At 62.4% G+C, this 122,856-nt stretch overlaps 16 protein-coding genes and 2 long non-coding RNA genes across 30 annotated transcripts; 5 read left to right on the top strand and 13 right to left on the bottom strand.

Annotated features, from left to right (window-relative positions):
- Nucleotides 1–10,016: 10,016 nt before the first annotated feature.
- On the bottom strand, nt 10,017–13,293 carry PRDX5 (peroxiredoxin 5). The gene is made up of 6 exons (XM_031942653.1): nt 13,110–13,293; nt 11,184–11,318; nt 10,789–10,920; nt 10,654–10,692; nt 10,308–10,369; nt 10,017–10,217 (listed from the first exon to the last, which is right to left on the bottom strand). The coding sequence occupies exons 1-6, from the start codon at nt 13,254–13,256 to the stop codon at nt 10,112–10,114; spliced, it is 621 nt and encodes a 206-aa protein (XP_031798513.1). The 5' UTR covers nt 13,257–13,293; the 3' UTR covers nt 10,017–10,111.
- A 1,495-nt stretch (nt 13,294–14,788) lies between these two features.
- TRMT112 (tRNA methyltransferase subunit 11-2) lies at nt 14,789–16,285 on the top strand. Its single transcript, XM_031942652.1, has 4 exons — nt 14,789–15,224; nt 15,310–15,411; nt 15,884–15,976; nt 16,067–16,285. The coding sequence occupies exons 1-4, from the start codon at nt 14,880–14,882 to the stop codon at nt 16,172–16,174; spliced, it is 648 nt and encodes a 215-aa protein (XP_031798512.1). The 5' UTR covers nt 14,789–14,879; the 3' UTR covers nt 16,175–16,285.
- Nucleotides 16,234–20,788, bottom strand: ESRRA (estrogen related receptor alpha). Of its 2 annotated transcripts, none has more exons than XM_031942639.1 (7): nt 20,636–20,788; nt 18,965–19,322; nt 18,458–18,574; nt 18,246–18,374; nt 17,991–18,158; nt 17,632–17,901; nt 16,234–17,329 (listed from the first exon to the last, which is right to left on the bottom strand). In XM_031942639.1, exons 2-7 carry the CDS (start codon nt 19,305–19,307, stop codon nt 17,076–17,078), a joined length of 1,281 nt encoding a protein of 426 aa, XP_031798499.1. In that variant the 5' UTR covers nt 19,308–19,322; nt 20,636–20,788; the 3' UTR covers nt 16,234–17,075. The 2 variants fall into 2 exon arrangements, with proteins under 2 accessions (XP_031798499.1, XP_031798498.1); XM_031942638.1 differs by having other exon boundaries at nt 20,439–20,788.
- A 676-nt stretch (nt 20,789–21,464) lies between these two features.
- On the bottom strand, nt 21,465–23,768 carry CATSPERZ (catsper channel auxiliary subunit zeta). Its single transcript, XM_031942651.1, has 6 exons — nt 23,681–23,768; nt 23,042–23,210; nt 22,440–22,725; nt 22,152–22,225; nt 21,986–22,052; nt 21,465–21,675 (listed from the first exon to the last, which is right to left on the bottom strand). The coding sequence occupies exons 1-6, from the start codon at nt 23,713–23,715 to the stop codon at nt 21,575–21,577; spliced, it is 732 nt and encodes a 243-aa protein (XP_031798511.1). The 5' UTR covers nt 23,716–23,768; the 3' UTR covers nt 21,465–21,574.
- A 248-nt stretch (nt 23,769–24,016) lies between these two features.
- KCNK4 (potassium two pore domain channel subfamily K member 4) lies at nt 24,017–28,242 on the bottom strand. Of its 2 annotated transcripts, XM_031942645.1 has the most exons (7): nt 28,108–28,242; nt 27,596–27,871; nt 26,311–26,428; nt 25,713–25,873; nt 25,244–25,430; nt 24,941–25,077; nt 24,017–24,426 (listed from the first exon to the last, which is right to left on the bottom strand). In XM_031942645.1, the coding sequence occupies exons 2-7, from the start codon at nt 27,782–27,784 to the stop codon at nt 24,037–24,039; spliced, it is 1,182 nt and encodes a 393-aa protein (XP_031798505.1). In that variant the 5' UTR covers nt 27,785–27,871; nt 28,108–28,242; the 3' UTR covers nt 24,017–24,036. The 2 variants fall into 2 exon arrangements, with proteins under 2 accessions (XP_031798505.1, XP_031798506.1); XM_031942646.1 differs by lacking the exon at nt 28,108–28,242 and having other exon boundaries at nt 27,596–28,099.
- A 2,144-nt stretch (nt 28,243–30,386) lies between these two features.
- On the bottom strand, nt 30,387–38,806 carry GPR137 (G protein-coupled receptor 137). Of its 5 annotated transcripts, none has more exons than XM_031942643.1 (8): nt 38,788–38,806; nt 32,614–32,985; nt 32,400–32,449; nt 31,806–32,031; nt 31,565–31,714; nt 31,324–31,452; nt 31,090–31,208; nt 30,387–30,821 (listed from the first exon to the last, which is right to left on the bottom strand). In XM_031942643.1, the coding sequence occupies exons 2-8, from the start codon at nt 32,968–32,970 to the stop codon at nt 30,659–30,661; spliced, it is 1,194 nt and encodes a 397-aa protein (XP_031798503.1). In that variant the 5' UTR covers nt 32,971–32,985; nt 38,788–38,806; the 3' UTR covers nt 30,387–30,658. The 5 variants fall into 5 exon arrangements, with proteins under 5 accessions (XP_031798503.1, XP_031798502.1, XP_031798501.1 ...); XM_031942642.1 differs by lacking the exon at nt 38,788–38,806 and adding an exon at nt 37,243–37,417; XM_031942641.1 differs by lacking the exon at nt 38,788–38,806 and adding an exon at nt 33,482–34,168.
- Nucleotides 38,081–46,056, top strand: BAD (BCL2 associated agonist of cell death). 4 transcript variants are annotated; one of them, XM_031942647.1, is made up of 6 exons: nt 38,081–38,148; nt 38,345–38,455; nt 39,522–39,646; nt 40,801–40,952; nt 45,067–45,290; nt 45,507–46,056. In XM_031942647.1, exons 1-6 carry the CDS (start codon nt 38,089–38,091, stop codon nt 45,630–45,632), a joined length of 798 nt encoding a protein of 265 aa, XP_031798507.1. In that variant the 5' UTR covers nt 38,081–38,088; the 3' UTR covers nt 45,633–46,056. The 4 variants fall into 4 exon arrangements, with proteins under 4 accessions (XP_031798507.1, XP_031798509.1, XP_031798510.1 ...); XM_031942649.1 differs by having other exon boundaries at nt 39,557–39,627; XM_031942650.1 differs by lacking the exon at nt 38,345–38,455.
- A 4,424-nt stretch (nt 46,057–50,480) lies between these two features.
- Nucleotides 50,481–66,419, bottom strand: PLCB3 (phospholipase C beta 3). Its single transcript, XM_031942637.1, has 32 exons — nt 65,850–66,419; nt 63,680–63,757; nt 63,061–63,129; nt 62,804–62,944; nt 62,570–62,649; nt 62,392–62,445; nt 62,063–62,138; nt 61,842–61,942; nt 61,032–61,198; nt 60,546–60,692; nt 58,260–58,500; nt 58,099–58,183; nt 57,838–58,024; nt 57,341–57,424; nt 57,191–57,261; nt 56,997–57,093; nt 56,827–56,911; nt 56,425–56,549; nt 56,130–56,284; nt 55,854–56,015; nt 55,593–55,692; nt 55,220–55,324; nt 54,858–54,949; nt 53,902–54,049; nt 53,565–53,600; nt 53,269–53,449; nt 52,305–52,446; nt 52,079–52,155; nt 51,910–51,999; nt 51,582–51,639; nt 51,358–51,444; nt 50,481–51,276 (listed from the first exon to the last, which is right to left on the bottom strand). The coding sequence occupies exons 1-32, from the start codon at nt 65,946–65,948 to the stop codon at nt 51,052–51,054; spliced, it is 3,645 nt and encodes a 1,214-aa protein (XP_031798497.1). The 5' UTR covers nt 65,949–66,419; the 3' UTR covers nt 50,481–51,051.
- A 5,788-nt stretch (nt 66,420–72,207) lies between these two features.
- Nucleotides 72,208–74,343, top strand: LOC111721503. Of its 2 annotated transcripts, XR_002770663.2 has the most exons (3): nt 72,208–73,027; nt 73,838–73,945; nt 74,102–74,343. It is a non-coding gene; the product is annotated as an uncharacterized LOC111721503 (long non-coding RNA). The 2 variants fall into 2 exon arrangements; XR_004230387.1 differs by lacking the exon at nt 72,208–73,027 and having other exon boundaries at nt 73,068–73,945.
- LOC116420135 lies at nt 74,031–75,818 on the bottom strand. The gene is made up of 2 exons (XR_004230386.1): nt 75,017–75,818; nt 74,031–74,550 (listed from the first exon to the last, which is right to left on the bottom strand). It is a non-coding gene; the product is annotated as an uncharacterized LOC116420135 (long non-coding RNA).
- A 76-nt stretch (nt 75,819–75,894) lies between these two features.
- Nucleotides 75,895–78,263, top strand: PPP1R14B (protein phosphatase 1 regulatory inhibitor subunit 14B). Its single transcript, XM_031943812.1, has 4 exons — nt 75,895–76,218; nt 77,452–77,535; nt 77,714–77,746; nt 77,897–78,263. Exons 1-4 carry the CDS (start codon nt 75,973–75,975, stop codon nt 77,963–77,965), a joined length of 432 nt encoding a protein of 143 aa, XP_031799672.1. The 5' UTR covers nt 75,895–75,972; the 3' UTR covers nt 77,966–78,263.
- Nucleotides 78,264–79,012: 749 nt separating this feature from the next.
- FKBP2 (FKBP prolyl isomerase 2) lies at nt 79,013–81,772 on the bottom strand. 2 transcript variants are annotated; one of them, XM_031943809.1, is made up of 6 exons: nt 81,667–81,772; nt 80,286–80,451; nt 80,006–80,118; nt 79,879–79,925; nt 79,287–79,322; nt 79,013–79,176 (listed from the first exon to the last, which is right to left on the bottom strand). In XM_031943809.1, exons 1-6 carry the CDS (start codon nt 81,768–81,770, stop codon nt 79,115–79,117), a joined length of 528 nt encoding a protein of 175 aa, XP_031799669.1. In that variant the 5' UTR covers nt 81,771–81,772; the 3' UTR covers nt 79,013–79,114. The 2 variants fall into 2 exon arrangements, 1 of the variants encoding a protein (XP_031799669.1); XR_004230385.1 differs by lacking the exons at nt 79,013–79,176; nt 79,287–79,322; nt 79,879–79,925; nt 80,006–80,118; nt 81,667–81,772 and adding an exon at nt 80,652–81,605 and having other exon boundaries at nt 80,362–80,451.
- Nucleotides 81,773–83,266: 1,494 nt separating this feature from the next.
- On the bottom strand, nt 83,267–87,210 carry VEGFB (vascular endothelial growth factor B). The gene is made up of 7 exons (XM_031943808.1): nt 86,901–87,210; nt 85,897–85,939; nt 85,485–85,681; nt 85,121–85,194; nt 84,857–84,889; nt 84,523–84,663; nt 83,267–83,694 (listed from the first exon to the last, which is right to left on the bottom strand). The coding sequence occupies exons 1-7, from the start codon at nt 87,144–87,146 to the stop codon at nt 83,673–83,675; spliced, it is 756 nt and encodes a 251-aa protein (XP_031799668.1). The 5' UTR covers nt 87,147–87,210; the 3' UTR covers nt 83,267–83,672.
- A 321-nt stretch (nt 87,211–87,531) lies between these two features.
- On the bottom strand, nt 87,532–92,779 carry DNAJC4 (DnaJ heat shock protein family (Hsp40) member C4). 2 transcript variants are annotated; one of them, XM_031943810.1, is made up of 7 exons: nt 92,442–92,779; nt 89,793–89,892; nt 89,446–89,539; nt 88,456–88,652; nt 88,174–88,344; nt 88,016–88,102; nt 87,532–87,653 (listed from the first exon to the last, which is right to left on the bottom strand). In XM_031943810.1, exons 2-7 carry the CDS (start codon nt 89,882–89,884, stop codon nt 87,581–87,583), a joined length of 714 nt encoding a protein of 237 aa, XP_031799670.1. In that variant the 5' UTR covers nt 89,885–89,892; nt 92,442–92,779; the 3' UTR covers nt 87,532–87,580. The 2 variants fall into 2 exon arrangements, with proteins under 2 accessions (XP_031799670.1, XP_031799671.1); XM_031943811.1 differs by lacking the exon at nt 92,442–92,779 and adding an exon at nt 91,749–92,356.
- Nucleotides 92,780–93,280: 501 nt separating this feature from the next.
- On the bottom strand, nt 93,281–97,488 carry NUDT22 (nudix hydrolase 22). The gene is made up of 5 exons (XM_031943807.1): nt 96,758–97,488; nt 94,168–94,266; nt 93,976–94,073; nt 93,604–93,697; nt 93,281–93,464 (listed from the first exon to the last, which is right to left on the bottom strand). Exons 1-5 carry the CDS (start codon nt 97,235–97,237, stop codon nt 93,360–93,362), a joined length of 876 nt encoding a protein of 291 aa, XP_031799667.1. The 5' UTR covers nt 97,238–97,488; the 3' UTR covers nt 93,281–93,359.
- A 135-nt stretch (nt 97,489–97,623) lies between these two features.
- Nucleotides 97,624–99,589, top strand: TRPT1 (tRNA phosphotransferase 1). The gene is made up of 5 exons (XM_031943647.1): nt 97,624–97,802; nt 98,194–98,257; nt 98,399–98,480; nt 98,856–99,025; nt 99,287–99,589. Exons 2-5 carry the CDS (start codon nt 98,213–98,215, stop codon nt 99,587–99,589), a joined length of 600 nt encoding a protein of 199 aa, XP_031799507.1. The 5' UTR covers nt 97,624–97,802; nt 98,194–98,212.
- A 238-nt stretch (nt 99,590–99,827) lies between these two features.
- Nucleotides 99,828–107,617, bottom strand: FERMT3 (fermitin family member 3). Its single transcript, XM_031943648.1, has 13 exons — nt 107,468–107,617; nt 107,032–107,171; nt 104,139–104,372; nt 103,815–103,934; nt 103,529–103,697; nt 102,991–103,093; nt 102,605–102,712; nt 102,164–102,295; nt 102,026–102,075; nt 101,685–101,809; nt 101,496–101,602; nt 101,183–101,422; nt 99,828–99,842 (listed from the first exon to the last, which is right to left on the bottom strand). Exons 2-13 carry the CDS (start codon nt 107,153–107,155, stop codon nt 99,828–99,830), a joined length of 1,527 nt encoding a protein of 508 aa, XP_031799508.1. The 5' UTR covers nt 107,156–107,171; nt 107,468–107,617.
- A 1,065-nt stretch (nt 107,618–108,682) lies between these two features.
- On the bottom strand, nt 108,683–117,560 carry STIP1 (stress induced phosphoprotein 1). Its single transcript, XM_012552842.3, has 14 exons — nt 117,451–117,560; nt 114,098–114,307; nt 113,868–114,009; nt 113,616–113,757; nt 113,104–113,272; nt 112,036–112,162; nt 111,851–111,953; nt 111,566–111,686; nt 111,038–111,134; nt 110,710–110,834; nt 110,306–110,342; nt 109,958–110,061; nt 109,654–109,826; nt 108,683–109,175 (listed from the first exon to the last, which is right to left on the bottom strand). The coding sequence occupies exons 1-14, from the start codon at nt 117,457–117,459 to the stop codon at nt 109,103–109,105; spliced, it is 1,632 nt and encodes a 543-aa protein (XP_012408296.1). The 5' UTR covers nt 117,460–117,560; the 3' UTR covers nt 108,683–109,102.
- Nucleotides 117,561–122,856: the final 5,296 nt, after the last annotated feature.

The following is a 122,856-nucleotide window of genomic DNA, read 5'->3' on the forward strand; positions in this document are numbered from 1 at the left end:
AGCCTGAAACAATCCAGGAGAGAAGGCGATAAAGGCCTGGAATAGAACGTCTATGGAAGTGGAGACGAGTGACTTGTGAGAGACGCTACCGAAATAAAAATGGTGAGATCTGTCAACTGCTGAGCTTTGGGGAGTGAGGGGGAGTGAGGAATCAAGAGTGACGCTCGGGTCAAGACAAAGTCGAATCATGGCGGTGCCTTAGACAGAATCGGGGAAATTGGGAAGAGTTTGAAGAGAAAGCTGACGAAAACTGTTTTGAACTTGTTGATTTGAAGATGTCTCTGGGACATCCAGTTTGAAATGCGCAGTGGGCAATGGCTGATGAGGGACTGGAGCTCAGGGGAGAGACTGGGGTTAGATATATAGATCTCGGAGTCAACAGCATAGACATGATAATGAGACCCAAGGGAGCTCATGACATCACCAAGAGAGGGGAGAGAAAGATAAACCTTAGACAACTTGGACAGAGTTGGGAGCTTGTATGGCCCAAGAGCCACAAAACAGACGAAGGAGTGGAAAGATAGAAGGAGAACCAGAGAAAATGGAGGAAGGAGTGATGATCAGTGGGGTCCAAGGCTCCCTCCGGGAGCCAGATGTGGCAATGAAGAGATCGTTGGTTACTTTGGGGAGGGCGGTTTCCGTCGAATCGGGAGGCTCAGGATGGCAATAGGAAGCCAGATTGCGAAGGCCTAAGGAATGAGAGGAGAGGAAGTAGTAGAAGCAGACGGCTTTTTTCAAGGAGGTTGACTGAAAAGGAGAGGAACAAGAGGGGATGATAACTTGAGAAGAGAAGATGGGCTGTCAAATATGGGAAACAGAGTGGCCGGAGTGTGGATAGGGGAGGGGGCACCACATGTAACGTAGTCTAAACTGTGTCAGCGTCCACCACTTGGCCTTGTGATCTTGAATCCAGCTCTTTCCCTCTGTGGGCTCCGATTTGCTATTTAAGGATGGGGTTTGCTGTCCCAGGAGAGGTGGGGGACCAAGATGGTGGAACACGGCCACACACAGGCAGATTCAGTTCATGTGTTGATTAGTTTTGCTGAAAAGGTTGCTTTGGTTTTTTTCCTCCCTCCATCTCTATTTTTCTTTTTCCTTTTTCTTTTGTTTGTTTGTTTTAATAAGAGGAGGTTAACTAGGAGAGGGAGAGCAAAATATTAGGAAATGAATGAAATGTAGAAACAAAAAATATCAGGGAAAGTTTTACCACCTGAGAGCTAAGATGAGATGACTAAGGTCTCTCCTGGTTTAAGGACTTGATTCCAAGGACAAGGTCCATGAGCTGGGAGGCTCAGCCAAAGGTCCCCAAAGGCCAGGACCTAGAATTCTAGACAGCCAGGTGGGAAGACTAAGGTCAGGAAATTGAAGGCCCAGGGAAGGCGAGGCTGACAGGGTCAGGAAACCCTGACTGAAGGGAATGGCCATGGAAATGAAAGGGACAAACTCGTTGGGTCAGAGGCAACCACATGGAATTGCCCAACAGGGTGCTGGAGACTGAAGCTTGGAACCTGGGGGAGAGGACGCAGAGGAGTGAGGGGGGCCGGAGACAGAGAACCGCTGAGACGGGCAGGATGGGGGAAGGGGAGCCCTCCCTGGGAGGGAGATGTAAGAAGAGACCCAGATAACAAGCCCAAGAGGGCCAAGGAAGGAAAGAGTTTCAAGATGGAGGGGTGATCAGTGGTGTCATATGCCGCAGCCAGGGCCAGGATGTCCGAGATAAGACAGGAAATGGAAATGGGGACATTTTCTTGACCTCTGTGCTTCCTCTGTGACCATCCCTTCCAGCTGCATCCCCTTCTTCCTTCACTTGTGGCGCAGGACACTCTCCCAATCGTCCTCGGGGCTCCTTCACCTCCCTCACTTCTCCCCAGAACCTTAAAGTTCCTTCACAGTTCTCTCTTGGGCCTCCTTTCAGTGTCTCTGGCTCTCTTTTAATTATATTTTTATTTTGTTAAATGTTTCTCAATAACATATAAAACAATTTCACATTTACTTTTTTAAATGTTGAGTTTCGATCTCTCTGCCTTTGTCTCTCCCTCTCCTTTTCCTCTATGTCTCTGTCTTTCTCTTCTCTTTCTCTCTCACACACATGTCTCTCATATCTCTGTCTGTCTCTGTCTCTCTCCCTTCTTTCTCTCTCACAAACACATCTCTTTGTCTCTCTCTATCTCTCTCTTTGTCTCTCTGTCTCTGTCCCTATCTCTCTTTCTCTCTCACAAACACACATCTGTCTCTCTTTATCTCTGTCTCTTTGTCTGTCTGTCTCTGCCTGTCTCTTCTCTCTCTCTCTCTCTCTCTCTCTCTCTCTCTCTCTCTCTCTCTCTCTCACACACACACACACACATACACACACATATCTCTCATATCTCTGTCTCTGTCTTTCTCTCTCCCACACATCTCTTTGTCGCTCTCTGTCTCTGTCTCTGTCCCTATCTCTCCCTTCTCTTTCTCTCTCACACACGCACATCTCTCATCTCTCTCCATCCGTGTGTGTGTGTGTGTAGTTTCATTCACTCCGATAGCTAAGTAACCACCTGTCCACAGAGACTGTTCCGAAGCTCCAGCCCTGACCTCTCTCGGAGCTCCAGACTAGCATATGAGACCAGACTTCCCCTGGACACCCCACAAGCGTCCCAAACCCGAATTGTCCAAAATCAAGCTTTCTGTCTTCCCTGCTGCGTCTGCTCTCCTTTTGCTCTCGCTCCATCACCTCACACACGGTCCCTCTCTCTCTCACCTCCTACATCTACTCCGCTGTCAGGGTCTGTGACTGCACGCGTCCCTCCTCTCTCTATTCCCACTGCCCACGCTCTGCCAGGAGCAGAAGGGGGATGAGATAGTGGAAGCTGGGTGTTATAATGAGCTCCCCGGGGGGAGCAGGGGGTGGAAGGGGATGTCTCCTGGGGGAGGGAGCAGCCAGCTCCAGGTTACCGAAGGCTGCCAGGATGGGAGGGCAGGAAAGCGAGTCAAGGCGCTGGGTGCAGAGCAAGAGGGCGGCCAGCCCTGCCCTGATCCCTCCAGCTTTCTCACGCCAGGACAAGGTGCAGAGTAGGTCATGGTGCTCAGCTCCTTAACCCCTTGGTGGAGTTCTGTCTCTCACCAAATAAGCCTGGACTCAAGGCCCTCCACTACCCAGCACTGCCCTACCCACCTTCCTGCCACACCAGCTCCCCTTCACGGCCCCAGCCACCCCCTGCACGCACCCCTCAGTGTCCCAACTTTCCCTTGGGCTCTTCTCTATGGCCACAGTGACTCCCTGCCTGGCGAGCTAGCTGAAATTCTACCCACCCTTCAAGGCCCAGCTCCAGTGGCACCTCCTCCAGGAAGCTTTCCTTGATCTCTCTCCCCATCAATGGGGATTCTCCCAACATAGGCCAAGGGAAGAAAGTAGAAACAAGGAAATAACTTTTATAATGATCCACTTGGAAATGCACAGAACTATGGGTGTGGAACATGGCCGGCTCAGGCGAGGGGGTGAGCATACCTTTTGATCCAGCAGTGTTGCTACTGGGGCTGTATCCCAAAGAGATCAGAAAAAAGGGGAAAGGGACCCATATGTGCAAAAATGTTTGTAGCAGGACATTTTGGATGGCAAGGAATTGGGAATTGCGTGGATGTCCACCAGCTGAGGAATGGCTGGATAAGTTATGGTATATGAACATTACAGAATATCATTGTTTTATAAGAAATAGTCAGCAGGAAGATTTCAGAGAGGCCTGGAGAGACTCACAGGAACTGATCCTGAGAGAAGTGAGCAGGACCAGGAGATCATTGTACCCAGCAACAACAAGATTATATGATGATCAATTCTTATGGACGTGGCTCTTTTCTAGAGTGAAGTGTTTCAGGCCAGTTTTAATGGGCTTGGGATGGAGAGAGCCATCTGCACCCAGAGAGAGGACAGTGGGAACTGACGTGATATTTTCACCTTTTTTATTTTCATTTGCTTGCATTTTGTTTTCTTTTTCATGTGTTTCCTTTTTGATCTAATTTTTCTTGTGCAGCATAATCATGGAAATATGTATAGAAGAATTGCATGTGTTTAACATATATTCAATTACTACACACCTGTCAGACTGGCTAAAATGACAGGAAAAGGTAATGATGAATGTTGGCAGGGATGTGGGAAAACTGGGACACTGATACATTGTTGGTGGAGTTGTAAAGTGATCCAGCCATTCTGGAGAGCGATTTGGAACAATGCTCAAAAAGTTATCAAACTGTGCATCCCCTTTGACCCAGCAGTGTTTCTACTGGGCTTATATCCCAAAGAGATCTTAAAGGAAGAAAAAGAACCACATGTGCAAAAATGTTTGTGATAGCCCTTGTTGTAGTAGGAAGGAACTGGAAACTGAGTGGATACCCAGCAGTTGGGGAAATGGCTGAATAAATTGTGGTAAATGAATGTTATGAAATATTATTGTTCTGTAAGAAATGACCAGCAGGATGAGTACAGAGAGGCTTGGAGAGAATTACATGAACTGATGCTAAGTGAAATGAGCAGAACCAGGAGATCATTATATATGGGAACAAGATTATACAATGGTCAATTCTAATGCAGGTGGCTCTCTTCAATGCTGAGGTGATTGAGGGCAGTTCCAATGATCTTGTGATGAAGAGAGCCATCTGCACCCAAAGAGAGGACTGAGGGATATGAGTGTTGATCACAACAGCATTTTCACTCTTTTTTGTTGTTGTTCACTTGTATTTTGTTTTCTTACTTATTTTCTTTCCTTTTTGATCTGATTTTTCTTGTGCAGCAAGAGAATTGTATAAATATGTTTATACATTTTTAAAAAACTACCATATATTGGATTACTTGCCGTGTAAGGGAGGGGATGGAGGGAAGAAAGGGAAAAAAATTTGAAACCCAAGGTTTTGCAAAAGTAAATGTTAAAAATTATCTATGCATATGTTTTGAAAATAAAAAGCTTTAATTAAAAAAAAAAGGGGGGAGAGATTATTGGTCATTCTGATGAGGGAATAGTTTCGGGTGAGTGATGAGTTGGAAGCCACACTGCAGAGGGCTTACCAGAACTAGGAGGATATCTGGAGGCAGTAAATGTAGATGGCTTTTTCAAGGAGTTTAACCACAAAATGAAAGAGATACATAGGATGGTATTTATCAAGGAAGCTCAGATCTATTTGGAGTTTTTTTTTTTAATGTGGGAGAGACATGAAGGTGTTTGAAGGCAACAGAGAAGCTGCCAGTAGACAGGGAGTGATTATAGATTGGAAAGAAAGTGGGTATGAAAGAGAGGGAAATCTGAGGAGAAAAATGAAATGGAATGGGATCCCTTGTGTGTGAAAGGACTTGTCTTGGCCAGAAAAGGACACTACCTCATGTGAAATGGGTGAAGGAAGAAATAGTGGTGGAAGGCCTCTGGAAGCTGTGAGTTGAGGAGGAAGGGGGAAGAGGAAGGTCTTGGTGCATGACCTCCATTTTTCAGTCAAATAGAAAGCAAGATTCTCAGGTGAGCTGGTGGGCATGGAAAAGATAATATGGTGGAAGGCTTGAGGAGAGATAAAAAGATTTGGAAGGGCATTGTGCTGAGTGAGAGAGTGAGCCAGTTCGTGAGTTGCAAAAGGATTGCCTTGATGCGGTGAGAGCCCAGTTGAAATTATATAACATAAATTTGTGGATCCGGCCATCACCATTTCATGATTTCTCTAGCCTCACTCAGCAGAACAAGAATAGGAGTAAAGGAGGCAGAAGATGAGAGTAATTTAAGGTTGGAGTTCAGAAAGACATAATCTGTGATAGGATAAGGGGACATGGATTCAGGAACAGAAGAGAGTATGAAATTAAACTGGTTCACCAAGGAATTGAGATAGAACAGGGAGAAGAATGTGGCCAGGACAGGGGTGATGATGATCTAGGGAGGAATCTGAATGAAAAGTTTTGAATATTTGTGGAATAGAGAAGAATTAAGGAATTCTGTGGTCTAGTTCTGGCCATCACTTTCCCACTATATGACCCATGAGTCTACCATAATCCCCCAGAAGAAGTCTCACAGCCCTTACCTGTAGATCCAAGGGGAGATTTCTCTTCCCACAGTCAATGCGTATCCCAATAAAATACAACAAGCATTCGTTAAGTACCTCCTGTATGTCGCACCCTATATGAGGTTAAGAAAAGACACAAAATGAAGATAAGGCATGGTTCTTGCTTTCATAATCAAGTAGGGGAACAATATACTAACACAAATAACCTTAATATATAGTACTTTATGATAAGGACATCAGAGATGAAGATAGTGATAGATAAGACTCAAGGTAGAAGGACCTTACAGACCAAAAAAATCAGGGAGGGCTTGCTGAAGGAGGAGAGATTTGAACCAGCTTTTACAGGAAGGAACAGAAGCCTCATCAAGTTCAAGGATCTCCTCTTTGCCAAATCCAGCACCTTTTCCTCTTAGATATACTCTCATCCCTAGGTTTTGGTGACCCTGCTCTCTCCTGGTTCTCTTCCTAGCTGACCCATCTCTCCCTCTCTTCTTGGCTGATCTGTCGCATGAGTCTGCTCACCATCCCTGTGACTTTCCAGGACGAAGCTGCCCTCCTAGGCCATCATTGCCCACATGTGCGGTGTTTCTCCTACCAGCACACAAGCTCCACTATTCCTTTCTATTTTTATTGCCAGTACCCATCACCAAGCCTGGTCCAGGCGAAGTACTTAATAAATGCATTTTCATTCATGAGGTTGGAAACCTGTATGTGCTCTTAGGGTGAGGAGGGAGGAGAATTGGACGGATTCTTTTAGGAGCCGACAAGTCGTTTCATTTTCTCTTATAATTTCTGTGGGACAAATGCAGGCTGCCTTATACCTAACAAGCACCATTCCCTTGGGCACAAATACAGAATCTAGGAGCCTTTTTTTACTCATATCTGTCAAGAGATCTATGATCTGACATTTCCCAAAGAAAACTCTAAGCTGAAGCAAAATAAGCCAAACTGATATGATGGTGATGGGGTACAGGGGTTACTCTCCCCATACAAGACCACCAAATAATGGGGTACAGGGGTACAGAATACTGAACCACAAATAACATATTGGGGTTTTAGGACTCTCCCATAGGGTCCACCAAATGTTGGGGAGATAGGATTTGGACCCTCAAAATAAACTGAGGTCTCAGGCTGGTATCATGAGGTACCTCAAAAGCATTTGGATGCTTAGATCATCTCCAAATCAAGAGGCAAAGATTTTATTTACTTTTTATTATATAACAGAGGGTTTAGTTTTTATATAGGATTTTTAGACAAGAAAGGAGAAAGACACAAGCTAAATTCTCTAACAGAACTCACAAGTGTGTGGGGGGAATATACCATTAAGGGAGAAAACGCCATAAAGTTAAGGCAAGTTCTTAAAGAACTTGCTGCCATAAGGTGGACTAAATTCCTAACAAAAAAAAAAAAAAGGTTAGCTAGGGGTTATGTCAGTTGGGCTAAGGAGTTAGCCATTGGGATCACGCCATTGCTGGGTTAATGCTAAAAAGAGTTAGGATCTTAACAGGAATGAGCTACAGCAGTGGTTGATATCATAACTTGATCTTCTGATTAGAAACATAGAATTCGTCAGTGCAAGGAACTGAACAAAGAATTCAACCAGGCCGAACCGAAATAAAGGCCTAATTAAGATCCTATCAGTGTGAGTCTGGTTCCAGTGATCTTGGGATGATCTCCACCCAGAGAGAGAGGAGAGTGGGAACTGAGTGTGGACCGTAACTTTGTTTGCATTTTGTTTTCTTTTTCATTTTCTTTCCTTTTTGATCTAATTGTTCTTGTGCAACAAGATAATTGCGCAAATGTGTTTATATATGTTGGATTTAACATGTAACATGTATAACATATATAAGATTGCTTGCCATTTAGAGGCGGGGGATGGGGGAAGGAGGGGAAATTGTCCATGCATGTTTTGAAAATAAAAAGTTTAAAAAAAAAGAAAAAGAAAAGAAAAGGAGACAGGTGGCCCAACAAAGGAGTTTGCATTTAATACTGTGGCATATCAGTCAAACCTAGCGAGACTTTGTGGAAGATAAAGACTGTGTCCTTTCATCCTCAGCATATGATACAATGCCAGGCACACAGAGGTGCTTAATAAATGCTTGCTGATTAAGCAAAAAAAAAAAAAATTCCTATTAGTGCTTCTCCCTGCTGGCTTCTGGGAGTAACTTGGACAGTAATCCAGGCTCTCTCCTGTCAGGGGCCACTTAGCTGCCAAGGCCCATCAACGGGAAGGCGAGGGTGACCCAGCTGGAATCCACCCGCACCCAGAGCTCAGGATGCTTGGTCCTGGGTCATATTCTGGGGCAGGTCCAGGCTTGTCTGATTTTTTAAAAAGCAAATCCCCATCACAAAGGGCCTAGACCACAGCACAGGGCACTGGGCCCCAGAGAAAACGAGGCTCAGGGTGGTTTGGGACTGCATTGAACCAAGGTCCTCTGACCTCAGCACTCTGCTCCCTTAATTTGTGGTCAGTCTTTCTGACCATCTGACCTTCCAACAGGCCCAAAGATAATTCAGACCAGAAAGACGGTGAATGGGGGGAGGGAGAGTGGAAGCGCAGGGAGGAGAGAGCAGACCCACGAGGATGTCTGATAAAGGCAAAGGCAGGTTTGCCTAGCAACACTTAAGGTCATTGAGAAGCAGAGCCAGGGATCAGAGTGGACCTAGCCTGGCTCGGCAGCAATCCTAACTGGGGCCCTTCTCCCGACATAGGCGAGGCTCATGGAGGCTCATGGAGCACCCAGTCCAGAGTCCTTGGTGCCCAATGGCAAGGAAGAGTCGAGACAGCCGGCAATGGCCCCTGGAAGGCCCCGTGCTCCCACCCAGGACTATTTTCAACTCTCAAAATCATGGGAGGGAAGGACAATCACCTAAATAACTATTTCTCAACCTTAATTGTATCATATTATAATGGACAAAACTTGTGGTTTTAGCAACACAAGACTCCAAGATAAATCCACCCCCAGGCACGCTGCTTCTCAATCCACTGCCTCCTAATTAAAAGCATTCTGTTGCTGGTTGTTCAGTGGCTGGATCTTGTCTAACTCCTCTTAACCACAGCACACTAAGTCCTCCATTGTCTCCCAAAGTCTGTCCCGGTTTATGTTTGTGGTTTCCATGACTCTGTCTCTCCCTCTCATCCTCTGCCGTCCCCTTCTCCTTTGGCCTTCAATCTTTCCCAAGGAAATTAAAAGAATAATCCCAGGTACTTGTATAGAGATTTAAGGTTTGCAAAGTGCTTTACAGATTGACAAAAATGACCCAAAAATAAGGAAAGTGACTGTTGGTGGAGAGGCTGTGGGGAATCGGGCACATTGAGGCCCTGTGGCTGCAGCCGGGAACTGGCTCAATCATTCTGGAGAATAACTTGGGACTGTCCTAACGGCTATAAACTTGTGAGCCAGCAAGAGCACGACCAGGCCTGTATCCCAAAGAGGGAAAGGAAAAGGACCTAAACGTACAAAAATCATCCTAGCAATTCTTTTTGTGGCGGCAAAGGACTGGAAATCGAGGGGACGCCCAACCTGGGAGACGTGTGTGTACCGACGCAAAGTGAGGTGAGCGGAACCAGAACGGCACAGAAACAGCAATGGGGCACCGCGACCAACCACGAATGATGGAATCATCTTGATTAATACAGTGATCCAAGACCATTCTGAAGGATCTGCAGTGGAAAATGGCCTCCACCTCTAGAGACAGAACCAAGGCAGGCTAAGTCCAGACTCAAGCAATGGCAAGGGATGGAGAACCATGGGAGGAAGCTCGCCTCTCCCCCCCCCCCCCCCCCCCCCCCGGCAGGCGCTCTGGTCACTCGAGACTGGTCTCCCCACAGCCCACCCTGGTCGCCCACGGCGAGAGGAGACTTGCCCCTTGGGCCCAGGCCGTCCCTTGTGCTGTCTATGACCTATGGATGGGACCGCGTAGGATACTGGCCCGCCATTGTCTCCTGTGGAGTGTAACCCCCCGGAGGGCAGGCCCTGAGGTGGCCCCCAACAGAAAGGAGACCGAGAGTCAGCGAACAGACATGTTTTATTGTGAGCCTCGAGAGGGGCCCCCAGAGGCGGGGGCCCGGATGCCAGCTGGCCTGTCTCCCTGGGCTCAGGCTTCAGAGCTGCGACAGGAGGTTGGGGGCGAGGCTGCAGGTGAGACCTGTGCCGTCTGGCTCCACGTTCAGGGCTTTCACGACGCCATCCTGCACCACCATGGAGAACCTGCAGATGGTCACAGGGATCAGCGGATGTCCAGGGGCACATGGGGAGAGGGTGAGGGGGACTGCCCGCAGAGGGCTCCAGAGCGCTCACCTCTTCAGACGATGGTTCCCAAACAGGGGCACGAGGGAGTCGTCCAGGAGCAGCTCTGCTGCCTAGGAAAGGGAGGGGGGGGAAGAGGCCAAGGTCACCAAGGAAGGTCACCACCCAGACCCCGCCCCCAGCACCTGGCAGCTTTGGGGAGCTTTGGTGCAGCCCTGTCATTTCACAGGCCCCAGGAGGAGAAGGAATCAGAGCTAGGAAGTGAACTGGGATGGGCCCCCCTCTGTCTGACTCCCTCCTGCCTCTCCCCGCCCCGAGCCAGGCCCCAGAGGCCCCCAGCTATGGTGGCTGCCCTCCCTTCCCAAGTTGGTCCCCAAGAGTGACAGCAAAGATTCACCTTCCCAAAGGCCCCGGTGGGGTCAGCCAGAAGCCGAACCTGGAGACAGAAGCACAATGGGGGGGTCAGTCTCCTCCGCCGCCCCTCCTCTCAATGAGTCCTCCCCAGCCCGCGTCCCCTCCCCCAGGGCCTCACCTTCCCTGCAGCCTTTTGTGACAGGCCCCACTCAGTGACCACAAAGACATCGTTGACAGTGAGGCAGGCCACCACCTCGGCCCCCTTGGCCTTCAGGGCCTCAGCCTGCTCCACAAATCCAGGCAGGTGGGTCTGGGGACCAGAGCACAGGGGTTAGCAGCCCTCCAACCTTTCTGACCCTGCCTTCTCCCTCTCCCCCAGGCTCCCCAGGTCCTCCCCACATCCTCCTTCATTTCCCCTTGGAGCTTCCAAGGACCCCAAAATGGTGTCACTCCACTCAAGAGAGTGGGAAGGGGCTGCTTCCCTAACCTGTACTTCTCCAGGGCCCAAAACAAGGGGTGATAAGGGCCCCCAAAGGGAGCTCATTTCACCCTAACACAGCATCATTTCTTTACCTTGGAACAGCCTGGTGTGAAAGCTCCAGGAACCCCAAAGAGCACCCCCTTCTTGCCTTTGAACAGCTCTGCCAAGTTCACTTTATTGCCTGGATCTCCCTCAAATACCTCCACGGATGGAAGGGCATCACCCACCTGGGGAAAGAGAAGGCTCAGGGCCCGGGACGCCAGGAGCGGACCCACAGCCTCCGAGACTGGGACAGGGAAGGGAAATTCCCCAGCAAAGTTTCCTGATCCCTTCTCTGTCCCCGGGGAGCTGGATCACCCACGGCCATCCCCACCCGAGCAGGCTCTCACTTTCCCGGAAGTTATGGTCCCTCCCTTGGGCATCAGGAGGACGGTTGGTAACATGGGAGTTTTTTTTCTGTGGCCAAGCCAGGGTTGCATAATCCAGATTAATAGCTTGCATGGAGCAAGACCAAAGCCTGCATTCTGGGAAAGGAGTGGGATGGGGAGGGGAAGGGATGGGAGGGGAGAGGCAGGAAGACTTGGAGTAGGGAAAGGAGAGGGTAAAGTCTGGTCAGAGGCTGGGATTTGCCCCGTGGAGTCCCCTTTAGGACACTGTGGTTTGGAAGAAGACACAGAGACCAAAATATGTGGCTTCAGGAAGAAGGGGAGGGGAAATGGGCTCCAAGATGAGACTATGTCTCCTACACACAGTCTAAAGCATTCTGTCCGTCTCTCTAGTAGGGCTCTCTCTCTGACTCTCTCTTCCTCTCTCTGTCTCTGCTCTATCCTCTCTGTCTCTCATTAGGTAGAAATGAGACAGGTAGAGTCTGTTTCTCTGTCCTTTCTGAGTCTCTCAGTCTCTCTCTTCCTCTCTGTCTCTGTCTTGTCTCTCTTTGCTCTCTCATTTATGTCTGTTTTTTTCTCTTTATCTCTCTGTCTCTCTCCTCTCTATCTCTCATCTCTCTTCCTCTCTCTGTCTCTCTCTCTTCTGTGCCTCTCACTGCTGTTTCTTTCTCATTTATCTGTTTCTGTCTCTGTCTCCTCTCTGTGTCTCTCATTTCTGTCTCTGTCTCTCCTCTCTTTCATTTCTCTGTCTCTGTCACACACACACACACAGAGACTCAGATCTCAGCCTCAGGGGAGGGAGGGAGGGACAGGCCAAGCAGCAGGAAATGTGGTCCAGAGGCACGGCCTGGGGAAGGAAAGCGCTGATTCTCTGCCTAGCTGAGGGGCTGTGGGTGTGGCACTGGGGCATCAAGCCCTCAGGGAGATGCCGGTTGATCTGGGGACCCTCAGGGAGGGCTCAGGCCCCTCCTTATGGGAGATGCCCAAGGGGACGAGGGGGCAGCTGCCAACCCAGGAAAAATCGCTCCTTCCTGGGAGGCTCGGCTCCTTAAGCAAACCTTTGCCTCGGGAAGACCTCTGTTAAAGCCCACCTCCTTAGCCCCCCCCCCCCCCCCCGTCCCCAGGCACATCCCTGCCCTATGCCCCAGTTTCCCCATCTGTACAGGAGCGGACAGAAAGCTGCTCGGGCCAAGGGTCAGGCCAAAGGGAGCAAGCCCTGCCCTCGGGGAGCGTGGGAGCCCGGGACCCTGCGGACCCACTGCGGAGGGCAGCTGCCCAGCCGGGAGCAATGAGGAATTGTCTCTGTTCACCATTGGTTATAAATGGGAGGAGGGTCGGGCCCCCAGGAGGGGGCCCCGCGGGGCTGAGGGCGGGGGCGGGGCAGGGATATCCCTGGGGGGAGGGGTGTGACAGAGCCCCTCTGTCGGGGGAGGGAATGTCAGTCTGTAAAGCAGGTCAGGCACCAAGGAGAGTCCGAGCTGCGGGATGGGGAGGCTCAGACGCGGGCCAGTCACTGGGCGCCAGTCCGCGAGGCGGGCCCCTGGCCGGGGGCGCTGGGGAAGGTCGGTCTGCATGGGGGAGGGGAAGGGAGGCGGCGGCCAAGGTCAAAGGCAGGGCTTGGCCGCGGCTCACCTTGATCGGGGCCATGGCTGCAGGTGCGCTGCGCAGGGTCCGGACCGACGCGCCGGGGAAGCTCCGCGCGGCTGCGGCAGCTCCCGACGCCCCTTTAAGCCCCGGCCCAGCGCGGCGCCCGAGGGCCAGCAGCCCGGCCAGCCCCATCCCCGCCCGGTTACGCGTACGGCCCGCCCCCGGATGAAGCCCCGCCCCCGATGAAGCCCCGCCCCTGCAGGGATTTCATTTGCACGAGGGGGCGGGGCCTAGCGACCGCCAGCCACTCAGCTCCCGTCACGAAGGGGGAGCGGCGGGGCGGGCATGTCCGCGGGGCAACCAGTAAATTCGCACGCAGCCGGCGGCGGGGGCAAAGCGCCGAAGGGGGCGGGGCTGAACCCCGCGGGGCTCGTCGGTCATTGGCCTGGCCGCCTTCCGTCTCCCGGGATTGCCCCAGCGGCCGCGTCGCAGCGATCCCGCGTGTGATTGACAGGTGGCGTGGGAGGAGGGCGTGCCGGGCAGAGCCCGGGGCGTTCGGCGTGAGAACGTAGTCTGAGCCCTCGCTGCCAGGGCACCCTTGGCGCAGCCGCTCCCCCCGCCGGACTGGCGAGGGCGCCCTCCCCTCCCGCTCGGGCAAGCTTCCTCGCTCCCCGCCCGTCTCCTGCAGAGCTCTGCCCCCTGCTCCGCTCGCTGCCCTTCCATCCGCGCCCGCCGCAGCCCCGTCTCTCCTCACGCCAGACCGGTGTCCTGCGTCCGGTCTGAAGATGGCACACGCACGTGCACACACAGTCTCTTCATAACCTCCAGCGGTTTCCCGTGATTCCCAGGGGCAAATGCAAATTCACCTACTTGGTGCCCCAAACCCTCCAGGCCCTAGGCCCGCCTCGTGTCCGGGGAGACAACCGCGTCCCTCACTTCTCCGGGCAGGCCCCTCCCCCGGGGCAAGCCCCCAGAGTCGCCCCTGCCCTCCAGAAAGAAGCCCAGCGTCCGCCGGGCGCACAGCGAGCAAGAGGCGCAGGAGGAGTCGGAGACAAGGAAGGGTGGGCTGGGATTGTAAGCGCGGCAGACACTGAAAATTCCCTGATTCGGCAGAAGGGGGGAGGGTCTTCCTCCAGGCCGCCACGATGAGAAAGGGAAGGTTTTTCCCACCAAGCAGGTTCCCATCTGCTCCTGGAGACGGAGGCGAGCCCCCGGCCTGACCCGGCCTTTAAGGAATCACTCTGGTGGCCGGATTCAGGCGTGTTGCCATCTGGGCAAAGAGATTGGGGGGGGGGGGGCACTTTCTTCTCCCTTCATTTTACAGATGAGGAAACCGAGGCAGGCAAGGTGAAGGGACTTGCTCCTAGTTACCAAACTAGAACCAGGAGCCCGAGGCTGCGTTAGAGCTCGCGCCTTCTTGCCTGCGCCACCTAGCGGCCCTTCTAATGATGGCAAGGATGCTACCACCTAAGCGCCAGCTTATTGTTATCCCACTTGGGCCTCACAACAATCCGGCAGCCCAATGTTAAAGGGGAGGAAACGAGGCTGGGAGAGGCTGAGTAATCGGCTGAAAAGGTTTAGAGAAACTGTCAGGGAGGAGTCGAACTCGAGCATTGTCCCGTTCGGTTCTCCCGCACACTCGCCACTCCGCCACCTAGGGGCAAGTACGTGCGCCGACGTGCTTGCGCAGAAATGTACCTGCAGGATCACGGACGCAGAGCGAGGTAGGAGAACGCATGCGCACAGTGGCCCGACCACGCGCTCGGTACCGCCCTCTTGCAGCATCAGGAAGCTGAGCCCCCGGCTCCCGCGCGGATGCAGCTGCGCATGCGCATCTGGTTTGAACTGTGTTATTTACATCTAGAGGCAGGAAAACGAGAAGTTTCCGGAACTAACAGCAGCAGCTCCCGCAACATCCTGTTTGAGGAGGAGGGTGCCCCGCCTCTCACGGAAGTGGATGGTGGGCTGGGAGAGGGAGAAAGGCTTCTCCAGTGGCCGGGGCCGCTGACTGGAAGAAGGAAGTGGCGCACGGAAGGTGCCGGCCCGGTTCCGGTTCCGGTGCGGGTGCGCGCGCAGGCGGGGATGAAGCTGCTGACCCACAACTTGCTGAGCTCCCACGTGCGTGGGGTGGGGCCCCGGGGCTTCCCCCTGCGCATCCAGGTACCCGAGGCGGAGTGGGACGGGGGGAAGGGGCCGTGCCCGCCCGGCGGCCCACGTGACAATCCCTGCGTGTCCCCCTCCCTAGGCCACCGAGGTCCGCGTGAGCCCCGTGGACTTCAACCCTGACTTCGTGACGCGCATGATCCCCAAGATGGAGTGGACGGCGCTGGTGGAAGCGGCCGAGAGCGTGAGCGCCCACCCCCACCCCAGTGTCCTCTGTCAAGCGGGGTTACGGGCCGCCCCGATACCCCACGTGGTTGCGAAGCTCACGCGAAAGGCCCTTGAATGAAGCGTCTCCGTCACAAGCACTGATTGAGGGGATCCCTCTGGGGAGCTCCGTGGGCACGACGCCGCATTCGGTGTCGGGAGGTCTTGGGTTCGAGTTCTGCCGACCCCGCCCAGACCCCCCCGAGGCGGGGGGGGGGGGGGGGGGGGGGGGGGGGGAAAGGAGCCGCGAGCTGAATAGAACGGGGGGAGGGGGCCCAGGATGTGTCTCGCTGGAGCCCCGCACGGGGCCTGACAAATTGCAGGCGCCTAGTAAATGAGGGCCCGGATCCCCATTCTCCTGGAGCCACTGGGGGGGAGGCGGAGAAGCCGCGGCTGGGGGGGGCCCGGGGGAGGGGCGGCGCCCCGCTAGCTGCCTCGGTTGCCTCTTGCAGCTGGGCCACCTGTCAGAGCTGCCCCGGGAGCTGGCCGAGGGCTACGAGAAGGACGAAGAGTTCCTGCGGAAGGTCCACCACGTCCTGCTGGAGGTGAAGCCTCCTCCCAGGGTCTGGGGGGGCGCGGCGGGGGCGGCTCGGTCCGGCCCCTGCTCACCCCCCCCCTCCTGCTGATCTGCGCAGGTGGAGGTGGTGGAAGGCACTCTGCAGTGTCCGGAGTCGGGCCGCCTGTTCCCCATCAGCCGAGGGATCCCCAACATGCTGCTGAGCGACGAAGAGGCGGCGTCCTAGGCCGCAGCCGCCGCCCCCCACCCCCCTCCCGTATCCCAGACCACACAGAGCCTGGGAGATGGGATGATTGCCGTTATATTTTTTTTTCCTCATTAAAGGTTCAAAACTGAACACGTGTTTTTTCTTTGCAGCAAATATACATTAAAATAGAGTCTCTGTACAGCTCTGTTCCCCCACTCAATGGCCCCTGCTCCTCCCTCAGTCCAAACCCTAAAAATAAATATAGTGTTATTGCTATGCAGGGGATAGAGTAGATGCTGTGGCCCCCCTCCCCTCCCCGGGGTCTGGGATCATCCCTGGGCCCCAGCTCCAGGGCGGGGTGGGGAGGGGGAAGAGGAGCCAGCTCTGATTTATTGCTTTAAAGGGGGAAAAGGATTGGAGTTTGGGGGCAGTAATAATGCCCAGTATAAATGGCAAGGAGGGAAGGGTTTCAGGGGTCCTTGCTCTCCAGCCCCCGGCTCTGCTAGAGGGGGGAGCCAAGCCCCAGGGGATGGGCCAAGCAGCAGCAAAAAGCACTAACCAAAGGGGAAGCTGGGGCCCCTCAACCCTTCCCTCCCTGAGATCTCTTAACCCTTCCCCAGCAGCCCCCCTTTATGGCTTCCACAAGGCCCCCCCAACCCTGGGGGTAGATTATGGCTTGCAAGGGGCAGTGCTTCCCCCTAGCGGTTGGAGCTGCACTGCCTAGCCTCGATCCTCTAGGTGCCTATGGAACGGAGCAGGGTGGGCATGGGCCTAGTTCCCATGGGCTGTTGGCACCGCCCTGGCACTGCCAGCAGGCTGTGGGCACTGCCCATGCCCTCCCCTGGGCTTCTTCTGGGGCTCAACCCCCCCCCCCCCCCCCCCCCAAGCCGGTCCTGCCAGCACCCCCCCACACACGCATGTCCACAAGAGCCCTCCCCCATCAATCCATCATGGCCTCCAGCATCTCCAGGAAAAGCTTGTGCATGGGGACCTTCCCCTCCAGCTTCACCCCATAGAAATGGGCCAAGACTTTGCCCGCCGTCTGGCGAAGGAGGGGCAGGGTGAGCAGCAGCCGCCCGGCCCGGCGCCGCTCGGCGCCCCCGCCGGCCCGCCCGGCTTCGTACTCCAGCAGGGCTTCGTGCAAGGCTTCTCGCAGCTGCTCCACGGCCTCGGCGTCCTCGATGTGCACCGAGTCTGCGGAGGGAAGGGCCTGGCTCAGGGTCGGGGAGGGGGAGCCAGCCCGGGACTGGCCCGGGGCTCAGGGAGGGACTCACAGCTGCCAGGCCAGGGCCGGCCGAGGGAACGCCTCCGGGCCTCCTGGCTCGGACCTCGGCAAGCGAGCCAAGCAGGAGAAATCAGCGGGGGGCGCTCCTAGCCCCTCTCCTGGGGGAGCCCCAGCCTGCTCACCTCCGGGGCCCAGTGAGGACCGTGGGAGCCCTCGGCCGCTCGCCACCAGCCACCCCCCTCCCTCGCCCCTGTCCCCGCACACGTCTCACCTGAGTTGGCCAGGGCCAAGGCCTTGAGCAGCACGTATTCCTCCCGTTCCAGCCGAAGGGCCTGGAGCCGCCGAACCAGCTGCAGGAGCGCAGCCCCCAGCTCCCCCAGCCCCGCCGCCCGGGCCCCCTCCTCATCTAGGACCAGGTCCTCGGCAAAAGCCAGCTCGTCCCGGAGGGGCAGCGAGCGTTGGGCCACTCCCAACACCAGCACCTCCATCCACACGCTCTGCAACACCGACATCTGGTCTGACAGGGACAGGGCGGAGAAGCCTGCAGCCGGGGCGAGGAGAGAGTCAGGAGACCGCGGCCCGGGGGCCCACGGGGGGTCCAGGGGAGGCTCGGGGGAGGAGGCCCCTCACCTGGGATGCTCTTGGCCCAGCTGATGGTGACCACAATCTCTCGGTCAAAAAGGTCACACAGTGTGGCTACAGCTGGCAGGTGTCCGTCGGGGCCCGCCGGGTCAGGCATTGCGTACAGTTTCTCCGGCTCCGCGACCAGCAGGTGGGACACCAGGGCGTTGACAGGGGCTGCGGGGACAGAGAGCTGTCAGGGAGCCGAGCCCTCCGCGCTGGCACCAGGCTCGCCTCCCCGTCCCGGGGCAAGTAGCTCCTCACCTGTCTTGCGAGTCCCCCCTGCAGGTGCCAGAGGAGCAGAGGGGAAGGGTCCCGGAAAGGGCAGGGGCTCCACCTCCGGCCGCCGCTTGTACTTCTGCCGTCCTCCCCGGACCCGGTCCAGACGGACCCCTGCACGAGAGAGGCGAGGCGGAGGACGTTCAGCACGAGTCGGCCTCCTCCCAGAGGCCAGCGGGGTCCCCCCCCTCACTCACCCTCCTTGAGCATGCCCACCCGCAGGCACTTGGTGAAGCGGCAGGCTTGGCAGGCCTTCCGCCGCCGCTTGGTGATCTCACACTCGTTGGACGCCGGGCAGCTGTACTCGATGCTCCCTGGCAGAACAAGAGATGGGGCTCAGACGAGGCAAGAGCCCCCCGCGAGCCCAGCTTCCCCAGGGCTCGGAGCCCCTCGGAGGGAGGGACGGCCACAGTTGAGATGACAGGAGTCCAAAGGACCCGAGTTCCAGTTCTGCTGGGCTTTCAGGAGCCTAGGACCCTTGCGGATCCCTGTCCCTCCCGGCAGGGGCTCTCCAGAAGCTTCATCTGTGGGTGACCCATTTTGTCAGAGAACGATATAATTAGAACCAGGACTGTCAGATCTGAAGAAAGCGAGGTCCCGAAGGTCAAGGTCAAGGTCACAGGGAGTAGCGGGGCAGGGACTTTTGCACCCCCACTCTCCCCCCCGCCACAGGAAGCTGGGTGGGGAGGCCGGCCCCGGCTCACCTTGGATGGTCCGCTTGAAGAAGGCCTTGCACGCCTCGCAGGAGGCCACGCCGTAGTGGTAGCCAGAAGCCACGTCCCCGCACACCAGGCAGAGGCGCTTGGGCAGCGAGCTCAGCACCAGCTTGCCCCCACTGCCCCCGCCTCCCCGCTCGCCCAGCCCCGTGCTCTCCCCTTCCTCATCCTCCTCCCGGCCCGGGGGGAGCCGGCGCCGAGCGGGGGCAGGGCCAGGAGGCCGGGCAGGGGGGGGCTCAGGCTCAGCCTCCGAGGAGCCCCGGGGACTGTCTGGGCTGGCAGGCTCTGCCTTGATATAGAGCGGTTCCGTGCCCCGATCGCGGCCAGACATGGTGCTGCCAATCACCTGGCGAGGAAGGAAGAAGGCAGAAGTGAATAAGGGTCCCGGGAGGCGGCCCAGGGATGAGAAAGGGCAGGGGGCCTTCCTGGGGCCGTGCGGGCGGCCCAGGCCCCGGGACCAGGGAAAGAGCAGCTCCCTGGGCTGGAAGGAGGCTGGGGAAGCGCAAGAGTTACAGGCGTAACTGAGACACCTCCAAACCCTTGGCTTTCCACCTGCCAGGTCTCTTCCCTGCGGCCCAGGGTTCAAGCCTCCGGGATGTCCCGGGGAGGCCGGGAGGCATCCATACTGGTTGCCCAACAGCTGGGCACGGAGCCAGCACCTGGGGAGGGGGGGAGGAGGGAACGAGGCAGGGAGCAGAGTCCAGAGGAATTTTATTCCCAGAAAGAGACGGGAAACAGGCTGGGGGGAGGGGGCAGCAAGGGAAAAGTCTCAAGAAGCTCACTAACCGCCCCCTCCCCCGCCTGAGCCCCCCAAAGTAAGGAAGGGGCACCATGGCCCCAACGTGAGTCATACTCAGCACCAGGTTAAACTTATAAGCCAGCGACCTTCAGCACCCCACGGGCTCCCCGGCCCCGACAGTGCACCCCGGCCCCGGGCCCCGAGGGTCCTCCTGGATGTGGCCCACACCTGGCCTCCCGCCACACGCCCTGCCCTGCCCTTCCTCCGTCGGGTGGGGGGGGGGGGCCTGCTCCCCGCCCCCACCCAGGGGCCATGAACTTCCCTCCCTTCTCGCCAGGGCCTGCGCACTCACCTGCCCGCCCGCTCACCTGGCGTGTGCGCCGGCGGGGGGAGAGGGAGGGCAACGAGGGGGGAGGGGCGGGGCCTCGCTCTAGCTCCCATAACTCCCCCGCCCCGGCCCGGCGCGGCCACCTCCCGGCGGCTGGGGGGATGGGTCACAAACTTGCGGCGCCCCCCCCCCACCGCCGGCCGTGACCCCTGACCTAGAAAACCCGCGGCGCCCCGGGGAGAGGAGGAGCCCCCGCCCACGCGGCCCGCGGCCCCCACGTGTCTCCCGGGGCGGCGCGGCCGCGGCCCGGGCGCCCAGCGACGGCGGGAGCCTGGGCGGCCGCACATGGCCGCAGTCCCGAAGCCCGGCCCTGCCCGCCCGGCCCGGCTCCGGACCTGGGGCTCCGCGGCAGCAGCGGCGGCGGCAGCAGCAGCAGCGGCGGCGGCAGCAGCAGCGGCGGCCGGCCCGGCATGGGGGCCCCGCGGCGCCGGGGCTGCGCGATGCTGGACGGAAGCCGCCCGGCCCGGGCCCCGCCTCCTCCACCGCCGCCTCCGCCGCGTCCCGGCCCAGCCCGGCCCGGCCCGTAGCTCACTCGGCGCCGCCGGCGGCTTGTAGGACACAAAAGGACATCGCGGCCGCTTCCTACTCGGCTTCCTCCAGCTGACAGCGGGGGCGGGGCCAGCCCGGCGCGTATGCAAAGCAGGGGGCGGGGCGGGGCCAGCCCGGCGCGTATGCAAAGCAGAACTCGCAGCACGAGGTGGGGAGCCGAGAGGGCGGGGCTTCTGCAAAGCGGAGCTGGGCAGGGTCGAGGGAGGGAAGGGGCGGAGCGACCCCGAAGCGTATGCAAAAGAACCCAGGAGGCGGAACCTAGAGGCACCAGGGCAAAGCCCCGGGGCGGACGTGGAAGTGTCCTCCTGGAAACGTTACGGGAGGGAGCGCGCGCTCGCCGGACCGTCAGAAACCCCTTCGCCCCCTGCCAACTCCAAGCCACGCGTGGCTGACATGAAAGCGGAGATGATTAAGTCTAGAGTTGGGAGCCACATTAAGTAGGCGGGATACGGGGGGGGGTGGAGCCTTGGCATGATGTCATTTGGGCGGCTCCAAAGACGAGCGAGAGCGGGCCGCTGCACGGCCTCCCGCGTATGCAAATAAGACTGCGGACGAGCCTCTTGGGGGCGGGACCGGAGCCTTATATGGCACGAAGGCGGGCAGAGGCGAAAGTCACTCAAGGTCGCGGGGCTGCGTACTGAAGGGGGCGGAGCCCGCAGGAGGGCGCACAGGCGCCCAAGGTCACTGCGGTGACCGTTGAAGGTCGCGGGGCGGGGCTCGTCATCACGTGGCACCGCGGCCGACCACCCCCACCCCCGCTTTTCCGTGCCCGCACGCGTCCTACGCAGGCGCAGACACCCAGGCGGGCAGAGCAGAGGGCGGAGCGCCTTTATTTATCTGGGGGGGCGGAGTCCTGCGGGGCGGGGCCAGCGCCCGGCGGGGCGGGATTCCCGGGGAGGGGGGTGGGAGGAACACCAGGTGCTCAGGTGAATTGGCGATACTTCTGGTTCCTGCGCAGCTTCTCCACGTGCCGCTGCAGCTGCTGGGTCAGCTTGTGGTCCTTCCCGATCCCCTTGCGGTAACCTGGGCGGAGATCAGAAGGTGGGATCTAGGGCGCGCAGGGGCGGCTCCTGCCCGGCCTCCGCCCGCCCCCCAACGTCGTGTTTGCCCAGGTAGCCAGTTATCTGAACCTCAGGGTCCCCAAAGCGCGTTCAGAATCGATCCGGATCCGGAGCAAGGAACTCTCCGTCCTCCCCCGGGAGAATGATAGTAATTCTCCTCCCCCAATAGGTGACGTCCCCGCCCTCCCCGAACCCCACTCCCAGAGACCTCCCTCTCTGCTTAATGAGTCATGGGCCTGCTCTCAGGTAGCGGTATCCCCCGGGGCGCTCACTTTGGAGGCTCTTGGTGAGGATCTGCAGCGCCTCGTCCTCCATGAGGTGAGCCAGAGGCAGAGGCAGCTGGGGATGGGAAAGAGAAGCGGCTGCTAGGACGCGGGGAGGGAGAGACTCGCCCACCAGCCCCGCCCCCCGCCTCCCCACCTCGCAGCCCGCACGCACTCGGTTCTGCAGCTCAGCCCAGTAGGCGCGTTGCATAGCTTCGCGCGATTCCAACAAATTCTCCAGTTCCAACTCTGGGAAGAGAGGAGGGTTATTAGGGCGTCACTTGGAGCCTTTCCGAGCCACTGAGGGGATCCGGTCTCCTCCTAGCGCATCGGTGCCGGCCCCGCCCCTCCAGGGACTCGGCAGAGCTGCTGAAGGGGAGGGGTCCCTCCCCGGGGCCTCCCGCCTGCGGCCCCGAAGGAGCGCTCAGCCAGGGCGCATCCCCCGCCCCCAGCCCCGACTGACCGCTCTTATCTCCGAGGTTCCGAGAGGTCGAGCCCGAGGGCGGCTCGTGGGGGCTGAGCCTGACGAGCGGGGGACTGCCCGGCCCGCGGGCAAACTCTAACGGGCCCTCGTCTCTGATGGTGTCTGGCGCCCCCCAGTTGTGGGGTGCAACCCTGCTGGAGCCGGATTCGACGCTGCTGTCGCGTTCCCTACTCGACGTGCCCTTACGCTGGACCAACGAGAATCTGTGCTTCCGCGTTTCCTTTCCGGAATCGGGGCTTTCCTCCAACGTGGAATCTTCGGACTCCTGCCCAGGGAAGGAGAGAGAGAGGCCCGAGGCTAGGCAGGGGAACGAGCCGAAGCCCCCAGCCCCAGCTTCGGGCCGGGGAGGGCATCCCATCCCCCCCCCTCCTTCTAAAGGGTCCTGAGTATAGTTAGCCTTCTTCCCAGGCGAGGAGGCCCGAGGGCCGGGAAGGAGAGGGCACAGGGCTTGCTTTGGAGAGTGCCGAGGAGGCCGAGGCTGGGGCCGCAGCGGGGGGGATGGGCGCGGGCTCGGGGATGGGGGACTGAGGATTAGGGTCCGGGGCGCTCCTGGCAGCCTGTGGTCCCAAACGAGGCCTTACTTCGGTCGAGTTCTGGAGAGAGCCTTCCTGGGCTTCGATCTTCCGAACAAAGGTTTGCTGCTCTGATCCGGTCTTCGCCGCGGGGGAGCGCTCTTCTCCCTCCATCCTCTCGCCCCAACGACCAGAGCCCGTTATACAACTGATCTCTGAAGGTCGTGCTCTCGGGAAGCTCGGGGGGGGGGGGGGGGGGGGGGGGGGGGGGGGGGGGGGGGGGGGGGGGGGGGGGAGAGACGTTGGGATTAAGTCACGAGTTGGGAATTCGGATCCTACCACTTAAAGGGCACTCCGTCCCCTCGGCCAACCGGAGCTGCAAAGGCTCCTGGGATCCCAAACTCCAGGGGACGCCGCCTAGTCCCTCCCTCTCACTGCTGTTTTTGGGGGCTGTGGGCAAAGATGCCGGAGTACTTTGCCGTTTTCTCCTTCGGCTCATTTTACGATGAGTTTACAACACTCGGCCAGGGTCACACAGCCAGCGAGTGCCCGAGGCTTGATTCGAACTCGGGAAGCTGCCTTCCCGATCCAAGCTCGGGGCTCTGACCGCCGCCCCGCCTCCATCATAAGATGACAAACTGGGGGGCGAGGGGTGGGAGACACCCCTCTCCTCAACACTCACCCCAAAACACTATTGCCCGAGCTCACCTAGCTCGAGGAAGAGGAGAAACCTGAATCCACATCTACTGGACGGTCCGGCCGCCCCGCGAGCCCGGGGCTCCCCCGACGCCCTCCGGGACGCATCCAAGCCCTCCGCGGTACAGCGCGCGCACCGCCCCTCCCTCGGCCCCCTAAAGGAGACACAGAAGCGGGCAGACGGAACTTTATTGAGTAGGAAGCTCGGGCCGGAGGGTCGGGGAGGGAAGACAGGCAGGGAGCTTTTAGGGCAAGAGCGGGAGCGCGGCTTCCCAGGATGCCCCACGCCCCGGAGAATGGGAGCTCTTTGGCTGAACGAAAACCCGGAGGGAGGCGAGAGGAGCGGGAGCCCCGAGGGTCGCCGCCCGCTAGGCCAGCTCCCTCTTGTCCGGGCCGTGGCGGGAGTGGCGAGGCCGCGCGGGTTTCCTGGGCTGCTTGAGGCCGGCTCGGCGGCTGCGGGGGAGCACGCTTCCCCGCTCGCTCTGCGTGTCCGAAGACTCGTCGATGAAGGCGAAGTTCTCTCCCGGGTAGTCGAGGGGCGCTGAAACTGAGCTCGTGGGCGCCGAGGAAGGGGGCTTCGCCTTCTCCAGGCTGGGCGGCCCCGCCCCCGGCTTGGCGGGGGGCGTCGGGGGCGGCCCGGATTTCGGCTTCTCGGGCAGTGGCGGCTCCGGCTCCCGCGCGTCGGGCCCGGCGCGCTGCGTCATCCGCGCCGTCACCGTGCCCGTCCAGCTGGCTGCATGAGCCGTAAGGTCGCCCATCTGCGGAGGCAGAGGCAGAGGGAGGACGGGAGAGGGAGGGGCGGCTCCCGTCGCCTCGGGGGGCTGGCACTAAGCTGCCAGCGCCCTATCCGGGCCGCCTCGCCATTTAGGGATTGAAGAAACGCGATTGGACGCCTCACCTAAAGCGGCCTGGAGTGTCAGGGCGAGATTAGAACCCAGACCTCCTGGCTGTGCGTCATTGCGTACATTTGGCTAAACACCCCGGCTCTGCCCCCAGGCTCTCAGACGGGGTTGCTGTGAGGGAGAAACGTCTGAAAGCGAGCTCCAGCGGCTGGAGGGGGGGGGGGGGGGGGGAGCGTGTGAGCCGCTGCGGTCTCCTCCCACCACATTGGCAAGGTCCTCCACAGCCCGGCTGACACCTAGGAATCCCGGGGGCCCCCCCCCCCGGCGACTGCTCTGCGCACTACGGAGCTTGGGGCGGGGGAGGGAGGGGGCGAGGCCGGAAGTGGAAAGCGCCTCCCCGCCCGCCCCGTCGGGGAGAGGAGCCCCCTACCTCAGCCCGAGTGCGCGCCGACACGACCCGGAGCCAGTTCCCGATCATGGTGAGGATGGAGGCGAAGTAGGCGAGGCCCATCAGAATCCAGAACCAGACCATGGGCTGGTAGGCCGGGAACTGCTCGGGGTCCGTGCCTGGGGGCAGCCGGTGGAGTTGCGGTCGGGGGCGGCCCTCCCCTGCCCCTCGCCCCCAGGGCGCCAAGCTGCTCGAGCTGCCGCGCCCCTGCCCTCCACCGCCGGGCCGCGGCTCCGGGGGCGAACGGCCGGCTCCCCCCCTCCCTGGCTCGGGGCGCTCACCCACCGGCCACGAAGTCCCCGAAGCCCACGGTGGTGAGCGTGACGATGATGAAGTAGAGCGCTTCCAGCGTGCTCCAGCCCTCGATGTAGCGGAACACGAACATGGGCGCCAAGACGAAAAGGAGGCAGCCGACCAGGAGGAAGAGCATGGCCGAGAGTGAGCGGACCAGGGCCGGCTGGACCTTCCACTTCTGGGGGGGGAGGGGGAAGCCGCGGTCAGGCCGGAGCCGGGGCATCTAGGAAGACAGCCCCTAGTGCAGCCTCCCTTTTTCCCGAGGGGGAAACAGGCCCAGGAAGGAAGGAAGGGGCTGACCATCCCTGGGGATCAGAGCATCTTAGAGATGAGGAACTTTTCACTCAAAAGGGGCTGTGGATTCGGCCGATCCGCATTAGGGGCCTCCGGGGGTCCTGGGGGGGGGGTGCGGAAGGGACCGTGTGGGGACTGGACGGGCCCCAAAAGCAGGGACGCTCACCAAGAAGATGGCTTCCACGTGGCCGATGCCCCGGCGCAGGGAAGAGCCCAGCTTGTCACCGACCCCGGCCAACAGCATCCCGAACAGCGGGATCCCCACCAGCGCATAAAAGATGCAGAAAATGCGAGCCTCGTCTGTCAGCAAGACCATGTTCCCATAGCCTGGAGGACATGGAGGATCAGGGCAGGCTCTCGGGTCTGCGTCACCTCCTCAGAGATCGGGGAGGAGGAGACAACCCTGACACTGACCTTTGTCCTTTAACCCCCCCTCAAAGCCTGACTGGCCCCAAGGAGAGGGAGGAATAGGGCGGGAAAGTGGGCAGCAGCCCCCCCCCCCACTCCCGGCAGTGATGCCCACCAGAAGCTGGAGGTGCTCCCGGGACTTCCTCTAATTTCATCCCCATTTTATCTGGTCGCTGAGGTGATGAGCCAGTGCTTGGAAAAAGTTGGGGGCCCTTGGTGCTTGGGAGGAAGCAAGAGCCCCTGAAGAACCTAAGCTCAGGTGCCTTCTGTGAGTGCCCCTCCCTCCTCCCTTCCTGCCTTTCCTCTCATGGCCTGACCCTAGCTCTGCTCATGACTGGTGACCCTGCCCTGCACACCGATGGTGGTGATGATGGTGCCGGCGAAGAAGAAGGCACTGCCCAAGTTCCAGGCTGTGCGAGAGACGTTGGTGAGGTCTCCGGGGTCGGCACCCATGGACAGGTCATTGGCCACCTGCTGCAGAACGGAAAGGAGGGGATCACGGGATCCACAAAGTGCCCCGCCCCCTGTGCCATTCACTGGAGCCCGGCTTACCTGCTCTCCGGGCTTCTCCAAGCCAGGCCCTACCTCTCCTAAGCTTGGGAGCTGGATGAGAGCTTAGAGCTCTCCTGGCCCAGCAGCTTCTCTTTACTGAGGTCTAGACAAGGGAAGGGCTTGGATGGGGGTCTTGGGAGGTGTCGGGTCTTGGAACGCCCGGTGGCTTCTGCCCAGCTGGTCTCCCATAAGGCCACCTTAAAAGCTGCCTCTCCTTCCCTGGCAGCTCCTCCCAGGGCCCCAAGCTTAGCTTCTTCCCCCAAACTTTGCCCCTCTCTGAGCCGTGGCTGGATGGATGGGAGCCCCCGGCCCCTTCCTGTCCGTCTGCTCGGCAGCCACCTCCTGGGAGACCTCCTCGCCCAGAGCTCCCGGCTCAGCTCCTCCGGTTTGTTTTCCAATATATACATGTCCATTACAACAGGAAAATGGGTCACTTCTGTGTCTTTGTGGTCTGTGTAGAGAGCCCGGCTCGGGCCTCTTGGAGAACGGCAGTCCAGAGGAGTTCTGCTCCCAGATCCCCCCCCCCCCAAGCACCCACATCCCTGCACCCGGCTGCTGCCCCCTCCAGGGCTTCCCGGGCCCCCTCTGGTACGTCTTGCCTAGTACTGTCCAAGCCCAGGAGAAGAGGCCAGGCGGGGTGGGTGTTTTTTAAGTCATTTTTTGCCGATGCTGAAGTCAGAATCCTCCTGGGTGGCGGCCCCACCCCCAGCCCTGTCCTTCAAGCAGAGACCTGCTGAGCCTCAGTGGGGTTCCAGCCCAAGGCCCCCCTGGATTGCTGAGTTGGGGGGAGGGAAAGGAGAGGGCGGCTCCTGGGAAGCCAGCGGGACCCACCCGACGTTCTCTCCCCCTCCCCCAGCCTTGGCCCCTGGCCTTCTCCTCCTCGGGATCCCCCGCATCGAGTGGGTGCAGGAGAGGGAAAGTAGCACCTCACGCCAGCTTCCAGCTCTGAGCCGCCTGCCCCCGGCCAAGTTCCTCAGTAGGCTCTGCCGCTCGGGCGCCCCTGGGGTCCCGCCTTGCCCCTCTCCAGAGCTCCCGGCAGGGGGAGGAGCCAGGGGCCGGCTCCCCCTCCATGCCCCCAGCCCACCTCACCTCTATAAAAGCCTGGAGCACGGACAGGTTAACGCAGGGGTGCTCCCGGAGGAAGTTTTCCCGGGTCTTTCCCAGACTGCTTTGAGCCTGCTGTTCCTTCGGCATCTCAAAGGCCCTGAACACCAGGGCCCCGGACACCAGGTAGAGCAGCACCAGGGCCAGGAGGGCCAGGAGGGTGGTGGGTCTCATGGCCCGGCCTGAAGACGGGCGGCCGCGCCCCCGGGAGCTGCGGGTTTGCCCCAAATCTCCCGGTCACGGCGGTGACGAGCATGGACGCTGGGGGGAGGGAGGGGGCGTCAGCTCCATGCACCTGATGCCGGGGCCGTCCCCCGCTTGTCTGCCCTGGCTCCCGGCCCCCGTCTCCCCGCTCCGTCCCCACGCTGCCCCTCCGGAGACCTGGCAGCGCGCGCACCCGCGTCCTGGGTCCCTTCACCCCCGCCCGGGACTAGTCATCGCCTTGGCTCCCTGCTAACCTGGGCCCTCCTGTACCCTCCATCGCCCCCTTCCCTTACCTCCTCTGCCCCTTTCACCAGCCCGTTCTCGGGGCTCTTATTGGGGGCAGGGGGAGACCGAGCAGACTCGGGGGAACCAGACTCCCAGGCGGAGCGTGATGGGGCTGACAACGAGGAGAGAGGCGGGGCGGGGGGGGGGGGGGGATGGCCGGGGAGTCGGGAGCCGGGAGCGGGAGGACCGCGAGACCGAAGGCAGGAAGCGGAGCGGAAAGGGAGGAATGCGGCAGCCGGGGGATGGAGAGCTGCAGAAAAGGCGGCTCGGAGGGAGGAGTCCGCGCCCAGAACTCCGGTCGAGCCCCCGGCCCCCCGGGCTCCCTCCGGCCCCGGCCGCCGCCACACCTGGCCCGGCCCCGCCCTGCTCGGGGCGGGCTGCAGCATCCTCCCGCAGACAGCGGGCGCCCCACTTAGCCCGGGGCGGGGGAGGGGAAAGGGGAGCTTGGGCGCAAGCCGAACGGCGGGGGCCGCGCTCCTCTCCCCAGGGGCGCCGCACCCAAGGCCCCCCCCCCCCGCACCCCCTGCCTCGGCCCGGGGTTTCAGGGAACAGCCGCAGGGCGGGTCCGGGAGGGCGGGGGCGGAGGGAGAGGGGCTCCTGCACAGCCAGAGCCTCGGACCCCGCGGGGGAGGAGGGCGGCCAGGAGGCTCTGCCGGTCCCCGCTGGAGGAAGGCGCCTGGAGGGGGCGGGACGGCTCGCGGCGGCCCCGGGGCCCCACAGACCAGCTGCTCGGGAACCGCAGTGACCGCGGGAACAGCCCCAAGCTCCGGGCCAGTGCGCAGGCGGCCGCGCACGTCCCCCACCCGCCACCTTCGCCAGCTGCCCGCTCGCAGGCTCCCGCGGCCCACGCCGTGCCCACGCACCGCACACACATCTGGTCCCCGCCGTGCCTCCCGCCCCGCCCCACGGCCACACTCACGTTCGCTCGGCCACGCGTGGGCGTCTGGGACCTCAGGACCGTCCCCTAGAGCGGAGGACAGCGTGCGGGCCGGCCCCCTCCCCGGGCTGCCGGCCCCTTTCCCTGCCCCCGCCCACCGCCTGGCTGCCGATGCGTCCCGAGTCCCAACTGTGTGCAGCAGTTGTGGGGGCGTGGGGAGCCGGGGACACCCCGAGAACGCGGACACGCGTGCGAGCGAGTGTGACCGGCCCGGCCCCCTGCCCTGCCCTCCCTCCACCTGCCTTCTTCCCTCCCTCCATCCCCCCCTTTCTCCAGGTCTGCACCCCCTGCCCCCGCCAGGATTCAGCCCTCTGCTCACCTCAGGCTGTTCTATGGCTGTGCCCGGCTCAAGAGTGCCCCAAGCAGGACGGCCCCAAGTCCTGGCGAGAGGGATCAGGGGGTGCCCCGGTGAAATAAACCAGCGGGCGCCAGCCTGGGCCACCCCATCTCTGGGGTCCTTGGGGGCAGACCTAGCCCTGGGGCTGCCATTCTCAGCAGGGGCTGCGCCTAAGTACAGGGTGGGGCAGGGGGGACCAAGGAGGGGAGGACGCTGCACACCGGGAGCAGGCTCTGCCGTCACTGAAGGCTGCCCCCCCCCCCCACCGTCAGCTCCAGTATCTCCCAGGGGGCAAGCCCACCTGTGCCAGGGCCCGTGACAGGTGCCGTGACCTGGCTGTCTGTGGGGCAGATGACATCAGAAGCCGTCTCAAGGCTCCAAGCCCACTGCCATCACTCTGCTTCCCCTGCCAGCATCCCCACGGGGTGCCCTGCTGCCCACCCCAGACCTCAGGCCCTTTGGCCCTGCCCCCGACTCCTTCGGGAAATCCCAGGAGCTCATCCATCAGTTCCCAGAATGGGCAGAGGCCGGTGGTTCTTTGGCCGATCGTTCTTTGGCCCATCAGCCCTCGGTTCATCCATCCTCAGACCCCCACCCCCACCCCAGGAGGCCTCCAAGGTCTAGACAAGCCCTGACTTCAGGGTGTCCTCACCAGAGACAATCCAGTCATCCCCCCAACCACCACAGGGCCCTGTCTCCTTCCTCAGAAGGGAGGAGATTCCAAAGGGAGGCCGCTTTGGTGAAGGCTCCCCCCTCCCCGCCTCCCTGTGGACTCCCGGGCCCTCCGGATTCCATTGATGCCCCCCCACGCCAGGCCCTCGTTCCAAGGTCAGGAGGAGAGGTCGGGGGTCCCAGGAGCGGTGGGGCTGGCTTGCTGCCAGCTTCCAAGCCTTGCCTTGCCGGCTCTAGCCTCTGTGAGTTTAATCCCCTCCCCCCCTTTTTCCGGGGCTAGACCAGCATCGGGACCTGGAAGTCACGTCTGCGAGTCGGGAGGCCACAAGCACAGACCGCGGTTCCAAGGGGCACGGGCACTGTTTATTGAGCAGCAGGCACAAGAGAGGTAACGGGCTCCGTGTGGCGGACAGTGCGCCCCCAGCAGGAGGCAGAAGCTCACTCCGAGAGGAGCAGCTAAGGAGCTGGACCCAGCACTAGAAGCTGCAGACTTGGCAGGGGCAGAGGGCAGAGGGCAGAGGGCAGGGTTGCGCCGCGGGCTGCGGAGGGCAGGAAGGCAAGAAGGGGCCGTCAGGAGGAGGGGCGCCCCGCCCTCGCCCGGGCTGCGGGGAGCTCATGTTTGCGGGGTGGAGTAGAGGCTGTGGTGATGGTGGCCGGCGGGCCCGGCCACCTGGGAGAACAGGAGGGGCGTGCTTCGGCTCTGGCTGCCCACACACCAGCCGGGCTCCCGCCCAATAGCACCGTACCAGCTGCCAGCCCCCAGGCTCCCCGACAGGCTGCAGAGAGAGACAGGGGGACTGAGCACACAGGCCCCGACGAGCAGTGGGCTAGAAAGCAAAGCAAGATGGGACTCGGCGCCCCTCCGGCTGCTGCCCTAGAACGGGGAAGCTGAGATCCTGCTCCTTCATCCCAGGGTAAGGGGCAGTGGGCAGGATAGCAAAGGCTGCCAAAGCAGGAGCGTCTCCGAGGGGGCTGTGAGGCAGGCCCCGAGGTCCCATGGACAGAGCCCCAGAAGCCCCTGCAGTCTCCACGGCACCCCCATACCTGGTGCTCTCTCCCCGGCCGTGCTCCCAGGGTCCTCCTTCATCCTCACAATGTCCAGCCCGGTCAAAGAAGTAGGAGCGAGAAGTGAAGACCTGGCCGTTGATGATGCGGCTGGTGCTCTTCGGGAGGAGGCCAGAGGGCGTTAGCGGCTCCACGCAGTGCTCCCCTTCTGACCCCCCCATCAGACCCCCCGGCCCTCCCAGACCCTGGCGGGGGGCCAAGGGTGGAGCTTACCAGGTCCTGCGGGGGCCGGTGGACCCGAAAGAAGCCAACAAGCAGGGTGGTGGGCAGCAGCTCCCACACAAAGAGGATGAGACCAAAGACCAGGTAGCCCTTGTCCCCGAGATCATTCACCAGGTCAGCCTGCCAGGGGGAGAGAGCAATGGGGGCCATGGCAGACCGAGGAGGAGAGGGGGCCCGGGGACGCCCGCCAAGGGCGAGACTCAGAGACAAGGACCCCCGGCAGCTCACCCACCTGGTCAGAGACGTTGTACCAGTCGTAGTCGAAGGAGTCCAGCCGGCTGTGGGGGGCCAGCGCCAGGGCTGCCAGGTTGTAGCAGGCCCGGCTGGCATAGAGCAGAACCATGGCCCCACCCATGGCCGCGGCCTGACACACGCTGGTCCCCTGCACACACAGACGGGCGTGCTTACGCGGGTCCCAGGCAGCCCCATCCACCCCACGAGCAATCCCACAAGCCCCTGGGCCAAGCCCCTACCTTGGCCTCCAGGTAGATGCTGGTGGAGGGGGCCCGCCGCGCCACCAGGCAGAGGCAGGCAGCCAGGGACAGGGCACAGATCACAAAGAGCGAGTCGCTCACCAGCACGCGCACCAGCAGCAGGGCCCAGGGCTGCGTCCGGCGCCGACGGGACAGCATGGCACACAGCACGTTCACCAGCAGGAAGAGCAGGGAGGCCCCGACGAAGGCCCCCCGCACGGCCAGCCTGCGGCCCACAGGCTCCGGTCAGTCCCTCTCCCCACCGCCCCCCAACCGGGAGGGGCCCCTGCCCTGAACCATTCGTCCTGTTACATCCGACATGTAGGCGCCCCATCCCCCAGCCGAGCCTCAGCCCCAAAGCCGTGGGGCCTGCAGGAGCCGGCAAGGGCCTCAGGTGCCCTCCATGCAGGAGGGGGCACCGGGCGGGCACCGCCACTCTGAGCCGTTGGCTGACCCGAAGGAGCTTCTTGCCCACTTCCTAGTCTCACGCCAGCCCTGTGTCTGTCCTGGGGCGGAAACCAAGGGAATGGCTGTCATGCTGACCCACCCATTCTCGGGGCTCACGGGGGATGGGCCTCCTGCAGGAATACTCACAGGCCCCGGCTCATCTCGGGGTGCTGCTTCGTCTTTGCCTTGAACACCACCTAGGCCAGAGGGAGAGGAAGCGTAAATGGCAGCCCTGGCTGTAGGACCCCGGGGCCACGGCGGTCCCAGGATGGGCCAGAGCAGGGGCCCGTGGCCCTCAGGGGGGGGGGGGCTGCCTGACAATGAGCCCACTCCACGGTCCCTCGGCCCCCTCTCCTGTTACCTGGGCAAAGTAGAGGTTCATGAGGGTGAGGGTGAAAAACTGGAGGCACACGGGACAGCAGTAGAGCAGCCAGAAGGGCAGGGGGCCCAGGCGGTTGGCTCGGGCCGTGTCTCGGAAGTAGAAGGAGAAGAGGGTGGTACGCAGGGCGGCCCAGAGCAGGCACAGCGCCAGGAAGACCGTCTGGTAGCTGAGCCGCTTGTGCCCGTAGAGCAGCACCAGCCAGAGCTGGGCATAGACCGAGAGGAAGAGCAGGCCGTACAGCATGGTGTAGGCGGCGGTCAGCCCCAGCGTCACGGCGGGGGGCAGCGCGGGCACCAGCCCCGCAGCGGGCACCAGCCCCGACAGGTTGCCCTCCATGCCGGGTGGGGAGGCCTGGGAGGGCGAGATCAATGAGACAGAAGAGACCAAGCTTCAGAAAGCAGGCGCAGGACCCGCTCATCGAAGGGGGGCAGGGTTCAGGCTGGCTCCCTCCCCCCCACACCAACCTCTCCTCCCTTACAAAAGGGAAGCAGCAGGGGGCGCCCTGAGGGGCGGGGCCTCCCACCCCGAGGCACGCGAGGAGCGGTCTCCCTCCCTCCTGTCTGCCCAGCCAGACTCAGGCCTCCTCACCTCCCTTCCCAAGTATCAGGGTCTCTGTCTCTCCTGGGTCTGGGGTCTCGCCCCGTGGGTTGGGCCCCCCCCCCCAGTTATAGGGCTGGGGAGCGAGTCTGTCTATTGCAGGGGAAGGGGGCAGGGCATCTGCACTGACTCTCAGGGGGTTCCTCCAGATGCTTTGGGGTCTCCAGAAGTTACGCTGCCAGGTGGGGTCTCTGGGGTTAGTCTAAGGGCCTGTCTACTGCAGGGGGAGGGGAGGGGTGTCTGCACTCACTGCAAGAGGTGTCTTCCGGACTTGGGGGGGCCTGGGGGTGATCCCGCTCTAGATGCCAGTCTCGGGTCTAAGGGCCTGTCTATTGCAGGGGGAGGGGCAGCTGTCTGCACTGACTCCCAGGGGCCTCCTCCAGTTCTGGGGGCCCTGAGCTAAGATGCCAGTCTAGGGCCTAGGGCCCTGGCTGTTGCAGGGGGAGGGGCAGCTGTCTGCACTGACTCCCAGGGGCCTCCTCCAGATTCCTTGGGGTCTCCCGAGGCTGAGATGCTAGTCTGAACCTCTAGGGGTCTCTCTCTCTGGGAACTCTGGGGTCGCCTAGCGGGTGAGACGGCTCCCCCCGTCCCAGGCCCCCCGAAGATTAGCAGGCCTGGGGTCTCCACGCCGCGGGATGCAGTGTGGGGGGCTTCCGGGGCCGCAGGGGCCGGGGGTCTCTGTCCCGCTCGCGGCGGGCTCTCCCCGGAGGGGGTGCCCGGGCTCTGTCCGGCCGGGTCCAGGGTCTCTGCCCTGGCTCCGGGATGAATGTCGCGGCCTCCCTCGGGCGCCCTGTCACGTCACGACGCGTCCGGTCCCGCGCGGCCCAGGCCCCCGGGCTCCGGCCGGGCCGAAGCCCGCCGCGATCCGCTGTGCTCCGGGGGAGCCGGCGCCGCCGCCGGGACCGGGATCGGGCTCCCCGGCTCCCCGGCTCCCGGCTCCCCGGCTCCGCCTCCGCCGCTTCCTCGGCCGCCTCCGCCTCCTCCTCCTCCGCCTCTGGAGACCGCCGCGCATGCGCCGCGCCCGGCCCTACGCAAAGTGCGCAGCGCCCCGCCCGAGCCCCGGGCAGGGAGGAGGACACGGGGGGCGCGCGCGCGCCGCCGCTGGCGTAGCCGCGTCCGGGAATGGCCTCGCGCCGCGCCGCGGGCGGGCGGGCGCTCAGGGGAGGAGGGGCCGTCGCCATGGAGACGAGGTGGCGGCTACCCTCCCGGCCTCGGAACCCCGCTCCTTTTCAGCCAATCCTCGCCCGTAACCTCGGCCCCGCCAAAGCCCGGGCCGGGCCGGGCCCCTCAGCGGCTCCCGGGGGCCTGGACTGGTTTCGTCTACTTCAGAGCCAGAATAACGGACTTCCGCCCCAAACCAAGATGGCCGCCGGGCCCGGCGTCCTCGGAGTTAACCCTTTGTTTTGCGGGAGTTCCGTCTGGGCCGATGCATCCCGGGAGGAGCCCGGAGCGCTTTTGAATGGGACTAATAATAATCTTAACGGATACCTTGCCATTCATGAGAGGCGCGCTCAGTTACAAGTGTGGCCGCACTCTGGGCTCGCTTCCCCGTCTGGGCTCCAGGTGGCGCTGAGGAGCAGTTCTAGGGGTAACCGCGAGCCCCCACCCGGGGCTCCCCTCTCACAGCAGCCGGCAATGGAAGGTTTGCAAAGAGCTTTACAGACATCCCCTTTCATCCTCCCTCCTCCGGCGAAGACGCTCAAATGAAAAGCTACAGCAAACACGGAATCGGGACCAAGCATCCCCCCGGACACCTGGGGCACCCCCCGAGGGGGCGGCACCCCCCGAAGCCGGTGCGGGACGAGGGCCTGGGCCGGCCAGGGTGACTCGGCACCAAGGGGAAGGGTCTCGGCGCCCTTCCTCTGGGGGATCCCCAGGAAGAGCAGCCGTGCAGGAGATGGACAAGCTCTTCCTCTGCTCCCCGGAAGCCGCAGTGCCTTGGCTGGCCCAGATTACCCCTTCCACTGGGCCTTCGTCCCCTCCACAGGCATCTGGCTGTGAAGTGCATAGTCCTGTGTCTGGTGCCAAGAAGACCCGAGTTCAAATCCAGCCTCAGAAATTTACTAGCTATGTGACCCTGAGCAGGTCACTTAACCTCAGTTTCCTCTTCTGTAAAATGAGGATGAAAATAGCACCTGCCTCCAAAGGTGGTGGTAAAGACAAATAAAGTCAGATATGTAGAGCCTGGCACATAATAAGTGCATAATAAATGCTTATTCTGGTGGCCCAGTCTGGAATCAGAAAGACCCGACTTCAAATTTGTCCTCAGATACTCACCAGCTGTGTGACTCTGGACAAATCACTTAATCCTGATTCTCATACACACACACACACATTAGATACTTATTCCCTTTCCTTTCGCTGGCACTGCACTTTTTGAGCTGGAGGCCCGCTGTGTGCTTTCAGCTAGGGCAAGGGCCTTAGTTTAGGGCTTCTTTGACTGCTTGGGCGCCTTAATTCAGAGGCTGGCCAAGTCCAGGAGGGGAAGAGCTCTGGCCCTTGCTTCCTGATTCAAAGCCCACCCTCAGAAAGGGCCTCCACCTTGCCTTCCACTTATCCAGATGCCCAGCCTTGGTTTCCTCAGAGAATTCTGGACTAGGTGTATAGCCTTTCTCTCCTGCCCAACTCTTCCCAGCCTAGGAAACTTCCAACATGCTCCCACCTCAAAGGCCCTCACTTCCTGGCTTCTCAACTCATTCAATTTCTCTGACCCAAGCCTCCATCACACCCCAGCAGTCTAGAGAAGAGATGGATGGCCATACCCTTGACCTTACCATCACCCGCCACTCTTTTACTTCCGCTTCACAAATTCCCAGATTCTTTGATCCCATTGTTCCATCTTTCCCCTCATGGACTCATGATATCATGGCAGGCACAGGATCTTCCTGTGTTTATCTCAACCACAAAGGCTTCTCCGCTAGCCTCCGAGTCCTGTGGAAGACCACACCTGGCCAAGCCCCGAAGCCCGGACTGCTGCTCCCCCTTCTGCTTTGGTAGTGGGTGCTGGAGGAAATCACAACAGGCGATATCTTATCTTAACTGAACTCTCCCTGCCAGGAAGCTAACCTTTGATCCTCCCCACCCTCCCCAGAAGCTGCTCCTTCTCTCTCCTTTTCTTCTCTTCAGTCCCTCCCAGTCGCCCGGAGCTTTCCGGCTGCCTGCGAACAAGCCCGTGCCTCCGGCCTCCTAAAAACACCTCACTTGATCCCCACCATAGAGTCCTTTCCAGTCTTTGACATTACCTCCATAGGATCTAGGAGCCAGCTTCTTAAACCTCGACCCATAATTGAACGTGGGAGTCGGGAAATTATGATTAGTCGTGAATGACTTGTAAAAGTTTTTCCAGAGTGAGAAGAGTTTAGGGAGTCCTGCTCTGGAATCTACCTCCACTGGCCTCCTGACTTCCTCTAACAAGCCAATTCCCCTCCAGACTCGAGGCCCTTGCACTGATCTGAGCTTGGAACACCCTCGCTCCTTACTTCTGCATTTCTTCAAGACTCTTTTTTTCCCCTGAGGCGATTGGGGTTAAGTGACTTGCCCAGGGTCACACAGCCAGGCAGTGTTAAGTGTCTGAGGTCACATGGAAACTCCTGACTTCAGGGCTGGCCAATATTTCCACTCGCCCCTTTACTCCTCAAGACCTTTTTCCCACCTTGAAGGGGCCTTCCAGGTCCCCGCCCCTATTCCTGGAACTCCCTTTGCACTGTGTAATTGAGTGGGGTGGTTTTACTTTGAGGGGTTTTAGTTTGCAGTGGGGTGTGTGGTGCATGTGGTGCGTGTGTGTATGTGGCACGTGTGTGGCGTGTGGCAGTGTGTGTGGGGACGTGGTGTGGGTCCTTCCAAAAGGAGGGGCTTTATTTTTGCCCACCAAGTGCAAGTAAATGCTAGGAGTGGGTTGACGTTGCTGTTAGAAGGGGACGAGCGGGAGGGAGGGAGACAGCTCGAACGGCTTGGGGTGAAGTGGGATGCACGCCAGATGATTGTCGCCCGCCTGCCGGCCCTCAGACCCACCTTCCTGCGGGGACCCTCCCAGGCCTCTGCAGCTGCTGGAGCCTCATCCCCGCCGGACACTTCTTAGAAGCGCCGGGGACTTCCCATCCCCCTGTGAGAGTGTGAGGCAGGCAGTGTCACCCCCTTTTGTTGAGCCCCCAGATTCCACAACGGCGTCTCGCGCTCAGCAGGCGAGGATTGGGGGTCGTTGATGCCCGGGCCCTACGGGGGCGATTGCAAAAAGGGGCGCCCGCCGAGCCCAGGAGCGGGGCCTCCCTTCGTTCCCGGGCCCGGGGCGAGGGAGGGGCGATTTCCGCTGCGGGGTGTCGGCCTTCCGCCGCCTTCGTGGCCTCACTTGGGCTTCCCTTGGGGATGTGGGAGTTTTGCCATCCTTGGCGGCATCTTTGAGGAGGGAAACTGAGGCCTGAGACAGCGGGGAGCCCGACCCGAGGCCTCCCTCCCCGAGAGGCCGACGCTGCCGGGTCTTTGAGGAAGGTGGCCGCTGGACAGGGTTATGGGTCATGGAGTCCTTTGGGCTGAACGAGGAGGGGGGGAGGTGGGGGAGCGACCCCCAACGCCTGGGTTTCTGAGGGGGGCGGGGGTTCCAGGGCCTGTTTCCATTAGTGATGGGCGCCCCTCACCCCCGGCCTCGAGCCGGGGCTTACTGAGGCCCGGAAGGTTAATTGCCTCAGGGGCTTCCCTCAGCGAGGAAAAACAGCCGTGGGAAGAGGAAATGGCCAGGAGGCCCCAGCCGGGGGGGCTGCGGGATGGGGGGCTGGGTGGGGGGGGGAGGGGGGTATTAAATGAACCGAGGCCCCCGGCGCTGGAAATCGAAGCCCCACTGGTTGCCTCTCCCCCCAGCCCTCCATGCTGGAAGGAAGCAAGCTCGGGCCCAGAGGAAGGAAGGAAGAATCCAAAATATCCAGAGTACCAGAGGGGCCCGGGGGGGGGGGGGGGGGGGGGGGAGGAGCCCGGTGGCCCGCCCTGCCCCGGGCCTGGGGCTGGGGGGCGGGGGAGGAGCCAGGGACAGGGGTGGGGGAGGGGAGGCCCTCCCCACTCTTTCTTCCCACCCTCCTGGCCCTGAATCGCGGAGCTGATTCCAGTCGAAGTTTCTCTCACCCAGGCAACGGGGGCTGGGCTCCCACGAAAACGGGAGGGAGGGAAAGAGGAGGGGAGAGAGAGAGTGAGAGAGCCGGGGAGCGAGGGCCAGAGAAGTCCGGGGCTGCCCATCCGGGTAAGCCTCCTTCCCCCTCGGCCACGGCCAAGGGCGAGCCCGACCCCCGGGACTGGGAGGGGGGAGGGGGGCCGGAGGGAGGGAGGGAAGCCCGCGGGGAAGGAAATGGAGAGCGCTGCAGGCGCAGCCGGCCCGATCCCGCCGCCCAGCCTCAGTTTCTCCCTCCGTTTAATGGGGAAGTTAGGCTTGGCCCCTCCCCCTCCCGGGGCCGCTGGGGGGGCCGGGCTGTTCCGGGGTGGAAGCCCCCTCTGCCGGCGTAGATTGCAGCCCAGCCCTTCCCCGGATCCCGGGGCGCCCCCTGGACCACGCTCGGGGCGCTGGACTCGAGTTACCTGGCCCCGAGGTGGTGGGGAGAGGCCGCAGCTCCTCCCGGGCTGCAGGAAGGTGAGTTCTTAGGGGCCCAGCCCTCTGAGGGAGTGGGAGCCCCTACCCTTGACCTGAAGTCTTGGAGCGGGCCAGACCTTTCCATGTGACCTTGGTACCCCAGGAAGAGAGAGTCCTGGCTCTCCGGGCCGGGCCCCGGGTTCAAATCCTGCCCACGTGCTGTCAGTCAGGCATGGTGGGGGCAGCAGCCCCGCTTTCACTAGCTGCGTTTTCCTGCTGGTTTACATCACGCCTTCCCCTTAGATCATAAGCTTCTTGAGGGCCAGGGCTGCCTCCAGCCTTCCTTTATATCTGGAGCTCTTAGCACCGGCACACAGTAGGCAATTAATAATTGCTTGTTGCCTCCACCAGGGAGTGGGAGCCAGGAAGTAGTAGGGTGAACTGGAGTGGCAAGGGTGTTATGGGGTTAACAAGCTTTTATTAAGCACCTACTGGGTACCAGGGCAGCTACATGGAATAGTAGATGAGGGCGGGCCTGTCATCTGCTAAGTTAAAATGCAGCCTCAGACATTCTAGCTGTGTGACTCTGGGGAGCAAGTCACTTTCCCCGGCTTGCCTCAATTTGCTCATCTGTGAAATGAGCTGGAGGGGGAAATGGCAGTATTTCTGCCAGGAAAACTCCAGATGGGGCACGAACAGCCAAGCAACCCATCAAGGATGTCAGACGGACACTCCCTAACAGGTGTGGCCTTCCCTGACCGGTCAGACATTTATTAGACACCTGCTGAGTGCCAGGCCTCCATCCGGGAACACACAGAGAGAGCCTCAGGGAGCCCCAGGAGTGCCAGGTGATGGGCTATTGACTAGGTCAGTGGGAGAAAGCACTGGCCGCAGGGAGGGCTGGGAAGGGCAGAAGTGGGTTGGCTGACACTTCCAGGGCCCAGCGGATTATGGTTCCTAGAGAGGGAAGGGAGGGAGGTGATGGCCAGAACCGGGGCATGGCGGGTCCTGCCGGGTGGGGACAAGGCCCCGATGGCTCACTCGGAGGGTTCTGGGGGCCCCGGGGGGGTTCTCACGCTCCCTTGTGCGTGCCTTCTCTGGAACACCTCTAGAGTAGGAACGCTTCACTCCTGACCCTGTGCCCCAGGGCGTGGGGCGCCCGCTGCGGGACTGATGGCTGATGCTTGTCCTGTTTCCCTGCCCTTAGAGATGATCGCGGGCATCCTTCTCTCTTTGGGATTTGGGCTATGCTTGGGCTCAGTTTGACAGGCAGGGCACTGGGTGCATAAAACTGAAAAACTGCCCCCCTCCCCTTCAGCTCCAAACACATTGGGGGGGGGGCACAATCCTCCCTCTTATAAATGGAAAACGGAGGCCTCTAGAGGACTTGGGGTCAGGCAGCAGTACGTTGGGAGCCCAGGTGCTCCCTCTGCCCTTGGACCTCACCTCCTTGGGGCTCAGTTTCCTTTTCTGTAAAAGGTTATTTAGCCCTAGAGGTCCCTGGCTGGTGACACTGAGACCCCCCCCCCCCCCCCCCCCACTGTGCTTGGAGCTGGAGGCGGAGGGCCGGCCATCTTTAGCAATGTCTTAGAGGGCACCGGTCTGCCCAGAGTCACTCGGCTAGTGAGGGTCGGGCGGGATGTGAAGGCTCGCCAGGCTTGGACCGTGTCTTGTTACCTTCTAATACGCTTATATTAGGTTAGAAACAGCCGAGCAGGTGCGAAGGGACAGAGGAACCCAGCTGGTCCTCCTCAGAATTCCCTCTGCTGCCTCCCCCTGGCACCCGGTGGCCTTTCCTGCCTTCCGCTGGCACCTGGAGATCTCTTCCTGGCCTCCCCCTGGCATTCAGTGGCCTTTTCCACCTGCTCCCTGGCACTTGGCAACCTCTTGTGCCTCCCCCTGGCACCCAGTGGCCTCTCCTGCCTCCACCTGGCACCTAGCGGCCTCTTCCATCTCCCACCTCGTCCAGGACTCTGGCTTCCCCCCCCCCCCCAGCCACCCACCTCCTCTCTCCTCCCCAGGCCGAAGGATGCCTCCCACCCTGTGAGCATGTTCCAGATATCCGAGTTTGAGCCCAGTGAGCCCGGAGAAGACCCTTCTGCCTCCACTGCCCCCAGCCTCGCCCCGCTCAGGCCAGGACCCCGAGCAGCACCTGGAGCCCACCACCATGAGGGTAGGTGCACCCTCCCCCTCCCCCCGCCTCTCTGTGGTGTCACTGCCATCCCAGAGGGCTCCAAATGCCCCGTCTCTAGGCCGGTCCAGGTTGTCCAGCTCCTGAGGAGCAGAGAGCTTTAAAACCGCACTAAGACTTCGGGGCTGCCCTGGGGAAGTAGGGGCTATTTTCATCTCCATTTTACAGATGGGAAAACTGAGCTTTAGTGTCACCCAGCTAGTCAGCAGGAGCGGGGGTCACTGTTATCTGAGGACCTGGGCCTGGCTTAGCCACTTGTGCCCAGCACACCTTCCCTGGCTTATATCTCAAACCCAGTCCCCTGCTCTCGAGCCACCAGGGAGGGGGCTCGGAAAAGCCCAGCGTACGCTGCCCTCGGAGGCGCTGGGCCAGGCCCACACCTCCCAGTGCAGTCCCGGCACCCGTGTTTCAGGCCCGGCCTTTTCTTGAGTCACCTGTCCTAGCTCTGGTCAGCCCCAAACCCAGGGGCGGCCCCAGGAGGAAGGCAGCTGCCAGCTCCCCGCTCTCCACGCCCAACCTGTTGTTCACTCTGCAAACTTTGGGCCTGGACAGCCTGGGACTTGCATTCCGATTGGGTGAAGTCACAGAAGGGAGCGCGGGGGTCTGGGGGCCGGAGGATGCTGGGAAACAGCGAGAGGCGCCTTCCCCCTCCCCAGCACTCTGCTTGCTGAGCGAATGAAGATTAACCTCCTTTATCCTTATGTCATTTATACAGTTCCTCAAAGTCCCTGGGGCCTTGTCTCCCAAAGGCCCTTGCTCCCTACGGCAGGTGTGTCCCAGGGCCCCGAGGGAGTGTCCCAGGGACTTCAGGTCCCCTCGCTGGCTTGGCCGACCGGCACCTAGCACAGTGCTTGCAGGGGCTCGCCCTCCCGGTGGCCGTCAGCCCAACGGAGCTCTTCCGCCCGGGCCCTTAGTTCCTTGGACTGTCCCCACACCCTATGGGCTCCCCTAGGACTGGAAGAGCAGGTGTAAAGCAGGGGAGAGGGGAGAAGAAGAGCTGGGCAGCTATCAGAATGGTTATGTCCCTTCACAGCTCCACCAACAATGTACCAGTGCACTCCTTCCCACGTTGTCTATTCCCGCTTGACAATTTTATCTTCTTTCAAGCTAAGCTTTTGATAAAGTTTGATAAAGAGGAGGAGGGGGAGGAACAGGAAGGGGGGGGCCATTGGGACATCTTCTCGGAGTCCGACCTGAGAGCACCCGATGCTTCTTTCTTTTGGCCCAAGAGCCCCCTGCCTTGGCAGGACACGGGCTGAGAGGGGCTCAGAGCCCCTCAAGCAGCAGAACTCTGGATCTCCAAGCTGCCTTGCAGGGGCAGGTACTCTCCTCCTCAGGCCGGGGTCACGTGGTGTCAGAGGTGAATTGGAACTCAGGTCTTTAGGAGAGCGGCACTCTTCCCCCTCCCCCTTCATCTGGGCCTTCCCTCCCCTGACTGAGGTCTGGAGCTGGGCAGATCCCCCGTCTTGAGGTTTTCAGGCACACCACAGGCTTGTAGCTGAGAGCAGGAGGACGGGAGATAATGGTTTCTGTTGAGCACCCCACCCATGAGCCTCCCTTCTTTCAAACCAAAGTCCAGCTTGTCCGGGAACGCTCTGCTGGGCCTAGGCCTCTAGCTTTTTGAGGAGGGGGTGATCCCACGGCGGGATGACCATCATCCTTGCAGCAGGAGCCCCGCATTTAAGTCAGGCGAGGCAACATGACACAGAGAATGGAGGACTGGCCGGTCTTGAGATCTGGGAGACCTGGCTTCAAATCCTGCCTTGGACACGGCCCAGCTGTAACCCTAGGCAAGTCCCAGGTCTGAGAGTCTGCCTCAGTTTTCTCCTTTGTAAAATGGGAGTGATAATAGCAGTCAGCTCTGAAGGGCTTTGTGAGGAGCAGATGGGTCTGAGAGCCCTTCCCGCTCTAGGTCTGTGGTCCTATAAAGGACACAGCAAAATATATTTATCATATATTTAATAATATGGTGAAGTATATAAGATATTTATATCTTTTGTTTTGTCACCTACATCCAGAGAACTGGCCTTTAAAATGTTTTATTATTTTATTAAATATGTTATATCTTATTTATTATTACAATTTTTGAGAGGAAGAGGACAAAAAATCAGCAGAACCAAGCAGTGCATCAAAAAATGTTTAACACGTACACCATTCCATACCCCTAGACCCCCACCTCTGCCTCTTCTGTCTTCTCCTCTCTCTTCCTTGGGGCCAGCCTTGCCCGTATCATTGGATTATTTTGTGATTGTTGTTCATTTATATCGTTGTAATCGTTTTGTATATCGTTCTCCTGACTGATCACTTGCCATCAGACCGTGGTCTCTGTATTTCTTATGTGTATCAGTAGTTAATGTAGAGTGATATTCCATGACATTCATGTGCTTCCATTTGTGAGCCCTCTTCTCAGTGGGTAAGTATTGCTGGAAATAGTTGGGTATATAGAGGGCCTTTCTTTTTGTCTGTGACATCTTTGGGGTATAAGGTGAACAGTGGAATAGTTCTGGGTCAAAGGGTATAGACAGTTTAGTCACTTGATTTGCATCATTCTTTATTGCTTTTCAGAATGGTTGTATCACTTCACAGCTTCACCAACAATGCACCGGTGCACTTTCTTCCGACATTGTCTATTCCCGTTGTCAGTTTTGCCAGTTTTCAAGCAAAGCCTTTTTTTGAGAAAGTGTCGATGCTCTTCTTGCAGAAGAGAAAAGATCTGAATGTTCAGGATGATGTAATTAGATGGCGTTAGAACTGGTTGGATTGCCATAATGATAGCGTTGTTGCCAATCATCCAATGGCACTGCACCCATTGGTGCCCCATTAAAATACCCCTGAGCGTCCGTGAGTGGCCCTGGGCCGGCTAACGGTTTTGTACAATGATTTAGGGCGATGATTCCCAACCTTTTTGGTCTCAGGAGATCTTTACACTCTTAAAAATGACTGAGACCCCCAAAAAGCTTTGGTTTATATGGGTCTTAGCAATAGTCACCATCTTAGAATTTAAGATATCTTAGTATTATGAAAATAGTTTTGACCCTGGCATCCTCTGAAAGGTTCCTGGGGACCCCCCTGAGGGGTGATGAAATTCAATAGGATTAAATGCAAAGTCATCCTTTGGCACCCCCGAAAAGCTGGAATAAGTACAGGATGGGGTAAGGCATCGTTAGCTAGAATATTGTCAGGGGCGGGTGTCGAGGTTGAGAAGGGGGGAGCCCAGAAGTCCCAGACCCATGTCTCAAAAGAGCTCAAAGCCTCTGCTAGTCAAGGGGTGCGGTATTAAAAGCAATGAGATGCCATTTCTGAGGGACAAGGGTTCGAATCCAGCAAAGAGACAGAAGCAAGGAGACACCTGCACAGCTTTCCATCATAGATGTTCATTCTGTGGCCGAGGGTAGGCTGGGAAGTGAGCACCACAGGAATTAAGGGTGGTCTTCAGATAGACTGGCCAGAAGCCCCCGGACTCGTTAGAACAGAAGCCGCGAGGTCAGGGGACCCCAAATCACATGACATCACAGGCGTGTGAGCGGACTCCCAAGGGCAAGATGAGTTGGGGGCCTGAGCCCCTCAGATTTGCACTGGAAGGTTTTTTGTGCACGTGGTAGGGAGAGGTCTCTGAGGAAATCGGTCCGGGAGTTAATGGCAAGGTGCAGATGAGGCTAAGGACCTCGGGATAGAGGCAGTTTGTCCTTGGAGGTGACGGGCAAAGAAGGGGCTGGAGCTCGCAGAGGTCGGTGGTCTAGACTACGAGCCAGACGGGAGGACACGAGGCTGCCTTTTCCCTCTTTTTGTATCCTCGGCCCTTACCACCATGTACCAGGCACACAGTAGGTGCCTAATAAGTGCAGATTAGGAAAAGGCAGTTTCGAGGGTAGGTGAGGGGAAGCGAAGGAGAGGCGGGACAGGCCGCAGGCCAGAAGGCAGCGCCTCCGTGGGATGGATGTGCTCAGGGTGTGAGGAGGACAGTTTACAGCGGATGCCTGGAGTCAGCTCCTGAAATGCTTGAACACAAGCCTGGGGCACGGGAGGTCACTGGGGGGGAGCACGAAGGCTGGGGGGAGGGGGAGGAAGGAATGGCTCTCCTGGGCTTCCTCCGCAGGCGCCGGCGCGGGGAGGCCTCGCCTGATCTCCTACCCCCCGCTAAGGGAGGGCTCCCGGGAGGCGAGCCCCGAAGCGGAGGCCGAGGCAGAGCAGTCCGAGGGGGAGGAAGAGCGCGGCCTCTTCCGGGGCCGCTCCAGCTCAGCGCCCCCTATCCTCTGGGCGGCGCGGCATTATGGCAGCGAGCTGCGCAGGATGAGCGACGAGTTCCACTGCACCTTCAAGGTACCCGTAGGGGGCGCCCCGGTGGCCGCAGAGCATGCTGGTCGTTGTAGTCGCGAGTTTCCGAAAGGCCGCGCTGGGATAGTGGGAGGGGAAAACTAGCGGATGGAAGCGAGGGGAAAGGGGAGTGCCGGAAGTCGGGTGGGAGGCGGGACGAACGCTCGAGATAGCCAATCGCTTTTAAGTCTTGGCTCTTGTTTTCTCTCCCGTCCCCTGCAGGGACTTCCCCGCCCGAAGAGCGCAGGCACTGCGAGCCAGATGCGTCGGAGCCATGGCTGGACCCGCACCTTCCAGTCTTGGTTCGGGCGGAATTTGGGGAAAGGGAGCGTCGGTCCTTCCCACTGACCCCCACCCCTTCCCCCTCTTAACACGCACCCCATCCCTGAAGTAGTGTGGCGGCCATGTTGGGTAAGGGCGGAAGTGCTCCGCCCCCACTTACCGGGGCCGAGAGCAGGCGTAAAAGTTCAGAGAGTCAGAGAGCCCGTGGCCTGACTGGGATCTTGCCGGCGCCGGGCGAATGCTTTGGGGAGCCAGGACGCCGGCATCGCGACAGTGGGCAGGCTTCTGCCCACAGACAACATGGTCGCCGGAAGAGGCTGCAACTAGACTTCCAGATCCTCCCCCTAACAATCGGCTCGGGGGCGGGGCTTCGTTGCGCCTGCGCCGTGGTCAGAACCGAGATTAACCACTTTCCCCTGGGGAGCTGCTCTTGTAGCAGACTCTAGGATTTCTCTACGTGAAAGTGGCAATAAAAGCCGAGTCATTTGTTGTTGTGTCTCCTGCTTCTCCTCCCGCGTCTGAGGCTGGGCCGACACCGGATCGTGTTCCTGGTGCTCCGATCCTCACTCTGCAGCTCGGGAACCTGCCGTGGCTCCCCATTGCCTCTGCAATAAAATGCCGATTTCCTGGCCTGACATAGCCCTCAGCTTCAGGCCCTATTGGTTTCGGCCGGACTGTCGGGTCCTCTTTTGTCGGTTTGGGGGGGCTACTCTGCCGAGAAGCCTTCTGTGATTGCTCCTTCCCTCCCCCCACCCTGCAAGCAGAGAGCAGAGAAGGGGCCTTCGGGGACTTGGCCTGCTCAGTCCCTTGTATTTGCTTATATAAGCCCCGTGGAGGAGGAAGCCTGGGGGGGAGGGGAGTCTGCTTCCCCCGCAGAGAATGAAACATCCTTTCCCAGAAAGACTCTACCCCTAAGGACGAGGTGACCCTAGAGCTGGAGGGGACCTCGGGGCCTCTAACTTCCAGCCTTATCATCTCAGGAACAAACTGACTCTAGCCGGTTAAGGTCGCAGAAAGAGCTTGAACCGGGTGGTTCTGTCTCCTTGGGCAGCTGGTTAGTGCCACGGGTAGAAAGCTGGGCCTGGGCTTGTTAGGAAGACTCTGAGTTAAAATCTGGCCTCAGAATCAGTGTGACTCACTTAATTCTGCCTCAGTTTCCTCATCTGTAAAAATAATCTGCCTCAGTTTCCTTATCTGTAAAGTAAGTTGGAAAGGCTGTCTCCCAAGCTAGTAACTAATGGCCTGTTTCCAAGTACTGTGCCAGACCTGTGGAGAAAGGCAAAAACAACTTTTTCCTAATCTATAAAAAGAGTGGGATCAGGCAGCCGGGTGGTGCGATGGATAGAGCACCAGCCCTGAAGTTCGAATTCGACCTCAGACACTTAACACTTCCTGGCTGTATGACCCTGGGCAAGTCACTTAACCCCAAAAGCCTCAGCAAAAATAAGAGTGGCAGGCGCTCTGGGTTCCCTTCTTGGGATCCTATGATTCCTTTCTGAGTCGCAGTTTCTTCATTTTATCAAAGGAAGGAGTGAGAGTAGACGGCGTTCCTGGTGCCTTCCATCCAATTGGGATGTTTTCATGGTCAAGGCCAGCTTTCCACAGCAGGTGAGCCTTGAAGGCTGGCTCGGATCCGGGCTGGGCAGGAAAGCTTTCAGGGAGCAGGGGTTGTTATATGTGGGGCCCGATTGCCCAGGGAACAGGTGAAGCCTGATTATGGGAAGCTTCGAATGTCAGGAAAGTCAAGCTGGATTTAACATGGACAAGGAACATTTATGGGCCGGCTGGGACAGAGCCACATTTGCTCATCAAGAAAGTGAGGCGCCAGATTTAGATGATCCAACCCCAAAGGATGAACCGAGGGCACAAGGAAAAGGTGGCTGGGCTCGAGGGGAGGGCAGGCCGGGCAGCTGGCTCAAGCTCCCGCAGGCGGTCCCACAGGGCTCCATCCGGCCGCCCCGCGTCACCAAGGGGCCGGAGCTGGGACTCTTTGGCAAAGATGTTGCTTCTTTGTAATCTCCCGAGCCTCCTTTCCTCCCCAGCCCATCTCCTGTTTGCTCCGAACTTTGGCAAAAAGCGAGAGAACAGCCCATTGGCAGGAGATAAGGAACTGCCTTCCTCTCCCAGCTCATGGGGGGGGAGGCGGGGGTGGGGGCAGGGAGAGTTGGGAGTCAGCCTCCTGACCCCGGGGCTGCGGGAACGGGGCAGCTGAGGATCCCGGACCACCCGAGTTGGGAGACCTGAGAATGGAGGATTCTGGGGCAGGGCGGGCCCTACGACATGGAATTGCAAGCCTGGAAACGGCCTGAGAGCATGGAACGTCAGCCTCGGAGGGACCTTAGGAGCTGCAATGTCAGGGCGAGGAGGGATGTGGGAGCCCCTTTTAGGAAGGATGAAGCCCCCACCAGGAGGGATAATCAGAGTCCCTACTTTTACTCAAGGAAAAGCTGAAGCCCAAAGCAGGGAATGATTCACCTGAGATCCCACAGTCCCCAAGCCAGGCCCTCTGCCTTCTAATCCAGCTGTGACGGGCACGGGGCCGGCTCCCTTCGGGTCAGCCTCTGGTGGCCTTTTTCTCGCTCTCCCAGGACCGGCCGGAACTGCTCTCCCGCTGCCTGGGGCCCCAGCTGGGCCGCGGGCTTGCAGCCACGCTGGGAGGCACGTGCTTGGGGAGCAGCTCTCCAGCCTGATACACCTTAAATAGAAAGCACACTCCAGAAATAGCCGCCCCAGGGACCCTGCCCAGTGCTGCTGCTCTCCCCGGGGTTCAGCCCTTCAGGAAAGTGACAGCACAATGAGCAGGCAGCTCCTCTGCACCTGCGGCCTAGGAGCTCCTCCAGGGGGGTAGGTCAAGGCGGGGAAGAGCAGTGGGGGGTGCTGGCAAGGGTCAACGACCTCAATTCAGGAAAATTCAGGCTTCCAGGCCCGGCTCTGCTGCTTCCATGGTTCCTGCCTAGCTTATAAAACGAGCAGATTGCACTAGAATTAGTGGGTTCCAAAAGGGGGGGACGGGGGGCCTGAGGAATCCCCCAATCCTTTACAGAACAAATACCATCTCGTTCCTCTTTACTTCTCTCCAGCCACATGCAGTGATAAGTACCAGGTCCCTCAAAAGTCTGCTATTGAACAAGGGTCATTGTAGTTGGTCCGGAGAACTCCAGGTCTACTCGGACCTAAACATTTCACTCTTGGGTCAATTACCACAAGGTCAGCCACCCATATGAACTTTTAAAAAAATCATAGCCAATGAAATCATAGTAAATGATCAAAAAAATCATAGTAATTGAAAAACTGGACCAAAGATGTAGGATCAAAGAGAAGGTGATCAGTCCAGTAGAGTAAGTGAATATCGTGTAATATAATGTCAGGAAAGCAGAGGAATCCAGGAAGAAGAGCAGAAAATGATGGAGGGGCAAGAGAAGCAGAAGGATTGTGCTAACGGGAGCCATGGGAAACTCCAACCAAAATGAATCAAATACAAGAGAACCAAATTAAATGGATTAAAAAAATAAAAATAAATTGATTTAATGACTATCTCTAGGCTTGTTTCTCAGATCTATCTTTTCTGCCCCATTCTGTTTCCTGACCTCCAGTCTCTCACACCCCCAGTCTCAGGTTGCAGGCCCAGTAGATGTATTAAATTCACTATGTCTAAAATAGAACCAATGATCTTACCTCCACCTTGTCCCGCCCCTCCCCCCACTTCCAGCTTCCCTATTACTATACTGCCATCCTCCCACTCCCTCAGGCCCACAACCTAGGAGTCATCCTGGACTCCCCTCCAGCCCCATCCAAGCTGTGGTTAAAGGCCTTTCACTTTTCCAGCCGTTTCTTATAGATTTCACTTTTGAAATATCTCTTGTAGATTTCACCTTTGGAGTATCTCTTGTAGATTTCACCTTTGGAGTATCTCTTGTAGATTTCACCTTTGGAGTATCTCTTGTAGATTTCACCTTTGGAGTATCTCTTGTAGATTTCACCTTTGTAACAGCACTTGCAGTTTTCACCTTTGTGACATTTCTTCCTTCAACTTTTCCTTTCTTGCCCCTTATTCCCCAACAGTGATACTGGCCTGAGATGTTCTGTGAATAGGACCCTCCACCTGAACATTCTCCCCCAAAGCCCAGAAGGCTCTTTCGCTGCCAGTTCTGATCAATGACCTCCCTGGCTTCCTTTAGATCCCAACTAAACCCCCACTTTCTGCAGGAAGTCTTCCCCAATGCTTAATCCCAGTGCTTTCTCTCCATTAATTAGGTCCTGCTTTTCCTGTCTATAGTTTGTTTATACTGTTTGCTTGTCGCCTTCCTTCCCACCAGACCGAGATCCTTGAGGGGAAGACTTTTTCTAAGTGGCCAACACTTAGCGCCAGCCCTCATTCGGAAGCACTGGTTTATTGATTGATTTTGAGGTTGTTTTTGGACAAGTTCTCCAAGGATGAACCTCGGAGATTTGGGTGAGCCGTTATTCCCCAAGGGGCTGCTCCAGTCCCTCTAGGAAAGCCTTGAATAAAGAGCATTGAATAATTAAACAGCACCACTCCGGGCCCTCCAGGGACAAGGGGACACACATCGTCCCAGCTTCCAAGATCTGGTCTCCACAGGTACCGGCTAGAAGAGTTCTGTGCCTGGAGGACTTTCAGCCACCCTAGGACTGTTTGTAGGGATGCAGCCGGGTCCTGTAGCGGTAACTTTCCCATCCGGTTCAGGGCGAGCCTGGAAAAATGGGTTGGATTGTGTGGAACGGAGGACGGGAAGGGCGCTCCAACTGTGTCTGGCCACACTAACAGAGGAGAGGCTAGCTTGGCTAGAGGGAGTCTCGGGCCTTCTCATCCACCCAATCCCTGATCGTGGAGGCTGCCCCCGGGATCTGCCAGATCCCCACCTCGCCAATCCCCACGCACACAAGAACAGGTGGTACAGGCCTCGGAATCCACTTTTATTGACATAGAAACCAAAAACAAGCAGAAGAGACAGAAATTGATGCTTCTGACCCCCAAAGCTGGAGAGAACGAGTGTCCCCAGGCCCACCTTCCCGACCATGTCCCCAAGGGCTTCAGGGGTCTGGGGAGCACAGTGGGGGGAGGGGGATACTTCCACCACATCCTTGGATCTAGATGAAATTATGCTGTGGGGGAGGGGCATCCCTACCTCTGGAGTGTGAGCATCATGTGAGGGGGAGGGGCGGCCCCATTTTATCCCTTATCTCCCCACCCACCTCAGCTGATCCTTGGCCCCGGGCAGGTCAGGGCCCGCCCTGGTTATCAGCTCTGGAGGGAGGGGGCTGGAGACTAAGGGGACACACACGGAGGCACAGGTACACGCACACACATGCAGACGGACGGACACACCCCCGCTGGGACTGGAGAGGGTGGGGGGGAGGGGCTTCTTGCCTCCCGAATTTAAAAAAATAAAAAATTTAAAAAAAAATAAAAAGTTTTAAAAACAGGTTTTAGTGTCTTCCCATTCAGCCGGCCCCGGCCCCGGGCTCAGAACTGGGTGTTCTCCTCCTGCCTCTCGCTCCCCGGGGCGTGCCCGTTGCTGGCGCTGCCCAGCGGGTGCCCGTTGCTGGCTCTGCCCAGCGGGTGCCCGTTGCCGGTGCCCAGGGGCTCGTCGTCGTCGTCCGGGAGCAGCTCCCCCGGCAGGCTCCGCCGGATCTCCTGGGCCAGCTGCGCGCGCTGCGCCTGGCACTCCTGGGCCAGCTGGGCCGTGGCCTGCAGGGGGGGCACAGGGCGGGGCGTGGGCGGGCCGCCCCCGCCCGGCTGCCCCTCCCCTCCGCGCCCTCCCCCCTTTACCTTGGGCTCCTCCTTGTCCAGCTGCTCCTGGACCTGCTGCTGCTCGCTCAGCACCCGCTCCTGCCGCTGCTTCTGCGCGTCTTCCAGCTGGGGGGGAGGGCAGACGCCCAGTGGGTCTGGGAAGCCCTTGCGCCCCGGGAAGGAGGACCCCGCCCCCGGGGACTGGCCTGAGGGGGGAGGGGGAGAAGGGGGGGGTGGAAGAAGGGGAGGGGCCCGGGCCTCACCCTTCGGATGGAGTTGACGGATTCCGTGATGTGCCTCCGGTTGATCTCGTTCAGCTCCCTGGGGGGGGAATAGGGATGGGGGAGGGCGGTCAGCCTCCTCCCTCCCTCCCTCCCGCGGTCCCTTCCCCCTCTGACAACAGCCAAGCACAGCAGGCCTCCCTGAGGGGCGCTCTCCAGTGCGCAGCCACCTCCCAGCTGGGAGACCCTGGGCAGGTCCCTTCCCCCTGTCTGCCTCAGTTTCCTCATGTGTTAAAAGCGCCGGAGGGGGCGTGGCCGCGCCCTCCGGGACCTCCGCCCAGAAACCCCCGCAGGGGCCCCGCCCACTCACGCCTCTTTCTTGTGTTTCTCGCGGGTCTTCGCCTCGGAAATGCTGTTGTGCCTCTTGCGGTCCAGGATCTTCTGCAGCTCCTTCTTCTCCCTGGGCGGGGGAGGCTGTCAGGTGGCGGGGCCGGGGGCAGAGGGCGCCGCGGCCCCGCCCCCAGCAGCCCCCCCCTCACTTGTCACTGGTCTCCTTGAGCTTTTTCAGCTGGCTCGCGTGCGTCTCCAGGACAAGCTCCCGAAGCCGCTGCTGGACCTGGACGGGCAAAGTCGGGGGGAGGGTCGGGGACGGAGCTGGAGGCCGGTCCCCAGGCCTCGCCCCCCCCCCCCCCCCCCCGGGCCTGTGAAGGGTGCTCCCCCCACCTGCCCCTCCCCCAGGTGCTTCTTTGCCCCTCCCCCCCTTACCTGTCTCAGGTGTTCCTGGCGCCGCTCCGCTTCTGCATCCGCCTGAGCCTCCCTGAAGTCCAGCAGACACTGGAACTGCTGCTTCTGCAGCTCCCGGTACTTCCGCATCTCTTCTTCCTCCTCCTCCTCCGGGCCCCCGCTCCTGCACAGAGACCCCGGCCGGACGTGCTGACGGCTCCGCGCCTCCGCCCGGCCCCCAGCCCCAGCCGGCCGCTCGCATCCCGTCCCCACCCCCACCCTGCCAAAATCGGGCGCCCCCTCCTGGGGCCCTCCCAGGGGCTGCCCGCGGTCAGACGCCAGGGGCTCCTCGGAGGGGCCGGAGCGGCTCTAACCCGGGCAAAGGCCCTTTCCCGACCTGCTCTGCCTGGAGACCTTCGGGGCCCGGGGCTCCCTCCCACTTCCGCTCTGATCCACAAAGTTTCCTCACTCTCCAAGGGCCTCTGAGCCTGGCTCCGGGCAGTTTCCCGCCGAGAGCTCATTGTTTCCTCCCTGCACTCTCTCCCTCTCACTTTCTCTCCCTCCAGCTCTCCAGCTCTCTCCCTCTGTCTCTCTCTCCTGTCTCTGTCTCTGTCTCTGTCCCTCTCTCCTGTCTCTGTCCCTCTGTCTCTCTCACACACTCCCTTTCCCCACCAGGGTCTATGTTCCCCAGCTGCACAGACCCTCCTACAGCAGGCTCCAGACCCTTCCCCGGCCCCTCCGGCTGCTCTCCATTCTATCGATGCCCCTCCCTAAGGCAGTGCCCACAGCCTACTGCCAACCCTGGGTATGGCCTGCTCAGGCAGGGCAGGGGGACCTCCCCCCCTCATTCTGGACCCTGAGGGTCTAAGGACGGAGGGAGTCAGGGCCCGCTCTGTTCCTGAAGTCTGACCTGTCCTCCCTGGGCCTCCTCCCCCCACCTGTTCTGCCCGGGCCCCCTCCTTCCCACCTGTCCTCCCGGGCCCCCCAGACGGACCCAGACACTCACTTGCGCCTCTTTTCCATCTCCCCCCGGTGCTGGGCCAGGGCGCCGAGGAGCCGCCGCGTGAACGCCACCGCCTTTCGCTGATGCTTCTTCTGCAGCTCCCGCAGGTCCCGCTCCTGGCGGCTGCGAAGCTTCCCCAGGGACTTGTGGGCCCGAAGCTCCTCCAGGGGGACCACGGACACCTCTGGAAGTCAGGGCAGGAAGGGGGACGTCAGAGACCAGCCTGGCTGATCGGGGGCTTCGGGGAGCAGGGAGGATTGGGGGGCACCCGGACCCGGTCCCCCGTTTCCCCCACTTACCTCCCAGGATGCTGGCGACGAGCTCGTCACACTGACCTGGGGAGAAGAACAGAACGAGCTGGGATGGAGGCCTGAGGATGGGGAGTGCGGGAAGGGACCCCAACCTCCAGAGGGAGAGCCTGAAGTGGGGGAGGGTTGACCTTCGCCAGGCTGAGCACAGCAGGGAGGACTCCCAAAACAGCCAAAAGCCCCTTGGGGGCAGATGAGGGGAGTCCCCGGCTGGCGCCCGACTCCAAGCTCCCTGGGAAGGCTCAGACCCCGAGGGTGGCGGGCGGAAGCCAGGCCATGACCTCGGGGAAGTGGAAGATGCCTCCTGCCACCCCTCCCCAGGCCATACCTGGTCTGTTTATGACGGGGCTGGTGGGGGAGGTCCCAGAGCCGGGGGGCTGGGAGGGCACAAACTCGGGGCAGCCGTGGATGGACCGTTTGGGCGGTGGGCGGTCCGGCCTTTGAGAAGGCAGGTCCTCTGAGGTCTCGGGAGCGGCCTGGAGGGGCAGAAGGTCACCCTGAAGCCGCCCGCCCAAGGCTCGTCCCAAAGGCCTGCAGAGCGGCCCAGAAGCCCTCCCTGCCCGGTGGCCCCCTGGCACTGAGCCCCCGGGGGCGGGCGCTGCTTTTGCTTTTCTCCGTCTCCTTGGCTTTACTCAGCTGGCACTGGGGGGGAGGGAGCAGAAGTCCCTGCGGTGGCCAAGGGGAACCACGTGCAGCCGCGTCAGGAGAGATCCAAGTTAGTGGGGACAAGCAGGGGCCCACATGCCCGTGGGGCCTGGGGTACCCCGGTGACCCCCACTGCGGGAAGGGCGTGGCCTAGTAGGGAGGGGTCACTGGCCCATCTGGGATCTGGAGGAGAGAAGCGCCACCTCCCGGCCTCCCATCCCTGCGGGGCCGGCCATGAAGCCTGAGGCCTTTGGCAACGGAGGTGGGCACTACAGGGGCAGGGGGCAGCCAGGCTGGGAGGCAGCACACAGTCGGTATTCTTGTTTAACCCTTCTCTGCCACAAAGGACGATGGGAGCGGGAGCAGAGCCAGGAGCAGTCGCTCCATGAGGCTCATTTTGGAAGCAAATGCGCACTCGGTCCAGCCGGGGAAGCCACAGGCGTCGGCTGTCCCTCCAGCACTGGCCAAGGTCTGCTCGGGGCATGGCCCCTGCTGGACCTGCGCCCCCTCTCCCTCCCCCCCCCTTCCCCCTGGCCCAGCGCTGGCCCAGAGGGACTCTGGAGCAGGCTCTGGCCTCTGGGGCCAGTGGGGAGCAGGGGACAGGCCCAGCGCTACCCCCGGCCTCGGCCCGCGGCTCACCTCGCTCTCCCCCATCAGCGCCGCCAGCTGCTTTGACCTCTGGTCCATGAGGCTGACGTGCTTGATGGGGTTGGACAAAGCCTCGGCGTAGTCTTGGGGAGGGGAGAACGGAGGAAGGGATTAGCAAACCCAGAGCCGACGGCCCCTTCCCCTGCCAGACCATGGGATGCCCCTCTTCCGCCCCCCGCCTCCTGCCTGTTGCTGATGGGGAAACCGAGGCTGGAACCACCACTTCCTCAAGGCTGCCCAGGGGGAGGCCAGACCGGAGCCCGACTCCCCCCCTCCTCCATCCCTGCACTCCGCTGCTCATCCTCCTCCTCTCTGACCCCCTCCCAGGTCCGGTCCCACCCCCGCCCCCTCACCCTGGTGATCATCAGGGATGTAGTCGGAAGCCTCCGTGTAGATGAGCAGAGCCGGCAGACACAGCGGCTGGTTGGCTTCATTCCTCAGGCAGATGTAATGGTACCCTGGGTGAGGTCAGGGGTCAGGGGTCAGAGCCATGGCAGGGGTGCCGGCAGGCAGTGACTACCCTCCCACCCCCGGGCCCCTCCCCCCGGCGTCCCGGGTCCCCAGAGACCTCCACTTTTAATCCTCTCCTCAGAACTGACCCCTCCCACCCAGGGGCTGGGGAAGGAAGGGAGAGAGAGAGGGAGGGAGGGAGGGAGGGAGGGAGGAAGGAAGGAAAGAAAGAAGGGGGCAGGGAGGCAGGAGGGAAGCTCTGTCCCCCGTTTTCACCTGAGCGGATGGCAGAGACGGGCAGGATCCGGTGCCCCACAAACTTGCCCCCTTCCTCAAAGGCGGCCACCCGGAGAGAGGCCAGCGTGGGCAGCACCACCTGCGGGAGGGGGAGAGCTCAGGGGGCTCCCTCTCAGGGGGCTCCCTCCAGGGGCCCGCCCTCTGCCCCTAAGCCCGGCCGCCCTTGCACGGGGGTTTCTCTGGGCCCGCGGCCGCCAGGCAGGAGGGGTCTCCTTCCGGGAGCCAGGCTCGGGGACCCACCTTGGGGAAGTCAAAGGGCTCCTCGTCCCAGACCGGGTTGAAGGAGTTCCCCTGGGAGGGCCGCGTGCGATATTTGCGCCGCGTGTCCGCGGGGAGGCCGAAGAGATCCACCTCCACGTAGATGCTGACCTTCCTGTCCGACAAGAACTGGCCCGAGATCACCTGGAAGAGCAGGACAGGCTGAGGGCCCGGGGACTGAGCTGGGGGCGCCCCTCCCCCGCCGACGCCCCTCCCCCTCCCCGCCGACGCCCCTCCCCCTCCCCGCCCGATGCCGACCTTGACCCGCAGAGCGTTGGCCACGATGCCGTCCACGATGCCCTCGGTGAAGGGGTCGAAGGACTTGTCCTGGCGCCGCATGAACTCGGGCTTGAGCAGGTACCCGCTGCGCCCGTTGTACTCGAACACGCCGGCGTTCAGCTGCATGGGGAGGTCTGGGGGCGGGGGCGGGGCGAGGTCAGCACGTGACACGGCCCGGCCCCGCCCCCAGAATCCTCCTCGGCCGCCCCCAGAATCCTCCTCGGCCGCCCCCAGAATCCTCCTCGGCCTCCCCCAGAATCCCCCGAGGCCTCACCGAGCGTCTGGAAGTTGAGGGCCACGAGCTGGCAGCCCGCGTTCCAGAAGAGCTGCGGCATGTAGTTGGAGGAGTCCACTCGTGTGCCCTTGGGGTAGATGCGGCTCAGCTGCTGCTTGTTGTACCTGAGGCAGGCGGTCATGGGCCACACTCTGCAGAAGGCGCCGGCCCGCAGACCCCTCCCGGCCTGCCCGAGCAGAGACAGTCTGCGGTCCGCCCTGACCCCGCTCCTGCTCTGCCATCCCTGGTTCTAGATCCCCCCCCACCAGCTCGGACACTCCCTGTTCTAGATCCTTCCTTGTTCTAGGTCCCCCCCCACACACCCCCGGTTCTAGATCCTTCCCTGTTCTAGGCGCCCCCAGCTCCCCCTGTGCCGGCCCCGCCCCTCTCATGGAAGGATACTCCACAAACTCCATGGGGCTCTTGGTGAGCTGCTCCAGGGCCTTGGTCTCCACGAAGGACGACATCTCGTAGCTCTTGTTCCGCTCTGTGGGGTGGGGGTGCAGGCTGGTGTCCCTTCCTCCGGCCCCCACCCCCCGGCCCCTCCCCCTCCCGAGTGCCCCCCTACTCACTCCGGGCCACCTCAAAGGACTTGAACTTGACAGGCTCGACGTAGTTGACCAGCGTGGACATCTCCTCGGTGGCGTTCACCTCGCTGCTGGCCGTGCCCTGTGACGCCCCCAACCCAAGGGTCAGGCGGTGGGTCCCACCCGCATCCCGCCCCGGCCCCTTCCCCGCCCCCACCCTCCCACCTCCTGGGCTTGACCTCATCTGTGGAGGTCTTCTTGGGGTCGGGCGGCTCCTCCTCCTCCTCCTCCTCGCTTTCGGCCTCTCGGTCTGTGGGAGAGAAGAGGTTGGGGCCCGTCCCCCCCTGCCCGCACTGCGGGGCCGCCCCCTCGCCCGCCCCGCCTCTCACCAATGGATTTTCGGGGCTCAGGATTGGCGCCCAGGAGATCCTCCTCATTGCTCAGAGTGGAGCAGGCCTCCGAGCTGGGGGAGCCTGGGGGTGGGGGAGGCAGAGACCAACCCGGCTCACACACCGCGTCTGCCCTGAGTGCGGCTGGGCACACGGGGCAGGGGGGAGCACGGGAGGGGGGGGAACATGGGAGGGAGCACGGGGGAGCACATGGGGAGCACGGAGGAGTATGAGGCAGCACAGGGGAGCAGGGGAAGTATGGGGAGCACAGGGGAAGCATGAGGGGAGCACAGGGGGTGGGAGGTTAGAGGTTGGGGGGGGGCCCAGATCCATTGGTGACTGACTCAGAAGGACAGGAATGAGGCGGCCGGACCCCAGAGCACTCGGGGACTTGGAGGCTGAGGGGCCGGAGGCCTGTGTAGGAGGGAGGTGGGTCACAGGACGGGCCGTGCACGGGCCGGGGGGAAGCCTCCAGGAATCCCGAGCTGGGGGCCTACCGAGCTGCGGGGAGGAGGGCTCCGTGACCACGGAGCTCTCACTCAGGGCCGAGTTACTCTGCTCCAGGGGCCGCTTGCGCACCGAGCCCTCGCCGAGGTTCAGGGGTGGATGGTGCCGCTTTTTGTTTTTCACCAGGATCCGGCCCATCAGGTCCTGCGGGCTGGGCAGGGGGACCCCCGGCGCCAGCTGGGAGAGGAGGGCACGGGCGGTCAGAGGCGCCAAGGAGCCGCCCCCACCACCCCCCACAGAGCGGCCCCTACCGGGTACTTGTCCAGCGGGTCTATGAGCAGGGCGTCCCCGAAGATGGTGCGGCAGTACTCGGCCATCTTGGCCTGCTGCTTCGCCCTGGCCAGAGGGAAGGGGCAGGAGTCAGGGGCCGAGCCTGGCAAGCGCCCGGCCCCAGGCTAGCCCAGGCACTCACGAGTCCACGTGATTCTCAAAGGAGAGGATGACGGGGAAGGGTGAGGTCTTGAAGGCCGTCTCGGCGATGGCCTCCAGCACGTCGCGCAGCGGCACCTCGGTGGTCATGGTGAAGCCGTGCGTGATGAAGGGCTCCTCCTCCGGCGGTCGGCCCTTCCACACATCCAGCTCCACGCAGCGGCAGCCCCAGAGCAGCGCCTGCCGGTACATCTCCACCGAGGAGGTTCCCGCCAGCTGCCCCGCTGCGGGAGGACAGGCCGGGGTCAGTGGGCCGAGGGGTGGGCCCTGGGGGACCCCTGATCCCCTCCTTCCCAGGGGGCTGCACAAAGAATCCTGCCCCGGGCCGGGCCCCTCCCTCTGCCTCCGGAGCTTCCACGAGTGTCTGGCGGGACTCGTGACCCGGCTCTAACAAGACCAGCCTGGACATCATGGCCGGGCCCTCGGGACCCCTCAGACGGGGGGCTCTACAGGTGTCTGTAAGGAAAGGAACCTGCTCTCTGCCAGGGAGCATCCTGGGGAAGCCCCTGCAGCTCCCATAGGCTAATGCTCAGGGAATCCCCGCTATCTCATCCCATCTTCTGAGAGCCCGCAGAGCAAGGGCCGCCATCATCCTGGCTGCAGATAAGGGGAGGGAGACACAAGTCTGAGGTAATTGGGGTTACGTGACCAGCCCAGGGTCCCACAGCCAGGGCTTAAGGGTTGGAGGCCAGAAGGTGTCACCGGCTCAGCTGGGCCCCAGGGGGGATCTGGACGCCTCCTCCTATAGGCTGACGCCCAAAGGGTCCCAACAGGGAGCATGCGGCCTTCCATGGACGCCTCCATAGGGTGAGAACCCTCCCCCCGCCCCGGCCCTGACCGGCCCCCCCGGCCGTCCCGAGGATCCTCCTCGCACGTGATGTTTCCTGGGGGACGGAAGCCTCGAAGGCTGAGCCACAGCCTTTTCGGCATCAATGAACAAAGCTGGACCTTGTTCCCTCCGCCTCCGGCTTCTGTGGCCGGACCGCCAAGATGGTGTCGCTGCAGAGGGGCCCCTGGGAGCGCCCGGCCGCGCTCCCACCCTGCACCCGCTCGGTTCAGGGAGCCGTGCAGCCTGTAATTGCCTTTTTTGAGTAATCCTCTCATTGTTTCCCCCACGCCCCACACCCTGGCGCTCTGCCCTGCCTGAAATGTCTTGTAAAATGATCTCTTAATGGTTCCAAGATTTCTCTGGTAGGGTTTGGGCCAGATGCTCGTCTCCAGGCGCCTTTTAAGCGTCAGGACTGCATCTTCACAGGCTCTGTCTCCCAGCGGCGGAGCCCAGAAATGGGGGGAAGCAGCGGCCCCACTTCCCGCCTTCTCGCGCTCTCCGGCCGAGTCCGAGCCCAGCCCGGGAAGGAGGCGATCGTGGGGTCTCGGGCCGTTCTCTCAGCCCCGGCTTGTCGCACGGGGCTTCTGCCCCTGCCCCCCGGGACACCTGACAAACGCTGCTCCCTCCACTCCCGCCCTTGTCTCCCGTCATAGAGCTAATTCTCTGTCAAGGGCTTAGCGCACAGTAGGGGCTTAACAAGTGCCCAAGTGACCGAAGCTGTTATTTCCAGAGTTGCTTGCGCTCCCCTAGGGTGGCCCTGAGAACAGTCCTCAGCCTGGACCTGGGTCACTGCACCTGGGCGTCCCCAGGCCGGGCCGGGGATCTCGCTTGGGAGGATCCGTGGGACTTCCCTGTGCCCAGGAGGGCAGTTCACATGCCCCAATTCCCTTCCTTGGACCTTTTGGCTGACGTTGGTCCTTCTCGCTCCCCCACCTTGGGGATCCTGGAAGCGTCTGTCCCCAGAAGGAGCCCCCGCACCTGGGGACAGCTCCCCCCTCCAGGGGTGACAGATGGGGGCAGGTCAGTTTCACACTCGGACTGTTGGGGGGGGACCAGACACTGATCTAATGAAACCCGGGGGTCCCTCCTCTGATGCTGGCTGGCAGCGAGGACCCCAGGGCAGTCTGGGAAGCGCAGGGACCGCAGGTCAGACCCATCTTGTCAAATACATTGAGTTACACATTCCAGCCCATTGGTCAAAATCCTAAACCATCTGCGACGCTCTAGGCAGGGACCCGGGCCGGGACCTCTGACCCACCGCTCCCTGGCACAGGGCGGCAGTGCCCGGGGCCCGGCCAGGAGGTACCAGGGAAGGACACGGCTCCCCGACCGTGGGCGGCTCTGCCCCTCTCGGCAGCCGAGGTCAGGCTCGTGGGCACGGACATCTCACTCCTCCCCCACCGCGTGCCCGTTCTAAAGACGGGGCAGCCGAGGCCGTACCTGTGAGGTAGGTGTTGTGTGAGGAATTGATGAAGTAGGAGCTGAGGGGCTGCGTCATGTCGTTGCTCAGGTCCAGAGTCTCCGGGGGCAGGATGCTGTTCTCCTCCCCGCCCAGGTAGCGGCTGAAGCCTTCCATGGACATCTGGTCTGGGGGCGGGGCAGGGGTCAGGCCGCGGCCCACCGGGCAGGGGGCACGTGACTCTGCCCCTCCCCTGTGGGGTCTGGGCGCCTAGATCTGGGCTCCCTGCCGTGCACTCTTCCCCCCGTTCTGAATATAGCCGGGGAAGGGCTGGAACAGGAGATGTCGGGGAGGGAGGGGCCTTAGAAAACAAGTCAAGAACCCACAAGGGCTCCAGCAGGTTCTGGTTCGGGGAGCTGACCCGAGAGCCGGCCCCCCACAGACCCACTGATCCGGCCGAGAGGGCTGGGGGAGCGGCGGGCCGGGACCCAGAGCCTCCTGCCTTGCCCGGCGGCCAGGCCGCTCACCTCGCTCCAGGAACTGCTGGTTGGGCTCGTATTTCTCGATGAGCAGGCGGGCCTGGGCCGGCCGAAGCGGGGGGTACAGGACCTCATTCAGCCTCGGGTCCCGCTGCTTCTGGTTGACAAAGTCCAGGAGCTGCTCCAAGGTCAGGTACGGCTTCCCCTTAGCACCACTGCGGGAAGAGACGGCCTGTGGGTGTCCGGAGGAAGGCTGCCCTCCTCCTCTTCAGCCCCCCCCCCCCGCCGCTGCCCGCCGCTGCCCACTGCTGCCCGCCTCCCAGACTGTACCCCACTGCCTGATCCAGCCTCAGAACTGGTAAAAAAAGAAATTCTCTGCCCCAAAACTAGGCCACGCTCTCTGGGAAGGCGGGACCTGCCCAGGACCGAGGCCCGAGAACCAGGCAACAATCGGGGCAGCCGGGGGGCAGTGGAGGCGGCACGGGTTGGATTCGGGCAGCTCCGCCAGCCCGCCTGCCTCGGTTTCCTCATCTGTAAAACGGGCAGGAAAAGGGAACGGCCCGCACTCCCGTCTCTGTAGCCCCAAAGGGGTCCAAGCCGGCCGCAGTCGGACAACAGCCGCGGGGACGGGTCTGCGACTGCCACGGGCGCGAGCCTCCTGAGCCCCCCGTGCCCGTCACAAGAACCTGCCCATGGAGAAGAGCTCTGGGGCTGAGCCCTTTCACTTCCCAGGGGAGGAAACCCGAGGGCGGGGGGTACATGGCGGGACCAAGGTCACCGGAGCGCCCTCCTCGGGCCCAACGCTCCTCTGCAGGGAGGGACCGCCCCCCCCCCCCAATTTCCCTTCCCCCTCCTCACATCTCCAGCAGGATCTTGTCTATGTCGGGCCGGAGACACAGTTTATTGAGGAATCTCTCAAAGATCTCCAGGGAAAACTCGTCTGGCCGGATCGACTGGCTCTGCAGGGAAGGAGGGAGGGAGGAGGAGTGAGCGGCAGAGCCCCGGGGAGGTCAAGGGGCTGGGGGCCAGTGCCGAGGGCACACGCTGCCCCCGCCGGGCCCGCCCTGGCCCCTACGCACCCGGTTAAAATTGAGGCCACAAGACTCCAGCGCCGTCTCCACACGCTTCTTGTCAGCAGAGAACATCTTAAGGATGCTGGGAGTGAGGGCATGGAGTCAGAGGGGGGAGGAGAGGGGGCGCCCCCAGGGTCAGAAGGGCCAAAGGTCACCCCGGGCAAGGGCAGACCTTTCACTATGGGGGGGGGCACTCTGATTTCCAAGGGGCAAAGTGGTGGTAAAGGGGTCCCTCGCCCCCGCCCCCCCATTGCCCCATCCCCCCTTACCCCATTGCCCCACCCTGCCCCCCCTTGCCTGTCCCCCCTTGCCCAGCCCTTCAGAACGATTCTCACTTTTTGACCGGGATTCGCCCATCTTGGTTCACCTGAAGCTTTAACTTGGTGTACCTGGCCCCGGGGAGAAGGAACAATAGGTCGGAGTTGCCGGGGCCCCCTCCCCCCCCTCCCGCCCGGGGCCCCCCTCCCTCCCAGGCCCAGCCAGCAGAAGCCCCTCTGCCCGGCCCCAGCTCACGCTTTTTTGAGGAAGGTGTTTCGGGACGCGTTCTGGGCCAGGATGTTCATGGCCAACTTGAAGAGCTCATCGGCCCAGACCTGGGGGTACAGAAGGGACCCCCAAGGGGAGTGAGGCCGCGGCGAGCCCCCGCGCCCCCAGAAGCGCCTCCCCGAGCGTTCTCTCAGATTCCCAGCTGGAGCCTACAACGGACTCACTGACAAATGAGGAAACTGAGGCCGGGCCCCACCCCACCTTGGCAGTGTCTTCCTGCACAGCCATGAAGTTGAGGAAAGTAGTGTTCACGGGGTCGGGGCCAGCCACGATGGTCACCAGCTTGTCCTCCGGCTTCGTCTCCGGACCTCCGAAACCCAGGATTTCCCTGATCTTGGGGTCCTGTGAGGGTCAGAGCCTCAGTGCCCGCCCCCCCCGGCTCCCGCCGCCCCCTCATTCGAGACCCCCACTGGGGCTCTGCCCGTGGCGACCGCGGGCAAACGGGCCGGGGGACCAACCTTGGGCAGCCGGGCGTAGCGGCCCGTGCGCGTGTCCCGGATCGAGCTGATGTCCAGCGTGTCCACTTCCTAGGGGAAAGCCCAAGGTTGGAGGAGGGGTGAGGGCCCGAGGGGCTTCCCCGTGCTCGTGAGGCACCTACTGTGTGCTGCCGGGGGCTGGGGCCCAGAGCTAAAGGGCGCGACCTGCCCCTGCTCTCAAGATGCTTCTGTTCTGCTGGAAGGCCCGGCCCAGACGCGGGTAAATAAACACAAAATATTTGGAGCGATTCCCAGGCCGGATTGGGGGAGGGGCGGCAGCGGCCTCCCTGAGGCTCAGAAAGTGGGGGTGTTCCGGGCAGGGGGGGAAGAGACAGCGGGACCCCCAAAGTCCGCGGCTCTGGGGCCGGCGCTCCCAACCAGGATGCCCACACGCGGCCATTGCCCACCTCTGCCAGGGAGCTGCCGGGCCTAGGACGCTTCCTGTCCGGGGGAGGGTGGGGGGGAAAGGCCGGGAGGCCACTTCCTGTCCGGCCGGGCCGTGGGAAGGGTCAGCCGGCTTGGGAGGCCTAGGGAATTTGGGGCAGGGGGCAAGCACTGAGGCCGCCGGGGGGAAGGGGAGGAGCGGCGGCCTGGAGCTCACCATGTTGGGTCCAGTCCAGTAGAGGAAGAAGCCATGGGAATCCACCCGGAGCGTGACCAGGTTCCGACTGGAAGCCTCCTGGACAACAAGGGCAGAAGCCAGTGAGGGCCAGGCCGAGGGGGAGGGGCCGTGGCCTTGGGTGACGGTGGCCGGCCGCGGGGGTCTCGGGGGCGCAGAGAGCTCCAAGCCCCGGGGTCCGAACGCAGCCTCCGGCACTGAGCAGCCGCATGCCCCTGGTCGAGTCCCCCACTGTCTGCCTCAGTTTCCTCATCTGTAAAACGAGCTGGAGAAGGAAACGGCCAGCCCCTCCGTTATCTCCGCTGAGAACGCCCCCAACGGGGTCACAAGCGAGGCCCGCAGGACTGCAACGACTAAACCACTGCCCACAGCTGTGGCGCAAGGGGGCTCGTGCCAGCAGCCCGGTTACACAGAGGGCTTGAGGGGCTTGCCCAATAACCAGCCAGTTGGGCTCCAAACCGAGCTCCACCGCGAGCCCATTTTACAGATGAGGACCCCGAGGCTGGTTGGCCAGGTTACCGGGCCAGCATCTCCAGGTCCTCCTGACCCACAAGTGCAGGGCTCTGCCATCAGTCCCAGGGCCCTCCTCTGGGGATCTGATACCACAGGGGGAGGGGAGAGGGGTGAACCCCCAGACTAGCCCAGGGCTGGGGGGGGGGGCAAAAGGTCAGGAACTCCTGGCCACCCCCAACCTCCCATGACTCCATCCCTAATTCCGCCCACCCTCCCCGGGCCCCACCCACCCTTTGGGCCCTCCCGGAGATTTCTTCTCCATAAACTCAGAATAAAGAGCACAGACCCCAGGATGGAGGGAGGGCCAGGGCCAGCCCAGCAGGGGAGCCCGGAGCAGCAAGCGGGGCCTCCCACCCACCCACTGCCCAGTCTGCTGTGACCTCCGACCCGGAGAAAGCCTCCGGAGCAGCAGGGACCAATCCCAAGGACTCTTGGGACTTGGGGGGGGGGGGGACTTTCTCTGTCCCCGCCCGGGGTTAATTCAGGCGGGGGCGGGGAGGGAAGGAGCCGAGATAAGGTGACCTTTCTCCCCTCCCTCCATCCTGCTCCCCCAAATCCTCAGCGCTCCGGCGGCCCCAGGAGTTCCCTCAGCGCGGGCTGTGGGAGGGCAAGGGGCCCCTCCGTGGGGCCGGCCGTGGCGGGAGTCCACAGCTCCCGGGATGCCGGCGCCGGCTCCTCCCGTCCCCCCCGGATTCCCCCGTTTCCCCGGCAGCCCCCCTTCCCCCCCAGGCTCACTCCCTGGCTCCCACTTCCTTATTTGGGGTTATCGCACCAGGAGGAAAAGGAGAAACTTTGTCTAACTCTCCTGCCGGAGGCCTCGGGGGGGAGGGGGCTCCCCCAGACTCACGGCCCCGCCCCCGCCCCTTCCCCAACACCTGATTTCTCGCCACACCTGTTCCCTCCGGCCACACCCCCAGGCCCCCTCCCGCGCCCGCGGTCACCCCAAAGCCGCCCGAGCTCCCCCAGCCCCACCCAGCCGGAAAGGAAAAGGGAATCCTGCCAGGCCTGGGGCCGGCTCGGCGAGGGAGGGGGCGGCGGGCCTGGAAGCGGGCGAGGGCGGGGGGCCGCGGCCCGGGGCGGGGGGAGAAAAAGGCTCCCGGGGAAGGAGGCTCCAAAGGACGCAGAGGAAAAGGCCCGAGATGGGGAGGAGGACAGGAAGGCGCAGAGAAGCCGGGCTTGCGGGGAGCGGGGGCACCCCGCGGGCGGAGAACCCCAGCGCCGGCGCTCGCAGCGGGGGCCGGCGGGAGGTTTCGGGAGCGCTAGGGCAGAGCCGGCGGCGGGGGGGCGCAGAGACGCCGGGGAGGTTTATGGGGGTTCAAAGTCTTCTCCGGGAGTGGGAGGTGCAAAGTCCCCGCACGGAGCCCCAGGAGCGTTTTGGGGGGAAAGAGCCCAAGGCCCCTCCTCGATTTCTCCGGGGAAGAGCAGGGGGCTCGGGGACTCCGGGCAGCAGCGCCGAACGGCCCCCCAAGCTCTCGGGGTTTGGGGGGAGGGAAACAGCCGCGGGAGGAAAGCAAAGCGAGGCCCGGGGAGGCGAAACCGGCCGCGGGGGAGACGGAGCGCCGGGGCGCGGGGGGGGCGCAGGAGGGGGGCGGCTGCGGAGGCCCGGGCTGTAGCCCCGGCCCCCCCGCCCCGAGCTCACCTCATCCCACTTGATGAACTTGCTGCCCCGTCTTAAGATCTCGGCCACCGCCGGAGGCTCCAGTTGCAGCGCGTGCACCCCGGGCCGGGCGCCGGCCATGGCGCTCCCGGGAGCCGGGGCCGGGGGCCAGCGCGGAGGGCGAGCCGCACCGGGCTGCGGGCGCGAACCCCGACGGTCCGGTCAGGGTCCGGCTCCCCGCGCCCGAGCGCAGCGGCGGGGGCAGCAGAGCAGGAGGAGGGGGAGGAGGAGGAGGAGGAGGCGGCGGCGGCAGCGCAGTCCGGGACTTTCTCTCGGGGCGGCCCGGGCAGGGCGGGGCGGGGCCTCGGAGGGGCGGGGCCTGTGTGTGCCACGCCCCCGCTCCTCCCGCCCCTCGGGTCCCACTGCCTTCCCAGAACTCAGGAGTCCCGGCTGGAGCCGGGGCAGGAGTCCGCGCCCCCTGGCGGTCAGGCGAGGACGGCCCGGCCCGAGGTGCAGGGCCGGGGGCCAGGCTCCCAGGGCTCAGAGCGGACTGAGCATCCTGGTCCCGCCGGGCTCCTGCTGCCCCGCTCTGTCCTGGGAGAAGCCCGCATTCCCAGCCCCCCCTTCTCCCTCCTCCCCCGGCTCCCCCAGTCCGCCGGTCACCCGCCCCTCCTCCTCTCTCCCCCAGCTGGCCACCCCCCCACCCTTTCCCTGTCTCCCTCAGCCAGTTGCCCCACCCCTCCCCCTCCCCCCCAGCCTGCTGCCCCACCCTCCCTCCCCCCAGCCAGTTGCCCCTCCCCCCACGCCACCCCATCTTCTTCCAGCCCCCCACGGTCGGAAGCACTTAGTGCCTAATGGCCCTTTTCCCCGCGGAAGATCCGGGGACGCCGGGCCCCGCGCTCCCGAGAGAGCCCAAGTGGCCGGAGCCTCGGCCGCCGGCCCCGCTCCCCGCCCGCCGCGTCCTCTTCTTCCCAAAGCCGGAAGGCTTGCGTGACCGGGGGCTGGGGGGCACTTGCCCTGGTCGCCCAGCGAGAAGTGTTCTCCCTCCCCCCCAGCCGGTCCCCACGTTCTCAGCCTCAGCCTTATCCTGGGGGAGGGACACAAGCCTCGCACTAGCGCCCCGAGGTGGGCGCTCCGCCCGCTCTGTGACCCGGGCTCCGAAACGGGGAAAACGCCCCGCCCAGTTATGCCCCCGCCCTCGGGCAGCCCCTGGCCTCGGGGAGCGCGCTTCGGAGAGAGAAAAATCCGGGTGGGGGCGGGGCTCGGAGCCTGCCTGTGGGCCCCCGCCCCCGAGCCAGAGCTGGGGCTTCGCGGAGGAGAACTCTAGAGGGGCTGAGCCCAGTTCTGTGCAGGCCACAATTTTACCTAAGGCTGGACCTAGAAACCCAGAAAGACGGCAAGGTGGGAGGAGGGGGAGGCTGCAAGGTGGGAGGAGGGGGAGGCTGCAAGGTGGGAGGAGGGGGAGGCTGGCAAGGTGGGAGGAAGGGGAGGCTGCAAGGTGGGGAGGAGGGGAGGCGGCAAGGTGGGGGAAGGGGGGCTGCAAGGGGGAGGAGGGGGAGGCTGGCAGGGTGGGAGGAGGGGGAGGCTGGCAAGGTGGGAGGAGGGGGAGGCTGGCAATGGGGAGGAGGGGAAGGCTGGCAGGGTGGGAGGAGGGGGAGGCTGCAAGGTGGGAGGAGGGGGAGGCTGGCAAGGTGGGAGGAAGGGGAGGAGGGGGAGGCTGGCTGGGTGGGAGGAGGGGGAGGCTGGCAATGGGGAGGAGGGGGAGGCTGGCAAGGTGGGGAGGAGGGGGAGGGTGGCAAGGTCTCCTGCTGGGCCTGCAACAGGAGGGCCCAGCCTGGCAAGTGTGCCTCACATGGGGGGAGGAGGGGAGAGGCTGGCCTGCTTGAGCCTCGGTTTCCTTTTCTGTACAAATAGCCATAAGCATTCCTCCCGGGTCTGCCGCGCCTTGAGGTGGGCCAAGCCCGTTCTGAAAGCCCAGCCTTCTGAGAGTATTCCTATTGATGGGATTATCCCCATTTTACAGATGAGGAAAGTTTCAGCTTTATAGTCAGGAATCGCTCAATCCACCAGCATTAGGTGCCTACTAAGTGTCAGATGCGGTCCCCAGACAAAAAGATAAATTAAGAGCTCCTCCGAGACCCCATTTGGGGTTTTCTTGGCAAAAATAACAGAGTGGTTCGCCATTTGCTTCTCATTTTACAGATGAGAAAACTGAGTCATGTGGTGAAGGGTCTCCCTGCCAGTAAGTGTCCGAAGTCATAGTTGACCTCCCAGACTCCTGACTGGGCGCTCCGTGCACTGGGGCACCACCGCTGCCGCTCAAGGAGGTCCTGCCCCGCCTCGGAGGGAATCCTGACTGGGCGACCCTGGACGGGTCACCAGCACTAAGCTTAGCCAGGAGTAGCCAGTTTACTAGGCCTGCCTCCATACAAGCCGCCTGCCGGCCTGGCCCCAGGGCCTTTAAGTCCCGCCTGGGTCACCAGGATTCCCAGAAAGTCCGCTCCACTGACCTGGGGGCCTGCCCGGTGCCAGAGGCCCCTCCGGCTCCCAGGGTGCCCTGGGAAGAGGCCAAGCGGAGCGGATGCTGCCCCCGTCTCCCCGGGCCTGGCTCCCCGCTCTCCTCCAGCTGGGCTCCCAGAGCGCCTTCCTTTCCTCTCCGAAGTCAGCCCCCTGCTAGGGAGGGACGCTGGGGCGGATCCCCGCTAGGGCTAACCACAGGCTTCCCTGACCTCAAGTCCAATTGCTGACAATTTTCTTTGCTAAATTGCCCACTGTCAAGCATCCCGGTCTGGCACCTACATACACATCGGAGCCTTCCCAGATGGCAGGGACCTCAGAGAGCCTCTCGCTCCACTGACTCATCTTCCTGGAGCAGGAAACAATACAGGAGTCTCCCTATTCCAGTTCTTCCGGGATTGACGACTGCGCTTTCTCGGGCCCATGGGAACATACCCATTTCTCAGATGAAGGGGCTGAGGTACAGAGCAATCCTCCCAGACTGGAGGCGCGGCCTCCTTTGGACACCGAAGTGGAGGCCACGGCCTTTCTCCTGGCCTTTGTTCTCAGTCTCCCCGGGGAGTCGAATCCCGAGACTGGACAGAGGGAGACAGCTACCGAGGTACTGCTGTCCCTGCTGGCTTCGGTCCAAAGGGAACTTCCTGCCCTCGGGGAACTTACAGCCTCCTGGGCTGCTGAAGGAGCCCAGACCGGCTCAGCCCATGAAGCTGCCGGGAGAAGCCTGGAGGTCCCCCAGCCAGCGCCAGGGCTTGAACCGGGGTCTTCTAAGGCACAGATCGCGCCCAACTGCTCCAGGCTGCCTCCACCAGTCCCGCGGCTCCGGAGTTGGGGCCTGGATCTCAAGGGTGACCGGGCGTGATTCAGTTAGCAGAGGAAGAACTGGGGCTGGAACCCGTGCAGAGAGAGAGAGAGATGGAGATGGGGAGGGAGCACTGAGGGAGACCAGAGACAGAGAGAAAAGAGAGCCAGAGACAGAGGTGGGACAGAGGTGGGAGAGACAGAGAGAGAAAAAAGAACTAAAGAGAGACAGAGCTGGAAGATGGAAGAGAGAGTCAGAGCTAGAGAGAAGATAGAGCTGGAAGAGACAGAACTAGAGAGAAAGAGAGAGAACAAGAGAGAAGGATACAGAGATGGGAGAGAGAGACACAGCTAGAGAGAGACAGAGATGGAAGAGAGAGAAGTAAATAGATGGAAGAAAGCCAAAGCTAGAGAGAAGAGACTGAGATAGAAGCGAAACAGCTAGGGAGAGACAGGCTGAGATGGAAGAGAGACAGAACTAGAGAAAAGAGATAAAGCTGGAAGAAACAGAGCTAGAAAAGAGAGATGGAAGACAGAGCTAGAGAGGAGATAAAGATACAGAGATGGGCAGAGATGGGACAGACAGAGACAGAGCTAAAGGAAGAACTGGAGAAAGACAGAGATGGAAGATGGCAGAGAGACAGAGACAGCTAGAGAAAAGAGATAGAGCTGGAAGAGATACAACTAGAGAAAAGAGAGAGATGGAAGAGAGACAGCTAGAGAGGAGAGAGACAAAGATACAGAGGTGGGCAGAGATGGGAGAGACAAACAGACAGAGCTAGAGGGAAAAAAAAGAGCTAAAGAGACAGGCAGAGCTGGAAGATGGAAGAGAGAGTCAGAACTAGAGAGAAGATAAAGCTGGAAGAGAGAACTAGAGAGAAAGAAGTGGAAGAGAGAGAACAAGAGAGAAGAGAGATAAAGATACAGAGATGGGAGAGACAGTGCTAGAAGATGGAAGAGAGACAGAGACAGAGTTAGAGGGAAGATAAAGCTGGAAGAGACATCACTAGAGAAAAAGAGAGAGAGAGATGGAAGAGAGACAGAGCTGGAGAAGAGAGATAAAGATACAGAGATGGAAGATGGAAGAGAGACTGAGCTAGAGAAAAGAGAGCTGGAAGAGGCAGAACTAGAAAAAAAAGAGATAGAAGAGAGACAGAGAGAAAGGATAGAGCTAGAGAGAGGCAGAGATGGAAGAGAAAGAACTAAATAGAAGAGAGACAGTTGGAAAAAAGACAAAGCTAGAGAGATGAAACAAAGCTAGAGAAAAGAGACAGAGATGAAGAGACAGCTAGAGAAAAGAGAGCCAGAGAGACAGGCAAAAAGGGAAGAGAGAATTAAGAAGAGAGACAGAGGGAAGAAAGACAAAGCTAGAGAGAAGAAAGAGAAGTGAGACAGCTAGGGAGAGACAGGTAGAGATGGAAGAGAGACAGAGACAGAGCTAGAGAAAAGAGATAAAGCTGGAAGAAACAGACCTAGAAAAGAGAGATGGAAGACAGAGCTAGAGAGGAGATAAAGATACAGAGATGAGCCAGACAGACAGAGACAGAGCTAAAGAGAGAACTGGAGAGAGACAGAGATGGCAGAGAGACAGAAAAAGACAGAGAAAAGAGATAGAGCTGGAAGAGATGCAACTAGAAAAAAGAGAGAGATGGAAGAGAGACAGAGCTAGAGAGAAGAGAACTAAAGAGACAGGCAGAGATGGAAGAGAAATAGAGCTAAAGAAGAGAGAGAGGGAACTAAAGAGAAGAGGGGCAGGGATGGGAGAGAGACAGAGCTAGAGAAATGACAGAGAAGAGGGAAGGGGAGAGGAGAGAGGGACAGGGAAAGCTAAGCTCTAGATCCCAGGAAAGCCAGCCTAGAGTTCCATGGAGAGTCTGGGAAGAGCCAGAGGCTACCCTGGGTAGAAGAAGCAGATTCTGTGGGGGGAGTCAAGGGAGAAGGCGAGGATTCTGCCTCTGCCCCTCGCTCCCCAGATACCTTGGCCAGGGCACGTGGGTCTCTCTGAGCCCTTTCCTGACCTACAGAGGGGCCTCCTTGAGCCTCCCCATTCCCTCTGGGTGGCTCTAGGAGACGTGCTCAGCTGACCTGGGGCCGGAGCCTTTGCCGATCTGCCTCAGTTTCCTAATTTGCCTCATACGCATCTTCCAAGTCCCTGCCATCCCTCCTTCCTTCCAGACTTCCTGAGGACTCGGAGCTGCTGGGGAGGGGGAGCGAGGAATTTTCTGGAGGCCCTGCCTGGGAAAGTGCCCTCAGCAGACAATGGCAGAGTGAGTGTTAATTCTCCGGTGCCATGGTCCCAGAGGGCTCCCTGGAAGAGGGCTTTTTCCTCTGCGGACACTCTCCAAGCCCCGGTAATGGGATGGGGCGTCTCGGTAATGGGAATGGGAAGTCTCGGTAATGGGAATGGGAAGTCTCGGTAATGGGACTGGGGCGTCTCGGTAATGCTGGAGGGAGAGGCCTGGTGCCTTCCAGCCTCCACCCTCGATTAACCCCACCCCAGCCTCCCCAGAGCCTCTGGCAGCGGAGCTGAAAGCAGCATTAGCTCGGTAATCTGAGGATGGGGGTGGGAAAGGGGAGGGGGGACGGGAAGGGAGCTGGGGGAATGTGGGAAAGCGGGCCCTCTTCAGGGAATACAGGAAACTTTGGATCTCCTCGCCTCGTTCCTGGAATGGTCCAGACCTGGAAGATGCCCCGGGCTAGACACAGGTAACAGGAGCCAGTTGGGGGGGGGGTAGAAGGGAAGGAGGAGGAGCAGGCGCCCGGGGCGCCCCAAGACCCGTCCCCTTTGGATGAGCCTCGGGGTAGGCAGGAGGGGAGAGTTGGAACCAGAGATGAAAGGCTGGGCCCCGGGCAGGGTCACAATGTCTTGGAACATTAACTAGCCTGGAGATCTCCGGGCAGAGGGAAAACAAAGAGGGAAAAGGAGCAATTCCTGTTGGCAGAAAAGTCTAAGCTCTCTGATCTGAAGGGGGGAGGGGGAGGGAGGGGGGAGGGGCTGTTGGGACGGTGTCTTTAATTTTGTTATCTGCCTCATCTCCCTCAGCTCCAAACTTCAGGCTGCGTTGCGGGGGTTGACTGAGTTTAGCACAAGGGCTTAAGAAGTGCTTGGGGCTCTTTTTCACTCTCCAGTGAAAGTGGGATTACTGAGTCTGAAACCCTGGAAGCCCAGAGAATCCCTCCATCCTGAAGCTCCTTAAGCCACGGAGCCATCCGGGCGACAGAGTCCATGCTGCTCTAACTACTGCCCCGCACGGCCCCTCCAGAACGCTGGCTCGCAGGGAGGGGCCCCGGCAGAGCCTGTGCTTGCATCGCCCTGGTAGGCTTAGTTCGGCTCCGGGGCCCAGTTTGGGCAGATTGAGGAGGTCAAGGGCAGCTTAATTAACTGCTGCTTGAACCGAAGGCCCCAGAAGGGCCTGCCCGGGAACCAGAGGCCCAGTGCTGGAGTATAATGGGGGCTGTGATGTACCCGGAGCGGAAACCAGAGCACGGCGGCCGCCGCCCGGGGCCTCGCTCCCGGAGGCTCCGCTCGGGAGACGGAATTAAAACCGAAGCAGGAGCTCGTCAGAATTAGAGCAAAGGGACCGGGCTGTTCTTGAGGGATGTTTCTGTCCTGCCTAACGAGCCTCCCTTCCCCCCTCTAGGGATGCTGCTCTGTAAAGAACAGGTAGAGAAAGGTAGGGGCGGCAGCCATCTGGCCTGGATTCTCCCACACGACAGCCTGATTTAGGCCCTTGGCCCCTTTCCTCAGGAAGCCGCAGAAAAGGGGGGAAGGACCGAGGACCCCGGGCCAGCGGCGCTTCTGCAAATGCCCACTGCCCACCCGAGCCGCTCAGGAAGTGCTTCCTGTCTGCAGAGGGAGCTGGGCCCAGGCCTCGGGCCAGAGCTTCTCTCAGGGCAAAATTAGAGTAAGTGCTAAGCCCCCTCCCAGCCCTGACATCCCCTGTTCTAAGCCCCCCCCCCAGCTCTGACCCTACGCCATGGAATATATGGTGAGATGTGACCCAAGCTGGCCCCGGGGGTGCTGCCCCTTTCCTCTGCTGTGAGGGGCGTGGGGTCAGACTGCCATCCCAGAGCCCCCGGCTCAGAGGGAAAAGGGCTTCCTGGGTGACATTTGCGGCTACCACCATCCCCCTCCTCCAGGGAGCCTTCCAGCCCCTCCCCCCCAGTGACTGACCAGTCCAACAGCCCAGCTTTTAAGGGTGGAGACCCCGCCAGGAAAGAGGGAGCGGGCCTCGGCCTCCAGCCTCGGTCCTTCTCCTGGAAGCGTCTCTGACTTCAGACTGATCCCTCGGCCACCCGGAACCAGCCTCCCAGCAGGGCCAGGCCCTCCCCAGGCTTGGGAGTGGGGGCTGCTGCGACCCAGCGGCTCTCTGCCCACGTGGGCTGGGGGCACAGTTCCCATTCCTCTCCTCATTTTGTCCTTTGTTCCCCCCCACACACACTGGGGAAGTTACCGAAAGGGGAGGGAGGCCTGGAGTCGGGGACACTGGGCTGGAGGGAGATCGGGAGCCTCAGAGGAGACCGGGTCCAGCAGACTTCGAAAATGTCCATCGTGGAGGTGACAAGCACGGCTCAAAGCGGATGGGCCTTGAGTTCAGAGTCCCCGCTTTGCCGGTGACTTTGGACAAGTCCTTGTCTTCTTGGAGTGAAATGACCCACATCAGGTCAGAACTGAAGGGAGTCTTGATCATGCTTTGATGGGATTTATGTGACAGAATGCCTGCTGCCGCCAGGTGCTCCGCAAATATGAGATGCCCCCATTTCACAGAGGAGGAGACTGAGGCCGTCTGAGGTGGAACAATCCGACCAGCGCCACATAGCCAGTAAGTATCCAAAAGTGGATCTGAATTCCCTTTTTTTACTCCAGTCCCAGCAACTTATCTCCTGCGCCACTAAAAAAAGTCTCAATTGATTTCTAAAATTCAGTTTTATTTTATTTTAGTTCTGAATTCTTTCTCTTCCTTCCCCCACACATGGAGAAGGCAAAAAAAGCAAACCGCAAACATACAACCACCGACCATCCTCCCGCATGAGCCCGTGCACAAACAGGGAAAGTGAAAGGAAGAAAAGGCGGCGCCATGGGCCCCGAGGGTCCCCAGCTCTCTCCTCGGGCAGCCCCTTTCACGGACTCCTCTAGAACTGGGTTGGGCGCTGACCGGAGGTCCCAAGTCCGGGGCCTCCCCTTGGGCCGCTCCCTCCAGTTCATGAAAGGCCTGGCGGAGCCGGGAGCAGAGGGCAGACGTTTCTCCGGAGCCTCCGGCTTCCTCCCCGCTCGCCCACCCTGCTTCTGTGGCCGTTCCTGGCCCCGGACAGTCCCTGGGCCTTGCCCCAGCTCGGGCCTGTCCGGGCACACCGCGGGCTCCTAAGTCGTCTCCGCCGCCATTCGGGCTCCGGCCAGTTCCACTCGGTCACTGCTGCTGCTGCGGCTCTAGAGGAAGAGACGGGCTCAGCGCCCCCCCCCCCCCCGCCCCCCCCCCGCATCTCAGTGACCCCCTCCCTCCCGCATCTCAGCGCCCCCCGCCCCCCCGCATCTCAGCGCCCCCCTCCCCCCCCGCATCTCAGCGCCCCCCTCCCCCCATCTCAGCGCCCCCTCCCCCGCATCTCAGCGCCCCCTCCCCCGCATCTCAGCGCCCACCCGCCCCGCATCTCAGCGCCCCCCCTCCCCCATCTCAGCGCCCCTCCCCCCATCTCAGCGCCCCCTCCCCGCATCTCAGCGCCCCCCTCCCCCACATCTCAGCGCCCCCCTCCCTCCCCCTCCCCCGCATCTCTGCCCCCCAACGGGGCTGCAGCAGGCTGAGCTGAGGCTCTCGGGCGCCCAGATCCCACCTTCCCCCGCTGACCCAGACCCAGGCGAAGGAGCACCGAGCCGGCTTCTTGTGACTCTGTCTCCCCACCTGCCAAATGCCCGACGGCGATTCAGAGCCCTCCCGGCAGCAGGGGGGACGCGGGGCGCTTCGCCTTGAGGCCGCTGGGGGGCGCCGGGCGCTTCCGCCGGGCGGCCCGGGTGCCTCAGTTCCCCGCCGGGGATACGAGCTGAGCGGGGAGCGGCCGGGCCCTGGGCGGCTTTGCCGGGCGGACCAGCAGCCGCCAGTTCCGGGGCCCCCGGGCAGAGGGCGCCACGGCCCGCCGCGGGAGGCGCTCCGCCAAGGCCCGAGCCCGCGTGGGCCCCGGGCCGCGTCGCGGCTCCCAACGCTCTTCCGGAGCTAGGAGACCCTGGGGGGAGGGGCCTGAGCGTCCGGTGGGGGGATGGGCGGCCCAGCGCAGACCCTCGGAACTACATTGCCCAGACTGCCCGGGGCGCAGCCATCTTAGGGGCCCCTTCCCGCAGACCCCCGAGCCCGGCCCAGCGGTACCGGTCGCCCCCGCCCCCCGTGGTCTCTCACCTCCGCCGCGCGGCGCGGGCAGAGGGCAGTCAGCGACAGAGGCAGGACGCCCCCCGCCCCCAGCCGCTCCGCATCGGGGCTCCCCGCAGCCTGAGGCCGGGGGCGCCGGGGGCCCGGGCTGAGGGGGGGCCGGGGGCGGGCCCGGGTCCGAGCGCGGAGGGCGGCCCGGCCTGGGGAGGGGGCGGCCCGCAGCGAGGCGGGCCCTTTAAGGGGGTGTGGTCGGGGAAGGGGGAGCCAGCGAGACACAGAGGCGGCGGCGGCGGCGGCTCCGGAGGCTCCGGCGGCGGCTCCGGCTCGCGGCGGACAAAGGGCGGCGGCGGGGCGGGCCGGGGCGGGGCGCGGCGAGCGCGGCGGGGGGCAGCGGCCCCTGGCGCCGTCCGGCGGTCCCTCCGTCCGTCCGTCCGCCGGCGGGCGCCCCGCGCGTGCGTGCACGTGGCCCGGCGTCCTCGGCCTCGGCCCGGCCGCGGATGGCGGACAGCGGCCCGGCGGGCGGCGCGGCGGTGGCGGCCCCCGGGGGGGCCGGCCCCGGGCCCCGCGTCTACTTCCAGAGCCCCCCGGGCGCGGCGGGCGAGGGTCCGGCCGGGGCTGAGGACGAGGGCCCGGTGCGGCGACAGGGCAAGGTCACGGTCAAGTATGACCGCAAGGAGCTGCGGAAGCGGCTCAACCTGGAGGAGTGGATCCTGGAGCAGCTCACCGGCTTGTACGACTGCCAGGTGAGGGGGCCGGGACCCCGCCCACCCCCGCCCACCCCCGCCGGCACCCTGCCCCCGCCGGCACCCTTCCCCGGCTCTGAGGCTCTGCCCCCCCACCCCACCCCCGTGAAGATCTGGGGCTCCGGCACCAGCCCGCCTCCCGATCTGGGACCCCGGCCCCAATTCCCCCCCACCCGGAACCCTGGTCTCCCTCGCCCTGCCTCCCCCCCTCGGCTGGTTTTGGGACAGTGCTGGCTTCCCTGCTCCTCCCCCCCCCCCCGCCGCCGGGAACTCCTCGCACCCCGCTGGGGCAGAGCCAGCCCCTCCCTCGCCCTCGTGGTCTGCCGGCTTCCCGGCCCCGTGGGGTCCCCCGGCCCCCGAGATTAGGAAGAAGGGGTCGGGCCGTTGTTTGGCGCCCCCATGCGTGGCCTCGGAGACCTGGCTGGGGAGGGGGTGCGGGGAGGCACCCATTGTCTGCCCGCCGGCTCTTCCCGCCCTCTCCTGCCCTGACACGGGGGTTGCTCATGGGATGAGTCAGGGACCCACGGGTGCGGCGGGCGGAGGTAGGCCGGGGCCCTGCCCTGGAATGCGGCTGCTTCTGGAAGGGGCGGCTGGCAGCGCCTGGGGGCTCCCTCCCTCCCCCCTCCCAGAGCCTGCCATTGTTCCTGTTTCCAAGGGTCCCGGGCTTCTCGCTTCTGACCTCTGACCCCTCCCAATCCTCACTTCCTCTCCTCTCTCTCCCCTCCAGCTGCTGCTTCCCAGGAGGGGGCAGGGATGTGGTGGAGCCCCCCTCCCCCTTGCTGGGCAGGAAGTTCATGGCAGGTGTTTGGGGGGACGAGGGGAGGGGGCAGTAGCCGATGAACAGAGGCAGCTGGCACCACCTGTGCCCGAGGGGAGAGTGGCCCTTGCCAGGAGGAGCCCAGCTTCTTTCCGCCCGCCCTGTTCCTTATTCTCCCTGCCCCTCGTCTGCCTTCTCGGAGCGCCCTCACTCTGGGGCTCCCCCGGCGGTAGCCGTCTGGCACCTCCCTCCTCTGGCCCCATTGTGCCCGCTGGCAGGATGCTGCCGCGATTCTTCTCTGGCAACTTGTCTCCCCTTCAGCCCTCTGCTGTTGGCCCCGTTTCTCTATCCCTGCAGCTGCCGCCCTCTGCCTTCCAGAAGAGCTTGAGGAGGGAAGGGGGTGCTTGAGGGTCCGGCAGGGGAGCCCGCCCGGGGCCCTCCCCCTGTGCCCCGACTCAGCCCCTTCTGTCTTCCAGGAAGAAGAAATCCCTGAGCTGGAGATTGACGTGGATGAGCTTTTGGACATGGAGACTGACAGCACTCGGGCTGCCCGAGTCAAGGTGGGGAAGGGGCGGGAAGAGAGCCGGAGACCCCGGCCCTTATGGGCGCGGGCCCTGGGCTTCAGCTGCACATTCAGGGCTTGACCACGGAGGTCACCGAGCTCGGGGTAGCTCTGGAGCCGGTTTGGGCAGTGGGGGGGTCCACAAGGGCTTCACTGTGTGCCTTTCTTTCCCTCAGGAGCTGTTGGTTGACTGTTACAAACCCACCGAGGTAAGAGCCTGTGGGTGTGGGGGGTCCCCATCCACGAGCCACTCCCCTATCTATGAGCCCCTCCCCCCATCCAAAGGGCCTTTGGCCTCCCAGTCAGGACACCTGGGTCCCACGGCCCCCTCCGCCCCAACTCGGCCTCTCTCCCTCCAGGCCTTCATCTCTGACCTGCTAGACAAGATCCGAGGGATGCAAAAGCTGAGCACACCCCAGAAGAAGTGAGGCCCCGCCCCCACCCGGCCCTTGACTGGGGTGAGGCGGGGGCCACCCACCAGGACAATCGCTGCCCACCCCTACTTCCCCAGACCTCGTAGCAACAGCAATACTTGAGGGGGGGGCCCTGCTGCCTGGGCCTGGTGCCCCCCAGAGGGCCCCTCGAGCTCCTCCTCGGGGCCTTTCCCTGCCCCCCCGAGTTTCCGTTTGGGGTTTTTTTATTGTTATTAAGCTGAGGGACTTTTTGTGTTTTTATATCGATGGCCGCACAGGCCCTTGAATAAAGCCAGGACCTGCCTTTTGTGCACGCCGAGCCTGGTCTGTGTGCTTGGGGGGTGGGATCCGGCATCTCCTGCCCGGTGGGGGGGGGGGGGGGAAGCGGGCACCCAGAGAACACTGCCCAGAGCCTGAGGGGTCCTTGTGCCCGTCTGGACCCCAGGAGGCTCCGGCAAGCCTTCCTCCAAGGCCCTGTTGCTGTGGCGACAACCCAGAGCTCCATCCCCAGACTGGAGACGGAACTGGCTGGGGAGGCTGGGGCTGGGGAGGCGGGCGGGGTGGCTGGCGCTGCTGATGTCAGCTGGAAGGCATGTGCCCCCTTTCCGGCCCGGGCTTCCGGCCTGGGCTCAGCCACATGGGCATCGTGCCAACTCCTGCCACCCACCGAGGGCACAGGAATCAAGCAGGCCCTCCCCTGCTTTTCTTGGCTGGCCCCAGAATTGGCTTCTGCCCCCTTGCCCATCCCACCCGGCCCAAGCCCCTTCGTTCTGCCCAAGTTCCCCTGGAAAGCTGTGTTTCCTGTGCCCCCGTGTGGCACAACATGGCACTACAAGCTAGGAAAGGAGGCTGGGATTCCTGGGTTCTGCTCCGGCCCCGTGGGCAGGCCTGCTGAGGTTTTTGAGGCCGACTTCCCGGCTGAAATAAGGCCACCCAGCTAGGGAAGGGCTGCCCAGAGTGGGGTGGGGCACAGCCAAGCGGGGCCCACATGCTTATCAGCCCAGCCTGCCCGGCTCCAGCTCTGCCCGCCTCTGCACAAGAGCCACACGTAAACACACACGCTCCCTTTGGCTTTTTTTATTTCACTTTTTTTTAAACAAAGAATGGTCCCCTGAGAGAAGGACTTCCTGACTCCCCCCACCCTCCCCCTCCCCGGCCCCTCTGCTAGAGTTCGGGTCTCCGCTCGATCTTCAGCAGCTCCACCTCAAACACCAATGTGGCTCTACCTGGGGGAGGGAAGGAGGCTTCAGAGCAAGGCGGAGGCCAGAGGCCAGCCTTCCTCCAGCCCCGGGGGGTGGGGGGTGGGGGAGAGAGGAACAAGGTCCGATTGGATTACCTGGAATCTTTGGGGGAGCCCCTCGATCCCCATATCCTGTGGGGAGAAGTAGGTGCGTGAAGGAGGCGCCTTTGGCCCACGCCTTCCACCCCCCCCCGGGGGACCCCCATTGAGGTGCCTCCTCTCCCAGACCCTAAAGCGGAAGCAGGTGGGCCAAGCTCCCAGCAAGGAGCCCAGGGCCCGGGGACACAGGGACGGCTTTGGACAGCAGAGGCCGAGGGGAATGGGAGACGGCAGGCAGCAAAGGCAAAGGGGGAGCCCCTCCCCACCATCTCCCGGGCCCTTGAGCCTTTCTTCCGATGGAGCCGCCGATGGCTTTCATGTGCCAACCCTTTTTTGATTTCCAAGAGGGGCAATGGCAAGAGCCGGGGCTTTTAGACAGACTGCTCTCCCAGAAGCCCCGGGAAGTGGGAGAGAAGGCAAGAGCCCCCAGAAGACCCCTCAGGTCGTGATGGGGACGTCAAGGTCGGGCAGCACCAGGTCCAGGAGTGTCCTGAGCAGCTCTGGGGGCGGGGGGGACACCCGGCCACGCGACAAGCTGCTTTATGGCAGGGCGGTGCAGGGCCCCCACCCCAAAGCCCTGGTCCCTTACCCAGCTCTGAAGGGATCACCAGCTTCCGCTTCTCCCCCTCACACATCCTGCAAGGAGAACAGCCCTGTAGCCACAGCAGCCGAGCTCCGAGCCCGGCCTCCCCGCCTCCCGGCCCCCTCCCACTTACCCGAGGAGCCCCTGGTCCCAGCCCTTGATGACCTGGCCTGTCCCCAAGGAGAAGACAAAAGGCTGGTCTCGATGGAGGCTGCTGTCAAACTCGGTGCCATCCTCCAGCCTCCCCTGCGGAGGGAGAGGGGGTGAGGGCGCAGGCAGGCAGGCAGAGCTCATGGGGTCCAGAGCGTGCTGCTCCAGCCCGGGCTCGGCCTAGGCTCTCGGCAGGGCCCCCTCCCCCCCCCGGGGTCCTGCCCACCCGCCCTCCAGGAGGAGCCCCCGCTGGGCCTGCTCACAGTGTAATGGATGTGGAGCACGTCCCCCTTGCGGGACTTGAGGGGGCAATGGTCCACCCGTTTTTTGACTCCAATCTGCAGCTTTCGCTTCCCCTCCCCTGCCCTGGTGGGCAGGACACCCAGGCAGAGGGACAGGAAGACCAGAAGCCAGCTCAGCTGCATGACCCTGTGGGCACAAAGCGGGGGAGGGCCGAGGAGACGGTCACTGGGAGCTGGGTGGCTGCACCCCCAAAGCCCCCCCTCCCGGCCAGGCGCCCCCGCCCTTGTCTGTTGGGGTCACTGCCAGCAGTGTGCCCACCCCCCTCGGGGAGTTATCCCTCGGGGACCCCCGCCCACTCCCCAGCAGGCCTCGGCAGCCACACTTACCTGTCTAGCGGAAAGGGGGCTTGACCTTTGAGCCCAGCGGCGGGGGGAGGGGACGAGGGGAAGACACAGCAGCCGGGGGTCCTGCCCCAAAGCTGTCGCCGCGGATCCCACCCCCCAATCCCGCTCGTTCCCCGCCCTGCTCCCCCGCCCTTCAGTTGCCTCCTGCGCCCTTGGTGGCCTCCCCTTTCCGCAAGGTCCAGACCCTCTCCGGCCGCCCCCCCGCCGGCCCCACGGGCACCCCCCACTCCCGCCACACCCAGGCCCCTCCAGCCCAGCACACCCACACCTCGCCAACGGACGGGGGGCGCCCCCTGGGCACCCACACGTCTCCCGCGGGCTCTGGGGAGCCCCTGTCCGAGGAGGTGACGCCCCAGGCCTGACCCCCCCCTCCCCCGGGGGCGCCCCCCCAGCTCTGAGCCCGCGGAGGTCTGCGGGGCACCCACACGGGGCCCGGCTCTGGCGCCCGCTGCTCCCTTTCTACCCACACCACTTCCCCCGGGGGAGTCCGGGGCCGACCTCGACCCCAGGCCCGCCCTCCCCGGAGGCCGCCTCGGCTCCCCGGCCCAGGACTCTCCCCCTTGCCCGCAGCGGGCCCGGGAGCTTGGGCCCCGCCCTTCAGAGGCTCAGTCCCGGGGCCCGATGCCCCGCCCACCTCCGCCCTGGGGCCCGCCCCCCGGCCAATGGCTGCGTGCTTCCGCGGGGCCAGCCCCGCCCCCGGGCCCAGGGTCCCGCCCTCGCTCACGGGCCCGCCCTCTGCGGATCCCGGCTCCGCCCCCGGGGCGCCAAGGTCCGTTAGCGCGGGACTCGGCTCCCGACTCGGGGCCCCACCTTCTCCTTGATCAGCCCCCGCCCCTTGGCTTGGGGCCCCGCCCCCTGCAGAATACGACTCCGCCCCCTGCGGCATCACCCCGCCGGCAATATCCCCGGGCCCCTCTCCCTGCTACCCTGCCCCTCGGCGAAGCCCCGGGCCCCGGCCCCGGCCCCGTCCCCGCCCCGGGCTGCGGCCCCCGCTCACCTCCTCACCGCGCCCCCGGAGTCCTGATCAGCGCCGCCGCCGCCGCCGCCACTGCGCACGCGCCGCCACCCCCCCTCGGTCGGGGCCACGCCGCCCTCCGTCATTGGTCAGGGAGCCTCGGGGCTCCGCCCCAAGAACCGCCCCCGTCACGTGAGGCTGCGGGGGTCGGTCTGGTCAGAGACCCGCTGGACGGGAGCAGGAGGTGATGTCACTTCCCCTCCTCGGCTCTCTCTCCTCCCGGACGCCCCCAGCGAGCGCGGGCTTCCCGGTCTTAGGGTTAAGGGCGACTTCCGAGCCGGCCACGGCCGCTTCCGGCCGGGCGCAGCGCGGGCCGCGCCGCCTCCCGCCTCCTCTGGGGCTGTGGCGCCATCTTGCCGCCAGTCCCCCTCCCTCGCGGCGGGCCCTGACTCAGTTTCCCCCAAGGCCTCCCAGCCAGACCCCGTTGCGGATCCCCCTGACCCCGCGCAGGAAGGAGCCCCTGGCTTGTAGCCAGGCCCTGGGCACCACGTGCCTTGAGTGACCTTGAGTGACCCCTGCTCTTCCGTGCCTCAGTTTCTCCTTGTGGCGCGGCCTCCCGTAGCCGAACCCTCCCTCCCTGAATAACCACCCCTGCCCAATCCTGCAGGACTCGGGTGTTCATTAAAAAGGTCTGGACCCTTCCTCCAGAGGTCCAGCCTGCACCTCCCAGAAGGAACCTGGCTGCCCCCGCTCCCCGGGTAGAAATAACGCGGGGACCCCCAGGCCCTTTGCTTGAGCCCTGGGCTCCTCTTCCTGTTGGAGTATGAAACATGAAACGGAAGCATTTGCAGGTGACTCCCCGCCGGCCCAGAGCAGGAAATAGGAGTGGGCTCAAGAGGAGTCCCTGCCCGAGACCCCTCCCCCTCCCCAGGTCTGGTGGGTGCAGAGAAGGGGATGCCCTTTTAGAGGGACCCGACTGCTATGGTTGCCTGGAAAGGGTCTTAGAAACCCAGAGTGACCTGTCCCCTTCTGGATGACAGCAGGGGGCACATGGGGGCGGCCAGGGGGGATCAGCTGTGAGGGGGGGGGAGCTGGGGCTGGGGGCATCTCAATGTCAAGGTTGCAGGAGCCAGGGCTAGTCAGCAAGAAGCCCCTGGAGACCTACAAGCTGGGAGGGGGAGGGGAAGGGTCCAAGCCCCAGGATCTGGGGTCCTGCCTCCTCAGTGCTGCCTCCATCACCTTCTCTGATCAAATGGCTGAAGGTCCAATTCCCCCCCCTTCCTGTGGGTGAGGAACGTCATCCCTCCTCCCCTGGCAACTGGGGGTGAACACTGGGCTTTCATTCTCTGACATGGGGGTCTCCGGGTGCCTTTTCCCCACTGGGGCTTGGGCTCCAGAGAGGTGTGAAGTTTGGGGCCTGGTGTGCCAAGAGTTTGCTAACAAATCTCCCGATGCCTGCTGTGCTCAGGGCCACCTTGGCACCAGAATCTGAGCTGGGAGAGGTCTGGAAGCCCTGGAGACGGCCAGGACGGAGCTTCCTCTCTCCCCCTCCCACGCTGGCCCCCCACTGCAGCTCTCCCACCGTGCACCAGGGCGGCTTAGGGTTGGCCTAGTTTTGTGATGAGTCTGCAGAGTTTAGAAGTCGGCTCTTTTCATCACTTTTATGAGGTTTGGGGGTCACACAGTCCACGTACCAAAGCCAAGAACATTCTTGGAGGCTCTGGGGTCCTCCCACCTTTGTTCATCCCATTGTCAATTGTCAGGGGAAGATGGGGAGCAATAAGGGACAAGGTGTTTCTCTGGGTGAGGGGGGTCATTCAGTAAAGAAGGGTCCATTCCTTCTGCCCCAAACCAGTGGCCTCCCCTGCCCACCCCTCCCCTTCAAGCATAGCAGCTCAGGGTCACGGATCATTCCAAGCGTCTGGGCTTCCTGTGTAGCAGCTGCTTCTTCCCCAGCGGGAGCCACTGGTACGTGGACCCAACGGGGCTCCCCCATCCCAGCGTGGGGTCAAAAGGGGATGTCCCTTCAGAATCCAGGAAAGGCTGTGTCACCTTCGCAGCTTCTTGCACCTGAGGACGTCAAGAAGGTCGAGCTCAGACCCTGAACCACGGCATCCTCCCCACCAGAGGAAGCCTGAAGGAGCCCAGCTTCAAAAGCCTCAGCAGAGGCTACACCCACGTCGTTTTGTCTTTCTGTGTGTTCCCCCAAATCCAGAAAGCGCCTAATAAATACTCCTTAGGCCGCGGTCTTGGAAGAGTCGGATGAGGGGGAAAGAAGCAATTATGTCAGGGCAGGAGGGCCCTTAGAAAACAATGGGAGGGCCCTTAAAACATGGACTGAGGACTCTTGGAACATAGAATGGGAGGGCCCTTATAACATACAATAGGAGGACTCTGAGAACACACAATGAGAGGACTCAAAACACAGAAAAAGGATCCTTAGAACACGGAATGGCAGAGCTGGGAGGACTGTGGAGAGCTCCTGTAACTCTCATTTCCCCCGTGAGACCCACCGAAGCCGAGGGCCCTCAGCCTTCTGCTGAGCTCTTTCACGTCAGTGCCATTGGCCGTTGACAATGACCCCAGGCTGGCCGCTCCACGTGGCCAATTGCTGCCCGCACGATAACTGCCTCTCAGATCCTCGGGGGTTGCAGGAGATGAACCCCAAGGTCTCTTGTTGCTCTAAATCCTTTGAACTCCAGCTCCCCAACTTCAGGGTGGCTGACTCTATTTCTGCCCCTGCTTCTCTGACTTAGGGATTCATGTGGAGTTTGTGGGTGGAGGGTGTTGCTGCTCCTCCTGCTCCTGTGCCTTCTTGGCCAGATTTGTCCCTCCTCCTCCTCCTTCTCCTCCTCCTCCCCTCCCTCCCCAGCTCTGACCTGGTCTGCCTCTACTCACCTGCAGGTGTCTGGGTTGAACTCTAGGCCCCGCCCTTGGCAACGCAATAAGCTGCGGCGTCTACAGCGACAGGTGCAGGTTCGAGGATCGGGGCGCTGTCGTCTCTGGGCACATCTGGGGCACTGGGGCCTGGAGCTGACGCTGGCAAAAGGGAGCGCTCATGTGACCAGCCTGAAGCTGAGGAGGGGTGGGAGCTGGGGGCAAGGAGCAGGAGGGGCAGCTTCTTGACCCATGGTGCCTCACGGGGCCCAGGTTATCTAGCCCACACTGTACCCCTCAAGGGCCCGGTTCTGGAGCTAGCGCCCAAAGCGGGGAAAGCCAGCCGTGAGCTCACCTGACTGGTTTCACCAAAATGTCCTTTTTGGGTCTGAAAAGCAAAAGGGGAGAGAGGATGGGGGCCCTGGACAGTCAGATTTCAAGCCTCCCACAAGCCCCCTTGATTTTAATTTAAATTAAAAGGGGACAAGGCTTTTGATCACGTTCTCAGAACCAAGTCTGACCACCCAGAGTGGCCCATCCGAGTGCGGCCGTGCTCCCAGAGCCCTGGGCTTCTCCGGTTCCGTCCGGTTTTTGCCCCCCTCTCCCCTGGCCCCTCTACCTGCATTCACACTGGCTGTGCTCCACGAAGGACATCTCCCCCAGGTGACTGCTCAGGTATCTGATCATCAGGATCTGTCCTCAGAGCAAAGGGCCAAGAGAGAGAGAGAGAGAACTGTGGGGGGGGGGGGCGGGTGGGACGAGGGGGTCCCAAGCCTGGGGCTTTTAGATTTGGGAGGGATCTCTGGTCACGTTACAAACGAGGAAACCGAGACCCAGATGTGGTCACACAAGTGGCAGGACCCCCTCCCACCCAAGGCTGGTGAGCCTTGGGGAGGCTCCAGGGTGGCAGAATCCCGGTGCTCGCTCAGCTTCCGGCAGCGCCGACATGGGCAGGCCCCGCGGCTCCCTCCCCACCCTGGTACCTGCATCCGGACGTGGCGCTGGCCAGTAGGCACACATTCGAAAGCCTCGTCCGAGCAGCAGCCTCCGCAGCGCTGCAGGGGCACGCAGCTAGGGACCAGCTGGTGGGCGACCTCCCCGGGGAACTCCTGGCTCAAGGGCACCAGCACCTCCCTGGGCTGGCAGGAGGCTCGGCTGAACACCTCCAGCCAAGGAACCACTGCCGAAAGGACAAGTGCCCGTCTGCCAGAGCGCCCCGGCTCTTCATCCTCCCGGGACCTGCCCCGCCCCTCTCTGGACACCCACACCCCCCCCCCCCAACAGATGCAGTTAGCTCAGCCCCAGCCCACCCTTCTGGAGCTCCGCCACTGGACTCCTGACGCTGCCATCTCTTTGGGGTTTTGGTCCCAGAATCCCTCGAGCGCAGCCTCTTACCTTTCTCTTGGCGGTGGGGACCCTCAGGGGGGGAGCTGGACGTCTGGAGGGGGAAGAGGACACCGCTTACACAGTAGAACATGAGAACTGGGGGGCCCATAATCTAGAACCAGAGCCCCCTGATGCCTGAGGAGATGCTCCATGTCTCCAGAGCTTCCCCTTTCTCCGCGTCCGTCCCTGGCCTCCCGACCCCTCTCCGGGCCCCTCCGAAGAAATCCCTGCCCCGGACTGTGGGCTCTCGGAGGGGATCCCGGCGCTGCTGTATCTGAGGGTCAGAGGACCTGGGTTCCAACCCCAGGTTCCCTCCTTCCGTTCGGCTCTGGGGCCCACGCCTGCCCGGGAGCGGGATGGGGCAGCTCGGGGGCTGGGGCCAAGTTCAGGCTCCTCCTGCATGTTAATGAGCCCCTCGGCGAGGTCCTGGGTAAGTCTCGGAGAAGCGAGGAGAGGGGAAAGCCCGAGCCCGGACACTCCCCCGGCGGTGACAGCGGGGCACCCGGGGAGCCGCCGGCCGCGGCAGAACTGCGGTCTGAGGCCGCGGCTCACAGGGTGGGCGCTTCCCAAGGGAGCCGACTAGTCCAAGGTCACGTAGCGAGCGAGCGGCCAACTGTCTCATTTCTCACCCCGCCCCCAGCCCGGGCTGCGCCTGCCTCCCCGCTCCGATCCGCCCCGATGGCCGCCCTCCCCATCCTCGAGGGCGCAGCCTCTCCCCGGCTGGCCCGGGCTGCGAGCTCTCCCGCCGCCGCCCTGCGCCCTCCGGCCACACTTGTCCAGCCGGGCAGGGGCGGGGAGGGGCACGGCTGGCAAGGGAGGCGGACGTGGTCCCGCCCACCCCCACCCCCGGCTGAGCCCCGGGGGCCGGCGCCTGCCCCCCGCCGCTGCCCTCGGCCCCGTCCCGGACACCCGAGGCTGGCTCGGCTGCCCAGGGCGGCCCTCGGCCCGCGCCGCGGCCCCACTTCCTTCCGCCAACCTTGGGAAGAGGGCAGCGGGGGCGCGGGCGCACCTACCTGCGCCGGGGTTCCGGGGGGCAGCGGCGGCAGCAGCAGCAGCAGGGCGGCCAGCAGGAGGGGGCTCATGGTGCCCGCGGGGCTCCCGCATCGTCCTAGCCCGGGGGCGGGGGCAGGCGCGAGGGGCGCCCCATGGCGGGGCCGCGGGGCGCGGGAGGCGGCGCGGGGCCCGACGAGGCGGCGGCAGTGGCGGCGGCGGGGACACGGGCGGCCGGGGCTGCGGGGGGCCGAGCCCGGGCGGCTCATGTGACCCAGACACGCGCTCCCCCCCACCCCCACCCCGGGCCCGGGGGGAGGGGCCGGCCGCGGCCGGGGAGGGGGTGAGAGGGAGGGGCAGCGGGGGCGGGCAGCCGGCGGCCCGCACCCCCATCCCGGGCCGCTCCCCCTGGGGCTGCGCACGCCCCCTTCCTCCTCCCTCCCTCCCTCCCTCCCTCCAGCTGGCGCGGGCCGGGCCGGGCGGACAGCGCCCGCTCGCGCCTGGGGCTGCGGCCCACGTGGGCGGGAGGAAGCGGCTCCTGAGCGCTGGGGCCCGGGCCGGGGCCGAAGGCAAGGCCCGCGGGAAGAGCGGAGGCAAGGGAGGAGGCTCACACCCACTGACAAAGACTTTATTGTACGCGCGCTGCAGGCCCCCCGTCAGTCTGCGCGGCCCCTCGGACGGCGGAGGGAAGAAGGGGCGCGGGTCACTTCTCGGGGCGCGGCTGGGGGCTCTGAGCCTTCTGCAGTTTCTCCTGCTGGAGCCTGGCGCTGTTCGCTCTGGAGGGGAAAGGCCGAGTGACCCCCTGGCCCCGGGAGCGCTTCGTGCCCGTCACCAACTCGCCCTAAGCCCCTCCCCCAGGAAGCGAGCCGCCCCCCGCCCCCCGTGCGCGCCCCCGCTCTGCAGCTCCCCGGCCCCCCCCCACCCGTGCGCGCCCCCGCTCTGCAGCTCCCCGGGCCCCCCCCCCCGTGCGCGCCCCCGCTCTGCAGCTCCCGCGCGCCGCTGTGCCCGCCCCGACCCTTCCAGGAGGGCTCAGCTCCGCCCCCTCCCCGCGGGCACAGGCTGGCAGCCCGGTTACTCGGCGTCGGTGGGCGGCGTTCGGGCACCCAGCCCTCCCGCCGGGGCCCCGGGGGGCAGAGACCTGGCCCTGGTCCTGCTCTCATTGTAGATGGCCATGATAACGCGGTCCTTCTCGTCCATGAAGCTCCGGTGCACCTGCTCCAGCTTTCTGCGGGGGGAGGGCGCGCATTTAGGGTTAGGCGGCCGCCTCTCCCGGGGCCCCCCCGGCTCCCCCCTCACCTGAAGGCGACGTAGTGCATGACCATGCCCCCCAGCATCAGCAGGAGGCAGTAGCCCAGCACGCGGTGGTTCTGCTTCTGCTGCCTCTGCCGGGCGCCGACGAAGTCCTCCGGGCGCACCCTGCGGAACTGCCCCCAGTAGCGGGCGTCAGCCTCGGCCCAGGACCAGGAGCTGCCGGGAGAGGGAATGCTGGGGCGCCGGCGGGGGGTGGGGCGGGGGCTTCAGGGGGGGTGGGGGCGGGGCGCCGGCGGGGGGTGGGGCGGGGGCGGGGCCGGCCTTCACCTGGAGCCCGAGGGGGGGCGGTAGCTGGGGCGGGCCCCCCGGGGGGCGGGGCCGGGAGGTGGCGCGGAGCCTCGAAGGGAGAGCTGGTTGTCATAGGCCCGCCGGCTGCATTCCTTGCTCAGAACCCGGTAGGCTTCGTTCAGCTCCACGAACTGGTTGTGGAGCGCAGGGTTCTTGGGGTCCCGGTCGGGGTGAAGCTGGCGGAGGGGAGGCTGGTAACTGGGGGGCTCCCAGCCCCTCTCTGTCCCCCAAGCCCGCGCTGCCCCACACCTCCTTTCTCGCCCCAGCCCAGACTCTGCCCCACTCTGAAGGCTTGGGGGCCCCAGTGATGCCGGAAGGGTTTCCGGCTGCCTTTTCCCTTGTCCCCCTCCCGCATGCAGCTCCCCCTGCGGTGTCCCCCATGTCCCCTCCCCCGGTGGGCTTTGTGGCCCGGCGTATCATGGGAATGGGGACTCCAAGCTCCCCGAGGGCAGCTTATTGGCCGGCTCCTAGGGAACCAATACGTGTCTGGGTGGTGAAAGAGCGCTGGCTTCTGTGGGACAAAGGGGCTGGAAGCGGCACAAAGATCACTTGTCCCCGAGCCTTCTGGGTATCCCCCAGAGGCCCCTGCTCTTACCACACGCCCCAGCCTGGCTCCAGGCCTGGGCATTTCCCAACCCAAAAGGCCGGACAGGGAAGGCTATTCCAGGTCACTCCCACCCCCATCTATCCCCGTCTCCCCACAGGGGCCCCGCAGACCCCGGTGATTCTGGGGCCAGGCCCGTCCTGGGCACTGCTGCAGGGAGCCAGAGCCAGCGCCCGGCGCTCACAGTGCCTGGTTCAGACAGTGACTTGTCTGAGGTCTCCCGGCTCACAAGCCGTCCCTCCTGAGGTCTTTTGACTCCCAGCCCAAAGCTCCTTCCCCTACTCCCCACTTGGAAAGCGTTGGGGGTGGGGCAACGGCAGCAGCTCCCCAAGGGCGCCCTCACCCACCTCCCGGCCCAGACCCACCTCTTTGGACTTGGCAAAAAAGGCGCGCTTGACTTCCTTCATGCTGGCATCGGGACAGATCCCCAGGAGCTCATAGTAGTTACTTTGTCTTGCCCTGACAGAAGGTAGGGGAGACCCTGGATGGCTCCAGGGTCACCCCAGAGGAGGCGGGGCCCGAGCAGGCCCGGAACGGGAACCCAGGTGGCAGGGCTCAGGGGCCGAGCTGGGACTCGAAGCGGGCCCAGGCGGCCTCCAACAGGCGAGGAGGGCTGAAGGGAGGACCACCTGGCCCAACCCCCTCTGGGACCTGCAGAGGCCGAGGCCACAGACAGACGAGCAGGGGCTCGCCCTCCCCCGCCCAGACTCACCTCTGGCAGGGACTGACGCTGAGGGACCTGGCACAAGGAGGGCATCGGGGCCGGAGCTGGCAGAGCTGGGAGACCAGGCGCAGGAGGGGCATATCTGTGCCTGGGGGGAGGGCAGGACACAGAAAAGTCACCCAGGCCGCCCCTGACCAGCTGATCCCTTGGGGGGGCCAGGAACCTGTGACAGTGGGGGAGCCTTGGGGGTGCTTCCTGAGAGTGGGGACCCCGGGGGACATCCTCTGTCAGTGGGGATCCCCTGGGGTCTTGTCCTCCATTGGGGGATGTAGTGTTCTCTCTAAGATGTAATGCTCTCGGTTTCCGTTTCCTGGGTCTTGGGGATCGGCCTTCGGACGGCTCAGTAATGGCCACACGAGCAGCCGGGGTTAAAGTTCAAATCCTTTATTGTCTCCTTCCAAGTCCTGTCTCCTTCACTGGGACCCGGCGAGCTTTCCGGAGGCCTCCTGGACTTTGGGTGCAGCACGGCCGCCCCCTCTTCTGCCTTCCCTCCTTCCCTCCGGGTATCCAAGGGTTTGTGCTCCCGCCTCTGGCCACAGCAAGGGCGGCCGACAGAGTGAGTCTGTCCAGGCCTCTGAGAGCGCTGGGCCTCGGAGAGTGTGGGGCCTCCTGGCCCGGAGAGGTCCTCCTTATGTGCCCCACAATGAGTCCAAACCAATCACTGTATCACCCGGAACCCAATCAATGCTAAAGATTTAACCATTGTCTCCTCCATTCCCAAAACATCTCCTGGGAGGATTAAATCAGTCACATGGAGCCAGGGTAAAGTAGATAACCATGGTCTCTGTCAACTCCACTGGCGGCACCTTGTAAGAATGCCTTGTTTCAAGTTCAGAGTTCTGGCCTATAACAGGGGGACGCTGGGGGATCTCACACTGGGGGGATCTCACACTGGGGTGCTGGGGGATCTCACACTGGGGGATGCTGGGGGATCTCACACTGGGGGGATCTCACACTGGGGGACGCTGGGGGGATCTCACACTGGGGGACGCTGGGGGGATCTCACACTGGGGGCGCTGGGGATCTCATACTGGGGGATTTCACACTGGGGGATCTCACACTGGGGATGCTGGGGGATCTCACACTGGGGATGCTGGGGATCTCACACTGGGGGGCCTGGGGGATCTCACACTGGGGGACGCTGGGGGATCTCACACTGGGGGGATCTCACACTGGGGGGGATCTCATACTGGGGGGGATTTCACACTGGGGGGATCTCACACTGGGGGATGCTGGGGGATCTCACACTGGGGGATGCTGGGGGATCTCACACTGGGGGATGCTGGGGGATCTCACACTGGGGGGGGGGGATCTCACACTGGGGGACGCTGGGGATCTCACACTGGGGGATCTCACACTGGGGGATGCTGGGGGATCTCACACTGGGGATCTCACACTGGGGGCAGCTGGGGGATCTCACACTGGGGGCGCTCGGGGATCTCACACTGGGGGATCTCACACTGGGGGGATCTCATGACTGGGGGATTTCACATCTGGGGGATTTCACACTGGGGGGATCTCACACTGGGGGATGCTGGGGGATCTCACACTGGGGGATGCTGGGGGATCTCACACTGGGGGGATCTCACACTGGGGGATGCTGGGGGGATCTCACACTGGGGGACGCTGGGGGGATCTCACACTGGGGGGGATCTCACACTGGGGGGATCTCACACTGGGGGGGATCTCATACTGGGGGGATTTCACACTGGGGGGATCTCACACTGGGGGATGCTGGGGGATCTCACACTGGGGGATGCTGGGGGATCTCACACTGGGGGGATCTCACACTGGGGGATGCTGGGGGGATCTCACACTGGGGGACGCTGGGGGGATCTCACACTGAGAGGTTTGTCTTCCCCTGGGGGATGCTGGGAAAAGGGAACAAAAGCATTTATTAAGCACCTACTATGTGCGCCGCACTAAGCACTTCACCAATATTACCTCACTGGCTCCTCACAACCACGGGCTGGCAGGTGCTGGGATGATTCCTACTTTGCATTTGAGACAACTGAGGCAGACACAGGGGGTGCCCAGGACTGCGCAGACAGGAAGGGTCCGCCTGACTCCTTGTACTTGATTCACCACCTGGGTGCGGGGGCGTTGGGGGCCCGGGGGTATTTGCTGGGGAGCCTGGAGGTCTCTGACACTGAAGAGCTGACTTCGGGACGTGGGCATCCGGTATTAGGGGACATGGGGGGCGGACCCGGGGATTTGGTGCGGGGGGTATGGGGGGGTCTAACAAGGAGACTGACGCTGGGGCTTCTGACACTGAGGGCTCGGGAGAGCTGAGCCTTGGGACGCGGCGTCCCCAGTGTCAGAGACCCGGGAGCCGGACGCAAGCGGGCATTGGGGTGTCCTGTGCGGGGAAGCGGGGGCCCGTCCTGCGGGGTGCTGGAGGAGGGGCAGATTCTCACCCCCAGGGGAGAAACCGAGGCAGAGGAAGCCTCTACTCCAACCTTCCTCACCCGGGGAAAGAAACCCAACGTCCCGGCCCCGCAAACTAGGCCGGCGTCCCTCTGCCCCCCAACCTGGATTTGGGGGGAGGGGCCACGGTGCGAGGCCCCGCCCCCACGCACCGCCTCCGACCCCCCCCCCCCCCCCCCCCCCCCCCCACACGTCCTCCAGGACACTCACAGGAGCTCCGGAGCCCGACGCCCGCGCCGCCATTTCCTTCTCCCGCTCAGGCCACGCCTCTTCCCGCCCCCGGATCTCTCAATTGGTCCGTGTGCTTCTAGTCCCGTCTACCGAGCTCGCAAAATCGGTTGGCACCGCCCACCCACCTCCCGTCCTGAGCTGCTCTCATTGGCCCTAGAGCCCTTAGGCCCGCCCACCTAGCGGCGAAGACGTAAGGGGTGGGGCTGACGTGGCGAGGTCCCGCCCCCAGGCCCTCCCCTGCTTCCTGGGCTGCCTCGAGGGGTGCGTGTCTGTGAGGAGGGGCCCAGGCTGGGGGGCGGGGCGGAGGACGTGCTCAGAGCCCCTCCCCTAGTTCTTCGGAGCGGGCAACTGAGGCCCAGGCCGAGTGACCTGTCCAAGGTCAGACAGAAATTCCGGGCCTGAGGCAGGGCTCCAGCCCGGACCCCCAGTGCGTGCGAGGGGGGAGAGAAAGGGGGGAAACAGGCCGAGAGCGGGAGGAGCCCTCGGGGTCATAGCGCGGCCCGGAGGTAAATGACGGCCCTGTTTGTGCCTCAGTTTCCCGAGCTGTTAAACGAAGACCAGGGATTCTTTCTCAGGGCCCCGGGGGACACAGAGTTCGGTAACATCGGCAGAAGTTGTTCCTTATAATCATGTGTCTCGTGGGCATCGGAAATCCAGCCCAGGAGGGGCCGCCGGCGCTCAGGGCTCCCCACCCAGAAGCCCCGGACTAGCCAGGGCCCGCCCAGCCCCTCCCCAGGGTGCCCATGGGGGCCATGCTGCCTTGTCCATCGGGGGAAACTGAGGCACGATCTCTTCTGGCACCTTCTGGGACAAGGCGCTCCAAGAATAAATAAATCCTTTATTGTCTGGACGGCCCAGGACAGAAGGGTGGGTGTGAGCTGAGGAAGGGGTCCCTGCTCACACCGGCCTGGCCTGGACCAGGTTGTAGAGCAAAATGGCGCCCTTGGCCGAGGGGCAGAGCTCGCCCCAAGCTTCGGATTCCTCCTGCAGGCCTCGGACTCTCTGGGGGGACAGACAGGCTTGGGCTTAGGTCCCCGTCCCCCCTGCCCCGGCCTGGCCGATCCAGGGCGCCCGGGGGTCCCCATCCCCCCGCCTGGCCGATCCAGGGCACCCAGGGGTCCTCCAGCCTCCCAGCCCTCACCTGTGTTTCCATGAAGATGATGCCTGTGGACTCGTGGGCTTCCAGGCCTCCAGTCATGTAGAGGGTCCTCACCTGCTCAGAGGTCAGGCTACAGCTGAGGGAAGGGGAGACAAAGTTCAGAGGGCAAGGCCGACCCCTCCGGCCAGGGCCCAAAGGCTCAATCCTCCCCAAGCCGGCCTCCAGCCTCTCCTAGAAAGTCAGGAGCAGGAGCCCTTCTGTGCTGCCAGCCCCCTAGCGCCCCCAACAGCGGGACTGGCCGAGCAGAGGAAAGGCTCAAAAAGCTGCTGTTTCCCAGAAGGCTCCTGTGCAGATGCCTCCCTCCAGTCTGCTCCCCAGAAGGAAGAAGCCCCAGCCCGCGCAGGTGCCCGGTACCTGACATAGAATTCTGCGCTGGCCCTTCCCGCGCTGGTCTCGTTGCGGGCAATGCCCAGGAGGAGGGGACGGCTCAGAGTAGACAGTGGCAGATTCACCTGGGGAGGAAGGGGTCTGAGGTCAGAGGGCACTGCCCCCGCCCCGCCCCCCCCCCCCCCACTCCGCCCCCCTCCACCTCCCCCATCCCCTCACCTCATCCCGGATCTCCTGCAGAATGGAGGAGAACAGCTCCCGAACCACCAGATCCTCGGGCAGATCTTTGTGCCGGGGAGTCTCCCCAGGAAACAGGGCCTACAAGGAGGCAGCTGGGCTCATTCCCTGTCCCCCGGCCCCTCAGGCCAGAGCTCCAGGCGGGCCCAGCCGCCCTCGGGCCCTTCCTCCCAGCCCCCCTCGGGCCCTTCCTCCCAGCCGCCCTTGGGCCCTTCCTCCCAGCCCCCCTCGGGCCCTTCCTCCCAGCCCCCCTCGGGCCCTTCCTCCCAGCCCCCCTCGGGCCTTTCCTCTCAGCCCCACTGGAGCACATCCGACTGGGAGCACACAAGAGGGGACCTGCTGCCCAGAAGAGAGCCAGGCTCTGGCTTGGGGGCCATCGCACCCCTTGGCCATTAACTCCCCGTCAGCCATGGGTTCCTTGTGACCCAGTAAAAGGCTCAGAAAATGGACCTGGACCTCCCAGGCAGGAGGAGCTCCCCCAGACAATGCAGTCAGCGCCTCCTGTGCCCCAAGAGTCTCAGAGCCCCCCCCCCCCCACCTCTGAGACGGCAGGGAACTTGTCACTCCTCAGCTTCTAGCACTTAGTGTGGTACCTAACACACAGTGGGTGTTTAAGGAATGTCTGGGGCTCAGGGCCTAGCACACAGTGGGTGTTTAAGGAATGTCTGGGGCTCAGGGCCTAGCACACAGTGGGTGTTTAAGGAATGTCTGGGGCTCAGGGCCTAGCACACAGTGGGTGTTTAAGGAATGTCTGGGGCTCAGGGCCTAGCACACAGTGGGTGTTTAAGGAATGTCTGGGGCTCAGGGCCTAGCCACACAGTGGGTGTTTAAGGAATGTCTGGGGCTCAGGGCCTAGCACACAGTGGGTGTTTAAGGAATGTCTGGGGCTCAGGGCCTAGCACACAGTGGGTGTTTAAGGAATGTCTGGGGCTCAGGGCCTAGCACACAGTGGGTGTTTAAGGAATACCTGTAGGCTCAGGGCCTAGCACACAGTGGGTGTTTAAGGAATACCTATTGGCTCTACTTCCCTATATCTTCCAAGGTCACCTCAGTAGCCTGTGCTCTGCCACTCTCCACTTTCACTCACCTCAAGTAGCTAATGGATTGTAAATCCTGTTTCTATCTCCCTCTCCCTCTTTCCCTCTTACTCGGCCACTTTCACCCTTTCCCCACATCCTCTCCCCGCTGGCCTATTGCAGTGGGGGGGAGGGGGGTCAGCCTGCCGCCCCTCCCCAAAGTCCCTCCTCCACTCAGCCCCCAAAGGGAATTTCTGAAAGTCCGGCTCTAATCATGTTATAGCATTTCCGCCCCGCTCTCAGTACATTTCAGTGGTTTTTTATTGCCCAAAATAACATGTAGAAACTCCCCTATCAGGTAGCCAGGAGGCTCATGGGAGAAAGCCCGTGTAACTGCATAAGTTATTGAATCTTTGCCTCAGTTTCCCCATTAGTCAAATGGGGAGGATAATAGCATCTATTCCCCAGTGTGGTTGTGAGAATCAAATGAAAACATTTTTGTTGAGGGCTGAGCCCAGTGCCAGGCACACGGCTGCTGCTTAAGAAGTGCTAGTTTCAGGGGCCGCTGGGTGGTGCAGTGGATAGAGCACCAGAAGTCGGGAGGACCTGAGTTCAAATCTGTTTTCAGACACTTAACACTTTCTAGCTGTGTGATCCTGGGCAAGTCGCTTGACCCCAATTGCCTCACCAAAAAAAAAAAAAAAAAAAAAAAAAAAAGAAAAAGAAAAAAGAAAGAAATGCTAGTTTCCTTCCTTCCTTCCTTCCTACTTGGAATGCCCTCCCCCCTCAGCTCCTCTTGGAAGCCCCTTTTGCCAGCTTTTACTCTGCCGTTTTGTGAGACCCTTCGTCTCCCAGCTGCTCATGTCCTTCCTCCCAATAAAACGCCTTGTATCATTTCCAACCCATCATGCCTTTGCCTCCATGCGTCCATGTTGCCATCTTTACTAGAAGACAGAATCACAGGGTCGTGGACAGAGCTGGAAGGGAGCCACGGGGAAAACGAGGCACAGAGAAGGTACAAGGCTAGACTAGCCAAACATCCTCCTGCTAGAGAAACAAGCGACGGAGGCAGGATTTGAACCCAGGCCGTCCTGATGCCATACTTGGTGTCCTGTCCATTTTACTGCGCTCTCTCAGGCCCTTTACTCAACTTGCTCCATCTTCCTCATTTCCTCAGTCATTCTCTACATTAATCTCATTTCCCTCATTCGAAAACGATGCTGACCATCTCCTCTTTGCCTTGTAGATGCTGGTGTGGGGAGAGAGGAAGATCCTGGGGTCTAGGCGGACCACCGCCTGCCTGTGACCACCTCGCCCTACTTCTTTCTATCACGGTGCTTGCCCTCCTCAGGTAGGTCCTCAGGCCTCATGTTCTAGGTCTTTTCCTGCACAGCTCCGGACAGTGAGAGGGTGTGAGAGGAAGGGGAAACAAGCCCCCCAGAGTGCAGATCCCCAAGCCCACCCCACCCCTAATTCTCCTAGTTTTGGGGTCTCCCAGTACCCAGAGTGTTTGGGTTCTGGAAGTCTGGGGGCTTCTGTAGGGTGTAGGTGCTCACCTGAGGCTCGGGGTGTCCCCCCGGCACATCTATCAGCCCGGGGGCCTCAGCCACCCTCAGAGAGCGGCGTAGAAAGACCAAGAAACCGTCCGAGGTGCCCAGCATGGCGCCCACTCCCAGGGGGTCTGCCAAGTAGGCCTGGGCATCTCCCCAGTCCGCGCTCCCTTGACACCGAAGCCTGCCTGCCGAACTAGCCCAGTTGGTGCCTAGGAAGTCCCGGTACGAGGTGAGGCCCAGCCGCAGGGTCAGGAGGGGCCCCCCGGGATCGGGGGACCCCAGGGCCGCCGAGTGCAGCCGAAACTTGGGAGCGTTGAAGAGCCAGGGCTGGGCCCGGCGGCGGGCGTCCCAAGCATCAGTGATGGAGTCCTCTCCTCCGGGCAGCGGGCGCCGGTCATAGGCTGGGCTCAACTCTGCCCGCACCCGCTCTTCGGCAAGCCCGCCCAGCGGGCACTGGACCAGAAGGGAGATCTCGGGATCCATGCAGCGGGGAGGGAGGCCAGATCTGGCAGGGAGAGGCGGGCCAAGTTACCCCTGCCCCGAAGGGCGGCTCCTGCCCCAAAGGGCGGCTCCTGCCCCGAAGGGTGGCTCCTGCCCACTGCAGTTCTCCCGGGAAGTCCCAGCCCCGCTGTGCTGCCCAGATGCCCCCTGGGCCAGCCCAGGACTGAGTGTGGGCAGCTCCCGCCTAAGGCTGCTGCTCCTCCTCCTCCTGCTCCTCCTGCTCCTCCTCCTCCTGCTCCTCCTGCTCCTCCTGCTCCTCCTCCTATGCTGCTGCTGCTAGTGTTGGTACTTCTGGTCTTCCTCCTCTTCCTTCCTCCTCCTCCTCCTCCTCCTCCTCCTCCTGCTGCAGCCGGGGCTTCTCCTGCTCCTCCTCCTGCTCCTCCTGCTCCTCCTGCTCCTCCTGCTCCTGGGCTGCTGCTTCCGGCCTTCGGCTCAGCCGGGTCTGGCTCCTCCCCTTACTTCAGGAAAGCGGAAGCAGAGCCTCCTCCCTCCCCGCGCCCTCCCTCCGGTCCCCACTTCTCATTGGCTTCCTCTGTGCCCGGATCCGGTGAGGACGCCCCTCCGGGCCCATCGGCTCCACCCCCTCTGTAGTTGGGGAAACTGAGGCCCCGTGGGGCGCCGGGCCTGGCCCAAGGTCGCGGGGGAGGGGGGGGAGCGGGAATCGCCTTCAGAAGCTCCCTGCTCTGCCCCCTGCCTGGCCCGGCTGCCAGGGCCTGGGGGTCTCTGCCCCTCCCCACCCTCCTTCACTGTACCCTCCGCCCCAGCTCACGGCCTGGGCACGGGGTGGGGATGGGGGTGTGGGGAGGACATGGTGGGGAACACAGCAGCCCCCCTCCCCAGGCTGGAGTGAAAATGCCTTGGCTTGGGGGTCCTGGCTGGGCGCCCCTCCCCCTCGCGTGACCTTGGACAGCTCCCTGTGTCTGACTCCTTGTTTCTAGGTTCGGGGGCGTGGGGGGCATGAACCCCCCTGGGGGAAGAAGGGCCCGGAGGCCCCGAGAGCAGGTGGGCGCCCCGGGGCTCGGCCCAGCCGTGGGGGGAGGGGGGCTGCTCGGAGCCTGGGGGAGAGGCAGCTGGCTCCGCTGGGGGGGGGGGGTGGCTCCTGCTGGCCTGAAGGGCTGAGGACCGGGCTGGCCTCTGTTTCAGGACCGGGATGTGCGGCTGTCCAAGGCTCTGTCCTATGCCCTGCGCCACGGGGCCGTTAAGCTGGGGCTGCCCATGGGCTCAGGTAAGCCTGGGGCCCGGAGGCGCGCTCGCTGGGGGGGGGGGGGGGGGGGGAGAGCAGCCCCGGGAAGTCAGGGTCTCAGTTCAGCTCCTGCCGTGAAGCCCCCTGTGGCGCCGGGGAGGGCAGCCTGCCTCAGTTTCCCCAGGCTAAGACGCCCATCCCCAAGGTGTCTCTGAGAGGCCCGGCGGTCCGAGTGCTTGTAACATGTGAGTGGCGAGGACAGGGCCTCCCAGTGCCCCCCGCGCGGCCGCGGCCCTGGGAGTAGCCGGCAGGAGCCCCAGGTGCAGCCCCCAGCAGGCACTAAGTGCCCCCGTGTGCCCAGAGGTGCTTAGTGGGTTGCGGTTGGTGCCCGAGGCAGGCCTCCTCTCCCCCTTGCAGACGGCTTCGTGCCCGTGGACGCCCTCCTGCGGCTGGCCCAGTTCCGCGACTTCTCCGAGGAGGACGTGCGCCGGGTGGTCAGCACCAACGCCAAGCAGCGCTTCGCCCTGCGCCCCGGCCCCCCGGGCTGCTGCGCCTCCATCCGGGCCAACCAGGGCCACTCCCTGCAGGTGGGGGCAGATCGGGAGCTGGGGGAGGGCCTCGGTGGGGGGCTCGGGCTTGGGTCGGGAGGACCAGGATGGGGCTCTTGGAGCTGTGAGCCTCGGGCGCTCCCCCCTTGCTGCGCCTCAGTTTCCTGCCCTGCACGAGGGGTCCCGAGGCGAGCTCGGCTGAGGCCTCCTTGCCTCAGTTTCCTTCTCTGTAAAGTGGTGGCAGTAAGGGTGGCGGGCCTGGGGGAAGAAGGGGCGACGCCCTCCTTGCTCCCCCGGCAGGTGGCCGACCTGGAGCTGACCCCCCTCAGCGCCCCCCAAGACCTGCCTCCCGTTCTGGTCCACGGGACCTACCGGCGCCACTGGCGCTGCATCCGCCGGGAGGGGCTGTCTCGGCGCGGGAGAACCCACATCCACCTGTGCCCCGGCCTGCCCGAAGGACCCAAGGCTTTCTCAGCGGTTAGTGGGGCCCTGCGGGTCCCCTGGGGCCCCAAGGTCCCTGGGCTCTGTCCCCAAGGGAATGCCCGAACTCCCAGGTGGCCGTTTCATCCGGCCAAACCCCTCGGCCCCTCAATAGTCCTCTAAAGTGGGGGCGGGCTCCGACTCGGGCAAGAAATCCTAAAACTTCTCAACAAAACCTTCCCCAATGAAATTTCTTCCCTTTCTGACAGGGTAATCCCCAAACTCCGAAAGGGGCCAAGGCCCCTGCCTCCCAAAGTACTTCAAAAGCCCTGCAGGGCTCCCCAGGAAATACCCAATTCCAAACCCAACTGGGAGGCCCCCCCCTCCCTCCTCTCCCCCCCTCATCCCAACCCTTTCCCCCTCAAAGGCCTCTCCCCTTGGATGGAGGAAAGAACAGAAAGGGTCAGGCTCACCGGGGCGCCCCCCAACAATTGAGAAAAAGCCAAATTTCCAACCATAAAACATTTATTTATGAAACAAAAAATCCCACAAAAAACCACCTCCCGTAAACCCCAATCCCCAAACTTTCCCCGGGCCGGGAAATCCCACCCCGGCAACCTCCCCATTTGCCCAATTCGCCCGGGCCCCTCCCTCCTGGGAAAATTCCTTTAGGCCTGGTGGTGTCCCCTCAAAACCTCGTCCCCCTTCTGGGAAAATCCTAAACCCTCCCCCTCGGGCCTTGGGTGGACAAGGGAAAATTAACGCCAAATTCTCGTCCAGGAACCCGGCCCTCCCGGCTTAAAAGCCCACTTGATTCTCTCCAAACTCCAACCACCCACGGGCGCCGGTTAAGCAACAGGGAGGGGAAATTACCAGGGCCCTGGCCCCCCCCCCTTCCCCAACCCCCCTTCCCCAACCCCCCCTTCCCCAACCACCCCCCCAACCCCCACCTGCCCAAATGTCCCAATTGTTTCCCACTCCGCATTTGCTAAAGCCGGGTCTTCCCAGCTGCCAACCCGGTCGGTCCGGAATCAACATTTTGGCAATCCCAAAACCTCTCCCTTCCCTCCCCTTTTAAAAGGGAAACTCTCCAATCTCTGGGAAACCCGGGCCAAAAGGGCGGCACCCAACGGAAGGAACCTTCCCTCCCAAAACTTAAAACACATCCGGCCCTCTCTAAAACCTCCAAAACGGGAAACTCCCCCCCCCAAACCCCGGCAACCCCCCCCCCCCCCCATCACCAGCCGTCCCCCCCTTCCCCCCTTTCCCCCCCAGCACCCCAACCCCCCTCCCGCCCAAAACCACCCCAAACCGGGTGGGGGGGTTAAGGGTGGGGTAAAGGGGAATGGGGTGGGTTGGGGCTGGACCACAAGGGTAAAATCCCCGGTCGGGCAAGGCCCAAACCTAAATAAGCCAACCTTCGAACAAGGAAAACCGGCCACTTCTGTCCTCCAAAATCCCAGGCATCACCGGGGAAACCCAACGGGAAGGGCCGCCCCATGGAACAAGGGCAAATCCGGCCCAAAACCTCTCTACCCAAACAACCCCCCTTTCCACCTTGGCCCCCTCACCCTCCCAAAGGAAACGGGGCCCCAACTCACCAACAATGGGGTCCCCAAACAAGGTGATCTGTCTCTTTAAGGGAATCTCCCCTTTTCCCCGGGTGGGGTTCCCGCTTTGTTCCTCCGTTCGCACGTCCCCGGGTCCCCCCCCATCCTCCCCGTGCTGCGGCCAGTGGGTCGCCCCCTCCCCCGCAGCGCCCCCTCCCCCACGCACCTGCTTGGGCTTCAGCTTCCGCTGGAACCGGGGGGCCACGAGGCCGTGGGGGTTGAGCCCTTCCCCGCCGGCGTCGGGGCCCTGGGGGTTGGCGGGGCCCGTGCCCCCGGCTCCCCCCGCCCGCTGCAGGCTCAGGAAGGCCAGGATGGCCTGGACCTCGCTCTGGTAGCTGCTGTCGGCCATGGTGCGCCCCTTGGCGGCCAGCCGGCAGCCGGCCATCCACTGGGCGTACTGCTGCTCCTGGGGGCGAAGGCCGGGTCAGACTGGGCCGCGCCGCCCCCTCCCGGGCCCGAGCCCCTGGGGCCCCACTCACGTCCTGGCAGCGCAGGTAGAGCTCGCTCATGCCCTCCGGCGAGGGCACCAGGAGCTTGATGCAGAACTTCTGCCCCGAGACGTTGACGTCGGGCACCACCTCGCAGCCTAGGCAGAAGGGGAGAGCGTGAGGGGGCGGCGCGGGGGCGGGGCGGGCGGCAGAGGCCGGGCGGGGCCCGAGGAGTCTCACCCTTCAGGTGCAGCTGCTGGATGGGGTCCCCGGGGGCCTCGTCCTGGCTCTTGTAGTAGGAGAGCGTGGTCTCTTTAAACACAACCCAGTACTGGCGGTAGCCCTTGAGGGTGAGCTTCCGGGGCCTGGGACGAGGACGGAGGGAGGGATGGAGAGGGATCTGGGGCAGGGATCACAGTGGGATCACCCCCAAAAGGCAGCCCCCCCCATCTCTGGGCCCAGGATCATGGTTAGGATGCCCCCCCGCCTCCGGGCCTGGGATCCTCACTGGGATCGCCTCCAGCAAGGCAGCCCCCCCGCCTCCGGGCCCGGGCCTCCCTCCCCCAGGGTCCGGGTCTCACCGGAAGATGCGGAGGTGGTCCTTGAGCTCGGGGATGGCCGTCAGGCTGTCCTGTGGGCCGAGGGGCACCCTGAGCGCCGAGCGGGCCGGGGCCACCCACCCCCGCCCCCGCCCCCAGCCTCCCCTCCCCCCTGCTCACCAGCACGTCGGTGGGGGCCGAGCCCTCCAGCTTCACCTCCAGGCTGCTCAGCGCCGCGTCCAGGTCGTCCAGGCCGCCCGGGCTGGCCGGCTCCTCCACGTCCCCGCTCAGGGCCAGCTTGTTAATGTGGTACTGGGGGGCAGGATGGCGGGGTCCTGGTGACCCGGCTCTGCCCTCCGAGCCTCGCCCCCGGAGGCCCAGCCCAGAAAGCCGAGGAGCCGGGAAGTCCCTGGGGGTCTCTGACCTGTCCCAGCCTCCTCCCATCCGGGCCTCCTGGGAAGCCGGCATCTGTGACCCCCGACCCCGGGGCCGGCCCTGCTCTCCCCAGGACCCCCCCCCCCCCCCCCCCTTCCCACCGGCCAGAAAGGGCTAAAGCCGCGGCCACAGCAAGGGTGAGACTCTGACTGAGCAATCAGGGCAGACTTCCTGGGGGGGGCCTACCTGCAGGGCCGCGAAGACCATCATCTCCTCCTCGGTGCAGTCGATCTCCTCCAGCAGCAGGTCCCAGCGGGCCTGCTCGTAGAGCTGCGTGAGGCGCACGGGGTCGGCCTGCAGGGGGAGGGCCGAGGGGTCAGACTGGGCCCCAGCGGGGGGAGGGGCGCTTTGGTGGTCACAGGAACCACAGGAAGCCTATATTTAATCACCAGGACCTTCCAGCAAGGAAGGAGAGGCTGGGGGGAGGGGCTGCGAGGGGGAGCCCCAGCAAGTTCTTGAGCAGGGGAGGATGAGAGATGTTTCTCCCACCAGAGGGGCCAGGCTCTTCTCAGGCCCGCTCTCCCCTCCCCCTCCCCGTCCCTGCCGGCCGCCCCTTCCTGGGCCGCCCTCACCTTGGGGTCCAGGTCGAAGAAGCTGTAGTACTTGAAGCGCAGCCAGAGGGTGTCCCCGGGCTTGACCCCCTGCTGCATCAGACACCTGGAGGAGTCCAGCCACCTGGGGGGGCAGAGCCCTGTGGTCAGCGGACCCTGCTCCCCGGGGCTGAGGGGGCACCAGGGGCTGTGGCCCCCCCCAGGGGATGGGGCACAAGACTCTGCCCTCCGGCCTGCCCCGGGGCACCCAGCGCCCCCTCTGGTCGTGGGCAGCTCTGCCCAACGCTGGCGTCTCAAGGCAGCCTTGGCGGGATGTTGTCCCCATTTAACAGACAAGGAAGCAATCAGGGCAGACTTCTTGAGGGCGGAGGTGCCACAGGTAGCAGACCCTCCCCACAGCACCCCAGAGGTCATGGCCGGTCAGGATGGGGGCAGCGTCGGCCCTCCCGGCCCCCTCCTTGTGGCCTGTCCTCCAGGCTCTCCCCCTGACCCCAGAGCCCTGGGTGCCCGGCGGGCGAGGCCCAGGAGGCGGGCGAGGCCGGGAAGTGGGCGGCCCTACCTGCTGTGCAGCTGGGTCTTGTCAGCCAGGGAGCTGGACCTGGGCAGGCGCAGCAGCTGGGCCGGGTCTGGGGGCGGCTGGGGGAGGCTGAGCATCCGGTAACAGGCCTCGGTCTCGGGGCTGTCGGAGAAGTGGGCCGGCATCCCCCGGAACTGGGCCGGGGCCACTCCTGAGAGGGGCAGGAGGCGGTCAGGCCCTGGGCTCGCCCTGCCTGCTCCCTCCCCCTCCGCCAGGCTCTTGCCACCCCCCCCCAACCAAGCCCCCCCTCCCCCACCCTGCGGCTCACCGGCAGCCAGGACCACCGAGGTCAGGTCAAACACCTCCTCTTCCGGCTCCTTGTCCTTCTTCTTCTTCTCCTTCTTCTCTGGGGCTCGGAGCAGGGACAGCTCCTCGGGGTGGCGGATGCCTGTGGAGAGGAAGAGCCCTTGGTCAGGGGTGTTCAAGCCCCCCTCGGGCCCTCTGTACAATGGGCGCGCGGAGGGACGGCCCACGTGGGCCCGGGGCTGCTCTCTCCTTCAGCCTCAGCCCCCCCTCCCTGCAAGCAGAGGACATGGCGGGGAGGACGGGGACCACATCAGGGAGGACGGGGGCCACGGGCGGGGACACTCACTGAGCACGCGGCAGATGGCGGCCACGGCGCGGAAGAGGGGCTGCGAGAAGCTGGCGCGCAGCCGCAAGGCCCGGCGGTTGGGCAGCCGCAGGGTGACGGGCCGGTGCTGCGGGCCGAAGTAGAGCCGGGCGTCCGCCAGGATGCCGTACTTGTCCAGGGTCCAGTGGGTCTGCAGCAGCCACAGCTTCTTCTGCTCCCACCACAGCCCGTGGTCCGACCAGTCCTGCTTCCGCTCTGCCGGGGGAGGGGCCGGTGAGGAGGGGTGGGGGTGGGCAGTGGGGGGGGGACACCCGGGGAGGGGGTATGGGGAGCTGGGGGGGCTGCTTCCTTAGCCCCCCCACTCTTGGGGAAACAGTTGGGAGGGAGGATGTGGGGACAAGGGTCAGGGGTCAGCCTTAGGGGAAGCCTGGACTGGGTCAGGGGCAGCAGCCCCTCCTCCTCCCCTGGCCCCTGGGGGGCGCCAGCAAGAGTCGGGTGGGCATCCCTGCTCCCCTGGGCTCAGCTGGGCCTCCTCGCCCTAGGCCTGGGCCCCGTGACCGCAGCTCTCCCAGCAACGGGGCAAACGGGCCGGGTCTGAGGCCCTTCCTAGAGGGGGGTCGGCGTCTCGCCTCCAGGGCTGCCCGGTCCACTTCCCCCCACGCTGGTGGTCCTCTCGCTGGCCCAGGCCCAGCGCTCCTCCCCGAGCCTCCGGCCCGATGGAAGGAGTCCGGGGCCACCGCCCCCTAGCCGTGGGGTCAGAGCGGCCTCCCCCCAGAGCCCACACCTTTCCAGGGTTCCCCATCCAGCTTGGAGGGAACATCCAGACTGAGATCACATGACTCCTACCCTCATACTGTACCCTTCCCACAAGGCCAGGCCGGGTTCCAGACCGCGGCCCTAAGAAGTCTTAGCAGCCCTTTTGTGAGGGTTGAAAGCAAGCTGGGTCTAGGGAGGACTCCGGATTTGGGGAGGACTCCTAAGGAGAACTCTGGCTCAAACCTTGCCTCTGCTCCTTACTTTTTTGTGATCTTGGACAAGTCATTTTTATCTCTGTGGCTCAGTTTTCTCCTCTGTCAAATGGGACTAATTCCAATTCTGCCTTCCCTACAGGACTGTCGACCTAACAGCTGCCCCAGCCCAGAACTGCCAAATGCAGCGGCCGTGTCCCAGGGCCGGTGCTCCCCGGGTGGAGGCCCAGCCTCCCCGTTGGCCTCTCCGAGAGCCGCAGCCCCGCCAGCGAGCGTCATCAGGCTCATGATGTCTTACCCAGGCGGCGTTGGTCGGAGCTGGGCCGTGCCGGCCTCAGCGTCCGGTCTGGCCTCAAACGCGTGGTCACTGTGGCTGTCAAGGGGTCACAGATTGACCCCTCCCAAAGCAGCGGGTCTCAGGCAGGGGAGATCAATGGGCATTTCTAGTCACTCCCGTGCCAGGCCCCAGGCCCGGCTCCACATCAGACCCATCAGACTGATTTGGGTCCAATCTCAGCCCCTCCACTCGGCATCTCTAGCCCCTCTTGCCGCTTTCACCCTCGCCCCCTTGTCGCTGGTGCTCTCTGCTCCAATTTGCCGAATCCTGGCATCTCCCAGACCGCCCTGGCATCTCCCAGCTCATGGCCTTTGCCTGGGCTGGGCCTGGGGCCAGGCACGCTCTCTCCTCACCTCTGCCCCTGGCGTGTCCCCTCTGGAGGCCTTTCCCGAGCCTTCCGGGTCACGCCATTTCTCAGACCTTTCATCTACTCTTTGTCATAGTTGTTGCCCAGCGACCAGGAGCTCCTTGAGGACTGTTTTCTACCTTTTTTTGGAGCACACAATAAGTGCTTAATAAATGCTCGCTGACTGTCTCATACCGGGCGCGTCATTTCCGTCTCCCAAGGGTCCACACAGACCCTCTGACCCTGCAGCTCCTGGCCTGGTGGAGTCCCAGGGGAGAAGGAGCGAGCGTGTGTGTGCATACGTGTTACACACATGTATAACACACACAGGCCAGGGGGGCATGTGCAGATGAGAAACAGGCTGCACCGTTACACCGTGTGTATACATGTGGACGCCGGCAATGGCCGGGCCGGGAGCCGCGGGTCTGGTTTGCGGCCTGTCTCTGACACTTACTACTCCAGTTCAGTTGCTCTCACTAAGCCTCAGTGGCCCCCACTGTAAAATGGACAACAATCCTTGGATGCGCCGGCTCGGATAAGTGAGGAAGCAAAGAATACAGAGGGAGTGGGGGCGGGGCGGGCACGGCCTGGCAAGGTGGGCAGTCACTCCCTGGGCCCCAGCCTGCCCTCTGCGCCCTTCCGGGAGCCCTCGGGGCCTCTCGCCGGGCCCGGGGTCAGTGCTCAGGAAGCCTGGGCCGGCGGGGCGCACAGTGGGCAGAGGAAGCGCCCACCCCGCCCCCTCCAGCGCCCATCTGCGCCCCTCTGATACCACAGGGCGCTCTGCTGTAACTTCCTGTGGGGGCAGGGAAGGGCCTTTCCAGCTCACCCATCGCCCCGACAGCTTCCTTCCGCCAGGCATTTTTTTCTTCGGGGGGGAAGTGTGGCTTGTGGGGGGCGGGATGAGCAAGCAGGCGCCGGGCCGAAGGCTGGCCCAGAGACCCGGGCTGCGGCCGGCCCTAGGGGGCAGACGGACCCCTGGGCCCGGGTTCCAGGGAATGGGGACCCCGGGGCTTCGTCCCTCGCCCCGGCCAAGCAGCGCTGACCTGTGGGAGACGGGTGGCCGGGGCAGAGCGGAGGAGAGGCCGAGCCGGGGGAAGGGGGGAAGTCGGAGGAGCTCCTTTTTTGGGGAACAAGTGGCTAGGCCGGGACCTGAGTCACTGGAAGGGCCTTATCACGAGCCTCTGGGTGGGGAGGGCAGGGCGGGAAGCCGGCGAGCTGGGGTCGGGGCTGGGCAGCCCCGTGGGCAGCGTGGGCCCTACTCACTGATCTCCTCCACGATCTTGAGGATGACGCCGCCGATGTGGGACTCGCCCGTGACCAGAAGGGTCACCGACTCCTCCTGAACGTCGGGGTCCCCCACGAACACCTGCAGCTCCCAGGCTGCCATGGCTGCCGGCCGGGTCCTGGAGGGGGGCACAGGGGCCTGGCGAGCTCTCCCTCGGCTCCCCGGCGGGCTCAGGTCTCCCTTTCCTCGCCCGGGGGGGTCCCGTGGGGGGCTGGGCGGGAAGGGCCGGCCAGAGGGAGGGCCCGCTGCTCTGACAGGTGGCTTATACCCAGGTAAGCAAAGTCTGGGGAGTTGGGCAGCCCCTCCCTCCGCCCGCCTTTCCGTCTCCACCCTTCCAACGAGGGCGAGCCCGCCTGGGGAGCTGGGCACATGGCGGGGACTCGGGGCCGGGGCCGCCCCGGGGACCCCACTCACCTCTCCTGGGGGAGCTCAAAGGCGGCTGCTGCCCCTCTGCGTCGCTTCGGGCCTGGGCACCCCGATCTGCGGCGGGTGTCCCTTCCCTGCCGGTCTGCGGGTGCCCTTGCTCCTTGGGGCTGCCCCTGGCGCTGCCTTATCTGTGGCTCAGCGGGCTCCACCCCCTGGGGAGGGGAGGCCCCGGGCCAGGAAGCCACGGAGCACTTGTCACTCACAGAACTCCGGCTCGGACCACAAAGTGGGAATGGGTGGGAGGAGGGGCCTGCCCCATCACTCACAAGGCCCGCAGAAGGGGCCTCCACAAGCCCACATGGGCCGAACCCTGGCTCCGGGTAGAGGATCAGTGTGGGGGTCCGAGAGCATGGGCAGCGTAAATGGAGGAACCCAGGAAAGGAGTGCCAGGAAGGCCCCAAGAGGCTGCCATGTCTGCCCCGCGGTGCCCGGAGGTCCAGGCGCCTCAGGGCCAGTCACTTACACTGGCCTGCCTCAGTTTCCTGCTCTGTAAGGGGCTGGAGGAAATGGCAAAGAACACAGGGTCTCTGCCAAGAAAACCCGAATGGGCACTGCCATCCTTGAACCCCCTGCCCCCACCCGGAGCCCGGCAGAGCTGTCCTGGAGGTGCCAGGCTGGCGAGGGCTTCCTCCTGTGCCCGTCCCCGTCCTGTGCCTGCTGGGCATGAGGGTCCATGGGGCCCTGCCCCACTGCACGCATGGCACCAGCACTGAGGCTGTGGATGCCCCTCTGCTTTAGGCCCCTAAGTCGGAAGCAAAGGCCGCACAGCTGGGCCTCCTTAGGCCTTTGGGGTCAAGGACCCTGCCCCGCTAAGTGCCAGGCACCTCCCAGGCCCTCCTGACTTCAGGGTCTGTGCTGTATCCCCGGCTCCCCTTCCCACCCACCTCCACGGCAGATGCCCCACGGGCCTGGCACAGAACATGAGTCAACAGGAAGTTCCAGATGGGCCAGCTGACCACCAAGGCTCTGGGCCTTGGTCATGAAAAGCCCCAGTGGGGCTGCCCATCAGAGAGGAAGGGAAGGAGAGGCAAGGAGACCCCCCCAGCCCGGGCTGCTTGGGCTTGGTGCAGCTCCTGAGGCCATCAGACCACGTGAAGGGCAACAGCACCCCCTAGTGACCCTAGTCCCCTTCACCGTGCCCACCCCACCCCCTCAGAAGGGAGCCCCAACCGTCCCCAGGAAGAAAAGGAGTCGAGACCTGGGTAACCCATAACCACGCCGACTGGCTTCTTTTATTTGGAGGTGATGGGGGCGTGGGCTTAACAATGAGCAGGGGCAGCGGGGGCCATGGGAGGGAAGGGCCCCCCTTCCCTCCCCTGACATGCCCACTGCCCCAAATAAAAAAACAAAACCAACTAAGGGGGGAGAGCGGCTGGGACAGCGCCTGGGGAGGGGGGCGGGCCTGAAAGGGGCAGCAGTGAAGAGACCATGCATGTGCTGGGCAGCCGCCAGGCAGCGGCGCAGGGGGCGCGGAAGTCTGTGTCCTCCACACATATATGTACGTATATATGTATAAATATAGAGACGAGGTGGGGGTCTCTTCGGTCCCCTTCTCTGCTCCGGCCGCGGTCCCAGCTTCTCTTTGCACAGAAAAGGGGGGAGGGACGGGGGCTGCACAAGTCATCACCGAATCGCAATAAGACCCACGTCCATCAGCTTCTGGATCTTCTGGGCGATTACGGGGTTCTTTAAGTGTCTAGAGAGAAAGAGAAGGCGTGACTGCCCCGGGCCCATGTCCCCAAGCTCCCTGAGACCGACCACGCCCGACCTGGGTCCGTGCTAGTCAGGAGGCACCCCAAGAAGACAACGGCCCTCAATGGGGGCTCTGGAATCAAGGCCTCTTAAGCTGGGCCCCCCCAAGTTACTGTACAAACCCTTATTCCTTAGAACTGCTGCTCCCTTGTAACCCAATGTAATTTCTTTGATGCCTTTAAAGGCCTTTTCTTTTAATTGAATTTTTATTTTTACGCAAAAACAAGCTTCGGCCATTTTCTACAATTCTGATGTCCAAATTCTTCCCCCTCCCCTGGGAAAATCAGTCCTGCCAGATGGATTTCCCCAGCAGTTGCGTTTGTGACCCAGACCCAAAAGGATTCTGCAGGCCGAGTCCCCGCGTTTAGAGGCCTCTGCTGGCCCAGCCAGAGGAAGGCAGCAGCCCCCTTGCCCCCACTTACTCGCTGAGCGCCTGCGGGTCCTTCTGCATCTGCTCCAGGATCAGCCGCATGGCCGGGTCACTCATGATCTGCTGCACCTCGGGGTCGGCCATGGCTCGCCGCTTCACGTCCTCGGGATTGTCGTGCCGGTTGTACTGGCTGATCACACAGCGCTGGTAGCCATCGGCGGCCTCCTATGTCAGGGCAGGGAGAGAAGGGCAGGCCTCAGCCTGGGCCGGCTCACCGGGGGGGGGGGGGGGGGGGCGCGGCGGCAAACCAGAGGGGGGAGGCACAGCTGGCCAGAGAGGCCGGAGCGGAATACTACCTTACAGTTGGAGTCCAGGTCTAGGGCCTTCTGGTAGACATCCATGGCCTTCGTGTAGTCCTTCATGGCTTCAAGAGCAGCTGCTTTCCGGGTGTAACCTTTGACTGGGGGCAGAATAAGGGGGATGGGGATGAGGCCATAGCTCAGAACCTGAGGAAACCAACCCGGGTACACAGTGAGCGCCCCCCACGGAGGCGGAGGTTGGGGAAGATCAGGATGACTCCTCATGCCATGCTGTGCCAGGGCTAGGGCACAGTGCTCCCAACCTTGGCAGCTTATCTTTCTAGGAGGAGCAAAGACAGGGACCGACCCGAGACCTCCCCCAAAGGCAGCGGGGGCCGTACTCACTGAAGGTCGGCTCCAGCTGGATGCATTCTTCACAGTCCTAGAAAGAAAGGATGAAGGTCATGAGTGCCCACCAGGCATGCAGTCCCTGCCCCTCCCACGTGCCCTCACTAAGGGGGGGCGGGGGGGAAGGTCACCTGAAATCTCACCCAATGAGGACCCTAGGTCTTGCTAAGAGCCAGCTCTGTGCCCCCACAGCTATGGGCTTTAGCTCCATCAGGCACAAGACGACCAGGAGGATGCCCACCCTGTGCCTGTTCATCCCCACACCTGGCTCCGGCCCTTGCTCCTAGGCCCCTCGCCCAAGAGTCTCCTCCTTGCTGGCAGAAGGGGCACAGACTCCCCCTCCCCCAAAGTGAGGGACTACAGAGAGCGGCCCTTGGGGTCTCTTTGCCCCCTTGCCCGACCTTCAGCGCCAGCTGGAACTCCAGAAGCTTGGTGTAACAAGCGGCGCGGTTGCTATACAGCTTGGCATCCTTGGGGTTCCTCTTGATGGCTTCCGTGTAATGCTTCATGGCCTGAGGGTAGTTCCCTGGGGGAGAGGAGGGAACCTTATATCAAGTCTCTGAGGCCGCCGTGGGTCTCCAGGGGCAAAACAGTAGCCAGGAAGACTGAGTCCCACCAAACCCCACGCCTGCCCTTTGTGGCTTGGGGACCCTGGCACTTCACCCAGGTTTCCCCATCTGCCAAGAGTGGTCGATGGCCGAGGCTCCCCTGCCCAGCCCGAGTCTGCACCTTTCTGGAAACACTCGTTGCCTCTGTTCTTCTCCTCCAAGGCCAGGTCGGGGTTGATGTAAGCCAGCCTCTCCTGCTCCTTTAGGATTTTCTCAGCCTGAAAAAGGAACCCGAGTGGCCGTTGGGAATGATGCCCAGGATGGGGTTGGTGAGCTTGCTCAAGGCCCGGCCACCGCGGAATGCAGGCTGGCTAGCTGTGAGGTTGGCACGTGAATGGGATGCTCTTTAGCGGGGTCTTCACAAAGGCCCCGGGTCCTCAACTTCCTGGCAGCACCACTGGACATTCCAATGCAGTCTGGGCTGTAAAAACTCCTTCACCAAACTTAACTGACAGTGGGCAGAAAACCCCAGAGGTTTAGCCCTGACTGAGGGGATCCATGATAGGATAACTGGGAGAGGAGGGCTGGGCCCAACAAAGTCCAGAGGCTCACTCGCTGCCCCTCCCAAAGACCCCTCGACCCCTCCAGGAAGGAAGTGCTGTGAAGTGGACGCGAGCCGGGAAGGTCACGGCACCTCGCAGGCACTGACCTGCTGGCACTTCTTGAGGACATCCGGGGTCCTGTGCTCGGCTAGGGACTTGTTGTAGAAGTGGATGGCTTCCTTGTATTTCTCCTCTTTGAAGTAAGAGTTTCCAATTCGGGCGTAGGCTCTGGGGACGGGAAGAACAGGGCAGCTCAGTCGCCCTCATCCCCACTCCCTGCAGGCCCGATGCCGCCTTCTCTCTCCTCACCCCCCAGTGCTGGCGGGCCCAGCTCTGGCCGCTCCCTTCCCCTCCTCCCACTCCGGGTCCAAGCCAGGAAAACGGGTGCTCACTTTGCAATCTGCCGGTAGTCTTCCCGATTCTCTCTCCCCACCTCGATGGCCTTCTCACAGAGCTCTCGGCACTTATTGTAGTCTCCCTGTTCGAAGTACACCGCTGCCAAGAGAGCAGAGTCAGGAGGACACCGAGTCGGGGCTTGCCCACCCACCCTCGTCCAGGCCACAGCCCAGGCACTCACCTGCCTGATTGGTAATGTAGGTCATGTTTGTGGGGTCCAAGTCCTTGGCTCGGTCATAATGCTTCAAGGCTGTGGCAAAGTCCTTCTTCTTGTAAGCATCGTTTCCCAGCTCCTTTTCTTTCAGAGCCTGGAGGAGGATGAAAGGCCCCCACAGCCAGCTATGGGCAGGGTCCCGAGCAAGCCCAGAGGCCGAGGCCGGGCCGTGGCAGCCTGCATTCTGCTGAAGATGTATCTGCGCAAGCGTGACTTTTCCTCCCATCCCCCATTCTCGTAGTTCCCCCCCACTACGTGGATTCCGGTGAGGAAACGGTGTGGCAAGTTGGGCCCCACTCCTCCCGTACTCTCTACTTAGTTTGGGACAACAGTTTTATTTCTGGCTCACGGCTGCCGGCCACCCACACTGCCACAGGATTCTGCTCATCAGGGAACAATGATCAAGGGGGTGGTGGGAAGCCACGGCAGGAGTGATTAGCTCACCCCGGCTCTGAGACACCCTGATGAAGCCCACGCGGGCCCTCTGTGCCGGGTGCTAAACTTGGGAACAGTTGCTTGGCTGTTGCCGCCAGCAGGGAAATGATGAGGTGTCTCAGCACGTGCCAAGCCTGGGGAGACTGCTTAAGCACAAGCCTCCATGCAGTCAACCCCTCGTCCTCAATGCTGCTTCAGATGGTTTTAAATGGCAACAAATTCTTACAACCTTCTTCCCACAGAGGCAGGGCTCTCCTTCCTGAGCCAATGGTCACAGCCCAAAGGGCCAGATGCCAGCAACTGGGGTACCTGAATGACTTCCCTCCAAAGGGACAGCCACCCCCAAGGTCCTTGATCTGCCACCAAGACCCTGAGCACTGATTTATTCACTCGCCTTAAAGCAAACAAAAACGCCCTCTCCATGGCCTTCAACATTTGGGGGAGTGGGTCAAGGCTATTTGATTTCATTCTGAAAATAGAGCCTAGACTTTAGGCAATTCTCCCCCCCCTCCCCCCAAATCAGCCCCCCTTCAGGAAGGCCAGGCCACATGGTTCTAGGGCAGAGATGAGAAGAAGGCAACAGTCATGGGAAGCCCGTACCTGCTTCTTGTTCTCAGGAAGATCTTCCTCCATGGGTTCGGGCTTGGTCTCCTTCTTGGGAGGAGGGGGTGGCGGGGGGGACACCACCTCCTCCTCCTCATCCATGCTGCCCAGATCCACACCAAGGAGTACACTCAGTGTGGTCATAACACGGGGGTCCTGCAACTTCCTGTTCATGGGAAAGGCGGTCATTAGCACCCCCAAGCGATCCACAGCTCAGACCCCTCATTGAGCAGGAGAAGCTCAGGAGCTTCTCCTGTGAGTAACCACGGCCAAGTCCCTTGACCTTGGAGAGCCCAGGAAATCAAAAGGCCACTATTTAAAGGAGCTGCCAAGTGGCTTTGGTGGAAGAATCACAGGCCAGGACCAAAAACCGAAGGACAGAAAGGTGCAAAGGGAAGCGTGGGCTGGGGAAGATGGTGAGGGTCTGACAGGCAGGAGGAGGATGCACACATGAGCTGGGCATCCCTTTCTCAAGAGGGGGGCAGGTGGGCAAAAACGCCCTCACTTACGTGCCCAAATCTGAGGGCTTATTGCGGAGCTGCTCAATCAGCTCTTTGTAGCTGGGGTCATTCAGCAGAGCCCGCGTCCGAGGGTCATTCTCCAACTTCTGGTACAGGTGGGGGGTGTTGAAGGGGTTCATGAACTTCCTCTCTGCACCAGACACAACACCAGAGGCCCTCAGTCTGTGTCACAAAGGGTCACCCCGGGGAGATCTCATATTCACGAGGACAAGGGGAGAAGGGACGGGGCGTGACACCCACCAGCCAGCCGGGCCTCCATGTTCTGCAGCCCCTCCTTGAGCTGAGAATTGCTGGCTTCATGCTTCAGTCCCTCCTCATAGGTCCGCTTGGCTTCTTCAAACCGGTTTAAGAACTCGAGAGCGGCCGCCTTCCGGGAGTAGCCCTGAAAGCAGCGGAGGAGGCCCCCGGTGAGCACAGGACAGCTGCCCCTTCCCCCTGGCACTGCCTCGGGAGGCCCTTCCCCAGCTCACCTTGCCCCACTCTGGCTTCAAGTCCACAGTCTTGCAGCCGTCCTCATAGGCCTTCTGATAGTCTCCCTTCTTGGCATAGGCAGCAGAACGATTGCTGTAGAGCACGTGGTTCTGTGGGTCCAGCTTGATGGCCTCCGAATAACATCGCAGCGCATCGTCGATGTTGCCGGCACTTAGGGCTTTGTTGCCCTTCTCCTTCAGCTCATTCACCTGAGAAAAGCACGAGGGGAAAGGCAGGTGGCCAGGTGCTCGTGCAGTGTAGGGTGAAGCTCTCTGCCCGGAGGCTTCACTCCCGCACACGCTCCCCTGAAGTGCTGCATGCAGGACCGCCGTGGGGCCTGGAGCTTCCTCCTGCAGGAGCATGGCCTAGCAGCCCCAGCGGAGCTCCCCCTTTCCCGATAGAGTCAGAAAAACACAGGACCGAACACACGCACGCCGAGGGAAACCTCAGGAACAACCCTATCAAGTGCTACAGCTAGGAATCCCATTCTGTGGATGAGGAAATGGGGGCTTGGAGATTCGGGGGCTTGGAGATTCAGGGGCTTGTCTGGCCACACAGCCACCAAGTCCCTGGTATGATTCAAAGCCAGGTTCCTCTGATTTCAAGTCCAAAACACTCTCTATGACTCTTTTTGAACCACAATCTAAAATTAACCTATTCTTCCTACACCAAAATACACAAATTGTTATTAAACAGACAGGCCTTTCCGTTCTCTGAATAATGGCAGCAAACAGTAGCTCTCAAAGGCTGGAACAGCTTAATTTAGTTGCAAATTTCTCTTTTCTCACTCAATCACGTAACGATTTAAAATGTTTAGGCACAGAAATAAGCTCAAAGAAGGTAAGACTACAGTGGGATTGACCCATGGATTAATTCTCTCAACTCCCTTGAAGCAGGAATTAGTTGGCAAAGAAAACACGTGACCATGTTCTTCTGTTATGGTGATGGGGTCGATTTCTTGAAAATCAGAAGACTTCCTACTTCTGGAAGAGAAGAGATACCATTTCCTGGGTTTAAGAAGAATTCCTCATCCCCATCACTGAGGGGGTCATCCAGAGAGCAGGCACTTTTCTCCTGAGGAGGTGGCACCCCAAGATCATTTGGGAAAATCAAAATAAAGTCTGGCCCCTGCTCAGTTCAATTCAGCCAAATCTATGACTCATTTTTTAACCTCCAGTCAAAGTAAACGTGGGAGGAACATGCATGAGGGAGGGTCTGTGGTACCTCTTCAGGACATCCCTCACACCACCAGGCAAGGGCTTCTCACACGGGGGTGCCAGAACGCTCCAACAGGGAAAGGGTTGTGCCTAGTTCAAAAGTGGCTCCCCCATTATCTACCTCTTCAAGCCGGCGAGCCTACTTAAAACTGGAACCCAACTGTCCACACCCTTGACGAATCCTACAAATGGGACTCCAGTGGCCTGTCCGATGCAGCTCCTGGTGTCTGGGGCAGGTACTGCGGGAGCTGGAGTTCAGGCACAGGCAGAACCAAAGGGGCCTTGCTAAATTCAGACTAGGGAAGTAGGAGGGAGAATTCCCACCCGGCCGCCAAGTTTGGGCCAGCCAAGAAATGGAGCATTTTGGGGGATGTTACCCAATGGGTACCAGAGGGAGTTGAAGGAGAATAGTCTGCCCAGACTTGTGGCACAAATGTAACGTAACTTAAGGCTGGACCCTCGGGTTTCGAGTCACCCCCCAGCATGTTCCAGCTTGTGGTGTTCAAATGTTTCTACAATTCGTGGACTCTCCTAATCATAAACCACAGGAGGGAATTGTTCAAGGGAAATAAAAGAGAAGACACACAAACCTACAAGAGAGCAAGCTTGAGGGATAAGCAGAGGCTATCTTTCAACTAAAATGTGAAGGCCTGATCCCCCCCGCCCCACTCCACCGTGGGCTTTGGACAGATCCTTTTGTCAGCCTCAGTTGTCTCCTCTGTAAAATGTACTTAAGTAGGGGAGCAGCACTAGAAGACATCCAGAATGTGGTGCACAGGCTAGCTTTCACCCCGGTGTTCAAGCGGCGGGTGGTCCCGAGATCCTCCAGGGGGAGGCGTCTAACCCTTCCTTTTCTCTCCAAGTTTCCTTCTGTCCCGGGCTGCTCCCAGCACAGCGAGCCCAGAAGGCTGTCTCTCTAACAGCTTAAGAGTCAATCCTCGCGCCTCGGACCGTCGGCGGACAGGCCACCAGCCAGGGGCCTAACCCGGCGTCTCCCTTTTACTCTGCACACCGGCCCACCTTTGAGGAAGCCCAAAGCAAGGGGAGCAATGCCGAGAAATGGGGGGAGATGAAATGATGGGGAAAAGGGAGGCAACTTTAGGCCAGAAATGGCTCCGGCTGAAGCGGTTTTTCAGCCCCCACAGGTTCATTCCAAAGGGGTGGCTTCCACACGAGGCAGGGCCCCCTGCAGCCGACTTTTCCTGGGGGGGGGGGGGGGCCCTTTGCGCTTCCAATGACCCCTCGTGGAGCCAACCTGACCCGGGCCAGGTCCTGGAAGAAGCCTTAGGACACAGTGACCCAAGGGAGACCTGAGCGCCGTCCGCTCCCAGGCACCAAAGAGCGCGTTTCCCTCAGCATCCCAACAACTCGCACCAAACAAGCCTCCTGCCCCGCGCGGGGCCGAGCTCCGCCTCTCGCCTGCTCCCCCATCAGCCCCTGGATGCCCAAAGGGAGCCCCCCCAGCCCGGGTGTCCGCCCGGGGCCCCCGTCAGATTCCGGGTGTCCGCCCGGGGCCCCCGTCAGATTCCGGGTGTCCGCCCGGGGCCCGGGGCCCCGCGGCGCTTGTCCCGGCCGCCCGGACAGAGGCCTCCGGGGCCCAGCGCCAGCTCTTTATCACCGTCCCGCCGCCCCGGGGGCCCCCCCGCATCTCATCCCCCCGCTCCGAGCTCCCTCTCCAATCACAGCGGGCTCCGAGGCGCTACGGCGGGGAGGGGGGAGGGGGAGGGAAAGGGGGCCCGCGTCCTCTTCGGACCTTTCCTCCTCCTTCCGGGAATCGATCCTGCCTCTGACTCCACAGTAACTTCCTGTCTCACCCCGGCTCCTGGGGACCTCAGGAGCCCCCCCTCAGCCCCCCCAGTCCCGCCCTCCCCCTCGCCCTCTCTCCCCCGGATCCGGCCCCCCGCCCCGCCCCGGTGCCGCCTTCCCTCCCCCCCCACTCGTCCGCCCCCTGCGCCCCAGTAACCGCCCTCTGCCCCGGGCCCGGGCCGCCCTCGCCGCCCCTCCCTGGGCCCCGGGCGCTCCCCCCGGCCCGGGCTGAGGCCGCGGGGAGTTACCTCAGCGGCGGCCCTGGCTCCCGGCGCCCCCCGGCTCGCCCTCTGCCCCGGCTCGCCCGCCGGCTGCCGGCCTCTCCTCACCTGCTCCATGGCCCGGGCCGGAGCCGAGGCAGCCGCGAATCCGTCCGCCCGCCCGCTCGCTCGCGCCCAGCTCCCAGCCGCACGCGCCGCCTTCTGGAACCTACTAGAAGCTGCCGGGACTCCCGGCTCCCGCCCCTTCGGAGCCGCCCCATTGGTGGAGTTCCCCCCCTGAGCTCCGCCCCTTCTGGCTCCTACAGGCTAAATCCTCTGCCCTTCACGGGGACTTCCCTCTCATTGGGCAGAGGATGGCGAGTCGCTCTGCCCTTCGCCTTTCCTCCTCGCCATTGGGCGCTGCTCGGCACGGCCCGCCCCAGAGCCCGCTTGACGACTGGCCGAAGGGAGACTGGCTGTCCCCCTCATTGGTCGGCGGGAGCGCCGGTCTGGCTGTCGCTGGCCGCACCCATTGGTCCAGTTGCTTCTGGAAATTTCCACCTCTCCCATTGGGCTGACGGGCACGGTGACGCCAGAGCCCCAGCTGAGGAGCGACCCTATTGGGCGTAGGGTCTCCAAGCGCCTCCGCGCGATAGGCCGGCCCCGCTGCCGCTCGAGCAGACTGTTGCCACGGCCTTGGGTCCTCCCCCCGCCGCCCTAACCCGTTGCGGATGTCCAGGCTCCGCCGAGTGGCGGAACCCGCTTCCTGCAGCCCGCGGCCTCCTGCGCTTTCCCTTCTCAAACGGCGCAGCCTCGCTTAAAGGCCCCGAATGGGCTTCCGTTTTCCTACCTGTGGGATGGGCGGCAAAATCCCCACCCCTCCCGGATGTGAGCGCTCAGGATGGGGGAAGGGAGTGTTCGGGCAAAGAATTAAGCGAGCCCCGCCCCCCTGACCGCCTGACCCCTGATAATCATAAAGGGCATAATCAAGTACAGTGCGGTACACAGTAAGGGCTTAATAAGTGCTTAATTTTTTTTTCCTACTTGGAGCTATTTCTGCTACTTTGGGCAGATGAGCCACTTGGTCTCAGTTTCCCCCTGTAAGCTCCACCCCTCGGGGTTGCTGAGTAAGACCCCTGAGGTACAGCCTCGGTCACTGACCCCCTGGACAGAGGGCATGGGAAGGATGGCCCCTGGAGGAGGCAGGAGGGTACAAACAGAGCTGGGCCGGGACCGGGGTGGCCCCTTAGTGCATCTCCCCCAATTCACAGATGAGGAAAAGGAGCAGGGGGGGGGAGGGGGGGGTCCGGAGCAACGCTCTTTCCAGGGCCTCACACACTCCCAAGAGCCGAGTGCGAATCCTGCAGCCACCAATCACCACCCGGCTGTCCCCCCACCTACTTGTGAAGTGGAGATAATCCCTTTTGCACCATCCTAAGATCAGCGTCTGTGGGAAACTCGGACCAATGTTAGGGTCTCAGCGCTGATTCTTGACCCCTCTGGGAAAACTTGGGGAGCCTCCCAAGAACCAGGTTTCTAGAGGCCTCCGAGCAAGTCCGTAGCGCTGCAGAGGAGACGGGCTGTTGGAAGTGAAGCCGTCAGAGCATCCACAAGCAGGGCCCGGGCCGGGCGGAGCCTTGGGTACCCACGGGGCAGGCGGATTCCGTTGCTAATGGAACCGTGTAACATACACTGGGGGGGGGGGGGGGGGGGGGGGGGCTTCCTTCCGGAGGGGATCCGTCCAGGTCTGGGCCCATGAGCACATCATTAACACAAGGGTCACGCGGTTCTCTCCTAAACTAGAAGTCTGTCATTAAAGAAGGACTAATGGTGAAGAGCTGGCTAGTGATGCTCGCTGAGCTGCCGCAGGCGCCGTAAGGGAGGTGGGACGTGTCCAGGTGGCCCCCGTGATCCGGTTTCAGGGCCCAGGCCTCCTGAGCCCCCCAGGGGCAATCCTCGAAGACCCATCAGAGAATGGGCCGAGACGCAAAGACCCAGCCCTGTGACCTCTCAGCCCAGGTCGGGCCCGCATGCGTGGGAGCCTAAGGAGTTTACCTTGTGTCAGCGGGGTCCGTTAAGTGCTTCCTGGGGCCCGACTCCCTCAGGTGCCCGAGGGTCTGATATTCTGCTGGGAAAGACCACCTGCACGCACATCGATCGGCAAAGGACAGGGGCCGGGGCGACTAGATTACCGGGCGGTGTGATGGAGAGCAGGGAGGACACTGGCCCTAGGAGAGGGACCAGAAAAGGCCTCTGGGGGGGGGGGGGGGTTGCCTGAGTAGTTTTAAAGAAAGTGAGGGATGCAAGGGAGGGATGGCATTCCAGGCAGGGGGCACCAGCAGGGCAAAGGCAGGAGGTGGTAGAGTAGTACGGGAGAGCAGGGCCAGAAGGTCGGCTCTGGCCCGGCCTTAGTGTGTGGGAGAGGAAATCCCATTTAAAGGGGTGGCAAAGCCAGGCTGGAGGGGGCTACCTCAGCCATCCCCCTCAGCCCGGAGCCTCCTAAGTGGCCTCTCTGTCCCCAGGCTCTCCTCTCTCTCCCATCCATCCCTCACACAGCAGTCTCTGACTGTGCTCTGCATACAGGAGGAGTTTAATAAATGCTGGTTGGCTGACTGACCGCCAGAACCATCTGCCGCATACTTCTGATGAAGCTGGGGAAATTGGGACTCAGCTGTCAGATGGGAAGGGAAAGAAATTCAACCTGAATTTTCTCCTGGAGGAGCCCAGCTGCCACCAGGCCTTGAGGGAAGGACAGTCTCTTCCCTGAGCTGTTCTCTCAAAACAAAACAAAATAAACATTTGATTAAAAGCTGACCTTGGACGGCCACACACCCAACTCCAGGCGCCCAGTGACTGCTGTTCAGCCCTGCTATTTCCTGGGCGCCTTCCCCTCCCCCCAGCCTGGGGGCTCTGCTCCCCCCCCCCTCCCCAGTTACTCCAGTGTTCATACTGCCAGCCTAGGACAGGGACCAAGGAGCCTGATCTGAGACTTTGGCCCACGGGCTGCTTGGTGCTCACGGCCCTTTAGAGCCTGGCTCCCTTCTCCCTTTCGGGGCCTGTTCCAGCTCCCCAGCAGCCTGGCTCTGTCCTGACCTCCAGCTCCCCAACTCAATCCCCCACTTCCGCAGGAAGCCTTCTCCACCCCCTCCTGGGCCCTCCCTCCCCTCAGCCATGCCATGATCCCCGGCCTCCTCTGCAGCTGTTTGCCCATTAGCTCGTTAGACTGCAAGCTCCTTGGAGACAGGGACTGCCCTGAGCCTCTTTCTGTATTCCCAGAGGTTAGCACAGTACCTGGCACATAGTAGGTGATGAACAAAAGTTTATTGAATTAATTGGAAAGGGCTTAACAGTGTCTGACACGTAGTAGGTGATTAATGTTTATTGAGTTGACTGGAAAGGGCTTAAGTGCCTGGCACATAGTAGGTGATTGATGTTTGAGTTGAATGGAAAGGGTACGGGGCACATAGTAGGTGCTCTAGCAGGCTGGTTGACTGGACTTCTGGTGTGACCTTGGGCCTCCATGGCTAGATTCTCTCCGAGGTCTGGGTCCCAGGCTTTGTAGACTCCAGTGTGTTACCGAAGTCAGTTGTTCTTTGGGCCCCAGCAGGAAGGATGTCGGGAGAGGGGGCCGGGCTGGCGAGTCCCTGGGGCAGTGAAGGAGCCTCCCCCTGTCCCCAGGTCCAGCCCAGCCCTGTCGGCCAGGCTCAGGCCGTGAGCTCCGTGCTCTTGGCTTGTGTCCCCCAAGGGCCGGAGGGGGCTCCTGGCCCCTCCCCCAGAGCACACAGCTATTTCTAGCTCCGAGTCTGGATTCCAGCAACAGGTGACAGGGCGGGGCGGCTCCGGCCCAGAGAGAACGCTGAATGGGAGAGTTCCCAGGTGTCCTGGGAAACTGGAGCCACGGACATGAGGGGAGGGGGGAGGAGGGGAAGGCTGGACTTAGCATGCTGGGAAATGTAGTCCTGACCTCGGGAGGAGGAGGAAGAAGGGGAGGGAGCAAGAAAGAGAGAGGAAAGGAGAGAAAACAAGAAAAAGGAGAAAGAGGGAGAGGGAGGGAGAGGAAAGGGAGGGGAAGAGAGAAAGAGGGATGGAAGGAGGGAGATAGAGGGAGGGGAAGAGAGGAGAGAGACAGAGAGAGAAAAAAGTGAAAGAGAAAAAGAGAGAGAGACAGAGAGAGACAGAGAGAGACAGAGAGAGAGAGACAGACAGAGAGAGACAGAGAGAGACAGACAGAGAGAGAGAGGCCAGCCAGGTTTCCATGATTTGCGTGGAGTTCTCCACACCTACCCCCCCCCCCAGGCACCAGTGGGGAGACTGACTTTCCCAGGATCAGAGGCCTGGGGCTTCTTCACTTCAGGCTGTCCTGTTCCCAGTTTCCCCGGGGCCCACCTGAGCTTGTGGGATGGGGGACATGGGTTGACCGGCCCTGCAGGGTCCCATCAGCGGCAGCCGTGCGCCTGAGTCACCTTGGATCAGTCCCCTACCTTCCCTAGGCTCGGCAGGATCCGGAGATTACCCCAAAGGCTCTCCCAGGTCCCTCTCCCCTGGTCTAAACTCCTCCTTTAGTTTAGAAGCCAGAGAGGATCCTGCCCCACCACAGCCTGCTCGGCTCCAGCCTCCTGCTGGGATCGTGCCGGGCCCCTCCCCTGCCCGGAGCTGGGAAGGCACAGTTCTGCGGGCCCGGGGCCGGTCGTCCGACCGGACCTGCCAGTTCTGGCTGCCAGAGCCCGACAGAGAGCAGCCGCCCGGACGGAATTCTGAGCAGACCCGGGGCCGGGCAAAGGCGAGGGAACAACCGTGAGCAGCCTCCCGCCCGGCTGGGACTCACCTGTGGGGCCGTGGAAGCATGACCGGGCCCAAGCAGGAGGACCGGGCCACCCGTGCCAGCGCCTCGGCAAAATGGCGGGGTGGGATCCGCAGCGTCCCACGGCCCCGGTGCCCGGGAGGAAGCGGCTCAAAGCGCCACAAACCCGGGGCTTAAGCTTGGGCCTGGGACCCCAGTCCCCCGAGGAATATCTGTGTGACCCGGCGCACGGGCACAAAAACAGGAGCACAGACCACACACTGACTGAGAAAGTCACAACCCTCCATTCCAGGCCTCAGGCTCCATAACTAATATCAGTCTATCAGGTTTGTCTATCTCTTAAAGGCTTTTCTATCATCAATATTTATCTGTCATCTATCTATCCATCCACCCACCCGTCTGTCTGTCCGCCTCTCTATCTATTTGTCTATCCATGTCTGTCTATCTGTCTGTCTGTCTCTATCAGTCTTATCTATTTGTCGGTCTGTCCATCCGTCTGTCTTATTTATTTGTCTGTCTGTCTATCTACGTCTGTCCGTCCGTCTGTCTGTTCATCTGTCCTGTCCGTCCGTCCGTCTGCCTATGGTTCCGTGCAGGGGATCGGGCAACAGGCCTGGAGCCAGAAAACCCAAATTTAAACCAGGTCTCGGCCACTTGCTGTGTGACCTCGGTGAGCCACTTCCCCCTGTTTACCTCAGCTCCTCCTTTGTAACAGGAGGGAATGACAGATCTTT

Source organism: Sarcophilus harrisii, chromosome 6 (genome assembly GCF_902635505.1).
Source record: "Sarcophilus harrisii chromosome 6, mSarHar1.11, whole genome shotgun sequence".
Lineage (NCBI taxonomy): Eukaryota > Metazoa > Chordata > Mammalia > Dasyuromorphia > Dasyuridae > Sarcophilus > Sarcophilus harrisii.

What these genes read in the sequence shown, in the direction of transcription:
- TRMT112 (XM_031942652.1), top strand. Translation starts at nt 14,880, where the DNA reads ATGCAGCTGCGCATGCGCATCTGGTTTGAACTGTGTTATTTACATCTA. An exon ending in GCTTCCCCCTGCGCATCCAG is followed by an intron (nt 15,225 to 15,309) that starts GTACCCGAGGCG and finishes CCCCCTCCCTAG; the next exon opens with GCCACCGAGGTCCGCGTGAG. An exon ending in TCCACCACGTCCTGCTGGAG is followed by an intron (nt 15,977 to 16,066) that starts GTGAAGCCTCCT and finishes TGATCTGCGCAG; the next exon opens with GTGGAGGTGGTGGAAGGCAC.
- STIP1 (XM_012552842.3), bottom strand. An exon ending in CCAGCTGGAGCCGACCTTCA is followed by an intron (nt 110,062 to 110,305) that starts GTGAGTACGGCC and finishes TTCTGCCCCCAG; the next exon opens with TCAAAGGTTACACCCGGAAA. An exon ending in GACCCGCAGGCGCTCAGCGA is followed by an intron (nt 109,176 to 109,653) that starts GTAAGTGGGGGC and finishes CTTTCTCTCTAG; the next exon opens with ACACTTAAAGAACCCCGTAA.
- DNAJC4 (XM_031943810.1), bottom strand. Translation starts at nt 89,884, where the DNA reads ATGCCCCTCCTGCGCCTGGTCTCCCAGCTCTGCCAGCTCCGGCCCCGA. An exon ending in CGCCCCCCCTCGGGCTCCAG is followed by an intron (nt 88,345 to 88,455) that starts GTGAAGGCCGGC and finishes CTCTCCCGGCAG; the next exon opens with CTCCTGGTCCTGGGCCGAGG. An exon ending in ATGCACTACGTCGCCTTCAG is followed by an intron (nt 88,103 to 88,173) that starts GTGAGGGGGGAG and finishes CTCCCCCCGCAG; the next exon opens with AAAGCTGGAGCAGGTGCACC.
- VEGFB (XM_031943808.1), bottom strand. Translation starts at nt 87,146, where the DNA reads ATGAGCCGCCCGGGCTCGGCCCCCCGCAGCCCCGGCCGCCCGTGTCCC. An exon ending in TCCCCACCGCCAAGAGAAAG is followed by an intron (nt 85,682 to 85,896) that starts GTAAGAGGCTGC and finishes TCCTTTCGGCAG; the next exon opens with TGGTTCCTTGGCTGGAGGTG. An exon ending in CACAGCCAGTGTGAATGCAG is followed by an intron (nt 84,890 to 85,120) that starts GTAGAGGGGCCA and finishes TTTGCTTTTCAG; the next exon opens with ACCCAAAAAGGACATTTTGG.
- GPR137 (XM_031942643.1), bottom strand. Translation starts at nt 32,970, where the DNA reads ATGGAGGGCAACCTGTCGGGGCTGGTGCCCGCTGCGGGGCTGGTGCCC. An exon ending in TGAACCTCTACTTTGCCCAG is followed by an intron (nt 32,450 to 32,613) that starts GTAACAGGAGAG and finishes CCTCTGGCCTAG; the next exon opens with GTGGTGTTCAAGGCAAAGAC. An exon ending in CCCGAGATGAGCCGGGGCCT is followed by an intron (nt 32,032 to 32,399) that starts GTGAGTATTCCT and finishes TGTGGGCCGCAG; the next exon opens with GCTGGCCGTGCGGGGGGCCT.
- NUDT22 (XM_031943807.1), bottom strand. Translation starts at nt 97,237, where the DNA reads ATGGATCCCGAGATCTCCCTTCTGGTCCAGTGCCCGCTGGGCGGGCTT. An exon ending in TGCAGGAGATCCGGGATGAG is followed by an intron (nt 94,074 to 94,167) that starts GTGAGGGGATGG and finishes CTTCCTCCCCAG; the next exon opens with GTGAATCTGCCACTGTCTAC. An exon ending in AGCGCAGAATTCTATGTCAG is followed by an intron (nt 93,698 to 93,975) that starts GTACCGGGCACC and finishes CCCTTCCCTCAG; the next exon opens with CTGTAGCCTGACCTCTGAGC.
- BAD (XM_012552845.3), top strand. Translation starts at nt 38,561, where the DNA reads ATGGAGAGCGCTGCAGGCGCAGCCGGCCCGATCCCGCCGCCCAGCCTC. An exon ending in TCCTCCCGGGCTGCAGGAAG is followed by an intron (nt 38,840 to 39,521) that starts GTGAGTTCTTAG and finishes ACTCCCTAACAG; the next exon opens with GTGTGGCCTTCCCTGACCGG. An exon ending in GGTGATGGGCTATTGACTAG is followed by an intron (nt 39,647 to 40,800) that starts GTCAGTGGGAGA and finishes TCTCCTCCCCAG; the next exon opens with GCCGAAGGATGCCTCCCACC.
- PPP1R14B (XM_031943812.1), top strand. Translation starts at nt 75,973, where the DNA reads ATGGCGGACAGCGGCCCGGCGGGCGGCGCGGCGGTGGCGGCCCCCGGG. An exon ending in CCGGCTTGTACGACTGCCAG is followed by an intron (nt 76,219 to 77,451) that starts GTGAGGGGGCCG and finishes TCTGTCTTCCAG; the next exon opens with GAAGAAGAAATCCCTGAGCT. An exon ending in CTCGGGCTGCCCGAGTCAAG is followed by an intron (nt 77,536 to 77,713) that starts GTGGGGAAGGGG and finishes TCTTTCCCTCAG; the next exon opens with GAGCTGTTGGTTGACTGTTA.
- PLCB3 (XM_031942637.1), bottom strand. Translation starts at nt 65,948, where the DNA reads ATGGCCGGCGCCCGGCCCGGGGTGCACGCGCTGCAACTGGAGCCTCCG. An exon ending in TGCAGGAAGACACTGCCAAG is followed by an intron (nt 62,650 to 62,803) that starts GTGGGGTGGGGC and finishes CTGTACCCCCAG; the next exon opens with GTCTGGGCCGATGAGCTCTT. An exon ending in CGTCGCCAGCATCCTGGGAG is followed by an intron (nt 53,450 to 53,564) that starts GTAAGTGGGGGA and finishes CCTGACTTCCAG; the next exon opens with AGGTGTCCGTGGTCCCCCTG.
- PRDX5 (XM_031942653.1), bottom strand. Translation starts at nt 13,256, where the DNA reads ATGGGGCTGGCCGGGCTGCTGGCCCTCGGGCGCCGCGCTGGGCCGGGG. An exon ending in CAGCCATGGCCCCGATCAAG is followed by an intron (nt 11,319 to 13,109) that starts GTGAGCCGCGGC and finishes CTCTTTCCCCAG; the next exon opens with GTGGGTGATGCCCTTCCATC. An exon ending in GGGAACCATCGTCTGAAGAG is followed by an intron (nt 10,218 to 10,307) that starts GTGAGCGCTCTG and finishes GACCATCTGCAG; the next exon opens with GTTCTCCATGGTGGTGCAGG.
- TRPT1 (XM_031943647.1), top strand. Translation starts at nt 98,213, where the DNA reads ATGAACCCCCCTGGGGGAAGAAGGGCCCGGAGGCCCCGAGAGCAG. An exon ending in CCCGGAGGCCCCGAGAGCAG is followed by an intron (nt 98,258 to 98,398) that starts GTGGGCGCCCCG and finishes CCTCTGTTTCAG; the next exon opens with GACCGGGATGTGCGGCTGTC. An exon ending in ACCAGGGCCACTCCCTGCAG is followed by an intron (nt 99,026 to 99,286) that starts GTGGGGGCAGAT and finishes CTCCCCCGGCAG; the next exon opens with GTGGCCGACCTGGAGCTGAC.
- CATSPERZ (XM_031942651.1), bottom strand. Translation starts at nt 23,715, where the DNA reads ATGTGGATTCAGGTTTCTCCTCTTCCTCGAGCTAG. An exon ending in TCTCCTCTTCCTCGAGCTAG is followed by an intron (nt 23,211 to 23,680) that starts GTGAGCTCGGGC and finishes CCCCCCCCCGAG; the next exon opens with CTTCCCGAGAGCACGACCTT. An exon ending in GGGCTGAGCTGCAGAACCGA is followed by an intron (nt 22,053 to 22,151) that starts GTGCGTGCGGGC and finishes TCCCATCCCCAG; the next exon opens with CTGCCTCTGCCTCTGGCTCA.
- FKBP2 (XM_031943809.1), bottom strand. Translation starts at nt 81,770, where the DNA reads ATGACGGAGGGCGGCGTGGCCCCGACCGAGGGGGGGTGGCGGCGCGTG. An exon ending in TGGGACCAGGGGCTCCTCGG is followed by an intron (nt 79,926 to 80,005) that starts GTAAGTGGGAGG and finishes TTCTCCTTGCAG; the next exon opens with GATGTGTGAGGGGGAGAAGC. An exon ending in GGCTCCCCCAAAGATTCCAG is followed by an intron (nt 79,177 to 79,286) that starts GTAATCCAATCG and finishes TCCCTCCCCCAG; the next exon opens with GTAGAGCCACATTGGTGTTT.
- KCNK4 (XM_031942645.1), bottom strand. Translation starts at nt 27,784, where the DNA reads ATGAGACCCACCACCCTCCTGGCCCTCCTGGCCCTGGTGCTGCTCTAC. An exon ending in CACCATCATCACCACCATCG is followed by an intron (nt 25,874 to 26,310) that starts GTGTGCAGGGCA and finishes CATGTCCTCCAG; the next exon opens with GCTATGGGAACATGGTCTTG. An exon ending in CGGCGCGCACTCGGGCTGAG is followed by an intron (nt 24,427 to 24,940) that starts GTAGGGGGCTCC and finishes CTGCCTCCGCAG; the next exon opens with ATGGGCGACCTTACGGCTCA.
- ESRRA (XM_031942639.1), bottom strand. Translation starts at nt 19,307, where the DNA reads ATGTCTGGCCGCGATCGGGGCACGGAACCGCTCTATATCAAGGCAGAG. An exon ending in AGGGGGGACTCGCAAGACAG is followed by an intron (nt 18,159 to 18,245) that starts GTGAGGAGCTAC and finishes CTGTCCCCGCAG; the next exon opens with CCCCTGTCAACGCCCTGGTG. An exon ending in CTTGGCCCTGGCCAACTCAG is followed by an intron (nt 17,330 to 17,631) that starts GTGAGACGTGTG and finishes TTCCCTCCGCAG; the next exon opens with ACTCGGTGCACATCGAGGAC.
- FERMT3 (XM_031943648.1), bottom strand. Translation starts at nt 107,155, where the DNA reads ATGGCAGCCTGGGAGCTGCAGGTGTTCGTGGGGGACCCCGACGTTCAG. An exon ending in CTCGGTGGTCCTGGCTGCCG is followed by an intron (nt 103,698 to 103,814) that starts GTGAGCCGCAGG and finishes TGCCCCTCTCAG; the next exon opens with GAGTGGCCCCGGCCCAGTTC. An exon ending in CCAGCAGCTGCACCTGAAGG is followed by an intron (nt 101,603 to 101,684) that starts GTGAGACTCCTC and finishes CCTTCTGCCTAG; the next exon opens with GCTGCGAGGTGGTGCCCGAC.